Source organism: Orbicella franksi, chromosome 12, assembly GCF_964199315.1.
Source record: "Orbicella franksi chromosome 12, jaOrbFran1.1, whole genome shotgun sequence".
Lineage (NCBI taxonomy): Eukaryota > Metazoa > Cnidaria > Anthozoa > Scleractinia > Merulinidae > Orbicella > Orbicella franksi.
Window position 1 is genome coordinate 6,327,398 of NC_138156.1, and position 113,864 is coordinate 6,441,261.

The 113,864-nt window shown below is 40.0% G+C and overlaps 9 protein-coding genes, 1 long non-coding RNA gene and 2 pseudogenes across 14 annotated transcripts in view; 8 read left to right on the plus strand and 4 right to left on the minus strand.

The window, feature by feature from the left end:
* Window positions 1–2,893: 2,893 nt before the first annotated feature.
* Window positions 2,894–6,380, minus strand: LOC145464204 (uncharacterized). The gene is made up of 4 exons (XR_014041406.1): window positions 6,201–6,380; window positions 5,430–5,509; window positions 4,553–4,627; window positions 2,894–3,554 (listed from the first exon to the last, which is right to left on the minus strand). It is a non-coding gene; the product is annotated as an uncharacterized LOC145464204 (long non-coding RNA).
* A 4,956-nt stretch (window positions 6,381–11,336) lies between these two features.
* LOC145463161 (serine/arginine-rich splicing factor 3-like) lies at window positions 11,337–16,962 on the minus strand. 3 transcript variants are annotated; one of them, XR_014041296.1, is made up of 6 exons: window positions 16,843–16,962; window positions 15,748–16,136; window positions 13,797–14,835; window positions 13,085–13,129; window positions 12,587–12,650; window positions 11,337–11,705 (listed from the first exon to the last, which is right to left on the minus strand). XR_014041296.1 is itself a non-coding variant. In XM_081446884.1 (5 exons), exons 2-4 carry the CDS (start codon window positions 16,134–16,136, stop codon window positions 12,599–12,601), a joined length of 486 nt encoding a protein of 161 aa, XP_081303010.1. In that variant the 5' UTR covers window positions 16,843–16,962; the 3' UTR covers window positions 11,337–11,705; window positions 12,587–12,598. The 3 variants fall into 3 exon arrangements, 2 of the variants coding, with proteins under 2 accessions (XP_081303010.1, XP_081303011.1); XM_081446884.1 differs by lacking the exon at window positions 13,797–14,835; XM_081446885.1 differs by lacking the exon at window positions 13,797–14,835 and having other exon boundaries at window positions 12,577–12,650.
* A 3,220-nt stretch (window positions 16,963–20,182) lies between these two features.
* On the plus strand, window positions 20,183–33,098 carry LOC145463085 (solute carrier organic anion transporter family member 4A1-like; annotated as a pseudogene). The gene is made up of 10 exons (XR_014041281.1): window positions 20,183–20,569; window positions 22,079–22,269; window positions 22,506–22,769; window positions 23,413–23,657; window positions 26,784–27,024; window positions 28,312–28,465; window positions 28,970–29,111; window positions 29,490–29,671; window positions 30,582–30,713; window positions 31,565–33,098. The product of XR_014041281.1 is annotated as a solute carrier organic anion transporter family member 4A1-like (transcript).
* A 505-nt stretch (window positions 33,099–33,603) lies between these two features.
* Window positions 33,604–38,694, minus strand: LOC145463076 (endoplasmic reticulum resident protein 29-like). Its single transcript, XM_081446791.1, has 4 exons — window positions 38,426–38,694; window positions 35,827–35,965; window positions 34,693–34,866; window positions 33,604–34,214 (listed from the first exon to the last, which is right to left on the minus strand). The coding sequence occupies exons 1-4, from the start codon at window positions 38,612–38,614 to the stop codon at window positions 33,886–33,888; spliced, it is 831 nt and encodes a 276-aa protein (XP_081302917.1). The 5' UTR covers window positions 38,615–38,694; the 3' UTR covers window positions 33,604–33,885.
* A 372-nt stretch (window positions 38,695–39,066) lies between these two features.
* LOC145463083 (solute carrier organic anion transporter family member 4A1-like) lies at window positions 39,067–46,775 on the plus strand. Its single transcript, XM_081446799.1, has 10 exons — window positions 39,067–39,269; window positions 40,794–40,975; window positions 41,065–41,322; window positions 41,828–42,081; window positions 42,825–43,092; window positions 43,595–43,738; window positions 43,871–44,001; window positions 44,108–44,289; window positions 45,479–45,610; window positions 46,337–46,775. Exons 1-10 carry the CDS (start codon window positions 39,082–39,084, stop codon window positions 46,590–46,592), a joined length of 1,995 nt encoding a protein of 664 aa, XP_081302925.1. The 5' UTR covers window positions 39,067–39,081; the 3' UTR covers window positions 46,593–46,775.
* A 767-nt stretch (window positions 46,776–47,542) lies between these two features.
* LOC145463070 (solute carrier organic anion transporter family member 4A1-like) lies at window positions 47,543–55,329 on the plus strand. The gene is made up of 10 exons (XM_081446787.1): window positions 47,543–47,830; window positions 50,363–50,544; window positions 50,631–50,888; window positions 51,389–51,630; window positions 52,015–52,282; window positions 52,838–52,991; window positions 53,222–53,363; window positions 53,491–53,672; window positions 54,023–54,154; window positions 54,875–55,329. Exons 1-10 carry the CDS (start codon window positions 47,616–47,618, stop codon window positions 55,125–55,127), a joined length of 2,028 nt encoding a protein of 675 aa, XP_081302913.1. The 5' UTR covers window positions 47,543–47,615; the 3' UTR covers window positions 55,128–55,329.
* A 951-nt stretch (window positions 55,330–56,280) lies between these two features.
* LOC145463069 (solute carrier organic anion transporter family member 4A1-like) lies at window positions 56,281–66,963 on the plus strand. The gene is made up of 10 exons (XM_081446786.1): window positions 56,281–56,888; window positions 58,925–59,106; window positions 59,712–59,981; window positions 60,457–60,698; window positions 61,577–61,856; window positions 62,158–62,311; window positions 62,680–62,821; window positions 62,946–63,127; window positions 64,964–65,095; window positions 65,873–66,963. The coding sequence occupies exons 1-10, from the start codon at window positions 56,701–56,703 to the stop codon at window positions 66,135–66,137; spliced, it is 2,037 nt and encodes a 678-aa protein (XP_081302912.1). The 5' UTR covers window positions 56,281–56,700; the 3' UTR covers window positions 66,138–66,963.
* A 103-nt stretch (window positions 66,964–67,066) lies between these two features.
* LOC145463818 (solute carrier organic anion transporter family member 4A1-like) lies at window positions 67,067–76,857 on the plus strand (annotated as a pseudogene). The gene is made up of 8 exons (XR_014041362.1): window positions 67,067–68,289; window positions 70,248–70,463; window positions 71,386–71,622; window positions 72,407–72,648; window positions 74,445–74,688; window positions 75,598–75,751; window positions 76,397–76,538; window positions 76,657–76,857. The product of XR_014041362.1 is annotated as a solute carrier organic anion transporter family member 4A1-like (transcript).
* Window positions 76,858–77,147: 290 nt separating this feature from the next.
* Window positions 77,148–78,546, plus strand: LOC145463081 (uncharacterized). The gene has a single exon (XM_081446797.1). It carries the CDS (start codon window positions 77,712–77,714, stop codon window positions 78,072–78,074), a length of 363 nt encoding a protein of 120 aa, XP_081302923.1. The 5' UTR covers window positions 77,148–77,711; the 3' UTR covers window positions 78,075–78,546.
* A 14,445-nt stretch (window positions 78,547–92,991) lies between these two features.
* LOC145462953 (solute carrier organic anion transporter family member 4A1-like) lies at window positions 92,992–104,515 on the plus strand. Its single transcript, XM_081446634.1, has 10 exons — window positions 92,992–93,489; window positions 96,920–97,101; window positions 97,431–97,694; window positions 98,286–98,527; window positions 101,174–101,438; window positions 101,632–101,785; window positions 102,264–102,405; window positions 102,510–102,691; window positions 103,179–103,310; window positions 103,899–104,515. Exons 1-10 carry the CDS (start codon window positions 93,302–93,304, stop codon window positions 104,158–104,160), a joined length of 2,013 nt encoding a protein of 670 aa, XP_081302760.1. The 5' UTR covers window positions 92,992–93,301; the 3' UTR covers window positions 104,161–104,515.
* Window positions 104,516–105,857: 1,342 nt separating this feature from the next.
* On the minus strand, window positions 105,858–106,892 carry LOC145463819 (melanocyte-stimulating hormone receptor-like). Its single transcript, XM_081447614.1, has one exon. The coding sequence runs from the start codon at window positions 106,890–106,892 to the stop codon at window positions 105,858–105,860; it is 1,035 nt and encodes a 344-aa protein (XP_081303740.1).
* Window positions 106,893–111,471: 4,579 nt separating this feature from the next.
* The window catches only part of LOC145463170 (uncharacterized), a 14,169-nt gene continuing 11,776 nt past the window's right edge, over window positions 111,472–113,864 (plus strand). The window contains exon 1 of the mRNA XM_081446892.1: window positions 111,472–112,090. Coding sequence (XP_081303018.1) covers window positions 111,999–112,090 — 92 coding nt within the window. The 5' untranslated portion in view covers window positions 111,472–111,998. The remainder of the gene's footprint in view (window positions 112,091–113,864) is intronic.

The window sequence follows — 113,864 nt, forward strand, 5'->3', positions numbered from 1 at the left end:
AAAAGACTTTTACAGCTTTGAATAATTTTCAGACCTAAATACCTAGGATTTGCAAAATAGATGTTACTGAACGCAACGACTTTCATTGCCATTTCCTTTTAAAATTAGGTTCCAGTCTTTCCCCGTATGTTGCAGCATACGAAAAGTCAAGTCATTTAACAATCAAAGTTTTTCTTTTTCACACATGCGTTGTTTTGTTACGTTTATAACTGCAACGTGTATATTATTTCAGATTAAAAAACAAAAGACGATTTACGTCGTTAACAAGTCAGAATTTTGCCAACATTGACAACTTGTAATTACATTAGAAAGAAACGGACTTTCCAAAAATTGTCTCGATATTGTCAACGTTACACTGTTATTTATATTAGGGAGCTTGAGAAAACCACGATGGCAGCGGCAACGGCAACGTCGCTAAACAAAAGGTTTAATGAGGAGAACAATGGCTGTACACGTGCGTTATAATTCTTGTTACATTTCTTTGCCGTCCTCTGCAAAACAACAATGTCAAATGGCCAAATGGACCTTTTTCGACTGGGCGGTTTTTTAATTTGTTGCCCCATTTCAGACCATGTGATGATTCTCGTGAGAATTCCTCCTTTCAAATTTTCAAATAGTCGTGGGCATATGAATAAGTAATTTTTAGATGGATAAAAGAACTATTCTCTAGAGAACATCACGTGGTCTGTAATGGGACAACAAACCGCCCAAGCGAAAAAGGCCTATTCTGCGATGTCTGAAAAACATGAACCACGACGGCTAATTTTTAAAATTTTTATTTCGAATTAATCGATATGTCCTAGATTCAGTGTCGTGATAGCTTTGACAGTGATAAACAAATTTAATGACTCTAGGGTACTACGAGATTCGTAGGTAAATATAAACTCATTTTTTAATTGACGTTGTCCTCGACGTCGCCGTCGTGGTTTCTTAAGCTCCCTAATATTGGCATACCGCTTGCATTGTATCAACAGAATCAACATGGCGGCTTTGTTGTGGTGGATATTTGTGATATTTAAATAATGACTTCGCTAAAATGTTTAACATTTTACTCCACGAGGTGATAACGAAACATTTTAGACTTCGTTCTTGGTTGGAAAAGTATAATTTTTCTCGCGTCTTTTGCTAGAAGTTGAGCTGACACGCGCTTAGCTTTGATCCTCAAATAGGTCTAAGTCTTCTGGCGGGAAAATTGTATAAAAGAGTTCTCTGAGTATTTTGGCGGAAAAAAGTCCATGCGTTGCTTTTAAATAGAGCCTGATGATAAGTCAAAAGTAGGAAGAATCTCTACTTAACTTTAGAATATCGCTGATTAAGATGTGAATGAAATACAAACAAATGAATAAACCAAACTAAACGAAAAGCATCGGTAGATGTAGCAGGCGTGCCTCCCAATGCAATTTCACACATTTTGTAAAATTTGTTTCTGCAATTTTTCGAAGTAAAATGCTTTCTTTTAAAGGTTGTTATTCGTTGACATTGACCGGGTTTTCTTTATTTTTTCCTCAGACTTTCCTGCTATGGCGAGGACTCCCATGGACTCATATGGCCATGGAGATCAGATAGATTCTCATGGACAACAGATGCCAGCTTACATGAAGAAGAATCTGAAACACCGCGCTTGTATGGTTTCCTGGCTTTAATGATTGATAGGTAACGATAGCGATTTAGTTAACACAAATTTAGAGTTCAAATTTCTAAGTCTTTGAGTTCCATAGAATGATTGAAGTCCAAGTTTTCAAAACAAAAATTCGTTCTCAAGCAGGCGAAGGACGGTGAAATTTTCCATAGGGAAATTGTTTTGATATCCTGTAAAATTCAAAGAATTGACTCTAAAAGAACTATATGGCAATCTGTCTGTAGATTTTCAGTCCAATATTTAAGTCTTTGAGTTGCCAAGAATGATCGACGTCCAATTTCTCAAAACAAAAATCTCAAGCAGGTTGGTCGACGACAAAATTTTCAACATGAAGATTGTTTTGATGTTTTCTCAATTTCTCTGACAATAAAAGAAATATACGACAATCTGTTAGGAAAATTTACTTGTCGAATTTAGGACCAAAAGGAATGTTCTTGTTATCACTGCAATGTATAGGAATATTTTGAATTTCGCCATCTATTTACTGAAAACATTCTACGTCAAATTATACACAAATTAGGTATTCTACACAGTTTTAAAATTATCATATTGGTATAGGTACGTTTAAAACGCTCAAAAGTTAATTTCACATAATTTTTTTGACGTAATTTTGTTCGGACATTTGTATTGGTTTTGAACGCGGGTGTCCAGTTTAATTTGCATTTTATGTATTCAAAACTTTACACGATTGTCTTTTTGTTCTAATGTGATTTCGGTTTTATAGCCGTTCGTCGATCGCTAATTTCTTCGAGCAATTTATCATTACTCACCAAAACAATCAAATTACGTTGATTTTTCTTGGCAACTCGGTTCTGAATGTACGTTTAAGTTTGTTTCACAAGTCTTGTAATTATGTTAGGTTAGAAAAAAGATAGCAAAAAATTCCAAATCTTAGCTATTTTCCACTAGAATTTAATACCAAGAGCAAGCTTATAGTCCGATCGATAACCTACTTATTGCAAACTTGTAAAAACAAAAAAAATACTGATTTATTCCGCAAGAGTCTTCTATTGATGTATTTTGTTAATAACTGTTCTGCTTAATTTGTTTTCACTTTCATCGCTTTTTGTAAGTTTTATATTTAGTTAAAACTGAGTTATTTCTTGCAATGATGTGTTTGATATTTTTCAAGTATTCTTTGTAATTATAAAAACGTTTTGTACACTTAGTTGTAAATTAAGTCTTCAACTTGTAATATCACTTAGAGTTTAAATACTTTAATAATAAAGTTGAAATAAACAAAAGACAATGTAGTCAATAAATGAGTCTTGCTTTATTAAGAGAGTAACAAAAAAATATTGCGCTTTTAAAAGGGGCCTGGAAACTAGTCGGAATGTAGGCTATCTCTTTTACTATTTTTTGACTATGTAGGGTTGCCGACGCGGGAAATTTTCTGCACTTTTAAACAGGGTCTAGTAAGAGGCCAAAATAAATGCCGTATTTTAACGGGTAAAATCTCTGCGCAAATTGCACAAATTTTTCCCGCCAAAAGACTTAGTTTATTTTTGACTCATTACCTGACTCCACTCAAAAGCTCAGACCTTTTTCCCGCCAAAAGACTTAGAATATTTTCCCCTCAAAACCAAAATCAGCAAATAAACAGGATCCGATCTTTTTCCCGCCAAAAGACCTAGAATATTTTTTGCTCCAAACCAAAATCCGCGAGAGAACACATTTACTTTTCTGGCCAAAAAATCTTCGACGTTTTAACGCACAGTTTTGCCCCTTTTAAAAGCGCATGTAAATTTACAGCAATATAAAAAAATATCCAACGAGCTTTCACGCTTTTTATTCGACCAACAACAACAACGATTCTGCATAGAAAACATTCGACTCTTAGCAAGAGCTTGCGGCTTCTTATACTTTGTCTTCAACTGATCCAAGTCTTTAATAACGTGGACATCATCTTTCACTCCTGCAAAGAAAGAAAATCAAGATATTAGCGCAGTTGAAACGGTTCAGATCAAACAAACTCAGAGCTTTAACAAACTTAACTATATAACGACTCATGAAATATCAGCCGAATATATTCTGCTAATGAATGCCGGTGCGAGCGCACAGCTTATCTCAGACAACTTTCAAGATTTGTTTTTTCAGAAATATAAATCTTTAAAGCAAACGTCAGTACAAGTTTCAGATATAAAACGACAATTTTAAAGTTTACAAACGTGTTTCGGCAGAAACGTCTGCCTTCGTCAGTGCAAATTTTACAGAACATGCAAATTAAATCTAAATAAGTGATACATGCTAATGAATACGTATTCATAATAGAAAAAGCGTGCGGACTACAAAGACAGGATTAAATGGACGAGTCGAAGTTGCTGATTAAGCTAAAAAAGGGACGGGTTTTCCCACGGGATGTGCAAAGCTTTCTGCCGAAACATGTTTGTAAAATTTAAACTTGTCGTTTTATATCTTTAACTTGTTTGGACTTTTCTACTGTCCCGACCTTTTGGAAACGTCAGTACGTAGTAATGTAGAAGACTCGCAATGAACGAGTTTCTCCCCATACAATTGCCTCGAAGCTTGATATTTAAATCCAGACTGAAAATTCGCCTTTGTGACAACACTGACTGGCTAATATTCTGTTCACACTAAAACCTAAACTGTTGAAAGCTTATTTAGTTAAACAGATCGTAGAGAAAAATCATAGTCTGGTCATGCGATTCGTAATCAAAGATCAGCAGGAAGAATGTAATTCTTTCCACGTAAACGTGATACGACAAAAATCAGTTGTTCGATAGATCTTTGTCCAAATTCTTCTAACGGAGAAAACGGTTAACATCGTTTAAATTGAATTTTGCGAAAATCAGGCTTGTTTTCACGTCGACACGGTACTCGCGCAAAACACTTCGGTCCAGGAAAAAAATTGAAATCAATAACTAAACATGTTCAAAGTTTTATTAAACTTACCATAACAGACATCTTTTTTGTCACAGTCTAGCAAAGCGACAATGGATGCTGATCAGCGATCACTTCACCTTGGAACTGCAGAAATAACAAACCAAGGGTCAAGAACATTAAACTTGCAGACGCTTCTTTTTAATTATTGCTGTTCTTAATTCGTTAATGAAGTTGCAACTTCCCCTTTTGATGTTAACTAGATATAGTGAAAAAAGGCTGTCATCACAGACTGCATATCATGAAACTTTTGGGGGATTTTTTTATGCGATCTTTAAGTTTTTTTTTTCTTTTGGCGGTCTAAAAAATGGGGAAAAATCTGGGATTTTTGACGTAATTAGGGTAGGAAAATAGATCCGCAATACGTACATACGTGGTTTCTGCGAAATATTCCATACGTGAGTTACTTTATTGGTATATTTGTACAAACAGCAGATTTAATTAAAACAAAAAAACAACAGCAACACCACCACCACCAACAAAATCAAATGAGAAAGGCCAAGTTAAAGCCATTCAAGGTCAGACAACCCTTTCAATTAAGAATTGAGAATCGCTACTTTCTTCTTTTTCGGCTAAACGTATTTTGGATCCAAATTCCCAAAACGCAAAAAAATATGAGGAAGTGTCATATGCATTACTCTTATCCTTCAACGGAGTAGTTGTGTCGTGTTTTGGGACAAGAAGCTTTACTGTTACAGAGCTTCTTTCTTCTTTGGCCGGTATAAAAATTGCTGAGTAACTTGAGATGGCCATGGACAGGCATACCTCCCTGTTTGAGAGGCGATGCTTCCAGTCACTTTTACGCTGCAGAAGTTGTCGTTAAATGCTGATCTATAACTGTATCTCTCTCTAAATATGTATTACGATACGATCGCGAACTGATGCTCACTTTTTCCTTGCCACTTTCAGCCTCGCAGAAATGCAGTCCAATCCACTCGAATCTTCAGTTTGTCTCTCTGGGTAACAATCCTACAAAAAGAGAAAGAGTTTAAACTCGCACACCGCGAACTAACGAAGAAATCTGGAGTCCTGAGATGAAGGGAAAGTTTAAAACTGAGAACGAGTACAAAGGGAGTAGCTTTAAAGAATGTTTACAAACTGACAAAAGCGCTTACAATCATTACTTCAACGATCGAACCTTGAATTAGCTAATAAACGTATGTACATTTGCTGGGCAATAACAAACTGAGACGCCCGACAAAGTGCTAAACGAATCATTTATCACGTGCACACCATTCCTGTTCATGGATTAATTTATGGCTCGACAATCCGTCTTAAAGAAGCTGTCAATCGGCGCATTCAACTGAGAAAATTAAAAATTTCAGACTTTTCAGTTTACAGATTAAAAAGAAAATATTTATTTGTGTATTAAGACCGCAAAATTGATAAGACATACTCAGAATCGATGAACCAGTTGCCCTTATAATTACCGTTAATAAATTGGACTTCACAGTCAACTAAACGTCTTCCATTGTGCGTGATTGAGCGCAAAGTTCAGAAATGTTGCTTGCAATAGAGCAGACGAAAAACAGCGATCATTAACCCAAAATAATTACGTAATAAATGGTTTCTCCAATATTTAGTGTATCTACCTGACAACAGTTCACGAACAGTTCACGAAAAATCTGACAACCTTCAGAATTAACCACGTGCACCTTACCTTCGAATTCCATTTAGGGTTGAATATGTCCTGTTTTGGTCAAAACATTGAATCTCTGGCCACTGCAAATCTACATGTCCTCTTGTGTTGTTTCTGGTTTGGTTTTACCAGCTTAGTGCAGCAAATGTTTCCCGTTCTGTGTACAAAAATCAATCGTACAACAACCAACGGAGGTGTCGGCAAACCGAACCGCGAAGAATAATTACCAGTATCAGCACCTTGGGCTACTGGAAAAATTTGCAATTTAGATTTGCAGCTAACGCAACTTTCGCGCCATAAACAATCTGCGAAGTTTGAAGACTGCCCAATACAGACATATTTTGTAAATAACTATTTGTTTAAGTTCTTAGGTTTTAAACGAGAGAGAAATGTTTTAGTATCTTACTGAAAATATTATCAACATAATGCGCATTTTTTTTTAAATGCTTTGTAACTCTGCAACATCGCGCACAGCCATCGACGCAAAATATCAAAATTACGCACTGGAACATTGAACTGTTACCATTTCTTGCCTCCCGGCTTTTTAATAATTAAAAAAATGCGACAATTTGTTTCCTTTTTCCCGCTTTTCTTTCCCGAAAGCAATGGTACTAAACAGTTGATGTTACTTCTTGTTAGATTCTTAACCTGCCTACCGTCGCCGTTTTGGTTGCAAATTGTGAGCATCTGCTTGTAGCGTCAGCAATGTTAGTTGAAATTTACCTTATCCCGTGGACAGATAGCGTAACGTGTGGATAGATAGCGTAAAGTGTGGATAGATAGCGTGACGTGTGGACAGATAGTGTGCGGCATCGTGGCAAGGCTGCAAAAGCAGGAATCCCACAGCCATTCACACGCACCGCGCTTCAATCATAAAGGGATGCCTGTGGAAGACACAGGTACGAAGTGTTGGGGAGTGTGGCCATGTTGAATGACTGGTGCGCACATATATAAATTAGCCTTGCCGCGGATATAAATTTGCTGCGCGCGTATCAAATTTGCTCATGCTTATATATAAATTTTCTTCGCCCATATTTTCCTTGCTGCGCACAAATTTGCTGCACGCATACTAAATTTGCTGCGCGCAGATATAAATTTGCTTCGCTCATATTGTATTTGCTGCGTGCAAATTAAACTTACTTCGCCCATGTTGTATTTGCTGCGCGCACATTAAATTTGCTGCACGCATGTCTTGGTGAGGTCATGGATAGCAGATTACTCTCCATGGTAAGGTGTCCTTTTTAACCCTTTGAATACCAAACTTTTGCCAAAAAATACCGTTTTTAACCGTTTAGTCAGGTTTTTTAGCTGCCACGACGCTAAATAAGCCTAAGTTATGCTGAAAAAAGCTTTTTTTTGGCTAAAAGGAGAGCTTTTTCGAGGATTAGGTACAAAATTGAGCAAAACTTCAATTACGGGCATGCGCATAAGCCAAAATTTGGACTTGTATGTTCTTTCTGGCTGCAGTGAAAAGTTGGATGTTAATTACGGGCGAAGCCTAGAAATGGACCTTGATCAATCATAGGCGTTGTGGACCATTTTACTACCGTTTTTGCACCAAAACTGATAACCTTGTTTTTCGATTTGCGACGTCGGAATGTCGTCGATATCTAAACCTGACCATTGTGCGGAAAGGGCTAGCCTAGCACTACTATCTGCTTATCAAGAATATCTGATGACATTTAAATTGATGACGTCACAAGTGGTACCAAGAGCACGATCATTAATTACGCATATATGCGTAGTTGGTATTCAAAGGGTTAACAGGAAGAAAAATTTGCCGGGAAACAGGAGAAGGTGCTCTCCTTACATACTTCCGTCCTCGCAAATCAAGGAGTATACTGAGTGAGGAGAGCGATTCTAATTAACCTCTACCGTGGAAACCAAAAGGCATCAAATCTTAGTGTGAAGTTTCAGATAATGAATTTTCTGTTAATTCCAGGATGGCGGTCACGGCAAAGAACCAGACGAAGTTTAATGGGAAAATGAGGCCGAGTATTAATCTCCATTTACTTGTTTTTATGCTCAGACACTATGTACCATGGCAATTTTTTTTTTTGAAAAAAAAATAGACTGCCCCGAAGGGAGGATGTTCGCGTTAATTGTTACTGCCTATCCTTAAGCACGGTTGATACGTCGCATTTCTGTCGTGTCGAATTCAATTCAACGAATTATATTCGACAGAAATTCGACGTCTGAATCGGCTGCCGCACGTTCGACTGGGCTTGTCGCATTATCCGGCAGAGATGCGACACCGATTTAAACGTCGAATTTCTGCTGTGTTGAATCTAATTCATACATTATGTTAATGTTTGAGCATGCGTAAATTTGGTCCCGCCAAAGAGAAAGAAGAAACTTGGCCATTCTCGTCCCAACGCAACCTGAAAATATTGCAAAACGAAATGCTGCATTGTCAGCCTTCTCCTTCTCTTTCGATTGGTAGACAATTTTTCGCAAAATTTAAGTCCTTCGTCCCTCAGTATCTCCGTCCGCCATATTGAATACTTTACGTTTAACATTTTCCGCTGACCGACATACCCGACAGTATTAATTCTGAATTAAATTCGACACAAGTGCGACGTATTAATCTACAGTCGCATTTCTGCCGCACTTAATTGAATTGAATTCGACACGCAGAAATGCGACGTATGAACCGGGCCTTACTGCGCACACAAACTCACATGCCACGTCGTTCATGAGAGCGCGCGTTAAGTAATAAAATGAATAATGATAGGGCATATGGCCATTGCTATAGCTTTGTCTGGATTTAATGGTCTTGGACGTTCGGTGACCCCTACTTTTCTTTCCAGAAACAGATTTTATTTACAATCATTTCCACATTGTCCAAAAATGAACAACATGTGGGAAGTTAAAAAACATTTCAAGATTTCTGTCCACGGGACATCGAATCCTGCCATCTTGCGGCTGCAAGGCTCGTGAAACTATGGTCGCTAAATGCAAACTTGTTCTTTAATCCCCACCAGTTGGGTGTTCTTCCGGGCATGTTATCTCCAAAACCAAATCTGTGAGCCCCCCTTTTTTTACATTTCTGACATAACTAAGTCATCATCTTACAGTGGTAAGTCTCAGAAAAAATTCAATGTTGGAAAATCTTCGCGCGAACGTCCTGAAACCCAGAAAGGAGACTAATCTAGGAGTGACTTGAGCTTTATTTATCACCTAAAATGGCCCGGAAATGGCAGCATTTTTCATTTATTTATTCCGGTGCACCCTGAAAGATACTTTGATATTACGTTCTTAGATGCTCATTACTTCAGCCATATTAGGCAAAAAGACCCAACACGGCGATTTGGAGACAGTATCGACTTCAGTAAAACGTCAAAATAACGAATTGCCAAGGGACTGAGAACGTGTTAATTGTGCCGGTGTTTTGTTTCGTGCATTTTACCACAAAGTACATCCGTATTTGTCGGCCTTATGCGCCTACTGGCGCGCAGAGACTTAAGGACGGTGCCTACTGAATACAAAGGTTTTTGCGCCAGGTTAGGACCTTGAGGAAAAAGTAGATCTTTGCAAGGGTTATCAGAATCCACAAAGAAAAAAGAGGGTAGCCACGCATTTTTTCGAGATAATTAGCCTTGAGTCTCAACAAAAATGCTGACATCAGCATTTTTCTGAAAATAGAAGGAGAGGATATTTCTTCACAGCTTTCTTTAGAATTCGCCTTTACATACAGAAAAGCAAACACATTTATAAAGGTCTGAAAACTACATGGTAAATGGTAACATAAAAACCATTTTTGGTATGTTTTTAATAACAAAATTGTTGCAACAGCACTTTTAGCGTCTCTGACAGCCTTCCTCAGTTTCAGCTAAAATACAGTCTAACTATCTTTTGCTAACAACCAGAAACTAATCACCTACTGAATAGGCTTGCCACTTCCATTCCATAGCATAAAATATAGGGGTAACCACGCGTTTTTTTAAGTTATTGATCCTTTTTCTAAACTTTTTACGGTGCCTGTTACATTTTTTCCTGTCACCTCCCCAGTAAGTAAAACATTTGCGTATCTCGCACTTGTTTTGCGCGCGCACTACGCCATCTGCAGGTACATGTTTACAGTTGGATTTCAGTATAATTTTCGACAGATAACAGCTAGTTTTTCAGCTGGAAGACGTTAACAGTTAGTGGTTAGCGATATGCTGCTGTTCTGGTGTTCCTGGTTTAAGTACAGGTTCATTAAACTTGATTTGGTCACAGTAGGAAAATTTTGCTTTCAATTTAGTCGTGTACTTGGTAGCGTAGTTAATTGCGTCATGTCAACCAAGCGCACGCGTGGCGCTTAAACCATACCTTGCGTGACGCGCACAACATGTGCGCACTAACAAAAGTAGGCACCGTCAGTTAATGATGATGACATCCGTATTTGATCGCGCGGAAGAATACCGCTCTTTATAAAGCCTGGTTCTCATATCCCGCCGACCTACCTGCGACGTAGTCGCCGGTTGCAATTGACAACGTTCGGCGATCTGTCCCAGTGGGTCCCCGGGGCATCTGCGATGGATCGCCGACGTACTCAAATTTGCGCGAAATGCAAATCGAACCGCGCAAGTTTCAACCATATTACCCGTAAATATGGATCGAGTCGTCTATTGGAGTACGTTGCGTCCGCAGATGATGTTCACATAAAATATTTTCATCGCCGACAACCGCCGGCTTGCTAGCGAAGTTGAACTCAGCTCAACTTCGCAGGCAAGCCGGCGATCAATGCCTGGGATAGATTATGATTCGGCGATAAATGTTCACATATGCCGTAACGGTGTCCCAGGTATGTCGGCGGCATGTGAGAACCAGGCTTAAGGGGACTTATTTGTAGAGGTTCTCGGGGACGTTTTGTCGGACGCGTTTCGTCTTGGGGGCGTTTTGCCCAACATGTATAACCGATCTTTTCAGGGTGTAAGCTGTAAGAAATGAGATTTGCAAATCACGGTATTCCTGACCGTGTCTAGCCTCCTTGGCAGCCTTTTTTTGGGATGTCACGCAACTTTCATTGGGGAGCGTTGCGTGACATCCCCCCCCCAAAAAACGGCTGCGCAGGAGACCACACTGTGTCATGTACCAAATTCAAACTGCTGAAAGTTTTATTGTCACACAATCAAACAGAGTTAAAAAGGAAGAGAACAATGACTCGCTAGCTATTTTAAAATGACTTTATTAACAATCCAACAGCAATAAATAAATCCTGACTACAACAGTTACGAAAGAGGTCAATCAAGTCAATTAAAACAACAGTTTCATTAATGAGCACTTCTGGAACAACATTTACAACGTTTCATGAACTTGGTTATTTTTGTGACAGTTTGGCCTAAAAATAAGAAGCTAAGATGTCCAGGAGGAAAGCTACTTGATCCTACATGAAATTTCTAGATTCTTACAATTAACTCATCGTGTTCACTAAAAGAAGTTAAAGCTATCTAAAAACTAAAACAAAACAAAAAAAATCTGTCAAATTTGACCCACGAAGTTTATCTTCAACGCGATCCAGGGTGTATGCAATGACACCATCTGTAATAGACAAATATGACCACAATTATTACCAGTCAAGCAGGATTATGTATTAACACAATGAATGGGTATTTAGTTGAGAAACTGTCCCATGTTATTCTAGATTTTCTGATATTTACAATTTACATTGAAAAAACAATCACTACAGCATTAATCCATAGCTTTCTTAATTTTTATAATTGCATAAAGTGTTGTTTGTACTAATAAAAATTCCAAATCCACGTCACACTTCAGGGATAGCACCCTCCCACATGGGCCAGAAAGTCACACAGAATCAGACATAATCTCAGTTTCAGTAGCACATACCAACTTAGAGTATGGTGCTAGATGGGATCATTGCTACTCCCATCCCAGGCAAACCCCACCCACGCATTTTGTCAAGTTGCCATAACAGATTGCTAATGCCTATTTATACTCTTGCAGACCATCAATTCTTATAATCCATCAAATATTTGTGCTTGCATGCGATTGGTCTAATTGCGTCACAACTGAATATTCCCCAGCTGAAACTGGGGAATATCCGAGTGATATCCCCCAAAACTGCACGTGTTGCGAGAAATATGTGAAGGATAATAAGCACAATAGCCTCCATTTGGGGCAAAAATATGCTTGCATATTAATTTTGTCCTTGGACATTCTCTGTTCCTCGAAGCTCACAGTTTTTCTCAAGCTATGCCCTTGAAAAACTGTTCGCTTCTCAGAACAGATAATGTCTGCAGACAAATATCAGTGCATATTTTTGGGCCAAACGGAGGCTATCATTTATATGTCTTCCTATAGACTAAAGCCTCTAGGAATTGAGCAGAGACTTGATAATAATCAGAACGTGTCTTCCTACAAGACATTTTACCACAGTCATGCGACAACTTACTTCAAGTTACCTTTCAAGAAAGTTAGAATCGTCTTGGGCTGCGAGACCTGCTCCTTCCTCCCCTTCCTCCCCACCTGCCAAGAAATACACACATGGTGAACTGAGGTTTTTTTTAATCTTACAGTATAAAGCCAGTAAATACTTCGGGTAATAATAGCTTTAGCCTGACCACCAACCCTCTATTTTGATCTGAGTTTGTTGAGATAATAACAAGCAAAATATTAACTGAGGGGAGATATGATTGAGCCAAAATGCGAGGGGGTGGGGCCGGGAAAAGACAAAAATTGAGGGTCTGTGGAAACTGAATTCCCTGTTTCAACAGAAATGGAAAACTTTGACTGGCTGAAAGGCCATTATCATACCAACACCAGTCCCAACACACATACATCATGTGGTTTGGATCGGTTGTCATCACTTGCCATCAACAGATACATGTTTGGCAAAAATAGATCAAGAGAGATAAACGAAGGTATTTAGTTGATGAAAATTAAGAATGTAAAGAACATACCTGTCTACATCAGGAGACCTTCCTCTTCCTCTGCGTGGTGGTGACCTGTTTTACAAAATTCAAATGAAAAAGTTAAACTTAGCTGCAAACATTGAATTTCATTTACTATTTGTCTTTTCCCCACCTACAGGTATTTTAACCATCTTTGAAATTTAAGAGAACGCTAAAGGTCAGAAGGAATGTACATGTAAATTATAAACGATAATCACACAAAACACCAACCAACCAAACACACCATTAAAAATAAATATCATCTACCAACAGATAGGGAAATGGAGAAGGCATCTCTTGTTCTTCATCAACAGCTATATTCTATAAACTTATCACAGTTGGTTATTTATAACCTAAGTTCAATAAAACGGTTAGAGTTTTGTACATACTGGAGATGGTGTCTCTTGTTTTTTTATTGACAGCTATTATCTATAAACTTATCACACTCGGTTATTTATAACCTAAGTTCGATAAAACAGTTAGATTTTTGTACACGCTATAGTCCTGAGATACTGGGTATGTTTAACCCAGAGTAACGGTTAAAACAACTTTTTGTCAATGCACAAAATGAATGTGTAAAATTAATTAACACAAAATGTAGTTTCTACATGTATCTTATCCGTGCCTAAATTTTGAAGCAAAACCTTAGTTTGCGCCTGTTTCAATTCACTCTTTCTTTGCTTCCCGAGAAATCAAGATTTTTTTAAAATCAAAACATTACCCTTCAAACCCTCCACATTTCACATGCCTCTCCTCCTGACGTAGATGGTTGTTAACAATTCCATAGCAAAAATTGACAAAGCTGCACTTAATCTTTGACAATGAGGACACTAGATCTGCACTTAATTTTGCTATGGAGGTCGAAATTTGATGAGGCTGTGCGAGGGAGAGAAGGTCGTTGATGAAGTAACTGAACCCATGCTGATTGCCAGAAGACTAATAACCAAATGTCTACCATTCAATGTTTCTAGGAACGTGTAGTGTCGATATTTGGGCTGATTTTATTTGCCATAGTTGATTATGAAAGAAGAGTTGAAGCACCTGGTTTACACTGAAGGTTACCGTAGACTATTGGTCTTCATCAAAGTTTTCTCCAGTTACACTTTTTATAGTTTGAGCTGGAATGGATGAGACTGGCAGGAATTTGAAGGCAGAGAACACAGTAAATGTCCTTTCCAAACAACTTCCACTGTAGTGTTTCGTCGTACTTGTGCAAGATGTTGTGAAAGCTGGGCTCTGGCTGTTACGCAGATCATATATTTCTGAAGGTTGGAAGTTTGCCAGTGTACTGCACAGCAAAATCGTTTGATAAATTTGAGAGGTGCATGCTTTTTGTACTTGGATGTGAGGCTTTAACCACTCTATAAATCAAGCCATTGTATCCAAAATGAAGTGCATTAAAGAGTTGCAGAGGTTGGTCGCTGTATACCTTGAAATGTGGAGGTTGATGACATTGTCGCGCAAAAATTAGATATGAGACACTTTTGGAGATTTGAACCATGGATAGGAAGGATGTGCACAGGGAAGACATTGACGATTATACTGTGAGGAAAACGAAGGGAGGTTGAGGTGAAAAGGATGTAGGTGGAAAGTTGAAGGCACTTTTTGTGGTTGGTCGATGGCATGGGAGAAGGGTTCTGCTGGGGAGAAGCCTTTTTGAAGGAAGATGAAGGGGAAGGCACATCGCTGGGCTCAGAACCAAATGAAAGAGGTCAAGTTGGCCGAGCTGTTTAATCATTGGGGGTGAAGCTTAGATGTACCTACAGAATAACCCAGACATTACAGGAACATCAGCACAAAAAAGTAAACGAATATGGTATTACAAAATGAAATAAAAACACTTCAAAGACAAGTCAATATGATAAACAAGACTACAAATTTGATCACAAACATTCATTTAACAAATGGTGGCCCATTAACATTGCAACTTCTCTTACTCAAAATGGACCACAGAAAAATAGCTTGGTCATGTACCTCACTTCAAAGACCTTCATTAATTTATGGAAAACAATTCTATTTCTTGGGGTCTCAACAGACTAGAGAGTTAGATGTCATTAACTATTAGTGTTTTCTGCACGAAAAAGCCAAAGTAATCTACAATTTTCATGTTGCCTTTTGCCTCTACTTCAATTTGAGCCCTTATGTGAAACTTTCCTGACAAAAATGAGCGTGTTATTTGCTCGATCAAATGAATGTGCAGGTGAAATGCTTTTTGATATGCCCCGTCTATCACAAAGCCATGTTTTTAAAACCAAATTTATATTGAGTATATTATTAATATTAGCATTAATTATTTTGCTGTACCCTTCAGGATGAACATCTTGATGCCAAAACCTCTGGCAGAAACATTGATACTGTCTTAATTGTTGAGAACTGTCTCAAACACTTGGAACTCAACAAATGTTTGTTCTGAACAAGCAGACTAATTTTCCTATTGGAAAGAAAACTGATCGGATGTTGAGAAAGAATTTTTACAGTTGGTATTGATATTGAATGACTGACAACCTTTTGGTATTGACAACCAAGTCTCTAGTCTTTTGAAGCCCTTAAAAGCACAAGCCAACAGTTCTAAATATCGTCTACGCACACAAGGAAAAATGGAAAAGTCAGCACCAAACAAAATCATTTAATAAACGTGTATTTGATACAAATCTGAGCACTCCAGGACGCACCTGTAAGGTGACCTTGACCTGTCATCATAACGATCAGAGCCTCCCCTGTCATCATAGTGTCGGCCACCGCCACCATGACGGTCGTCACGGTAGTCAGAGCGACGAGATCCTCCACCTCCTCCTCCACCCCCTCGGTTGCGGTTTCGAGCCATTTCTACCCGAACTCTTTCTCCACAAATGCGAGCGCCATCTAATGATTTACAAGCGTCTTCTGCATCACGGTATTCTTCAAACTCCACAAAGGCAAAGCCGGGGGGATTACGGGCCACCCAAACATCATGGAGTCTTCCAAATCTCTCAAACTCTCTTTCTAACTCTTTCTTTGAGCCATTGTTACCAAGATTACCCACATAAACTTTGTATGTTCCTCTGTCTGTCTTCCCTGACATCTGTGACAACAAAAGACACAAGAAGACTAAGAAACCAAATTCTGTGTCGTGAATGAGTTTTAAGATTTAAGTCATACATGTACATCATTAAATGACTGCCTCAGAATGACTCATTAAATATCAGTTATGAAGAAAAGCCACCATTCAAGTCAAAATTCATGACGTTGAAGACTACACGTTGATTTGAATACTATAAGTAAGTAAAACAACCTCCCAATAATTAAGAACATTAGAAAATTACCCAAAGGTAACGTTATGTTGGTTATGAACTAATTAAACAAGAACCTTTTCTGCTTTCCACTCGTGATTGAACTTAAAAAAATGCCTAATAGTGCATATTTTCTGACTAGAAAAGCTCAAAAATTTGCACTTTAATCTGTTCGCCATCGGAAATTATAAGTAGAGCACTGCATATAGTTAGTGCATAATACGAATATAATTTTCTCAGTTTCAAACTTTCACTCGGTTTTCTAAACATCTAAATTCTGTCAAAGTAAATACTGTGTAAAACTAGAATGAATGTCGGTGTGGATCAGTATGAACTAAAGTATTATCTTTTAGCGATCAAAAATCTCCAGAAGCAAGTTAGCTTTAGAACGCGAACGTGCCATGAAAATCAGCGTCGTTGATTTCCGCTTGCAACATAAAATTGAACAAAATTGAGCACATGAATTTGTCCGCTGAGTGTTTCAAATTATAGATTTACCTTTCGATCGAGGAAGAAATCCCTCCAATGTTTGGCTTTAACTAGTTTTTCGTAAGGAAAATCGAACAAAATGGCGTGAAATGTAGTCAACGCAGCTGCAAAGCGAGCAATCGAAGCACGTTGGGGTTCATGGGATCGAAGTCAATAACAATCCCATACTGCAACGCTGGCAAGGGAACGGTCATGAATTGAACCGCTGACGACCGAGGCTGAAGACTCTTGATGGACAATGACGCGCTCGAGGGTCGCTATCGATGAAATGAAACGTCGATTTACAAATTATAGGATTTAGACAAATATTACGCTATATTATCAGTACCAAATGTGTCAGAACTTCGTCGAAGATTTGAATTACGCTACATTTCAGACGGTGAATTTAATTTTGCAATACCATCAAAGAAGACGTCAAATAAGATTTTACTGCTCCCTGTGTTGCAAATGACAGCAAATTTTTTGCTGCAAACATTTAATCCTGTCTACTGGCTCGAAAAACACACAGCAAACTAAAAGCTATATTGACATAACCTGGCCCAACGGATGAGGACTTTTGGGATTGAGCTCCTCGAATAAACCTTGTTTTTTCTTACAACTTAGTGCTTTAAAAATATATCATTTGATTATTGTTTTCTCATTATATCCGTCGTAATAGCCCATGTGAAACTAAAGAGATATGTTATCTCAGGAAACATTCTTGTGTAACATTCTGGTACTTATGCATTTGAGGCCTTACGTACCAGTCATAAGAGATAACTTAAAGCTGGTTGCATACCTAGCATTCGACTAGCCTACCGATAGGGCCTCTCGTGTAGTTAAGTACACAAGAGGTTTCGAAAACTGTCACACTTTAATTGTGTTCTCCTGATTGCTTCCGCATTTTAGATCATGCCAGTACTAATATTCAACTTAAGATGAAAGAAGCTATTCGCATTGTTCAGGAAAAACCTTCTTTAGTTGATTTAAAACCTCACGCAGTCACGCACTCTTTCGCTGTATTGCCACTGCAATTCTATGGTTATTTTGTGCTGCGCAATGCAAGGGGCTGTCTAAACTCTTCGTCGAAACATTGTGTCTTCTTTTGACATTCACAGGACTCACAGATATGTTTAGAAGAATCAGTTTCATTAATTACCCCTAAAGTGTAGGGTGCACTCAACTGCCAGGGGGCGGGGTGGGGGGGGGGGGGGAGGAGGGGGTATTCTTCCCTAGACAAAAAGACCCCATGTATTCTAGATCTGAAGAAGCTGCAAGCGCATTCATTAGTGTTGCACATGTAGGAGAGATAGATGAAATCCATTGTCACCAATTGCCCTCTGTAGAACTTTTAGAAACGCCGATGGATTATCTCTATCAATAACACTAATGGTAGGTTTCCCTACAGGAGCTACGTCACGGTTTGCGCATCTTAAAAATTTTAGCCTAAATTTCTCAAGTTCGTCGTTTGTAATCCGTGTTAATCTTCTCCATCCTTAACCACCCTTGTTCCCTTATGGTTTATTACTATCTCTTTGGTGTTTTTCTATCTCAGTAAACTGGCATTTTAAGGTTTCCTTCAATTGAAAGGTAATTTTGTATGTGGCCAAAAATAACTCAAGATACCGTGCGTGACAGAGATCTTTTAATATCATGATTTTTTCCTATTTATCTTTAATCTATCTATTATTTTTATTTATTTATTTTTCTTGCTTTCTTTCTTTTACTTTTTAGGGCCCCACTGAAAACCACTGTGGCGAGTTGGGTTCCCTCATTAAACATGATTACTATTAATAACCCCTTGAAGTTTATACAGGGGCTCAAAGATGTTATTTAACATTTGTTCGGATTCAATGCCTCTTTTGTGATGCGTATTGAGGGGCTGTCAACATGATAAATTTTATATGCTCCCGGAATCAGTGTCACTTTGGAAGAAAGTTCTCACTAATCTAGGCGTATTTCTTCAGAGTTCAAGTGATTCATAAGCTGTCGGCGGATTGACGATTTGTAGTACAGGATCGCAGTTTATTTCGACCCTATTTGCCATTAGTTGTTGAGGTGAGTAATGCAGGAGCTGTGACGCGGAAAAAAAACAACAGCAAGTAAGACGGCATCGGCATTTACGAAGACAAAAATAACAGGCTTGTTCGTTGTTTCCTTTAAATGCCGTTTTAATAGTCGACGACGAGCCAGCTGATTTTTCAGTTCTCCGGTTAATCAGGAGCTCACCTACCAGATCGCTCTAAAATTATTTTGAGTAGATGTGGAGGTCAGTGAATGGCGGCTACAAACTGACAAGTGGCCTTTAAGGTCGGCTCACACTAAGGGACATGTTGTGGAAACGTGAAGCAGGGACAAGCCCTTTTGTGTGTACGCATCATAAGATGCATGTTGCATGAACAGTGTGCAAGCTGGTGCATATGAAGAGGATATTTGTTCATTTGTATGTTGTAGTGGGAACAGTTTGAAAGAGCAGTGTGATGAAAACTTATTTCATTTTGTCCCTGCTTAATGACGCGCGAATTCAAACCAGTTGAATTTCACGCAGCATGTTGCGGGGACAAAATCAACTTGTCCCCGCACGCGTGTGTGCCGACCTTAACATTTCTGATCAGTTATGGTAAATGTCATCGACTGCCACACCAAGGAGTTATCGGTGAAATCGATCCAGCCCTTAAATTAAACGCGGCGGTTTAGGTGTGACTTCATATAGCTTGACCTCATTACGCTAACACTACTACACAAACAGTATTTGCGGAGTAGCTAGTGTTAACGTAATGAGGTCACGCTATATGCGATTGCGTACAATTCACAATAACTCAAATTGCTCTCGCATTTTAAGTGGTTCTTGTTTATGATCAGTTGATCAGTTGCTTTTGTTTCTTTACTCTATATTCGCTCGAGATTTCGCTTGCGTGATAGTTGAAGAGGGCGCAGCCAGCTGAGTCAAATACCACGCATAGAAATCGAGAACAAACAATCGAATTGTTTCAGTATAAACCACTAGTCGTTCAAAACTTCATCTTAATCCTCTTCACAGATACTTGGAAAACGCAAAGAAGCGGCCGCCAGTTTGTTAACAAGCGCACACTGCTGGGCTACTCACTATCTACAACGGAATAGGAAGTGAACAGCGTAGCCAATCAGGAAACAGCATTTGTAATAGAACACTAGTAGATTTAGACTGAAAACAGAAGATTTTGTGAGCTTTCTACTTCAGAAGAGCAAGAAATATTGGGCAATGCGTGTAGTTTGGTTAGAAACAGTTTAATTAAAGAGCCTTCTATTCGAATCTTGCCCTCTTATACTTCAGTGCACTTGACCTAGCCGAGCAGCACAGTTGAACTCTTGATGTTGTCAGCCACCGGCAGTCGTTTAATTTGGCTTGCACAATGTAAGGCGTATAGCAGCGTGTTGCTTCGAAACCTCCTAAAAAAAACCCTTCTCCTTCGTCACAATTTGACAGAATATATAGTTCGACAGCAATATGATTGTGTAACCATGTATACCAGTTTAAATTTAACGACAATTAAAACTTGTCTCATTAGCAAACCACTATGTCCGTTACAGCCTCAGCCGAGGAGAGAAGGTTGTCATACGGCTGGTTGAGGTTTCGTCCAACATGGCTGCAGTTCCTCAACAATCCAAAATGGTTCTTGTTCTTCTTGGGTCAGTATTTCTTCACGCAGAGTCTCATCACCAGTGGCTTGTACCCTGGTACCGTGAGCACGATACAAAAACGCTTTGCCTCTTCAAGGTAAGGTCCGTGAATTCCAAGCCTTTGGAAGTACAATGTAAGGCTTCTCCTCTCTTCCCTATAGTGACTTCTTTTTACGTTTTCCGTCTCTTTCTCTACAATTTGAGGTCATTGCGGTTCGGTAAAGAAGACGGAATATTTAAAAGTGAAAGTTTTGGAAAAAGAACGACTAGTAGGGCAGTCATAAAAATGCGCCATCTATCGTAAAAAAATCCTCCTAAAGTTAAGAAAAAAAATGCAAAAAAGTTACGTAAGTTCCCATGTTAACAAAGTTCCCCGATTTTAGGTAAAAAAAGGTTTTTCTTTTGGTTCCAGAAAGTTCCCTCTCCCCTTCTCGGTATTTCTTGGAATATCTGTTATTTCTGATACATAGTTCTGGCATGGTTCTCGAGGAAACCAAACTTGTCTGTCTGTCTGTTTGTTTGTCTGTCTATCTATCTGTCTATCTGCCTGACTGTCCGACTCAGAGTTTGTTTGTCTGAAGACTGTCTGTCCTTCTGTCTATCTGTCTATCTGTCTGTCTGTCTATCTGTCTATCTGGCTGACTGTCTGACTCAGTGTTTGTTTGTCTGATGACTGTCTGACTGTCTGTCTATCTGTCTATCTGCTTGACTGTCTGACTCAGTGTTTGTTTGTCTGATGACTGTCTGTCTATCTGTCTATCTGTCTGCCTGTCTGTCTATCATGTCTATCTATCTATCTATCTATCTGTCTATCTGCCTGACTGTCTGACTCAGTGTTTGTTTGTCTGATGACTGTCTGTCTATCTGTCTATCTGTCTGCCTGTCTGTCTATCTGTCTATCTGTCTATCTGTCTATCTGCCTGACTGTCTGACTCAGTGTTTGTTTGTCTGATGACTGTCTGTCTATCTGTCTATCTATCTGTCTATCTGCCTGACTGTCTGACTCAGTGTTTGTTTGTCTGATGACTGTCTGTCTATCTGTCTGTCTGTCTATCTGTCTATCTGTCTATCTGTCTGTCTGTCTGTCTATCTGTCTATCTATCTGTTGATCTGCCTGACTGTCTGACTCAATGTTTGTTTGTCTGATGACTGTCTGTCTATCTGTCTGCCTGTCTGTCTATCTGTCTATCTATCTGTCTATCTGCCGATCTGCCTGACTGTCTGACTCAGTGTTTTTTTGTCTGAAGACTGTCTATCTGTCTCTCTGTCTCTCTGTCTATCTATCTATCTATCTACCTGTCTATCTGCCTGACTGTCTGACTCAGTGTTTGCTTGTCTGATGACTGTCTGTCTATCTGTCTATCTGTCTGTCTCTCTGTCTATCTGTCTATCTGCCTGACTGTCTGACTCAGTGTTTGTTTGTCTGATGACTGTCTGTCTGTCTGTCTGCCTGCCTGCTTGTCTGAATTTCTCATATCAACATAAGGACGATTTTTAAAAATTTCAAGCTCACTTTGTCAGTTGTTGCTTAAAAATTTAGTCGGTTATCAGTTGTCACTCAACGCCATCTAGGTCTTGGTTAACACCGAGTTCTTTGTTTCAACAGTTTCATGATGGGAATGATACAGAGTAGTTATGACATTGCTGCCGTGGTCTTCACTCCGTTCGTCAGCTTCTTCGGAGGCCCTCGTAAAAAGCCGGTGTTCTGCAGCTTGGGCTTGCTCATCATGGCTGTCGGTGTCTTTATCTTCATCTTACCACACTTCATCTCTTCGCCGTACGAAGCTGGTTAGTACAGTAACAAGTGATCAAAGGCTTATGTCGGGCAACTCGTGATTGTTATGGATTGGCACTTCGTAGGGGCTGCATTAGGTATCTTCCGCTACAAATGCATCAAGCATTTCACAAACCAAGCCTCGCGTAAAATATTAAAATTAGTCTCATAGGACAACTGAAATGTAAATGTATTTTGTGGTCTGACGTTCTGATTAAAAATTCGTCACCAATGGTCTTTCCTATATAATTTCTAGGAGTTTCCACTGATACCAACGCAACCGTCAGCCGTGGCGAACTATGCGCGGGAAATCTGACGACGTTTGGCCGGAAAACAGACTGTGAAGAGGACACCTACACTGGTGGCAACGATCTTTACTACGCGATGTTCATTCTGGGAATGGTTGTTGCAGGCATAGGCAGTACTCCAAAGTACACTCTAGGAATTTCCTACATCGATGAAAACGTCAAGGCAAAAGCGGCACCTATGTACTTTGGGATTTTTGTTGCTTTTGGAATAGTGGGTATAAAGGGATAACTATTTTATTCACTTTTGGACTTTTGGTAATAAGTATCATATCTTCTCGAGAAATCACTGGGGTCTTTAGTCCTCATATTGTCTAAAAATAAACGGTGTTTTTGGCGAGTTTTTCGAATATTTTGTCAAAAAGAAACATTTTTTTCGACGGAAGGTTATCATCAAGAAATAATTTCTTAGGCTGAAATTTGAAGAATAATCATAGACAGCCCTTGTGTGAGGCGGGGTGACCTCATGGTTAGTGCGCTCGACTCCGGATTGAGCGGCCCGGGTTCGGGCCTTGGCCTGGGGCATTGTGTTGTGTTCTTGGGCAACAAACTTTACTCTCACGGTGCTTCTCTCCAGCCAGGTGCATATATGGATGCCGGGAGGTTAATGCTGAGGGTAACCCTGTGATGGACTAGTATCCCATCCAGGGGGGACTATAAATACTCCTAGTCGCTTCATTCTACGGCTACCAGAGATTAGCACCGGCCAGACTGGCCACTGGGGTTGTATTTTATCTCTTGCACACGTTTGTAAATTAACGAGTACAGATTTCTCTTTTCGCTTGACGTAGATCCGCGAAAGACAACAAAGTCACAATTCTTGATGTAATGATGAATGGATCTGTCAATCATTTCTTTCAGGTGCCGCTGCGGGATTTGTTTTAAGTCCAATCTTCCTTTCAAAGTTCGTCGAATTTGGAGTTCAGACCTCGCTGACTCCTGACGATAGGCGATGGGTGGGGAACTGGTGGCTAGGTTTTGCCATATTTGGAGGTTTATGTGCGTTCTGGAGTCTCTGGCTCTTTGCCTTTCCCAAAGAGTTTCCGAAAACCAAGAAGCGAAGAGTAGAAGAAGAAGCTAAACTCAAAGAGAGCACCAGTGACGATGTAAGTTATAACAGGAACTTGGTGTAACATCTCGAACAACACCAAAATTGATTTCCACTGGATTCGCTCAATAACCTCACTGTAATGTCACCCTCAACAACTTGAACTTCCGACCGAGCTCAACTCAAAACCGCGCGCGCTGACTAGATGTGATCATTCAAGTCATTTTCTTTACAATTTTAATGTCAGTAACTCGAACCACTTTGTCAGAGGGTAATGAGTCAAACCCTACTCCAGAACAATAAATTTGATTTCTAACAAGCCTAGCATTGTGGTACGATAGTCGGCGGATAGCCAACTCGGCTGCGCCTCATTGACTATTCGCTCAGAGAAAACTCCGGCTCGTAGTCTAACTGTTAAACAGAAATACGATATTTAACCAATAAGCGCTCGTATTTTATTGGGGCTATTTTCTAATTGTAATCATAACTGTAACAAACTTCTCGATCGTGATTGGTTCTCCGCGCGCCTATTTGTAACGTAATCGATGGCGATCAAATGCAAGCATCCAATGTCGACTTTCTGTGATTGGATACCTTCGCCATTGGCACGTCAGTTATGCGAGCTTCAATGGCTTCCTTCTCAATGGTCCCTACAGTTTTTACCACAACGACCACTACAACTTATGGAAAAAACTACCGACTTTTTCGCTCAAAAGAAATTCTCAAAACACTTTTTTAAATCTCGAACTTTGTTATTGAAACGATTGATTGGTAATTTCAAATCTACCCTACGCTTCGCGCTCGTTCAATTGTGAAATTAATCGCTCGACTACTCCCTGAATTATACTCCACTAGGTCCAATTACTATTACTAATTAGTGGAATTCTACTAGTATACTAATGCAAATGCTGCAATCTGATTGGCTGAGCTGCTCGTATACTATCAGCCATTAGAATGCAGTAGCTTTCGGTCGTGCACGAAATGCGACGTTTTTATCGTTTTTCCAAAGTTTTGGAAGAAAGGTTAGATGTAAATGGATAATTATATTCCTGAGAAGACAAAAAGAAGGATATAAACGGGTTCCTGACTTGAAAAACTTGAAATTATTGAAAAAACCGGTGCGCGCGCGCGTAAGCAATTGCAAATTTACCAAGGAAAATTCAATACGTGCGATTCTGTTAAAGCGTAAAGTTCAATAATGCGTCGAAAAATATTTGGAAACCATTATTTGCGTTAATTTAAGTTAGAATTCTACTAAAAACAATTAGATTATTCGCTCTCGATTTCTATGAGGTGAGAGCAGGAGCCATAATCGGGGACGGAGACCGTAAGTCTGGGGATTCGCGCGCACCTATGATATGGGACAATTTTTCTATTTTTAGAACAAATTGCGCCATCCTGACGTCATATATCCGCGCGGATTCACGCACATGTCGGGGACTCTCGCGTGGATGTTGTCACGTTGCTTGATCAAATGGTGAGATTTGAGAGATTCTCTTGCGTATTTTTCACGGCGATGGCAGGGAATAAGGCAGGGAATACGAACCAGGGCGCTTATATGTAGTTTTATGCTCTGAGCTAACGGAAAAGGTGGGTTTTTCAGGGTCGAAAGCAAGACTTCAATCTCGCGCTGAGAATGAATAATAAGATCTGCTCACGCTAGTTGTAAGCTTACGCGTATGTTTTTGCGTCTGTTCTGACTTAAGAATATAGCAAGAAAACTCTCTACTCTGGTATCGAGTTAATTTGTGAGTTTCTTAGGCAATGGTTAATCATAACCAAAACCTGTTTTGATGGTTTCTTATTGTTTCTGCTTGTTTGGTGAGTTTGCAAAAGATTTTGAAAGGAAAGTCTGACGCGTACAATTAGCTCATTTGCATTGTGCAGCTCGTGTACTTTCAAGTCCGAGTCGGTGTTTTCAATTGTCAACAAATCTTGACAAAGATTTCTTTCGTTGTCTTTTGTGCTGAGATGCTGCAACAAATTTTACGAACGCACAAAAGGCTACTAACATCATGTGTGTTTCTTCAACATAAGCATAGTGAAGTTTTACACTGTGAAAATGAAAATAGAAATAAATCAACAAAATCGAAATCGTTATTTGAAGTTGATTAACGAAAGCGTCATCGTAACTTTGCTGATTATTTCTGCTTTATTCACATATTTTCAGCTTAGCTTTTAATATGTTCTCAAACATTTATCAATCTTAAACATATTTAAAAACTATCGAGTTATTGTTTGAGTTCGATGTACGCTTTCACACGAAAGTGCGGTGGAAGTACAATTTGTCATGTTTATTGACTGTACAAAACACGCATCGGCGGGCGCTCTCATTCATCGAGAACAGAGAATTTACTGGATTTTTACACGAATAAAACTGAGCAGTATCTACGGACGTAAAGTTATTAGGCCTTGATGAAACATTAAGCGTTGCTTATAATTCAAGCGAAACTCAAACTAGCAATTATTTTGTTTAGTTTTCGGTCGCGATAGACTGGCAAATTCCTCGCAAGCGTGTGGCAAGAGGAGCTAGGAAACTATGAAGTCCTGAAGCTCTGCTATATCTTAATATATCCAGCTAGTTTTTTGCTCTGTAATGGAAAAGCTGTTAATCTTCAACATATGTGAAATTTAGAGTGGAGTAATGTACAGCTCATGTAAAAGAAGCATCCGTCGGGACACAACTTGGTCAGCGATATATATAAGCTTACAGCGGAACATACCTAAATTCGACACTGTCTTACTTCACTCAAACTGGAGCAGCTTACGACGAAAATACTTCCAACAAAATTCCAACAGACGTAAACGCGTTGAGTTGTGGGCCAAAAACATGAAAAATTTCGGGAATTTCGGACGCCATTTCCCCCGCGCGACATCCGCAAAAATCCTCGCAGCATGTACGCGCGTGTGCCTTAGGCGATGGCGCAATTTGTTCTAAAAATAGAATTATTGTCCCATATCATGGGGACAACCCCAATACTTGAAATGGCGCGCGCTTACGGTCTCCGTCCCCGATTATGGCTCCTGGTGAGAGTTGATTCGGCCTTCGGCCTCACCAGCTATCACCTCATAGAAATCTCGATCTCATAATTCAATTGTTAATTAGTGACTTGTTTATCTTCGTTCGCACCATTATAGTTAATTTTAAATGCTCTATAATTTTGTTTCTCCTCAGCCTACAAAGAATAACGTTGCCATTGCCTATTCAGGACTAAAAGACCTTCCCAAAGCCACTAAGATGGTCTTCACTTGTTTTCCATTCGTCTTCATCACCATAGGTGCATGCTTAGAGGAGTTCGTTGTCTCTTCTGTCACTACCTTTGGGCCAAAACTACTGGAGGCCCAATTCTACGTACCGGCGGGCCGCTCTGCACTATTGTACGGCGTAGTGGCCATCCCTGTGGCGTTATTTGGAAACATGCTTGGTACGTATTTACAGCTGGGAATTACGCAGGAGTCCATCACTCGGAACCTCCATACGTACCATTACGTAGAGTCAACCCTTTCCCGTATTGTTCTATTTTTAGAACTGTAATTAGCGCAGGGGTCTCTTGGTTTCCCACGATAATATCTTGTTTCTGCAGATAGAAAATGCAAAATAGAGGGCAAAAGGGTGATCTCTGATTTTGTTGTAACAAAGAATGGTCTTAGATCGGGTATCATTGGGTATTGAAAAAGCGTCGTGTGAAAACTTCCATAAGAGCTGTTTCTAAAAATAGAAAGATATGGGAAAAGGTTGACTAACAGGGTTAGTAAAGGAGATGAAGGCTCCGGGTAATGGGCTTCTGGAATTACGTCGACTTCCAAATGACATTAATGATGTTACAGGCGCTAACAATAATATATAAGGAGGAAAATGTCTGGTGTGGTCTTTTGTGAACACCTTTTCCCCTTAGCTTCTTAAGAGCGCTGAACGACTACTCACCATAATTGGGCTTTTTTATATTTTGAGTTAATTAGGGAACGAAAGGGTTAAAACCCTTTTATTCCCTAACTCAAAATATGAATCATCTTTACGAAGCGTCATAATTTTTGTCATGACAGGAGCCTGCTAGCAAGCGTTCCCGTAAGAAGAACCTTTCCGCATTCTGACCGCGCGTAAATTGGAGCGAGAGCAAAAATTCCATGAAGCACCACCACCCCCTGCTTCGTCGACTTTTTGTTCTCGCTCCAATTTACGCGCGGTCAGAATGCAGAAAAGCTCTTTGAACGGGAACATTTGCTACGCAGGCTATCATGACAGCTGAAGTAAGGGTTGTTGCTACATTAAGATAATTGCTCCTTTGTTAATTTTTTTTTTTTATCATGGATTCTCAATGACGGCTTTCCCTCAAAAGCTATCAAACGCTGTTTCAGTCTATCTAGAGTGCTTTTAAAGCTCTGTACGTTAATTTTAGGCTGCGCTAGAAACGTTTTATCTGTTCGGTCATTCTAGGTGGATCTTGAGTCTCCTCGGATTTATTAGGGTTTTTCTGTCCATTTCTCGAAAACCTTAGGCCTTACTGCCTCTCTGAAAATAGCTGATCTTTTTTTGGTACCCAAAATAAATGAAATTTTTCAATCCGAAAACAACATTTAATTTCCTGCATCATAAACGTTCAAGGTAACAGTTTTCTTGAGACAAATGGAGGGGATTTAAGGCCTCGCGGAAAGAAACTTTATCCGAAAACGATCCGATGGGAGACAATTAAAAGTAATCATTTGTCTTTTAGGAGCTTACATCAACAAAAGATTGAACTTAAACCTGGCGGGAGCTGCCAAGATGTGTTTCATTGCAGCATGTATCGGTCTCGGGTGTACTTGTCTACTCTACATCAAATGCGACACATTACAGATTGCAGGAGTAAATACGCGTTACTTGAATAGGTTAGTGTATCTTGTGCAGCTAAGAGCTTTGGAAGTGGCTGATGCCATCTAGTCAAAACAAAGGGATAGGTTGCACCTTTTAGAGCAGTTTTCAGTTAAGCTTGAACAATAACCCGCAATTGCTTTGGTGTCGAATTACTGGGCTCTGGGCTCTGTTGGCTGGTTGGCCCCAGCTACTGAACCAATCGGACGCAGAATCGACACAACCTCGATCCCAGACTCTCCCTTCTTCGCCTCCCAAAGGAGAGAGCTTGAGATTGAGGTTGGAACCAAAGCTGATCGAGATTTGGTCGCACGCAACTCTAACGCTTCGTGGCGGTTACGCGTATCTTCTTCGTGTTCTCATTGATTCATTGTTACGCTTTTGTGTTTAGCCATTGTAATTGCTTTGGTTAAGGCGTCTTCGTCTCAGGCTATTTGTGAAACTGCAGAGGTATGCATACAACCGATTGCGAATTATTAATCTAGCATCAGTAACGAGTCCTTTTTCTTTTTCACGTACAGCTCATCTGCTCTCCAGCTCGATTCAAAATGCAACCAAGCCTGCAATTGCAGCGGGGTGAGTTATGATCCCGTTTGCGGAGGGCCGCTGACCTACTTCTCCCCCTGTCACGCGGGTTGTGGTCAAAACGATAATCAGAATGAGGTATGACCATTTGTCATCTTAGAAAAGCGGTATCTGCTAGCGTTTACACTACTTAATAAAGGCTGCTCATTATAATTAAGGTTTCGGGAGAAACCACATTTACATTACATTCGTAAGGCATCCTCTTAAAGTCTATGTATAGTATTTCCATGGCATGTGCTCTCTTAAGCATTAGATGGGGCCAAATCAACTCTAACATTGTCGTTATTTTTACTGTTAGCTGCGAAGAAAAAGACTATTATCGTGCTGTTTCGGTAGGACAGCTCGGTTTTGATTACCACTCGTACGCTCGGCGCAGTCACTTTATACACGACTACGAAAAACAGATATACTAAGTTGTAATTAATCGATAAAACCCGCTTTAATCTTCACTTTCAGTCTTCTTCCTACTACCAAAGCTGTACCTGTATCATGTCCAAAGACGATCCCATTGGAAAGGTGGAGAGGGACGTGTGCCAAGTGGATTGCGAGCTCAACCTAGTGCTGTTTTTAATTGTACTTTCCGCCGTTGCCCTGATGACGTTCTTGAACGATACACCGGCTTTAGTAGTTACATTAAGGTACTGTTTCCTAACTTTTTGTCTGTTTGTTTGTTCTTGTTATTCATATAGCTGGTCTCCGCATCAAACATCCTCGAGCGTCCGTTCTGCATGCTAGTTGATTTGTTCCCAGCCCTTTTCATTTCCAGCGTCCTCTAAAAGTTTCATGGGACACTTGGTCTTGCGTACGTCAGGTGTTAAAAAGTCGATAAAACATTTATTTTAAGTCGACAAATGTAAGTCTAACCCGATGGAGAGTGACGGACGTTTTGGGCGAATTTATCAATTTTTAGACGGAACAACATTTTGACAGGTGAAGAGAAATAAGAGCCGACATCTTTTACCGGTACATACAGCTTTGAGATTTTTGTTCTGGATTGTGTGGCACTCTCAGTGACGCTACACTATAACTAGTGCAGTGTCACAAAGGTTTCGAATCGTGCGCAGTCAAGGGTCGATAATACGGAAAGAGCATTCTCGTTTCCAGAGGCCGCGCTCCTTTTGGTCAGCACCAAGAATCACGACCTCTGGGCTGGGTCAACACCGGAAGTCCGCGATTCACGGACTTTCCGTCAAATCTGACAAATCTGACAAATCTGATTGGCTGAGAGTACGAAACGAAAGCTCTGCGCATGCTCAGATAATCGGGTCCGGTCAGAGGTCGCGATCTCTGACCGGACCTCTGACCTCTGGTGCTGACAAAAAGGAGCGTGGCCTCTGGGGACGAGAATGATGGGCGAGTATCTCGCTAGTAACGCAAATGTTTAAGTTCAAACCTTTTAAAAGTTTTTGAATTTTTTTACGGGCTTCTTTTTTCCCGCTTTCTCTTCTTTGTCAAATTTAGCTGAGCAAGCAGTTGTTTAAATTTGTCGTTACTGGCTTAACAGCTAACGTTACTGACAAGGTTTTCACTCTTTTTTTTCGTTTTAAGGGGCCTTCCAGCTGGACAACAGGCGTACGCGTTGGGTCTCCAAAGTGATCTGACCAAGATCCTTGGCACTATTCCCGGTCCTATCATCTTCGGAGCACTTATAGACCAAACCTGCATCCTGTGGGACACAAAGTACTCCTTAAACAAATGTCCTGATCTCGTTGTTGCTTCTGCTGTCGCAATCTCGTTCCCCGGGGGGGGGGGGGGGGGTGGAAACCAATATAAAGAGGACGGGGACGCTCTTCGGAAATTTTGAAAAGAGCCACTAAGAGGTACCAAGATCCTGTTTAGTGGGCGTGGCTTGAGATTTTTTTCAATATCAATTCTAAAACAACACATTAACCGGCATTGAATGCTTTTTTCCGCTCAATGCCCTCAAAGGTACCGCTGAACCTTCCGCTGTGGACCATTTAAGGCTCAACACCCTGAGAGGTACCAAACCCCTAAAAGGTACGATGATTATATGGGAGTCACCCCCCCCCCCCCCCCTCTCCTCGGGCTTGTTCTCAAAGACAGCGATCTTTTAGTTGACCTCTGGGAGAAATCGCAAGGTTGGCCAGCACTCGTCTGGTCACAGCTAGTTTTACGCATGTTCAGAAACCGTTATTGAACTTGAAGACACAATCAAACCGGGACAAGGATTTTCTGGTTCCTGGTTTTGATTACGTCCAGGGTCGTTGAGCGTTCGGTCTCGGATGACCAAACACGCAAGGGTTCTGGGGACGAGATTGTTGCCGTTGCTTAAACTGCTATCACAACACATCTCAAAATACTTCTTCACATACAAGGACGTTGACGGAACGTTTTCCCTTGACAGGCAAAAGATATATAAGTTCTCGCTTACTCCCAGATTTTCTGACTGCGAGCTCTTGTAGCCCACTTCCTCTCATTCGCTTTTAGTGATAAATTACAGAAGTTGAAAATCACGAATGACATCACATGCTTGTTTAACACCATTTTTTGTTGCTTGATTGTCCTCCAAGGTGCGGTGAAAGGGGTTTTTGTCTTGCGTACGACCACGACGGACTCGCCAAAGTGGTGCTGGGAGTTTTGCTGGTGTGTAAAGGTCTGACCAACACGACTTTCTTTCTGTCGTGGCTCTTCAGTCGGCGACAGACAGAAAACAACAACACAAGAACAGCTGTCGATACGGCTCTTTAGGAATTCAAGAAACGTGGAAACATTAACTATTTACCTGCAGCAAGGGACATATTTTAAGACGGAATCCATCACAAGTTCGAGTAACCAGCGGACAAAAACTCCGCACCTAGGCTATTTATATTTACATTGTATTGCAAACTTCTTTGCGACTGTCTAAATATCTTCTCAAAAGAAATCATTTCTAACAACACCAAATGTCGAAAACAAATTTTGGGGTTCATATGAAACACTTGAAATGACTGGTGAAATGAAACTGATGATGGGATTTTACCCGTGTTTGCACAATTTCTCTGAACTTTGAAATTTATTTTCTCGAGTTCCCATGGAAAATTGTTGTCGGTGTTATTTCAGGCAACTATTTATATCTTTAGCTTTTAGAAAATGCAAAATGAACTGTTATGTACTCAAAGCTATTGTGGCGCACGGTTTTTGTCCATTAAAAACTGAAATTGCTCGATTTCCTATAGGATTTCGTTTTAACATCTTTGGCGCGCGTTACACTAAACGACTTCGACCATCGCTAGTATCGATGTCAAACAACATCAACAATTCTTCGTATTTTTCATCTAAAAACCCGCCTCCATAGATCAATTCACCAAGCCAAATTTAGAAAATATGCGAAGTTTCGTAAGAATCCGATGCAAACTCATGGAAATACGGGACCCCAATTACATTTACCATTTTTTTTACAAGAACTTGCGTACATTTCTTTGTAGCTGAGTTAAGCCGCGCGAGCGGAGCCCCATACCTTAGAAAACGTGACTATCCGTACGTCCGCCCGTACGTCCGCAAAGCCCAGTACCTTGAAAAATAAGCACATTACCATAGGTACATCTTTCATATTGGACATCCATGTTATCATGAATTAATTGACAGCTGTCAAAACAAGGTATCAGCTAACCAGCATCACGTGACCATATCGCAGGCTCAGGTCAAGAGCTCATCGAGGTCGCGTGTTTTTTTTAAGTTGATTACTGACGAGGCACTGGTTAATTCATTGTAATGGGAGCTCTGCTTTTAGGCTTGGTTAAATCCACGTATTAAAGTCATACCCGGCAGATCAGGCTCACCCGCTGAAAGATGCTCTTGGTATAGAAGGGTGGTGTTCCAACATACAGCTCATACTGGTTTTTCGATTGGATCGCGGGCTCAAGCCAGGTTATTACGCTGGAGGAGAGGGAGGGAGTACATGGAAAGGCAAAATTTCGGCGCAAATTAAACCCTGACGCGTTGTTCACTTTTCTTCCAACATATTCCTTGCGCAATCGTCTCTTGGAAAGTCCCTGATATATGCGTGCGTAATTTCTGCAATCTCTGGTACACTCATTACGTATGGTTTGTTAAAATCTAACTAGAAAAAATAGTGAAACCGCACACTGAACAATCATATGCTCACAATTGATCATTTTTGAGTTTCTGATCCAGCGAAAAATATTCTCCTGTCATTTATGGTTAATTATTTAATTAATTAATTATCCGCTTTTAGGCTTGGCTAAATCTATATATTAAACATTGCCAAGTTGCCATGGGTTATCTAAATTCGGCATGATTAATGGAGCGGTGAGGCTACTTTCCATGGCCTTAGGTGTCCCGCGGGGCACGATGAGGAATGAGAGAGACTGCTTTCCAAAATATTGCTGAACGCCCAAGATTACCGAGATCCGATTGTTTGCTGTTCAGCTCTCCGTTTCTCTGTAGCGCTTCGTTATCAACAAGGACGTTATCGGTTCAAAGTTAGGACGGTTCTCTTGGGCGGAAAAGAAATGGAAGCGCCGGGAAATAATGTCTTCAGGATAGATGAATGCTTTAACTGTCCCGCTTGACGTCTGTTCTCCAAAGCTATAGATTAACTTACACCGCATCACTGTCATTTGTTTATTAATCTCATCATACCTGCTTCTGGAACGTTTTCTAACACTGAAGAAAAGCTAGAATTTGACCATTGAAAAAAAAAGACAACAATCGTCCGATAATTATCGCGTGGACTTGATATTATTGAAAATTCTGTTGACCAACTACCGTGCAAACCTTTTGATGAAAAACGCCAGCTGCAAAGAGAAACCATGAAGCAAAGCGATGCAGTAGCCATTACAAAAATTAAAACGTACAATATAAGGAATGTTAATCACTCGAAGCAAGATGCTTACAATTCTTCTTTTGCACTCGGTTTACTATGCTGAAAAGAAGTTAAAATATCTAAGCGTTTCTTGAATTGATCTTTCTTCTTGTCGGTGATTTTATCCTTTAAGAGTTTTTGAACACGGGCAACTTCACTATCGACGTAATCGACCCCTTTCTCTTTAATCTTCTTCATGATTTTCACGTAGATGTCGCCAGTTGCCTTCTCCTTGTCGTCTGTGCTTTCTTCCAAGACCTTTTCAGCTTTCTGAATGATGTCAGCGTATCCTGAAGTGTCGCTTGCCAAAAGCTCCTCGGCCAGTTTGTCAAACTTCTCAATGCAATTTGGCAAACCTAGACAGAGACAAAGATATCAAATGTGAACTCTTGCTTTCAGATTCCGACTCCCAAAGTCACAGCTTAAAATAAACTTGAAGAAAACTGCACTGTAAATAGCAAGTTGTTTTTTTATATGTACACAGCGGAATATTTAACATTCAATATTGTATATTAAACAATTTGATTATGACCTCGAAATTTCTATCACACACAGATATCTAGAGCGAACAACCTAACTGATTTAGTGTAAATCTACTCTGGGTCGTTCAAACCAACATCTAAATCTTCTTTACAGACACTTTGAAAGCGCAAAATAAGCGACCGCTATTTTGTGTGCAAGAGCACACTACTGCGCTGCTCACTATCTACAACAGAATAGGTAGTGAGTAGCGTATAGCCAACAAGAGAACGGCATTGCATACTAAAGTAGAACATTTGGTTCCCTATTCAATTACTCGACTTTTACTTCTTGTTTTTCAAACAGTATCCATACCTATCCAAAGTCGCGAATTTGTTTTCACAAATTTAGAGAGTTCGTCGGCCTTGATGTCCCCCGTGAAATCAATCGGAGTGTCCTCGTTTTGTTTGAAGAGCTTGTAGACCGGGAAATCTTCCTTGTTGATATTATAACGCTCCCTCAAGTCGTCGTTTTCTTTTTCGCCATATTCTGCAGAATAATGAAAATACTCTTTAAAGTCAACTCCCTTTTCCCTCTCAAAAACCGAAATGTGGAATCGGTCTTTGTTCAGGTGGAGTTTGGAGGGGAGTGTGGGGGAGGGGGGGGGGGGGGAACTCCAAAATAAGTGTAAAGATTTCCTTGAGTCTAATCTCTAAGTACCAATGAAAATACTACTCAACAGAATTCATACTCCAGCATTCTGTCTGGTTGTCCTAACAAATCACCAGTACCCATTCTGCGTGGGTACAATCATAAGAAACCCAGACCACTGTGCTGCAAAGTATGGAATTTCCAACTGGCCTGGAAAAACTTACCAAATAACTTAGTAAGAAATGTTAAGCAACGTTTTACTTGGAACATCAGAACTATTTCGCCCAAATTACTTTTCTCCTAAAATAATTATAATTATAAAAAAGTAGTGGTGGCCTGTAACTTCTACTTGGGGAGGTAAATGATGAATTTACTTTGCACCTAAAGTTTGTTCCACCTGGAACACTGCTGCAGAGATTGTCAGTAACATTCTTACAGGTAAAAAGGTCAGAAGCTCTTTCCAATTGGGGTCCTCATTTTTCTGTCCATAACAAAAAAATATATTTGCTCCTTTAAATTCTAAAAGGAAAACAACATAACAGGCCACCCAACTCTTTAACCAATGTGCTGCCCTCAAAACAACATTCAGTTCATATCATAACACTAAAATCCAGTTGACTTCACAAAACTGGAACAACAGCATCCAGCCATTTATTTAAAATTATCTTACATTGGTAACTCACACTACATATGTGTCACAAATTAGGATATAATTCTGAGAACAGAAACTGTTAATGTATGATGAAAATGATGACCAGTAGAATGATCCTACAGGAGAAGAAACATTTATTTAAAAGAGAAAATACCATTGAAAATTAATGAAAAATGAATAGTTGAATTTGTGGTTGGTTTGAGTACCTGACACTCCAACCTCTGCCACCAGAAGATCAGGCTGTGATGAGGATTTCTCGGCAAACTTTTTGAATTCATCCTCTTTTTCTCCATATGCATACTGTTTGTCAAACTTAACAAGCACTGCTTTGTGTTTGCCAATGACCTGCCTCGAAGGAAAGTTAAATAAGAAATAAAATTTACTTTTTCATACTATGTTCATAAATTGATTTAACTGAGTGAGCTTGACTTCCTTCCAAACATTAAGTAGTTTATTGCATTACAGCGGAATGCTAACCCTGACATTTTGAACCGGGAAAGGAACCCTTTACAGCACTCCAAGCTCAAGGTTTCACCTGTTTCTAAAATTTATTCGCCAATTGTTTTATCGTTTGTCATGGGGACCAAAATGGTCACAGCTTTGAGGGCTGCTGTGTAATAGAACCCAACATAACAAAACCATTGTTTTAAAAGAGTGACTGTATCAAGGTGACATAATATTATGAGTGATTCCTATGTTGCCTTGTTAAAGTCAGTCTTTGCCTTGAACATGTTATTACAACATCAAAACAATAATTTTATATTTTTGCAGAAGTCTTTTAGCAAATCAATCAATCAATCAATCAATCAATCAATCAATCAATCAATCAATCAATCAATCAGTCAGTCAGTCAGTCAGTCAGTCAATCATCATCATCATTTTATTTCTAGATAAAATCTACATTTCACAGTTGGACTGGCCCACGAATAGCTATGCTAGTCTACGCAGGCTAGTCTATCAATAGTTACAAATGATTTATTATCATTATTACTTTTATTACTATTATAGAAAAATAGAGAGTTAGAAAAAAAAGTGAATAAAATAAAAAGAAAAAGTGGGAAAAGAATGTGATTTAATAGATAACATATTTTTTGTTTGTTTGTTTGATTGTTGGTTGGTTTTTTTTTACTACTGCTACTGACATTTTAATTTCAATCAATCAATCAATCAATCAATCAAGCGATCGATCGATCAATCAATCGATCAATCTTGAAATCAATCAATCAAATGTTTAACACTATTTATTACATGGAAAACTGGTCCAAGATGAAAAGGAGACTTCTGATTGGTTCCCTGAGTGATCTGGATTTTGCAACAAGGACCACTAAGAGCACCACTTATGAATAGTATTAGTTCCCGTAAAATGCCTTTTCAAATATCGCACAAAAGAAAACAATTTGTTGTTAAGTAGAACTCTTTTTGGCTTTGCATAATTTGGCAGAAAGCGACCAACAAAATGAAAATAAATGCTAAACTTTCGCACAAGTGTGTATTACATTTGTCAAGAATGGATCATTGGGGAGCATTAATTTATCATCAGAGTTTTAAAACAGCCATCATAACATACTTAATTGATCTAGCTTGTTCTGTAGAGAGGAATTAATATTGGTCAAGTTCTTTCCTAACAAGTTTTTTGGACTGAGCTGCCATTTGCAAAAAAAAAAAGAACATGAGCAATATCTTCCCAACATGGACCTCACACTATAGGTAGGTCAATAATCTATTGAAAAAGACAGTAAATTTTCTGACCACAGCTTATGACATAAATCTATGCTTCCCAAGGCTTGTGTATTGTGAAATCTATGTCACTTTATCCTATGAAATAATTATCAGCCAAAGCAAGATATAACTATGGCAAGATTTTGGTCATTTGGCCCAAATTTGTTATAAAAGGGTGTTATGAAGGGGTGTTATAATGACCCTCCATTATAAATGAACATACTTGAATATACCCTGTCCCTTGCTATAACCTGATGTTTCTAAACATTGTCAGACTTCGGAAAAAAATGCTCTTTGCACGCACAGTTCATTCTTTATCACAGAGATGTCTACTGAGATTGGTTTACATTAGTATGTAGCATTTTCTGTTACTTGCATGATAACAGAAATATTGTAGTGAACTGAGTTTGCAAGGATTATACTTCAGCACTGTTTGGTGTACATGGTGCATTACATTATTTTCGATCATAATAATCAGAAATAATCTCAGTAAGATTGAAACTGAAATTTTCAGTTTCAATCTTACTGAGATCTGAGATCCAAATTGCAGATAAAATTATTTTGTAACTACTAAGCCACTTAAATTTGCAAAATATGTAAATTAGTCAAGTTCAAGCTTATCTAACAGCTGATAATTTTCAGATCCACGGTCTTCAAAATGAAAGCTTTGAAACAGCAAATTTGTTTTCAAAATTTTCAAATTTCCATAAAATAAAGTACATGTAATTAAAGCACAATAGGCTACGTTCTGATTGCTTTTCAGCAACGTAAAAGGTTGATAGAAATAATTTCCTGCAGATGTCAAAGTTAACCAATCAGAGGGAAGCACGTTGTTATCATTTACAGTGTAACCGGCGCTCAGCACGTGGCCAAACTACAGTACACATGAACAATTGTAAAACTGTGATTCTTTTCTTCGTTTATATGGTGAAGTTTTATTTTGATATTGCAGATTTGAAGGCAAAGATTTGCAAACCTGATCAGTTGGGTCATTTGTGCATGCCTGATCTCATAAGATCTACGCTCCATTGAAGAACAAGTCTTAAATCGATATCAAGGAAGTGGAACAACCATTTTAAGAAATACCTTGTCGAAAGTTAGAGTATCCAGAGGCACCGCTCCCCTAGCTGTTCCTTCCACTTTGAGGATAGCGAAAATCGCTAATACGATCGCTGAAATCAACCCAGTAAAGGCCATTGTGGCGATTGCCTCCTCTGTTACTCCACTGGACAGTCTCCTGCACGAAGCACGAATGTATTGAGTATTCAGGCGCATTAGTCAGCGGACAAAATGATGCAGCGGCACGTACGTGGTGTAACTATCATACAGCTTGATTGCCGAATGTCATGTCACGCGTCACGAATGAAATGAACAAACTACTATAAAAGTGAAAAGTCAAGCAGATCCCTAGGAAGTTGTCCTCTTTAACAGTGAGAAAGGTGGAAAAAAATTCTTAACTTTTTCGGAATGTATTGCTATAAAAGCTAGCGCTGTCGAGACATTCTTATTTGTGGAATTATGGAGGCGAAGATGAGGTGTCACGCACAGATCGTTGCGTGACTACAGCATCGTGACCTAAACGACGATGAATGATACCTTTCTTCTTGACCGTTGACCTATTTTCTACGAAATGAAGTAGCCCGATGAAATGGTAATATTGGACAAAACGCTCGCTTGACTGAAATCGCCGAAACATTTGATTACTGAAGTGTTCTGGAATTACGCAATCCAGCAACATAAGAATGACTGAAGATATAAAACAATTGTCATTCGGCTGGCTGAGATTTCGTCCACCATGGCTACAGTTCCTCAACACTCCAAAATGGTTCTTGTTCTTCTTGAGTCAGTATTTCTTCACTCAGAGTATCGTTGTTAATGGAGTATATCCAGGTTCCATCAGCACTCTAGAGAAGCGGTTTGGTTTCTCCAGGTTAGTCCCAGAACGTGCTCTACGTTGTTCATGAGGTAGTTGTACGCCCTTGTACGTAACAAGGCAGTAAATCTTACGCTTGTTTAGTTTTGATTAGCGCTGGAAAAAGAGGGCAAAACGATCTGTAAGCTGTATGCAATAATAATATTACAATAATAAACGGTACCTGTAAAGTCTGAAATCTCTCTCATGACTGATTATGACTCATGAAAGTCACTTACTTTTGATTCTAATCACAACAGTGCGCGCCTACGTTACAGAGCGGAGGCAAAACATTTTCCGCATTTTCCGCATAGATGATTTGTTAATGAATAATTGCTATTAAACGAGAAACAAAATTAACACACAGGGTCAAAAATCTTTTTCAAGATAAATTCTCTAAGGATTTCTTCATGGTAAATTCTGACTTGCATGGTGTAAATTACAAAGGAAAACAGTACTTTAGGCGGTTGCTTTCTGTAATAACAGCTATGCACACTGTATTTTAAACAATTTAAATTTATGGACTTGACAACTATTCAGCCGCTAACTCTTTTATTGTTTTTTGCGTCTGATATTTCCGTATGAACATCAGTGTGGAACCTATTCATAATTTCTTTTAGCAAGAGTTTTTTCAATTCAACTTTACAAAAAGTGTTCATTCAGCTGTGTTGCTTTTCTGCTGTTTTGTAGTAAAACAGCCCGTTTAAGAAGATTGTAACCATGGAGCTTGCGACTGCAGAAACAGGATACTTACATGTATACCACTCTTTTTGTAACAAAATATTAATAACAACTTAAAAGCGCACACATCAAACGTAAAATTAACAACTTGTTCATTCATCGAGTACTGATGCACGCAAGAGGGCAGCAGAGAGCAACTCTAGCTTTTTCAGTGAGCGCTTTCCAGATTTCACAAGAGCATGATAACTCGATGATGCACAGCTAAAAGCATGAATCCGAGTTGTTTTCCGACATTGCTAATGGAAAAATGTCCCCCGCGTAGACTACGAGTAGTCCCTCTTTCGCTTAGTCCGTCGAGCGAGACCGTGGGTGCTTTCCATTATGCCAAAGATTCTGGAAATTTCGGTCGGAATTCAAATGGAAACGTCCGTTTCGGTTTCTTCTGACCGGAATATTCAGGATCACCTCTGGAGGTGGTCAGCTTATTTCGGTTGGAATATTCCGACCGAAATTGGCCGTTCCATTTTTTACAAACCGGTTCTTTGCCCTAATTAGGGAATTCGGAAAAGGAATAAAAAGTGGCAAGAGCCATTGCTTTTGGTTGGTCCGGTTTAATCGGAAAACGTCGTCCCATTTTCTTCGGGTATTCTCACTGATTCTCTTACCGGTCGGTTTGGGATAATGGAAAGCACCCCGCAAATAAACCGCGAGGGAAAAATGGCCGCGTGAAATCCTGGGGGCGACATGCGCGCGAAAGGAGGGGAAACAAGGAGAATATTTTCCATAGTACTCACTATAGACAAAATACAAAGCTTAGCAATGATTGCTGACCATTATGTTGAAAACTATACTTGACTACAGTTACATGATGGGAATGGTGACCAGCAGTTACGACGTAGCAGCCATGATCTTAACTCCGCTGATAAGCTACATCGGAGGCTCACGAAAGAAGCCAGTGTTCTGTTCTTGGGGTGTGTGCACAATGGGTGTTGGTTTCTTTATTTTCATCCTGCCTCACTTTGTCTCTCCACCTTACGAAGCAGGTATGTCCATTTGAAGTGGTCACCAAAAGAAAAAGAATTCTAGAAAATACTAAAGGCGTGTGTATGTCTTCTTCCTCTTCACCAATAAGGTGTCTTCACGAATGCCATTGTGAGTGACTCAGGACTTTGCGTCGCAAATCGCACTGATTTTGGCGGGAAAAGTGATTGCAAAGAAGAAACCACCGGCGGTAATACTCTTTACTACGCGCTGTTCATTCTGGGAATGGTTGTAGCAGGCGCCGGTTGCACTCCTATGATCGCTTTGGGCGTTCCATATATGGACGAAAACGTCAGCGCCAAAGTGTCGCCTATGTACGTGGGTATATTTTTGGCCTGTGGAATTGCTGGTTAGTTGTCATAGTGACTCAATTGAAGCCTTTGTTAATGCATAATGACTTTTCTGTCTTCAGCGCGTCTTCAACTGAACAAATCGTACGATTATATTAAAACGATACTTATAAAACAATTACATATATAGTCATTATTCTAAATATTATATGACTAATTCAACTGGGGTTTCCAAGAGTCTCTAAGAGTCACCAAGCTAAGGTGCTGAGGCTGGAAGAAGAATTTCTTCTCTATCAGCAAATAGTTGTCCACGACACGGAACCAATCAATATATGAGAGAATCAATCGATATGCAGTCGAACACGATGTGTGTTGTCTAAAAGTATACACAATAACTACATTTATGTGATCTGCGTACTGTTTTCAAACGTCCGTCGAACCCCTGGGATTTTATTCTTGCTGTCTTTGTCGCTGAAATAACTATTAATCATAGAAGAAACATTGATGTTTGTAACGGCGCGATTTGTTTCTTTTTGCGTGTATTTTCTTTTCATATCATTTCAGGTGCCGCTGTTGGATTCGTATTGCTCTCAAGCTTTCTGTCAATGTTTGTGGAACTTGGTGTCCAGACCTCGTTAACAATGCAAGATACACGGTGGGTGGGGAACTGGTGGCTAGGGTTTGCCATATTTGGTGCGATCTGCGTGTTTTGGAGCATTTGGCTGTTAGGATTCCCGAAGGAGTTTCCGCCGACCAAGAAACAGCGCGAAATCGAACTCGGCGAGACACTCGGCGAAGATAAACTTTCAGCCAGAGTGGTAGGTTACTTATTTAGAGTGTCAGATGCAGTGAAAGTTTTTTTCTTCCTTGAAAAATAACCCAAAAAAGTGCATGATAAGTGAAATGAACAAAACGTAATTGTTTTCCTTGACAACCAAGTTAGCGTTAGGAGTGTTCTGACGCCTCTCAATAAATCGCCCCCACCCCACCCCCGCACCCTGTCTCCGCTCCCCTCTCCCATATTCCGAGAGGTGAACTTTCAAATACAAACCATCTTCCAACATCAGTGCGTTTTTTTCGACTTTTGAGTTGAGAAGGAGTTGTGATGTTGGTTTAGAGTTAGGCACTTAGCAGATCACAACTGAAAAAAAATCAAAATACGCATCCCGTCCTGCATAAGCGCCCTGTATCAATTTAAAGTTTTGTGTCTACCACGCATGCGTTGATTAAACTGTTTTCGCACGGTAGGGATGAAAAAGCAGTAGAATGACCGGGCCACTCTCACCGTGACTTCATTGGGTATACATACATGTACTCATTACAGACTGTTCTGGCAAAAGGTAGCCCTTTACAAAACAGAGCTGGCATAAGGCAAATATAATCTATTTTATTTTTATTTTCTCGGCATACACACTCTCCTAAAAGCTCGTGTATCTACCGAGAAAGTACAAGTGACTCGTGAGTTGCTCCATAGTATACCCTCGAAAGCACTGCATAACCAGTAGATCTTCTTGCTGGAGATCAAAGGCTCAAATAAGAAATGTCTGGTATTCTCCTCTAGATCAAAAAAGACGAAGTAGCAGAGAAAAGAAGAGAAAAAGCAAGCTACACCAAGTTGAAAGATCTTCCCAAAGCAACAAAGCTGGTGTTTTCACGCCTTCCTTTCGTATTCATCACACTTGGTGTCTGCTTGGAGAATTTTTTTTTCACAGCTGCAACAGCGTTCTTGCCAAAAATCATGCAAACGCAGTTTTATCTGCCACCTGGCAAAGCAGCTCTTTTGTTTGGCGTGATAGCTGTACCTTGTGGATTCTTTGGCAACTTGATAGGTGAGAAATAAAAAGACAGTTTCCAAAATAGCTGGAACTTCTGCCCCAACAGCAAGTGCTCTTATTGGCTACCTTGAGGTCACATGATAATGAGACGGTTTGCCGCCTATATAGTCGCGAGAGTGGCAACATCACCAACTCTCTGACGTCAGAGCGTAACAGTCTGTTTTCAAATCATATATAGTGATGTCTATATGTTGGACTTAATTCTTGATAACTGGTATCTCGAGTATCCAATTAATTTCTTTGACTCGAAACTCAGGAAAATGAAATTCTCAGGAAACAAAGTTTACTGATTCTCTCGGGCCGAGTAGTCAAGTGCTTAAACCTTCAGACGATCTACCATCGAGGATTTAAATTCCGTAGAAAAAGATGCACTTTTTGTTTCTGCTACGGTTCACTGGCTCTTCTTCCAGAACCTCAAAACAACTAAATGGCTCTCTATTGAGCAAGCACAGGAGAATGGCTACTTACAACTAAGTACTGTGATTTCTGTTTCCAGGGGCATATATCAACAAACGCCTAAAACTAAACCTGACTAATTCCGCCAGGATGTGTTTTATTGTTGCTCTATTGGGACTTATGGACTTATCTTTCCTTGCTTCGTTGCCTCCTTCACTCTACCCTAATTCCTTCATTCCATCCTGTTTTCGTTCTTTCCCTCCTTCCTTCCATCCTTCACTTGGACAAATGCTGTCCATGTGCAAGAAGAACGATATGTGTTTAATTTAAGTCACGAATAAAGTATTACCTTAAATTTCATACAGCTCGGGTCCAGTCCTGCTCTCTTCACCATGTAACCAGGCCTGTAACTGTACTGGAGTAAGTTATGTTCCTGTGTGCGGTGGACCGCTGACCTATTTTTCGCCCTGTCATGCTGGCTGTAGTGAGGGGAACGAAACGAACAAGGTATTTCAAGTCATCGTTATGGCGTGCAATATCGCTGTATTTGTTCGTGGTATTTTGTTGACCTCGTTGTTATCTTGTAATCCTTTTCTGTGCTGTTTCCTTTCAGGGCTCCTTTTCTTACTCCAACTGCGCCTGCGTCACTGAAACGGGAAAAACATCAAGAGAAGCGAAGAAAGGCACATGCACTGTTGACTGCGGGCTCAACTTCGCACTCTTTTTGACCATTCTTGCTTTACTTCCGTTTTTGACGTTTCTAAATGACACTCCAGCGACCATAGTGACCCTACGGTTTGTATATCACAGTAGCATTGTTTAGCAAACGTTCAACTAACTTTCACGTGGATAATCTCTTGTTCAAACTCATTATTAATTCATCAATTTTACAGTTTAAACAAAAGAAGCCATAACCGTGAGGGTGTTTCACGATATCGATCTGATCTTAATAAGCATAGATCTTTACCGGATTTTATTGCACCATTTTCTCTTTAGTTTTAGGTTATGGCTAGCGGGTATGGCACAGTGATGAGAGCGCTCGCCTCCCACCAATGTGGCGCGAGTTCGATTCCGGCGCGGTGTCACACGTGGGTTAAATTTGTTGATGGTTCTCGCCTTGCTCCGAAGGCTTTTCTCCGCGTTCTTCGGTCTTCGTACTTCCACAAAAACCAACACTTTAAATTCCAATTCGAAGAATTAAAACAGATTGCATTCGGCAAATTCGAAAACTCTCTGGCTGGCATTTTTAAATTTCTATGAAAGTACTAGTGTCATTTATAATTTTTTTTTACTTCAATTGTGATTCACACTACTTGCAACACTGGAACGTCTACTTACCCAATTTACAACAGTAATACAGCTACTAATTACAGCAGTAATAACTATTTACAACAGTAATACAACTACTTACACTACTTACACTACTTAATACGATGCAATTACAGATGCTACTTACAATACTACAATTTGCATAACTTACTGTACAAAACAATACAATTACTTCTTTAACTTACGATACTAATACTTCAACTACTTACAATACAATACAATACAATACAATACAATACAATACAATACAATACAATACAATACAATACAATACAATACAATACAATACAATACAATACCATTTATAATGTAATTTATAATGCTTAGAAACTGATTCCTTGTTGGTTTGCCAATTCAAACGTACGAGCTCATATAAAGTAACGAAAATAAACACACCGTGCCATCGCCCCTTTAATAAAAATTGTAGGAAAAAACCCAGGGTTTGATGCCCAGTTAATTATTTAGAAATAAATAGGACGAGCAATCGCACAACTTGCGTTTTTTTTTTAACAATTTCAAATTGAGGCACAAAAAGGTTGAATAGCGAGATTAAGGCCCGGGTCAAACGCCGAGCTTCACTTGAGCCTAATTGGTTGAATTGGGTTCGGCTCATGTGAAGTACGGCATTTGAGCCGGACCTAACTATTTTCTTCAGGAGTGTCCCACCCAGTCAACGGTCCTATGCGTTAGGAATCCAGATGGATCTTGTCAGGATTCTGGGGGCCATTCCAGGGCCTATCGCGTTTGGCGCCTTACTGGACAAGACATGCATACTTTGGAACACAAAGTAATTACGCTTTATTTGTGAATTTGCTCTGGAGCAGTTTTCAATTGAGTATCGTAAAAATAAACTACAACCACAGTAATTACTCTGGCAAATCACTAAGGACACAGATAATTCATTAAACCAATGTTGACCAATCAAAACTCGAAGTAAATACGTGAAGCCGACGCGAAGCGCGGGAAAACTGTGTGAGCGAGTCACGATTGCCTTTGGCTAGATGAAAAAGTAGCGCGAGCTGTTTTCAGCCAATCGTGAAGCGTAGTGATTCAAAACCAATTACTTTTTCTAAAAAACTGCTCTAAATGTTCGTCAGAGTAACTATAGGTTGGTTGTCACTAAACATCGTCTTCTCATTAATGGATAATAAATATAAAAGTTAGCTTTACGACAATCTGCCAAGCATTCACATGTAGAGCTGGCGTAAAGAGCTTAAGGTGTCACAGTTCCTTTTAAGGATAGTACGCCCCCCCCCCCTTCCCTCTAGCCTAATACGCGGAAACGTTTTAGCCTTGTAAAGAGCATCTGCCATATCTGCGTGGCTGAAGTTCCTGGGCAGCTGGTTCATATTATTAGTACCTTACTATGAAAGTGTTCGTCTGGAGGTACCGTAATTTATATAAATGCTTTTCAACCAGGGTAGCAATTCTTAGAGCAGGATGCAACAGTGATGTGTCCCTGTTGCGTGACAACCCTTAAAATTGGTTGTTAAGGAATGGTTTTTAATTACAGGTGCGGTAGAAAAGGTCATTGTCTGGAGTACGACCATGATGGACTGGCGCAAGTGATGGTGGGAGTTTTTGCCTCATGTAAATTCATCACCATGGTATGTTTCTTTCTGTCGTGGTTCTTTTGCCTTCGACTTCAAGCCAAAGAAAAGATGAAAGATGTTAACAATAAAAAAGAAGGAGAAGAAGAGGAAGCTAGAGAAGCCCTCACTGAAGCTAGTGGAAAAATATTAATCTATAACCAGGAGACAGCGATGTGAATAAAAAAAAACCAAAAAACAAAACCCCGTGCCTTTAAGTTAGGAAATGAAATATGACCGCACCGCGTCACCCACCAAGTAATTTGAGCTCATGGTCTCAAATTAGTTTTTTGTCAATGATGTTTTCATTAAGTTTAAAACCCTCAAGCTTATATGCTTGTGGCGTCACTGTGTGGTTCAAATCTGGGCCGATTTTGACGAAAAATTTGCACCAAAATTTCCCGTAAATTTCTTGTAAAGATCTACTCATTGAAAGCATAAAATTGTGGATCCCCCCATACATGATATAGTTCACCATCTCTGGTGTGGTTGAAACTTTTTTCTGCAATATATATATGTGTCTCCAATGAGAGGTGTAAAATCAGGTATCGTCTAGGAGTTTGCCTAATATACCAAAGGATTTGGACTTTTTTGGACTTTTTCATTCTCTCTTTTCAAACCATTGTTTGTCAAAACTATCACTTTTTTGGTGGTTGTTGATCCGATTTTGGGGATACAAAGATCAATAGCTTTTAAATCGTATATCATATATGGAAACAGGGGGTCTATTTATTCAATTGGAAAAACGCCCGTGCAAAGTAGAACTGACAGAGTTAACAGGACCTTGCGTTTTTAATGGTTCAAACAGAGGTTGAAGTATAGAGAGTTGACATATAAAATTTTATAGTGTGGTATTCCATAGTTAAAACGTAATAAAATGATCTATTTCTCAGGAAAATGTAATACTTTGTTCAATGAAAACTTTTTTTTTTTTCTCTATTACATCTCCAAAGATGTCTAAGTTAATTACGCCATTTGAAAGCTATAAGTGAATGCAGTTTCCGCGGTACGTTAAGATTTAGAGACCACGATACAGACCTCACTGCTTTTGTTGTGTAAACCAAGTTGTTCTAATGTTAACTAGATGTATTTACATGACAAAAGCAGAGAGGTCTGTATCGAAGCAAGGTCACCTCCAGCCTCGCTGCCATTCAAAGGCTAGGTCACCGAGCAGACAACTGTAAAACGGTCTCTTTACTATCCATGCTATTACGTAATCCATCAGACATAAGAATGACTGAAGATAAACAGTTGTCATTCGGCTGGCTGAGATTTCGTCCGACATGGCTGCAGTTCCTCAACACTCCAAAATGGTTCTTATTCTTCTTGAGTCAGTATTTCTTCACTCAGAGTATCGTTGTTAATGGAGTATATCCAGGGTCCATCAGCACTATAGAGAAGCGGTTTGGTTACTCCAGGTGAGTGCGTGCTTTTAATTTTGAAGCCGATTACGTTTTGTTTACCTGCCTGCTATATACATGTTCATGAAGTGGTTGTACGTGACAAAGCAGTGAATCTTACGTTTGTTAAGTTTTGTTTAGCGCTAAAAAAAGAAGACAAAAAGATCTGCAAGTTTTATGTGCAGTAATAAAATTAATAACCATAATACAATATTAAAAAGTATCTGTAAAGTCTGTAAATCCCTCGTGACTGATGATCATGACTCTTGAAAATCATTTGAAGTGGTCGATCGGACTGACTTTTGATTCTAATATAATAATATAACCGTGCGTGCCTACGTTGTGATATAAAGCGGAGGTAAAACGTTTTCTGCATGGATGATTTGGCAACTACTAGTAAACGAGAAACAGAACCAACACATTCGACCGATAAGTGCTGCCAAAGATTTTATTGAAAAAATCGTTTTCAAGAGAAACTTTCTGAGGATTTTTTCATTGGAAATTCTCACTTGAAAATATGGAGGAAAAAGGTACTGTAGGCAAGTGCTTTCTGTAACAACATAATATACACTGTTTTAAAAAATTTAAATTTATGAACTTGACAACTACTCAATTGTTTGCTCTTCCATTGTTTTTGCGTCTAATATTTGCGTCATAAAACAACTGTGCATGTTGGAATCAACTTCTTTTAGCAAGAGTTCTTTCAGTTCAATCTTACAAAAATAATAAAAAACAAAATTTGAAAAAGAAAAATAGACATTGAATGTTGTCTTTTATTCATACTCAGCTGTGTAATTGATAATTCGATGATGCGCAGCTAAAAGCATGAATCAATTATTTTTTTAGTATTGCTAATGGCATGGATAAATGTCTCCCTCGAGACGAAGTGATGAGCGTGCGTCACTGTATTACGATGAACGCTTATCCGCACTACGCTGGAGGAATTTGAAAACAGACACTTCTCTCTGAAAACGCATCAAACCTTATTCGTCTACACTACGCCGGAGATACTCAAAGTCGCAGGGAAATCTCATCATTACCGTGACGCCATCGTTTTCGAAAAACTCTGTTTTCAAAATGTTTTCCGTCCACATGAAAACGAAAGGCCGGTACGTGTTTTCAAATTCCTCCGGTTTGAAGAGCGTTTTCGAAAAGTTCTGTTACCGTGACGGATTAGTGTGGACGTTAGACTTTATAACTGAAGAAAATAGCTGCGTTTTCAAATTCTCTGGCGTAGTGTGGACGGATTAAGCTCAATTACAAGCCGCTGTCAGGGTATTCGAGTAAACAAGTCGTTTGTTTTTTTTTTCCTCTGGTTGGAAAAAAGTCGGCGTTGAAAAACTATTGTGCCTTTTATGCTTTATCTTTCAAGAAAGACAAAAAATCTATTCACTTCCTTTTCGTGTCACAAACGAGGTAAAATAAATATAAAATAGCTCATAATATCCTGTAACAAATAAAATTTTGTACAAGATGAAGAAGAAGAAGCAACAACCTGATTGTCCTTATTGCCATGACATTGATCAGACCCCACTCCATTAATTTGTAGAATTTCCAACTGCTAAAACCTTTTGGAATAAATTTACAAAAAAGTGGTACAATGCTACATGTAGAGGGAACATTGCTATGGAGCAAACCGAAATTATCTATGGTGTTTTAAACGCACATCGCCCGGTTTAACCCTGAATGACCTGATCATAATTGGAAAATATCATTAATGTAAAGAAGTTCTTTACATTATCGCAATACAAGATGAAAAAAGACCTCAGTTCACAGATTTCGTAACGTTCGTTAATGAAAAAATTGAATTAGGGAAATACATCGCGATTACGACAAATAAACTATTTTCTTTTACTAAAAAATGGTCCAACTTCAAGTTTTAAACAATTAAAAATTGGAGGCTAGCTGTGCAAAAATACAAATATTGTTACTATCTATTTTGGTCACGCAAATTTATCAATTTGTAAGTAATTGTATTGTATCGTAGTATTAGTATTGTTCTCAGTATTATAAGTATCGTCATGTTAGTAATATCGTATTGTAAGTAGTTCCGTATTTCTTCAAGTCGTTTTATTACCGTATTGTTAATAGTATAAGTATTATAGTATTATTTTATACGTAGTATAGTTTAAGCAGTTTGTTGTAACTTGTTGCGCATGAAATAAATAAATAAATAAACAAATGTCGATAGAAACACAGGGAATGGTTTCCATAGTGTTCACTATAGACACAAATTACAATGTTTTACGATAACTGCAGAAATTCTCGCGCTCTCATTGGCTAATTTTCATTGTCAATAAGCGGACAGACGCATGCATTCATAATTTATGCGATGCGTCAACGATTGAGAGCGGACAATTTGACAATTTGATATCGTGAAAAAAAAAGACGTCATAACATTGTGAAGATAACCTGCGGATCCACTCGGCGATCCATAGCTACTTTGACAATGTTATGACGAAATTAATGATCAATAACAGGACGGACGCATGAAAATTTGTTAACTTAGTGATAACCGCTGACCATAATATTCAAAACTAAATTTTACAGTTACATGATGGGAATGGTGACCAGCAGTTATGACGTAGCAGCCATGATCTTAACTCCGCTGATAAGCTATATCGGAGGCTCACGAAAGAAGCCAGTGTTCTGTGCCTGGGGTCTGTTCACAATGGGCATCGGTTTCTTTATTTTCATCCTGCCACATTTTGTCTCGCCTCCTTACGAAGCAGGTATGTCCGTCCTAAGCGTTCATCAAAAGAAAAAGAATTAAAAAAAATACTAACGGCGTATTTATGTCTTGTTCTACACCAATAAGGTGCCCTCACGAATGCCATTGTGAGTGACTCGGGACTTTGCGCGGCAAATCGCACTGATTTTGGCGGGAAAAGTGATTGCAACGAAGAAGCCGCCAGTGGAAATACTCTTTACTACGCGCTGTTCATTCTGGGAATGGTTGTAGCAGGCGCCGGTTGCACTCCTATGATCGCTTTGGGAATTCCATATATGGATGAAAACGTCAGCGCTAAGGTGTCACCCATGTACGTGGGTATACTTATGGCCTGTGGAATTACTGGTTAGTTGTCATGGTGACTCGATTTAACCCTTTCTAGTTGTATAATGACTTTTCTGTCTTCAACTGAACAAGTCGTGCGATTAAAACTATATGCAGTCAACAGTACATATATAGTCATTATTCTAAATATTATATTACTAGTTCAACTGGGGTTTATAAGAGTTTCTAAGAGTCACCAAAGTGCCCAGGCTGGAAGAAGAATTTCTGCTCTATCAGCAAGTAGTTGTCCATGAGAGAATCAATCAATATATGAAAGAATCAATCGATATGTGATGAGTGCGATGAGTGTTTACTTAACGTATATACAATGGCTACGTATACATGTATGTGGTCTACGTTCTGTTACTCAGATTTTCAAATGCCCGCCGAATCCCTGGGACTATATTTTTGTTGTATTTGTCACTGAAATTGCTATTAATCACAGAATAAAAAAAACATTGATGTTTGTAACAGTTCGATTTTTTTCTTTATTCGTGTATTTTCTTTTCATTTCATTTCAGGTTCCGCTGTTGGATTTGTGTTGCTCACAAGCTTTCTTTCAATGTTTGTGGAACTTGGTGTCCAGACCTCGTTAACAATGCAGGATACACGGTGGGTGGGGAACTGGTGGCTAGGGTTTGCCATATTTGGTGCGATCTGCGTATTTTGGAGTGTTTGGCTGTTAGGATTCCCGAAAGAGTTTCCGCTGACCAAGAAACAATGGGAAATCGAACTCGGCGTAGGTGAAACTGCAGCCAAAGTGGTAGGTTGCTTCTTTAGAGTGTATGATGTAGTTTTATTTTCTTCCTTGAAAGATAAAAAATGCGTGACAAGTAAAGTGAACATAACCTAATCGTTTTCCTTGGCAACCAAGTTAACGTTAGGTAATGATTCCGTTTTGCGCTTTGGCGTCTCTCAGTAAACCATCCCCACCCAACCCCTACTCCTCGTCCCCGCTCCCAGCTCCCATTCCGTGAGTGAACTTTCCAATACCAACCATCTTTCAACAAGGGTTTGTCGAATTTTATTTGACTTTGTGAAGGGTTTGGTTTGCTGGTTTAAAGTTAAATTAGAGCAGGATTGAACATGTTTAGACATGGCACTTAGCAGATCTCTCAAATAAGAAATGTCTGGTACTCTCTCCTAGACAAAAAAAGACGAAGTAACAGAAGAAGGAAGAGAAAAAGCAAGCTACACCAAGTTGAAAGATCTTCCCAAAGCAACAAAACTCTTGTTTTCACGCCTTCCTTTCGTATTCATCACACTTGGTGTCTGCTTGGAGAATTTTACTTTTACAGCTGCAACTGCGTTTCTGCCAAAAATCATGCAAACGCAGTTTTATCTGCCACCTGGCAAAGCAGCTCTTTTGTTTGGCGTGATAGCTGTACCTTGTGGATTCTTAGGCAACTTGATAGGTGAGAAATAAACACAATATCCAAAGTAGCTGGAACTTCTGCCACAATAGCAGGTGCTCTCATCGGCTACTTTGAGGTCACGTAACAATCAGACGGTTGCCGCCTATGTATTCACCAGGGTGGCAATAGACATTGCCAACTCTATGACGTCAGAGCTCAACAGTGCACCGTTGCCCTTGAATGGTGGCCGGCCAACAACGGCTGTTTTGAAATGAGATCTATTGATTTTCACGTTGGACTTATCTCTTGGTAACTGGTACCTAACCTCGAATATCCAGTTAATTTCTTTCACTCGAATCTCTAGGGAGACATTGAGATTCTCAGGAAACATGATTTACTGTTTCCCTTGGGCCGAGTAGTTCATTTGATGGTTTATCGGCGTTCAAACCTTCAGACGATCTATCGTCGAGGACCCGAATTCCATGGAATAAATGCAGTTTACTTTCTGCCATGGTTCACTGGCTTTTCCCCAAGAAACTCAAAACAGCTAAAAGACCTACTATTGAGCAACCGCGCGAGAAAGATTACTTACAGCTAAATAATTTCTTTTTCCAGGGGCGTATATCACCAAACGTCTAAAACTAAACCTGACTAATTCTGCCAGGATGTGTTTTATTGTCGCTGTATTTGGATTTATGTGTGCGTGTGTCCTGTACATCAAATGCGACACTCCAAATATTGCTGGTGTGAATAGACTATATCTGAACAGGTAAGAGGCTTTTTTTCTTATCTCCTCCCTCCTCCCTCCTCCCTCCCTCCCTCCCTCCTTCCCTCCCTCCCCCTCTCCCTTCCTTCCTTCCTTCCTTCCTTCCTTCCCTCCTTCCTTCCTTCCATCCTTCCTTCCTTCCTTCCATCCTTCCATCCTTCAGTTAGGGCAACTACTGTTCATGTGTAACAAGAACGAGTCATGAATTATATATTACCTTAAATTTCGTATAGCTCGGGTCCAGTCCAGCTCTCTTCACCATGTAACGAGGCCTGTAACTGTACTGGTGTAAATTATGCTCCTGTGTGCGGTGGACCGCTGACCTATTTTTCGCCCTGTCATGCTGGTTGTAGTGAGGGGAACAAAACGAACAAGGTACGAAATGTCAAGTCATCGTTGTGGCGTGCAATGTCGCTGTATATGTTTACTGTATTTTTATTTTACTGTATTATGTTGAGCTCGTTGTTATCTTGTAATCCTTTTCTGTGTCATTTCCTTTCAGGGTTCCTTTTCCTACTCCAACTGCGCCTGCGTCACTAAAACTGGCAAAACAACAGGGGAAGCGAAGAAAGGCACATGCGATGTTGACTGCGGGCTCAACTTCGTACTCTTTTTAACCCTTCTTGCTTTATTTCCGTTTTTGATGTTTCTGAATGACACTCCAGCGACAATAGTGACCTTACGGTTTGTAAAGCACACTAGCATTGTTCAGCAAACTTTCACCTTGATAATCTCTTGTTTAAACGTATTATTAATTCATCAGTTTTACAGTTTATACAAAAGAAACCATAACCGTGAGGGTGTTTTGTTGATATCGATCTGATCTTAATTAGCATTGATCTTTACCAGATTTTATTACACCATTTTCTCGTCAAGAGGACTGCCTCCTGCCAGTTGGGATTTTTTAGTCTGTTATGTTTATTTACAATATTTGTTTATTTCCGTTTAAGTGGCATGCCTGAAAACTAGCAAGTTGTAGCTAAGCACATCGACCACTATAAATATTCAACATTTAACATTTCTTTAAATTTCAGGAGTGTCCCACCCAGTCAGCGGGCGTACGGGTTAGGAATCCAGATGGATCTTGTCAGGATTCTGGGGGCCATTCCAGGACCAATCGTGTTTGGCGTCTTACTGGACGAGACATGCATACTTTGGAACACAAAGTAACTGCGCTTTATTTGTGATTTTGCTTTAGAGCAGCTTTCAATTGAGTGTCGTAAAATTTAGCCACAACCAAAGTAACCACTCTGGCAAATCACAAAGGTCACAGACAATCCAACGAACCAATCAAAACTCGAAGTAAATATGTGTAGCAGACGCGAAGCGCCGGAAAACGAGTGCGAGCGAGTCACGCTTGGCTTTGGTTTTACTTCTGATTGCATGAAGAAGTGACCCGAGTTTTGTTAGCCAATCGTGAAGCGTATTTATTCAAGACCAATTACTTTTCGACACTCAAGTGAAAACCGCCGTAAATTAAATGTACTTCAGAGTAACTATAGGTTGGTTTTGGATAATAATGGATAATGAATGTTAAAGTTAGCTTTACGACAATCTTCCAAGGACTTTATATATATAGAACTGGCGTAAAGAGGTTAAGGTGGCACATTTTAAGGATAGTGATCTAACTCCCTCCCCCCACCCCCCTAGCCTCCTCGCGGAAACTTTTTGGTCAAAAGGGCATCTGCCACATCTGCGTGGCTGAAGTTCCTGGGAAGCTGGTTCATTTTATTAGTTCCTTACTATGACAGTGTTTGTCTAGATGTACCGTAATTTTATATAAATAAACTTCAAACGGGGTAGCAATTCTTAGAGCCGTGATGCAACGCGCCCCTGTTGTTTGACAATGCTAAGGATGTCTGTGAAAGAATGAGCTTTCATTACAGATGCGGTAGAAAAGGCTATTGTCTGGAGTACGACCATGATGGACTGGCGCAAGTGCTGGTGGGAGTTTTTGCCACATGTAAATTCATCACCATGGTATGTTTCTTTCTGTCGTGGTTCTTTTGCCGACGATTTCAAACCAAAGAGAAGATGAAAGATGTTAAAAACGAAAGAGAAAGAGAAGAAGAAGCTAGAGAAGCCCTCACTGAAGCTAGTGGAAAAACATTGCTCTATAACCAGGAGACAGCGATGTGAAGTAAAACGCCCCCCCCGTCCCCCCCCCCAAAAAAAACGTGCGTTCAAGTTAGGTAATGAAACATGACCGCACCTCGTCACCCACTAAGTAATTTTAAGCTCACAGTCAAATTTTTTTTTTTTTAAAGTTTTCATTAAATTTAAAAATCTCAAGCTTGTGACGTCACTGTGTGGTTCAAATCTCGGGCGATTTTGACGAACATTTTGCACCAAATTCCTTTAGTGATCCGTCCTTCTACTCCTATGTTTTTTTATGTTCACTCAAACGGGATGGAGGCTAACTCGATAACCTTGCGATTCTATTAGCCTCCGTGCACAAACTATATACCATTTATATATGTATCTTTTTTTCTTTTTTATGCTAATGTTGTAATTTCAAAATGTAAGAGCAAAATAAGATGGGAGTTGAAATTGAAGTTGAAAATTTCCTTGTAAAGATCTACTCATTGAAAACATAAAATTGTGGATCCCCCTGTACATGATATAGTTCACCATCTCTGGTATGGTTGAAACTTTTTTCTGCAATATATGTGTCACTTTACACTCAGTCACTTTACTCTAAAACACTTCCTTTTATGATGTATATGATAAGAGTAAAAAGTGATTAGTTATATCAAAATTAGTTAAAGGGCATTGTCTAGATACTTGTGCTATTCTAAATAAAACGCTTTACGAAGAAAGATGTATTTGTTGATTTCATAACTGGCAGCGAAAAGATTCAACGTTATTCTAAAACTGCAGGGATAGAGTGCTTATGATGATACGGTCACACCAATGAATATATTTGCGGTACATTTCCGCCGGTTTCGAGAATCTGAAATTGCGCTTTTCGTTGATCATTCAATCAATGGTCGGAAGCAATCAAGTGAAGACAAGATTGAAATGATATCAAAAAAGAAGATACTGCTACATCAGTACACTTTCTTGACTTATATCGCTAAGCCGTACCCCTCCACAGTGACTGCAAATCCTTAGAACTATCAACAAGGATATACAGTAGTCACTGAAAGCAACAGAAAAGGATTCCTGGCACAAAGGGCCAAGATGTTCAACATTTTATTTGTAACCAAAATTGGCTTCAGTGTAGTCGTTAACGAGCAGTCTCTTCCACTAAACGATATACCAAGCCATTCGTCAAAGACCGTGACAGAGCTGAAAGGAGGAAACCCGTGAGCCAAACGTATAAGGCTAGAGTTTTATACGCTAGAGTCTTAAATCAGGTATGCAAAACATTCTTTCATCAGTTATGTAACAACTGTCCACATATGACCGTCGTGTCAAGTGACACAAGTTAGGTAATAGCTATCAAGGCTGGGGGCAAAAAATGACGCCGGGATAAAGTTGCTGCCAAAAATTGTCGCTCGTGAATATTACCGGATGAGGTGAAATTTGATCCAGGCTACATTCCATATTAGTGCTTGCCTCCCTTTACTTGTTCCTTATGAAAATTGAAGCAAACTCTTCGTCTCCGCAAGGTTAAACTACATAGCTGACTGTAGTTTGACTGCAATCCCGAACATATTTGAACACACTGAATGCCGGTGTCCCGCTCTGTCTACACAATCCTCCCAACATGGCAGTGACTGGAGATAAGTTGTCATACGGCTGGCTAAGGTTTCGTCCGACATGGCTGCAGTTCCTCAATACTCCAAAATGGTTCTTGTTCTTCTTGAGTCAGTATTTCTTCACACAGAGTATCGTTGTTAATGGAGTATACCCAGGGTCCATCAGCACTATAGAGAAGCGGTTTGGTTTCTCCAGGTTGGTGTGTTCATCGCGGGCAAAATTGCGAATCGGTTTTCTTATTTTCCGGCTACATCAGTAGGATGGGTGTTTCTAAATAAGAATAGTGGTACGAAAAAAGGCATTGAATCTTCTCCTTATTTGGCTCTTAAAACACAGATTTATAAGCCAGGCAATGAATAATGTGCTGTATAATTAGTATTATTTGCAGATTACTTCCAGTGACCCACGAGAGACATGCCAGAGAAGTTTACTTTGTTTCAGTTTTGCCCGTTTTTCATGCTGCAGACTCAATTCACAGAGTGCCCACCTCTGTTCGTTTGCTCGGTTAGTCACTGATAATAAGTAGAAACTAGCAGCTGCGACAGATGTAAGCTGCAAACAATGAATGGAAAAACAAACAAACAAACGAAAAAAAAAAAAATTTCAAGGTGAATTGTGGACTGACTTTGATTTGTCGCGACATAACAAGGGTGATATCTTATAACAGTCAGTGCTGAAATGCAGACTACAGACCCGAATACAAAATGCAGACTGCAGACTGGGTACAAAACACAGACTGAGAATGAAGACTGTTTCTCATCTGATACGAGACAACAAGCCATCTAAAAGCTTACCGAGTGTCACGGAATATAATAATACTTTCTGTTATCGGATACGTGTTGCCAGTTTAAACTTGTGACCTTGATCGCTACTCTATTGTGCTGCGGCTTGACCTGTCTGATTCTCTTTCCTGTTTTGTAGTCAAAGCAAAACAAGAAAGCGCACGAGACCTCGAAGAATTATTAGCAGCAGGTCTCTGGCACGGTTCACGAACGAAAAAAAAAAAAAAAAAAATAGCGAATCACGGATCACAGATATCGGAATTTCATTTTCCCAAACCAAGAAAATAAGCAGTAAGGTACTCTTTTTTAAAACCAGCTCTTACATTAGAGTGTTTAAAGAAAATAAAATCGTGAAGGGCGAAGTAAAGGCTCCATACCGCAAATAGCATACCTAAATCACGCTCGATAGACGACTCTAACCACTAGGAGGACTCACGTCTCAAAATCACGTAGAATAGAGTTAGCCTGTGTACAGCCGCCTCCCCTCCAAAAAAAATCGGGAAGGAGCGTCTGTGATTTACTGCTCATAATCACTCCTCCCCTATTGTTTTTGGAGGGGAGGGGCGGCTGTACACAAGCTCAATAGAGTGTGAAATTACGAATATCGGTTAATAATTCAAGTTCTCCACGTATCACCCAAAACCTGCAGGTCACGGATCACGAAGAATAACGTTTCACGATAAATAAAATTAGCTAATCACGCATCACGAGAACATCCCTGTACGACCCTCATTATAGCACCGTAGCAATATGTATCCATGAAGTGAACCTGAAACTAACGAGAACAGCGACAGCAGACATTACTGCTCTTGTGGAGAAAAGAACAAAGCGCGCACAACAAACATAAACTGCGGAGAACTACTTTTTCAAGTTTACACATCAGGTGTTGCGCTGCATTCATGTGCTGAGACACTTTAATCTCGCCAAAATGAATCACTTGGATATGACAACCGATATTCTCTTACAATTCTTCATTGCCGGTTTGTCTATTCAGTTGGACCGCGACGATCAAATGATTTTCCTTTTTCCCCTAAGTAAACCTTTATTTACCCTTGGCAGTGTTTATAGCACAAATTAAAGGCTAGTGGGGCCTAGCAAACAACTCAAACAAATAATTCAAATTAAACAAACATTGTTAAGAATCCCAACTGGCCGGGGGCAAACCAATTGCCTATTTACAAGCATGGCCGAGAATTTGAACTCGGGGCTACTTGTGAAGCAAATCCAGGTAGTGGTCAGAGCGAGACTTGAACTTGAGACCGCTGCATTGCGAGTCTGACGAGCTGACCACTCGGCCACGCTGCCTCCGTAACCCTAGACACATGTGTGGCTGCAACACTCTTAAAAATAACACTCAACCGAAATTTCAATAATACTTAATGATGGTTTCTAGTGATCTTGTACTCTGTTTGGGTGACAGCATAATTCTCAAAACCGTTTTTGTTACAGTTACATGATGGGGATGGTGACCAGCAGTTATGACGTAGCAGCCATGATCTTAACTCCGCTGATCAGCTACATCGGAGGCTCACGAAAGAAGCCAGCGTTCTGTGCCTGGGGAGTGTTTGCAATGGGTGTTGGTTTCTTTATTTTCATGCTGCCACATTTTGTCTCGCCACCTTACGAAGCAGGTTTGTCCAAACGACTCCGCCACGGTTGTCAATAAAATGTATTGTATATTAATATCAAAACCAATACTATATCTGTAATACCAACCTAAAACCAGTACCAGCGGACTTGCCAATGCTAATGCAAATACAAATGCTATTCAGTTGCTAATATCAGTGACAGTGCCGATACCACTGCCATTGCCAATTATTGCCAATGCCAGTGCTAATGCCATTCCTAGTGCCTATGCCAATGGAAATGCTAATTAATGCACATTCCTGCGTGACTTATGCCAGTTCCAGTCCCAGCGGCAATGCCACTACCATTTCATTGCCATTGCCAGCGCCAATTATTGCCGGCGCCAAATATTGCCAGTACATGCCAGTGCCAATGCCAGTCCTAGTGCCGGTCAATGCCAGTATAAATGCTAATCCCAATTATATTCCAGTTCCAATGTCAATCGTAGTGTCACTTTTACGGCTTAATGCCGGTTCCTGTACCAATTCCAGCCCCACTACCAATACGAATGTCAACGCCAGTACTTATACCCATTCCTATACTTATGCTGATTCTTACGCCGTAGCGTTTACATAATAATGCTAAAAGTCTTGTTGTACGTCTATGATAGGTGTTGTACATGTCACAAATACCACTTTGAGTGGAAGTGACTCAGGGCTTTGCGCGGCAAATCGCACTGATTTTGGCGGGAAAGGTAATTGCAAAGATGAAACCACCGGTGGCAATACTCTATACTACGCGCTGTTCATTCTGGGAATGGTTGTAGCAGGCGCCGGTTGCACTCCCATGATCGCGTTAGGAATTCCATATATGGACGAAAACGTCAGCGCCAATGTGTCACCTATGTACGTGGGTATATTTTTCGCCTCTGGAATTTCTGGTGAGTTGTCATAGGTAGTTTTTGATATATATGACGTCAGAAATATGATTCATAATTATTACTTGTTTTACAATAACTACACTTTTCGCAGCTTGTAAGACTAATAAAGACTTTGCAGCCAGGGGGCGTGTGAGCCAAGCGCGCTTCTTTTGCGAGGATCAACGCTTTCGACGCGAGCGCTGAGCGACAAGTGAAAAACGACTGTTTTGCAGCCTACCACTTATTGGCCTGCAATGAAAATGTTGGCAGTGTTAATTAAATCCAACCGGATGACATTTCCTATGTTGATTATTGTTAGGCTCGTAACCAGTACCTCGCTTTAAATTTTTAAATTCTTAATTCTTTTGAATTTCATTGACTGTCACTTTGAAAGATGTATGCTGTAGGTTACGAAATTTAAAGTTAAATCAAAATTTCTTCAAACCATGCGTAGTCCATTTGTCATGCTTGTTACATCATTTTGTTTTTGTTTCAGCTGTCGCTGTTGGATTTGTGTGTATCTCAAAGTTTCTTTCAATGTTTGTGGAACCTGGTGTCCAGACCTCGTTGGCAATCCGCGATCCACGTTGGGTAGGGAACTGGTGGCTAGGGTTTCCCATATTTGGCGCGATCTGTGTGTTTTGGAGCATTTGGCTTTTGGGATTCCCGAAAAAGTTTCCGCTGACTAAGAAAGAGCTGGGAATAGGACTTGGTGAAGATAAAACTGCAGCTAAAGTGGTAGGTTAATTTGCTACGTTGAACCTCTCCACAACGGCCACCTTGGGGACAGAGGAAAGTGGCCGTTGCAGAGAGGTGTCCGTTATGGAGAGGTAGGAGTGTGATATGACACCCGTTTTTGTCGTTGGGTAAATGCATAGTGTAGCATGAAAATACGTAACAATCAAAATATATCGATAAAACAGAAACCAAACAGAAACAGAGACCAACGACTCGCGCCTGTGGATCAAATTTCGTGACCTTTTCTATTAAAAATGGGTTTTTGTATAAAGCGTTCGTCAGTTGTTGATTAACTGGCCGTTGTCGAGAGGTTATTTTGGGAAGCGCTCTAGTGGCCGTTGCCGTCGTGGAGAGGTGGCCGTTGTAGAGAGGTTAAAATAAGAGAGAATGTATGGACCGGCCGCCGGGGCCCACGGTAGAGGGGTGGCTGTTAGTAGAAGTTCTACTGTAGTGTTACAGAGTGTTAATTAATGTCAAAGTTTGTTTTCCACGAGAGATGAATACCGCATTAACAGATCTTGAACGGGTAGACTGAAAGTAGTGTAGTCTCTCAATTTTCTCAGGATTAATCGAGAGTAAAATCCTTTAACAAAAACTTACGCAATTTGAGGGTTTTTTGGTTCACTTTGAGGTAAAGTTGTGCTATTTAATTTTAATCGAGAAATTATTATTTTTTTTTTTGAGTGAAAATAGTTTTGTAACGATCTGAAACTGCATGTGCATAAAACACGGATGATCAATGTACCCTACGTAGGCTGCGCAGGTTGTATTACCGTAATAAAGCACTTAGTGTAAGTCAATTTGGAACTCTTGTTATAATGATAACAGGTTATCATCCTGCTGTAATCATATAAGAAATGTCTGATTTTCTCTCGAAGGGCAAAGAAGAAGAAGAAAAAGAAGAAGAAAAAGAAGAGGGAAAAGTAAAGGCCAGCTACACCAAGCTGAAAGATCTTCCCAAGGCAACAAAGCTGGTGTTTTCACGACTTCCCTTCGTATTCATAACACTGGGTGTCTGCTTGGAAAATTTTAACATGTCAGTTGGAGGGGCGTTCATGCCAAAAGTCATACAAACGCAGTTTTATCTGCCGCCTGGCAAGGCAGCTCTTCTGTTTGGCGTGATAGCTATACCTTGTGCGTTCTCTGGCAACTTGTTAGGTACGGTAATAATAAAAAATATTAATCAAAAATTAATTTAATCAATTAATTAATGAAAAAACAGGATTCCAAAATGTTACGCGCTAGCTGGATGTTTTTTGTCAACAGCATGTCGGCGCTCTCATTGGCTACTTTGAGGTCTCATGACATCTGAAAATGAAACGGTTTTGCGCAAATTGTCCCTCTGGACGAAAACGTTGGTCTTATCGCAGTTCAAACCCAACATGAGGTTCTTCAGACAATCTGCCGTTGAAGTTTATAAATGCCAAAAATCTTAGAACTAAGAAATTTCTTTTTATAGGGGCATATATCAATAAACGTCTGAAGTTGAAACTGACTGAATCCGCCAGGATGTGTTTTATTGCTGCAGTACTTGGAGTTATCCTTGCGTGTTTTTTACACGTTAAATGTGACACTCCAAATATTGCTGGTGTCAATAGACCATATCTGAACAGGTGAGTCCTTTAACTTGCTTGCTTGCTTCCTCCCTTTCTTTCTTTCTTTCTTTCTTTCTTTCTTTCTTTCTTTCTTTCTTTCTTTCTTCCTTTCTACCTTTCTTCCTTCCTTCCTGACTTCCCTGCCCCTCTTTCATTTTTCTTTCTTTCTTACTTTATTTTTGCTTTGTAACTGTCTCTCTGCCTGTCTCTGTCTGTTTGTCGTTGTGTGTGTGTGTACCTGCCTGCCTATATGTCGGTCCTTATGTCTGTCTGTCTGTGTTTCTTTTTATCTTCCTTCTTCCTTTCCTTCACTAAAACCAACCACTCTTCCTATGAACTGGAAGGACAAGTGTTAAGTTAAGAATTCTGCCTTAAATTACATATAGCTCGGGTTCAGTCCAACTCTCTTCACCATGTAACCAGGCCTGTAACTGTACTGGTGTAAGTTATGTTCCTGTGTGCGGTGGATCGCTGACCTATTTTTCTCCATGTCATGCTGGCTGTAACAAAGCAAACAAAACGAACAAGGTATGAAATGTTAAAAAGAATTATCACAGTAACCATTCTATTGCCGTACATTTTTACAGGAGCACTCTTTTCTGGCAAGCTCGCAGTTATCTTGTAACATCTTTTCTCTGTTGTTTCCTTTCAGGGTTCTTTGTCTTACTCCAACTGTGCCTGCGTCGCTAAAACTGGTCAAACGTCCGGCGAAGCGACGAAAGGCACCTGTGGTGTTGACTGCAGGTTGAACTTGCTTCTGTTTTTGATCATTCTTGCTCTAATGCCTTTTACAGCCTGTGTGAATGACATTCCCGCCACTATAGTTACCCTGAGGTTTGTCATGTATAGTGTAGCTTTAGATCACGTTTTGCGAAAAAATGTTACTACACTACATCACGTTTCATGTAATTTCGTGGGCAGACACCCTTTGAACTCGACACACCAACTTTGTTCTCAGGGTCCTTTCACCTCCTCACTCGAGAAACGAAGGAAGAGATAGGAACAAGGCTGTCGTCACGCGTGGGGAAGGGAAGTTTGCTACGAGCCCAAAGGCATTCTGTGTAGGAGCTTAGCATGTTTGTCTTTAGCTCTTATTAACCGAGCTTAGTTGGTCTGTATGGGAGAATCCTGACCACGATCGTGAGTACAGACCGAACGCAGTTTATTATATGGCAAACACGAACAATTTAATTCGTTTAATGTAACTGGTTTGTACTAACTGACAGTTTGCTCGCGAACGGCGGACGGCAACGAGTAGCCGGCTGCGAGCAGGCACACTTGTTGTTTGGGTAGGGTATCGCGGGCAGGGGCGACGGAGCCGCAACCGCGAGCCGGCGAAGCTGTCGAGAAGAATGGGGCTTTTCCTCGCCCCATTCTTCTCGCAAGCTGGCGGTTGCGGCTCCGCCGCCGTTGCCCACGATACGGTACCCAAACAACGAGTGAGCCTGCTCGCAGGCCAGGCGATGAGCTGAATTAAATTCTGCCAAAGTTTAGCCGTCCTCTTTACTTTTTTTTTGCTAATTAGGCTTTTTGGCACCTCCATAAATAAATATTGTTAGATGAAAATAGTCAATAATTTTGCGTTTTAGTTTGCAATGTCGATTTTGTCTCGATCATGTCTATGGGGGCAACACTGGGCGTGAAAGGGTTAAGTACAAATTGAAATCAGTAGATTTTTGTTACAGTAAAATGCGACTAGAAAGTAATGGTAGACTTCAGAAAATCATCATTGGGCACTAGGATTTGTTCTGTTAGGTAATAGTCTCTTGTCATGGTATATTAAGTCGTCTTGTATGACAAACAAAATGCACTTCGGTTGATTAATGGTAGGAGAGCAACAAAGGGTCGATTAATATTGGGAAGACTAGGAATCGGCAATACTTTGCGTTTCAAACATTTTCTAGGTGTGGTTTTTAATCGTAAAAGAAAGTTTACGTTCATCTAACGTTGATCTAACAAAGAAAGAGTTTTACGGCGTCATTCAACGTTTGTTTCCGTTCGCCTCTCAACAAGTGCACCATAGATTAATCTGGGCTCTAAACAATCAGTTCAATGGGTATTTTGAGCTTAAAAACGCCGTTAAAATAGCTCAAAACAGTTTCCAGAAGTTTACAAAACGTTGATAAGTCATTATAACCAATCTTTATCACTTGATGCCACAAACATGATATCACAAAAATACCCAGTCATTGTTGAACTCGCTGTTATCATTTTCGTGACACAATAGGTTATCATAGCAGCAGTACGACCTGCTAAAAACACTCTTAATTTTAGCTTTAACAGCTAATAATTCGAAGCAAGCTCGGTGACCCCCATTATATGACGAATTTTGATAAGCAGGATAAACGCAACTTTTGGCAAAGTTTCAAAACATTTTGTAAATGGGGTTCAGAGCCACCTTAAATTTTTGATAAATTATGGGTGATTTTAGCAGGTCATACAATTGCTATGGCAACCTATTTTGTCAGGAATGTATGATAACGACGTGTACATCAATGTTGGGCAGTTTTTTGATACCAGGATTGTAGCATCCATGGATAAGAACCTTAAGATGAGTGTCCAGTGGTGAATAATGACAAGCCTTCGATGCCCAGATATTTGTATACAAGCTAAATTTGATAATTTTCGTTCACGACATTAAATGAAAAAAAAGCACTTTTTCTATTTCAGGAGTGTCCCACCCGCTCAGCGGTCCTATGCGTTAGGAATCCAGATGGATCTTGTCCGGATTCTGGGGGCCATTCCAGGACCCATTGTTTTTGGCGCCTTACTGGACAAGACATGCATACTTTGGAACACAAAGTAATTATGCTTTACTTGTAATTTTACTGTACACGTATGTCAGAATAACCATAAGGCGGTTTTTGCTGACGTCATTGTTTACATTTTTTCCATTAGCATGCGTTTTTGTACAGAGAAGACATCATGATAGAGCATAGCAGATTTGCACTTGTCGTCATTTGACTACAACTACCAGAATTCCTTTCGTTTTTTTCTTTGAAGCCCCAGTAGGGTTTAAATAACAGTTGCCCTGATTAGCATAAGAAACAGAAAAACTGAAGGATTCTGGAAGTTGTAGTCAAATGACGCCATCATGTAAATCGCCTATTGCCTCCAAACAGTTCAATTCCTTGTGAAACTTTGTAATTGTTGAAAATGGCTCTTTGGATTTCATATTGTAGGGGATTTTGGCTTTCACAAATTGCAAAATTTGCCACAAGCACCCTCAGAAGAAATCGCTGAACGATCAATATTAATCTAACCACCCACTACAACTCGTCACTTGCTATCGCAGTGTTGAGTTAAAGGCGGCGTATAGAAGACAGCAGAGTTCATTTTAAGGATGGCCTCTTCTTACCCTCCTAGCTGCACGATTTTTCGCCCAAAGAGCATCGTGTGGTTCACGTTCTCGACAGCTGGTTAATATTTATTGATAGCTTGCTTGCTTTGAAAACGTTTGCTTAGGGGTACCGTTACATATTCTGCAGCAATTCTTAGAGTCATAATGCATGTAACGCTCCTGTTGCGTGACAACCCTTAAGAGTGGTACGGTTGTGAAGAAATGGTTTTTAATTACAGGTGCGGTAGAAAAGGCCATTGTCTGGAGTACGATCATGATGGACTGGCGCAAGTGGTGGTGGGAGTTTTCGTCGCGTGTAAATTCATTACCATGGTATGTTTCTTTCTCTCGTGGTTCTTTTGCCGGCGACTTCAAGCCACGGAAAAGATGAGAGATGTTAACAATGAAGATGGTAAAAAGGAAGGAGAAGGAGAACGTGAAAAAGAAAAAGGAGCTGGAGCCAGTGAGAAAGAATTACCCTGTAACATGGAGACAGTGATGTGAAAAGAATGTGCCTTTAATTTAGGAAAAAAAGCAATAGCGTATGTTATCATTTATCCAAGTACTTTCAAGCTGTCTTGAATTCTCTACGATGTTTTGTCTCAGATTCACTGCAATATGAACATCACTTTTTGCTTAACGCTACACCCCGAATGTTTTTTGGTCTCCTGGTGGTTTTCTAGATGCCTATCTTAATTGTTGTACTTGTGTATACTTCTTTTATTATTGCGGCAAATAAATGATAATGATTATGATGATTATGATGCTTATGAACTTGCAGAATTCGTTGCACGTCCAAAAATATTTCCTTTGAAGTCCATAACATGTATCGATGATGTCATATGGCGTAGAAACGACGTCATTATCTCCAAACAGCTTCCACCGTACCTTGAATTTCATGATTTTTATAAGACCTTTGAAAACCAAAGGAGTCCAAATTGATAAAGAAAGCTCAATTTATCCTAAAAAGTAAAAATTCAGAATGTAACAACGTTTAAATTACAGTTGCCATCTTTGACCAATAACATATCATATACAAAATTGCTCACAGATAAATTTTAACAGAAATCACCAAATTTGCCTTTAAAGACCTTTAAAGTTACAACCGTTCAAAGTTGATCATAAATCAGAGTTTTTTTATTCATAATATTGTAATTATTTTCGAAAATCTCAAGCAAAGGAACCGCAAATCACTATGACCTAATCAGAGAATTTTATACTCATGATGTTATTAAAAAGTCTGATGGAAAGAAAAGAGTGTAGTCAGAAGTTGTCTGCTTCAAATTGCTTCAAGATCCTAGAAAAATTGAAGCTAAAAAACATAATTAGAAAAAGTAATCGAAAAAAAAGAAAAAGAAAGCCACTCAAATGGTCCACAAAGCGTAAAACTGAATATAAACAAAACGAGATAAACTAGGATGAGGTCCCCCGGAACCGATTGAAATCACCAGCAATGAACAGTCTCCAGAGCCTAGTCCCAGCCCTTAGTTCCCCTGCTGGTTTCAGGGAAATTTTTCGTCAATCATTCTCACAGTTGTTACAAACAATCAAGTATAAACAATAAAGAAATGATTAGTCTGAAAGGAACCTGGTATATTCTGTCTTGATTTATATGATCATTTCCCGTACATTTGATTAAATCCGCATAATTTTCACCGTAGCCAGGGAAATTAACAAAAAGGGGATCCTATATATATATATGGGTAATTCACCCAGCATGAGGTCAAGATGGCTAGGATTAAGAACAATTTTTTAATTGCTGGATGCAGCATGTATAATCCCGAGCGGACAAGATAGCGCCATCTTCCCTGCTCGGGTAGCTAATATTCAACACAGTGTAGAATTTGGTTCATCTTGCCCGCTTGCCGAGCAAGACATGATAAGTTAAAATATCGCTGAGCGATTGAACATGACATTTACTGTTAAAATTTATTTACAAGCGCTAAATGCCAGTCCTCAACAAAAAGGCGAACATTTCTTCTTTAGAGTAGTTTCTTTCGTGAATTCGAAGAAACCAGCTCCTTTAATCAAACTATCAAAGAGACCGACCGAGTGACGAGGAGTAAGCCCGAAGGCCTCCTAGCTCCAGAAGCGCAGGCTTCTTTGTGTTGAAATCTTAAATCAGGAGTGCAAACAATTATTGCATCAGCGCTGTAGCAACTTTCCATATATAATCCTCCTTTCGACTTTGGGGGATTTGATCATGACGAGTAAAAGTGAGGCCTGGATAAAGGAGGGCTTAGATCGTTGCCGTGACAACCGCGCTTACCTATGTAACAAAATATTACATTTGATACTGGTTTTGTCTTTTACCGATTTCGTATCCTCCCCTCAGCTTCCTTGCGCGAAACCCGGCAAAGCAAATTTTTCGTCTCTGAAAAGGCACTGACTAGATAAAACTCTCACTTGACTGAACTTGCCAAAGACTTCCAAGACAAAACTGTCCCGCCTTGTCTTCACAATCCAACATGGCAGTGACTGGAGATAAGTTGTCATATGGCTGGCTGAGATTTCGTCCGACATGGCTGCAGTTCCTCAACACTCCAAAATGGTTCTTGTTCTTCTTGAGTCAGTATTTCTTCACTCAGAGTATCGTTGTTAATGGGGTCTATCCAGGGTCCATCAGCACTATAGAGAAGCGGTTTGGTTTCTCCAGGTTAGTGTGTGCTCTTACGTAATTTCCTTGCATAATTTCGAATCAGATTTCTTATTCGCCTGCTAAATGTTAGATGGGTGTCTCTACAACGATCACAGTGGTACGAGAAAAGGCAGTGAATCTTCCCCTTATTTGGCTTTCAAAGCACTCATTTAGAAGCCAAACAATGAATACATTTGGTGTTTAATTTAATAAGAAGTATTTAATTTGCAGATTACTCATGACCCATGAGAGACATCCCAGGGTTTTACTTAGCTATATTCATGCTATATAGACTTGGTTCATACAATGCGCACCTTTGTATCGTCTGCTCTGTTGGTAACTGATAATAAGCGAAAGGGAAAACTAGCAAATGCGACAGATTTAATCTGCAAACATCGAATAAAAAAAACATCATCGATCAATTTCAAGGGAAGTTTGGACAGACTTCGTCATAAAAACCTTGACCCGGCTGGCGTGAAATAACACTGAAACGAAAGCTGCAGGCGATTAAAATACATATATCTTATTAGATGTTTTGGTGTGTAGTATCGCTGTATATATTTACGAGTTGTGCCGTACAAACAACGAGTAAAAATGTACAGCGATACTACACACCAAAAACATCTAATAAGAGATTTATTATCCAAATGCTGTAGTCAATAAATTCATCAATGAAAGAGGGAGAGTGTCACAGTTTTGCGTGCGCGCGCCGACCTGTACGGCAAACAGGTTTTCTACTGTACAAATACGGCAAACAGGTTTTCTACTTATAATATCGCTGTATATTTGTACTGTTATTTGGACGGTATGCGCTGCAGTTGGATAATAATAGCTGCTACCAGATATATGCTGACTATACTGCTAATTTAAATCTGTGACCCTGATAACCATTCTATTGTGCTGTATCTTGACCTGTCTGATCTTTTGGTTTTCTTAGCCAAAGTAAAGCAAGAGTGCACGAAAACAAGAGTAACTGGAGTTCTGCACAGCAATGTAGCAGCGGCACAGCAATGTAGCAGCGGCACAGCGACAGGAAATCCTATGTTTTATTTGCACCACCGAGTCGCACTGCATTCATATGCTGGGAAACTTATACTATGTCAAAATGTTTAACCTTAATGCTACAGCCCCAATTCTTTAGAAATCTTTTTGTTTTCCTATTCAGCTACAGATTACGACTACCAGTTGATTTTTCTTTATCTATCAGATACATTTTGCGAATGCGACAGTCTTATACGCGCGGCACGAATAATTCCAAATGTTATGACCTTATATTAATTAACCCTTAAAAAGACATTTGAAAGTATCGTACAGCTAAACGAATCGCTTAAAAGAGTGGAGTTCGATGGCTCGTAGGGGAAAAATTAAGGTACATTTTTTAAAAAATTTTTCTGCAAAACGTAGACGGTAGAGAACGTGATATTCCAAAAAAAATGAGGGTCACCGAATGTCCAAGATCTTCAAATCCACGCAAAGTTATAGCAGTGGCCACTAACACTTTGTTGTTCATTTTAATACCTATTGCGTGGACGCTAGTTATGCCGTGACGTATGAATGACGTGCGCAGTAACCATGGGCAGAACAATTCGCCCGAACGTCCTTAAATAATGACGTGATGAATAATGAAAATAGTATGAAATACTGAAACACAGAATATAATACCGTTTAGTTATAATTGCTGGAAATCTTGTATTTAATGTTGGTGAAAATAAAATAAACCATTTTACAGTTGTCTGTTTAGTGACCTGGCCTTTGAATGGCAGCGAGGCTACAGGTGACCTTGTGTCGATAAAGTCCTCTCTGCTTTTGTTGTGTAAATCAAAATTTCTTATGCTAACTAGTTGGCAGTTAAATGAGAAAAGCATAGAGGTCTGTATCAAAGCAAGGTCACTTCCAGCCTCACTTGCATTCATAGGCCAGGTAACTAAGCACACAACAGTAAAATGACCTATTGTCAAAAATGCTTTTGGTTACAGTTACATGATGGGCATGGTGACCAGCAGTTATGACGTAGCAGCCATGATCGTAACTCCGCTGATTAGCTACCTCGGAGGCTCACGAAAGAAGCCAGTGTTCTGTGCCTGGGGCGTGTTTGCAATGGGCGTGGGTTTCTTTATTTTCATGCTGCCACATTTTGTCTCGCCTCCTTACGAAGCAAGTATGTCCATCACGATAGGGCGATCTTTCCATAGGTCATTTTTTAAATTTTGCTTCATTGGCACACGAGAGAAGGATTGATTACAATAAAAGGAGCTCAGTCACGGTATTTTGAGATATTTTGGCCACGTACCAGATTACCTTTAAATAGGAGGAAACCTGAAAATAATAGTTCATTAAGATAGAAAAACTCCAAAGAGAAAATAACAAACCATAAAGGACCAAGGATGGTTAAGGATTAGAGGTTAAGGAGAAGATTAACACGGATTACAGACGACGAACTTGAAAGATGTAGGCTAAATTTTTCAGGATGAGTAAATCGTGACGTAGCTCCTTTAAAGAGCTAGTGAAACTTAATACATGGTAAATATTTAGCTTTTTGGGTATAATACTGAAGAGGATAATGGCTTCCAGAACTGCAAAATCTCTGGCTGGCAAAAGCGCTTAGAAGCCCATAAATCTTTTGCAAAACTTTTGAGTTTAAAACCCGAGTTGCACAACTGATACCCATACTCATAACCGATACTTAAAACCAGTGCCAGTTGCAATGCTAAATCTAAAGGTTTTGATAATAATTTTTTTAACACTGTTGTTGTTCACTTATATATAGAGGATATTACACGGTGGCGAGAAGATATGAATTTTATGTTCGAGTGGCAAGAACAATATCTCACTCGTTCGCTTCGCTCACTCCTGAGATATTGTTCTTGCCACGAGGACATAAAATTCATATCTTCGAGCCAACGTGTAATGTTCTTTTTATTATATGAAGAAACCAATTCAACAAAAGCAAAAGGCGGGAATCGTGACTTCATTGAACGATACGACACTCACAAAGGTGACATACGGAAAATACGCCACTCAGGTCCCGGATGAAGTGGCGTATGGAATCTACGAGTGGTTTAGTTCCCAGTAAAACACTCTTCTCCATATAATAATAGGAGTTATCACGAATAGCACACTAAGTTTGACTGACTCGGGACTTTGCGTGGCAAATCGCAGTGATTTTGGCGGGAAAAGTGATTGCAAAGAAAACGTCGCCACTGGAAATATTCTTTACTACGCGCTGTTCCTTCTGGGAATGGTTATAACAGGCGCCGGTTGCACCCCGATGATCGCTGTGGGAGTCAGAAAACGTCAGCGCCAAGGTGTCACCTATGTACGTTGGTATATTTGTAGCCTGTGGAATTTTAGGTGAGTTAAGTTGTCGAGGTAATGGTTGACACATAATGATCCTCTCTTTGTAATCTAGGAGTCTTCATTACCAATTTTACAATGACTGTTATTTCGCCGTTTATTGACCAAGAGCCATAGCAATCGTTTAATATGACGTGTTCATTGCAGTAAGGTCAGAGACGATGCCCTTCGAACGTGCTGCACATTTTAGAGTTTTAGCTTTTGAATAAAAGCGAATTTAACCCACGTTTTTGTGTACCTCATGAAACTTTTGGGTCTATTTTAGTGGAGCTCCGGCGCTCCGAGGGGCCGCCAAGCGGAGCATAACTATAGGACCAAGACCATATACATGCATAGAAAAAGGAAACCTTACAACTCTTTTTTCAAGGTCGCCATGGCCAGCGGCATAAATCGCGGGTGCGTGCGACGGTGCGTGCGCTCTACAACGACGAAAAACGATGACGACACTCAACATGGTGGCCATACTCCAGCTGGTAGCGTTCATCTTTAATATTGGACATCCATGTTATGGTTAATTGACACCTGTCATAACAAGATATCCACTAACCAAATTACGTGACCATATCGCGGGCTCAGCCTTAGACCTCATGGAGGTCACGTGTTCTTTTTAAATCGACCGTTGACCAGGTGCTGGTTTTCGATTGGATCACAGGCTCAAGACAGGTTGATTTATTGTAATTAGGGGCTCCGCTTTTAGGCTTGACTAAATTAACCGCTATATGAACCGTCTTGTTAAGGTTCTACATAAGTCAGATGTTTTTTTTCCTTGTTATTGCTTCAGGTGCCGTTGTTGGATTCGTATGTGTCTCAAGCTTTCTTTCAATGTTTGTGGAACTTGGTGTCCAGACCTCGTTGACAATCCACGATACACGTTGGGTTGGAAACTGGTGGCTAGGGTTTGCTATATTTGGTGCGATCTGTGTGTTTTGGAGTATTTGGCTGTTAGGATTCCCAAAGCACATTCCTTTGGCCAAGAAACAGCGCGAAATAGAACTATGTGAATCTCTAACCACAGCCAAACTGGTAGGTTAATTTACTAGTAAGAATTACTAATTTAGTAGAATTTTCAATATTTATCTTACATGAAAGATGAATACAGCGGGGACAAGTAAACTAAAAGTAGTATGATTTTTCATTTTTCTCAGAGCTAGAGAGAGTTTTGTAGTCTAACAGACATGTGAAATGCATGACCAAATTAAACGCCATCTTCAGTTCCTCATAATCTTCTATTTTCAGTTTGTAATCAAAACTTAGAGCAGTAACCAGAGGAGTAGAGCGATACGATCTAGTTAAAATCAAACCGACGGATTCAGAAGCTGAACACCCATTCCGCTCGTGACTCCGTCGCTTACGATCTAGTGAAAACTAGATTGTCGGAGTCGGAAGCAGAAGCGGAAGAATAAACCAATGACAATGGTAGATTCCGGGCCTTGTGATTGGTTGGTTCTTCCGCTTCTGCTTCCGAGTGAGACAATCCAGTTTTCACTGGATCATAAGCGACGGAGTTGTAAACGGAATCGAAAGAAATGGAAACGTTCTGATTCTTCCTACTCCGATTCCGTCGAGCTTATGACTCCGCCTGCGACTCCGATTTTCGATTTTCACAAGGTCGTAAGCTCTGTTACGACTTCGACTCCGACTCCGACTCCGTCGCTAATGAAAAACAGCCTTAAAACGGATTGAGCTTTTTCAATGTAAAATGTAACATTTTCTATTTACTGGTTTACATATTTGCCGTGTGGGAGTAGAGAGCCATTTACTAATGCTTTGCTTGAAGACGTCTAGAGATTTTGTAGTGCAGAGCTCCTCGGGAAGATCGTTCCATAGAGAAGCTCCGCTGTAGCTGAAGCCATGCTTCAGGTAGTCAGTTCTTGATTCCAGGTATAATTTTTGTGTGGCGTCGCCAAGATCAAAGGACAAAGTTTTCGGAGTGAACATGTTGCAAAGATAAACGAGCTTATTAAAGCATTTGTACATTAAATTTGCCTTTTACTTCGCCCTTCTAACTGATAAGTTGTCCCAGCTGAGCGAGTTGAGAAGATAGCTAGAGTTCGTGTCATAACTTAATAGATTTAGTAATCACTCTGGCAGCATGATTTTGTAGTTTTTGAAGTTTCTCACTCAGCTGTCGAGACAAGCCATCCCAAACAACACTGCAGTAATCAAAGTGGGGTTCGATAAGACCTCTGTATATTTTAATAGCAGTGTGCATGGAAATAAAAGATCTGACTCGCTTAAGTGCACCGATACTGGAAGCGACTTTTTTCGAAATTGCGTGTATGTGTTCCTTGTAGGATAGGTTTTCATCTATGTTCAGCCCAAGAGCTCTGCTATGCTTTGTTTGGTTTATTTTGACGCCGTCTACATTAATATTAATTGTCTTGTCACTTAAAGACTGCAATTTTTGACGCGAGCACTCTACACACTCTAGCCAGTCACGCACAGACAATCCAATAAACCAATCAAAATCCCGCAGTAAATGAATGTTGCTGACGCGAAGCGCAGGAAAACGTGTGCGAACAAGCCGCGATTGGCTTCGGTGTTTCTTCCGATTGGACATGGATGAAGTGGCGCGAGTGTTTTTTTAGGCCAATGGTATAAATGCGTTATTGACCAGGCCTGAGGTCAAGGTAACTGGATATGTGCCAAGTTCTTTCTTTGGGTGTTTCTGGACCGAGATGGAGTCGACGCCAGTAAAAACGCAAAGTGACAACAGTAGTTTCAGTGATGGACTTTTTCTGTTTAGAAAACGCCACCACTGTCTCCTTTTAGGGATCGAAGGTTTAAATCTGAAATCCCTGTTTTTTTTTTTTTCGTAGCCCGATGAAGAAGAAGAAGAAGAAGGAAACGAAACCGCTGGCTACGCCAAGCTCAAAGATCTGTTTTCACACCTTCCATTTGTCTTCATTACATTGGGTGTCTGCTTGGAGCACTTTTACCTCTCAGCGCCAGGTGGATTCACACCAAAGGTTATTGAAAAGCAGTTTTACCTGCCAGCTGGGAAAGCAGCTTTTTTGTATGGCGTGATAGCGTTGACTTGTGCATTCTTTGGCAACCTGACTGGTGAGCAAAACGTACAGTATTTGAAAATAATTTTCGTTGAAAGAAGGGCACGAGTGAACCATTGGCATGACAGTGCTAGGCTTGCAAGATCCTACATGCCTCTATTTCATGTTACTGTACTCGCCCCATCATTACAAGTGGGTCGAGACGCACGTTACATTCCGGATCAACTCTGTCCAACGAGGTCATGCTGGTGAAGTGTCCTTAACTGGGCTAGACACGGTACAAGTTACTTGGGGCGGATACAGGATTTTGTAGAAGGGTGTACGTTCGAGATTCGGACCGCCGAAGGTGGTCCCCTGTAGGTGGGAATGGGGCATCCCACCCCAAATTTTTTAAAATTGAGGCCCTCGGAAATTGGGTTTCAGCATTCTGAGGTTAGGTTAGCGTGTCAGAAAATATTGTAGTTTCATTCCATTAAGGATTGAATGCATTTATCAATATCTTTACAAGTTTTGTGATGTTAGGTGTTTTAATTTAGAGAGTCTGACCGAATACCCCCGAGCCCCCCCCCCCCCCCCAGCTTACCGTATCCCACTCTACCCGGATAATAGTTTGGGCTATATGTGAGAGGGGAGGGGGAGGAGGCGAAAAAAGTGAAATAGCGTCCATCTAGTCATTTAGAGACCGTTATTTTGATGACAGGGCTTCTTAAATTCTATTTAATAATGATATCGTGGCCTAGCACCTATCATCGTCACATAGTTTAGATAGGACATTAATTAGGCTTTGAATCCGGAGAGGACTTGCGGATATGAGAAATTATATGTATTCAGACATTTGCCATACCAGTTTTACCTCTATCAAATAAACATGAAAGGTAAGCAAAGCTAGTATCAGGGAAAAATAGTCTTTCGTCTGGCAAGACAAGAGACAGATAACTAACGGCAATCGCATTTCTTGTTTAAGGGGCATATTTCTCCAAACGTCTAAAATTAAAGTTGAGTGGTGCCGCCATGATGTGTTTTATTGTCGCTGTATTTGGACTTATAAGTGCGTGTGTCCTGTACATCAAATGTGACACTCTAAATATTGCTGGTGTGAATAGAACATATCTTAACAGGCAAGACCTTCATCTGTCTTTTCCTATTTATCTATATATCTATTCTTCTATCACTCCAGTCCGTCCGTCCATCCAATCATTCCTCCCGTCCATCCCATGCATCCTTCCCTTCGTCCATTGAACTGTCCATCCGTGCGTCTGCCCCTTCGTCTATCCGTCCGTCCGTGCGTCCATGCGTGCTTCCGTCCTTAACCCTAACCCCTGACCCTAACCCGCCCCTTCGCCATCCATCCATACCATTTATATGTCCTTCTGCCCCATTGTCCCGTCGTCTGTTACTCCGTTATTCCATCAATTCCACCCGTCCGCCCCTGCATCCGTCCGTATGTGTGTCGGTCTCTTTGTCCATCCGTCCATCCGTCCGTCCGTGCGTCTGTTCGTCCCTTCGTCCATCCGTCCATTGCATATCATACATCCTTCTGTCCCACCTTCCGCAGGTCATTCCGCTTGTTCATCCTTCATCCGTCGACTACCAATTCTGATATCTTTTCAATTGTCCATTCTTCTATTCCCTTCCTCCTTACGGCTCTTCCAACCTTCCTATGTTCCTTCCATCGATCATTTCTTCTTTTCTCAGTTCATGAGTCTGCAGATTAGGAAAAATAATCATTTAGTGGATAATTTCTTTCCTTAAATTCCAAATAGCTCGGGTCCAGTCCAGCTCTCTTCACCATGTAACCACGCCTGTAACTGCTCTGGGGTAAATTATGTTCCTGTGTGCGGTGGACCGCTGACCTATTTTTCGCCCTGTCATGCTGGCTGTAATGAGAAGAACAAAACGAACAAGGTATAAAATGTCAAGTCATCGTCATAGGCTTGTCATTTCGCTGTATTTTTTCCTGCCTGCCGTATTTTGGGTCCCCGTGGTGCTATGCAATGACTCTTATTGTGCTGTATCTTTTCAGGGCTCCTTCTCTTACTCCAACTGCGCCTGCGTCACTAAAACAGGCAAAACATCAGGAGAAGCGAAGAAAGGCACATGCGATGTTGACTGCGGGCTCAACCGCATGATCTTTTTGGCGATTCTTGGTTTATTGCCTCTCATGACTTTTCTGAATGGCACTCCAGGGTATATTGTCACCTTGAGGTTTGTAATGTGTCATTAGAGAGCTTAGGCATTCCACTCTTTTTCTTTTCATTTCAATTATAAAACAAAACAAAAGTTGAAAGGAGAGATTTGATCAAACAACACAGGAGAGGAAGAGGTATGAATTAATTAATACTGAGCAAAATAATACTGGAAGAGTGCTTTTTTAAAACGTTTTCTAGTCGCGCACAGCGGTCCTACGGGTTAGGAATCCAGATGGATCTTGTCAGGATTCTGGGGGCCATTCCAGGACCTATTGTGTTTGGCGCTTTACTGGACAAGACTTGCATTCTTTGGAACTCAAAGTAATTATGCTCTCCTTGTCGCTTTACTGTGTGGAGGTGCGGTGGCCTCATGGTTAGTTTGCTCTACTTCGGATCCAGTTGTCCGGGCTCGAGCCCTGGTCAAGGACATTGTGTTGTGTTCCTGGGCGAGACACTTTACTTTCACAGTGCCTCTCTCCGCACGGGTATACCATGAATGGGTACCGGCGAATTTAATGCTGGGGGTAACCCTTTGATGGACTAGCATCCCATCCACTGGGGAGTAGAAATATTTCTAGTTGCTTCATGCTACAGAAATCGGGATAAGCTCCGGCCTGATGGGCCCCTTGGCTCAATTGCAGGCTCAATCTTTCCCTGTCGCTTTACTGTAAATGTTTTTGATGTTGTGTCAGAGTGCAGCAGTGTTTTTATTATTTTTTTTTTTGTGAACACTGAACTGAGTTTCATTTATCGATTTAAGACCTGAGACCACATGCAAAAGGGATTATCTTAACAGAGAATAGCTGAAAGCAACTATGAGAATTTAAAAAGGTTCTCGGCTGAGCACCCCTCCACAAACAGGAGTAGCTATTATCAGAGTTGCCACGCAATGCCTCGCCCCAATTCTTTACCCTATGGAATGTTGAGCTGCGTGACAGTCCTTAGAACGGTTGGAATGGTTTTTAATTACAGGTGCGGTAGAAGAGGCCATTGTCTGGAGTACGACCATGATGGACTGGCGCAAGTGATGGTGGGAGTTTTCGTCACGTGTAAATTCATCACCATGGTATGTTTCTTTCTGTCGTGGTTCTTTTCCCGACGACTTCAAACCACAGAAAAGATGAAAAATGTTAACAAGGAAGATGTTAACAGGGAAGATGTTGAAAAGGAAAGAGAAGGAGAACGTGAAGAAGGAGAAGGAGCTGGAGCCAGTGAGAAAGAATTACTTCAAAACAAAGAGACAACAATGTGAATAGCGGAAAAGTATGTTATCATTCAACAAAATACTTTGTAGCTGTCTTTGAATTCTGTCCAGCGTTTATCTCAAATTTACTGGTCCAAATAGGATTTAACGTAGGGACAGTTTATCGGTTTTTTTCTTAGAATTCACTTGATTATTGGAATTGTGGGTGACACCGTGCAGGGTAACACGGTACTATTTAACAATTAGACCCGTAGCCCGTAAGGGCTACGGGTCAATAGCCCGTGAGGCGAAGCCGAATGGGCTATTGCCCCGTGGCCCTTGAGGGCGAAGGGTCTAATTGTTTTAGTATCACCCAACTAGTCGGACAGAAAAGGTAATAATAAAGTTAGCAAATACAAGTTGAAGAAATATTTATTTAGGAATAAAACGAATGAAAGCGTCACGCTCGATGGCGCCAATTTCGCTACTCGATGACTATTACTAATAGTCCCCTAGTAGCGTAGCCAATCAAAATGCAGGATTTGCATTAGTCCACTAGGTGGGTGATACTAAAAGGTAAGATAAGTTAGTAGACTCAGAGTTTTTATGATCTTGTCATTATTTTCAAAAATCTCAAGCAAAGGAGCAACTCACCCGATCAGAACGTATGTTTTATACTTAAAACTGGTTATCAAAAAGTTTGATGAAAAGGAAGGCGTGCAATCAAAGGTTGTCTTCTTCAAATTGCTTCAAGTGTTTAGAAAAATTGAAGCTAAAAGATATATAATACAGTGGGATCCCGATTTCTCGAACCCTCATTTTTTCTAACCTCCCGATGTCTCGTTCCCTCTCCTCAGTCAAACGCTGCAATTTTACCCCCGATTCTCAAACTATCCGATTTTTCTAACCAATTTTCGTTTCCCTTGGAGGTTCGAAAAATCGGGATTCCACCGTAAGATAAAAGTAATCCAGACGAACCCTGGCCACCCTTAAGGAAATAGGAGGTGGCCGCTTAATGGGTCAGGAATTAACAAGAGGCTAAGTAGAAACGTCAATTTATTCAAGTACAAACATGCATGCTTTAAGGCAACATGGAATCACGTGAAGACAATAATAAACTTGTGTTTAAATGTGTTAATCAGTGGTTACTTTCTATTGCGAACCCTTATCTGTCATCGCCTTTCTTCAAAACAAAGCCAAACTGAACTAGGTACGTGTGTTCAATTTTGGGGGATCGGGATACGGAAAACTAGAAAGACCCATTCGTCGGGACGATCAAAAAGGAGAGGTGGCTAGTGAATGGGGGGTTTATTTCCAGTGTATTACTGACTACGACTTCGATATCTGGCCGCTTAACATGGGGTGGTTACTTTTAAGCTATTAAAATAGGTGGCCGCTTAATAGAGGTTCAACTGTACTTTTGAATGGTCCATCAAACTGAATATCAACAAAACGAAATAAATTAGGTCTGATGCCCTCCTCTCCCACGAACCGATTAAGATCCCCAGCAATCAACAATCTCACGCCCCCCCCCCCCTGTCCCAGCCCCTAGTCCCCCTGTCATTGACTAAAGGACCCTGGTACATTCTCTGTTGATTTAGATGGTCAAACCCGCACCTTCTGAAAATGCTCACAACTATCAAAAACGTACTCACAAACAAAAAGGTGTTCCTAATTAAAAATATAACCGAGCCAGGTTGACTGTCAAACTTGATTTACAAGCGCTAAATGCCAGTCCCCAACAAATAGGCAGAATTTTTTTTAGCAAGGCAGCGCAGTTTCGTTCGTGAAGAAACCAACCAAACAGCGTGAAAGAGACCGACCAGACGGTGAGAAGTGAACCCGCGGGCCACCAGAAGCATGGGCTTCTTTATACTGGAATCTTAAATCACGTATGCAAAACTTTTTTCATGATCAGCTCTGTAGCAATAGGTCATTTCCGAATTACGTTTATCCTCTTTCTCAAAGCGAGTCTTGGTGCCCATCTTTCTTATGAAAATGAGATTTCATTTACATGCAAACGCATGGAATAGCCCCAGGCCTCGCAACTCGGAAATGGGCTATCGCCCACATATAAAACACGTTCTAAAACCAAAGGCGATATTCTAAAACAGAGAAAATCTAAGGTTTTCGCCGTTTTTTTTTCTTTTTTTTCTTTTTTTTTTTACCAAACGAGCACCTTTAATGCATGTGTGCTGGCCGACCCACAATGTGGGCAAATCTTGCCATGATGAAACATATGTTTGCAATACCTGCTAAATTTGTTGGAATATTGCCACCATTTCACCTGCTTTTAAGAGATATCGACAAAAAACGATACAAAATTAAATACCTTTTCTTGCCAGAAATTAAAAGTTTTGGTAAGAAATGCACTCTAAAGATTTTTTCTAGCTTGTCGTCGTTTTGAGAAGCTTGGAAATTTTCACTGCATGTTTCTTTAGGTACAAAAACAAAATGTTGGTGGAAATTTCCAGCGACATTTTACTCACTCAAAATATCAGTGAAAATATCCATCCATATTTTTCCCGCACTGTTGTAAAATGTCGATGAAATTTCCTTCGACATTTAACTGACAGAGGCAAAATATCTATCCATATTTTCCCCGTATATGTAAAATGTCGCTGGACATTTCCTTCGACACTCCCACTGGCATCTTTCTTTGCACTATTATTTATCAGTGTAATAAAATGTGAAAAATGACTAGAACTATACTCATAGCTTTCACTTGGTGGAGCCTTTAATCGCTTCATCTTGCTGGATATGAGAGATAGAAGAGCAGTAACACTCGCGAGTAACTGTAAATGTGTGCGCTTCTGTCAATGCAGAGGCTAGACGGCCATAAAGGTTCGGCGTTTTCTCTTATGGCTGATCAATACATCAGTACTCAAACAGTTTGAACAGTCTTCAGACTGTTTGAGTACTGATGCAGGTAATGAAAAACTCAGTACATATGTAAATCGATAGAGAATGTCAGCATAGTATTCACTTAGTCGTTTTCAAGCAGGGGCACCCAACGAATCGTTTCGGTAAATTATGTGCTGAGAATGCTCTCCGATGTTCTTCATATCGAGCTTTCGTGGTACGTATGAGAAATTTAATGACTAGTACTCTTTACAGATTGATAAAAATGATGTTTGGGGTACCAAAAGACCGTCAACTATGATTTTTGTAAAGGATCTATGAATAAAGATAGGTTTTCGGTAAATGGACAAAAACAATAACAAATTTGATAAGACTCAAGTTCCCGTAGAAGACCGAGCAGATAAGAAATTTTACATGCATCGCAGCCTAAAATTAACTTAGAGATCTTTTAAAGCACTCCAAAGAAAAAGTGTTGTTTATTAGCGTTTTTAATATGTAATTTTATTTTTTTAGTTTTATAGTCTATAACCTGATCTCACGATAGCCCCCAAGATCGTCACGAAAATCCGAAAGGGGGCACAATCTTTGCGAACGAAATGATGCTAAGTCTTTCAAGAAACTAAAATGTCACCGGCATTTTCCTCAGACATTTATCTCTCAGAGCTAAACAACCAAGGGAAATTTCCAGCGACTTTTTCTTTCTGCCGAGTAAAGTAACAATGAAAATTCCATGGTCCTAACATCAAGCACTTATAGCAATCAGTTACCATCTGAATGTAAATAAATTCTTACCATTAAGTTTACATTTTAGAAAAAAATAAGACATTTTAAATGGTTTCTCTAGCCAAAGAAAACAATGTTTCTAAGTTGTTGCCAAAAAGATATATAATTATGAAAATTATGCAATAATGTTTGGCTTTTGGAAAAATATCTGCGAAAGTTCTCAAATTTTATCACTTCGTAATGGCAAAAGACTTAAAAGGGTTATTTCCAACGCTGTAACTCAAAACTAAAAATATAGCAATTTTAGCTCAGAAATTAATTTTTCGTCAGTGCTGAATTTTGGTAAAATTGGCTCAAAACGCGCTCGTTTTCCTTAGGACGTAAATTGATCGGTTGCCAAACAGTCCAAAAAGGTCGATTTTTGCCAAGATTGTGTGCTAATTTGGCAAAAAAGAGGCCAAAAAGGTTAATTTTGACAAATATTTTTTTTTTTGCATTTAGTTTTAGAAAGTGTTACTGAAACCTCGTTTCGACCTAGTGGAAAAGGCGAGGTCTGGATAAAGGAGGGCTTAGATCGTAGCCGTGACTACCGCCATTTCGCTTGTGAACATCGTTCACTGGTGTCGTTTCCTCCCCAAAGTTAAGCTTACGCGAAATCCGGCAAAGCAAATTTGTGACTAAACTTGGCAAAGCCTTCGAACACAAAGACGTCCCGCTTTGTCGACACAATCCTCCCAAACATGGCAGTGACTGGAGATAAGTTGTCGTGTGGCTGGCTGAGGTTTCGACCAACGTGGCTGCAGTTTCTTAACACTCCAAAATGGTTCTTGTTCTTCTTGAGTTAGTATTTCTTCACTCAGAGTATCGTTGTTAACGGGGTCTTCCCAGGTTCCATCAGCACCATAGAGAAGCGGTTTGGTTTCTCCAGGTTAGTGCGTGCGTTTAATACACATTGCAAAATAACGAGTCAGATTTCTTATTCATTTCATTTTCATTTTTTTCATTTTATTTATTTATTCCATTCTAAAATTACAAAGATAAATATAAAGTAGACAAGTAAGAGGAGAAATGGAAAAGGGCAAAAATATAGCAAGCTAATTAGATGCCTTTGTTTAATTGACAATAATAATTAGGGTAAAAAAGTTAAGTTAACATAGGAGAGGAAGAGGTATGAATTAATTAATACTGAGCAAAATAATACTGGAAGAGTGCTTTTTTAAAACGTTTTCTAGTCGCGCACAGCGGTCCTATGGGTTAGGAATCCAGATGGATCTTGTCAGGATTCTGGGAGCCATTCCAGGACCTATTGTGTTTGGCGCTTTACTGGACAAGACTTGTATTCTTTGGAACTCAAAGTAATTATGCCCCCCTTATCGCTTTACTGTGTGGAGGTGCGGTGGCCTCATGGTTAGTTTGCTCTACTTCGGATAGAGTGGTGCGGGTTCGAGCCCTGGTCGAGGACATTGTGTTGTGTTCTTGGGCGAGATACTTTACTCTCACAGTGCCTCTCTCCGCACAGGTATACCATGAATGGGTACCGGCGAATTTAATGCTGGGGGTAACCCTTTGATGGACTAGCATCCCATCCACTGGGGAGTAGAAATATTTCTAGTTGCTTCATGCTACAGAAATCGGGATAAGCTCCGGCCTGATGGGCCCCTTGCCTCGGTTGCAGACTTTATCTTTCCCTGTCGCTTTACTGTAAATGTTTTTGATGTTGTGTCAGAGTGCAGCAGTGTTTTTATTTTTTATTTTTTGTGAACACTGAACTGAGTTTCATTTATCGATTTAAGACCTGAGATCACATGCAAAAGGGATTATCTTAATAGAAAATAGCTGAAAGTAACTATGAGAATTTAAAAAGGTTCTCGGCTGAGCACCCCTCCACAAACAGGAGTAGCTATTATCAGAGTTGCTACGCAATGCCTCGCCCCAATTCTTCACCGCATGGAATTTTGAGTTGCGTGACAGTCCTTAGAACGGTCGGAATGGTTTTTAATTATAGGTGCGGTAGAAGAGGCCATTGTCTGGAGTACGACCATGATGGACTGGCGCAAGTGATGGTGGGAGTTTTCGTCACGTGTAAATTCATCACCATGGTATGTTTCTTTCTGTCGTGGTTCTTTTCCCGACGACTTCAAACCACAGAAAAGATGAAAGATGTTAACAAGGAAGATATTAACAAGGAAGGAGGAGGAGAACGTGAAGGAGGAGGAGGAGTTGGAGCCAGTGAGAAAGAATCATTTCAAAACAAAGAGACAACAATGTGAATAGAGGAAAAGTATGTTATCATTCAACAAAATACTTTGTAGCTGTCTTTAAATTCTGTCCAGCGTTTATCTCAAATTCACTGGTCTAAATAGGGTTTAACGTAGGGACAGTTTATCGGTTTTTTTCTTAGACTTCACTTGATTATTGGAATTGTGGGTGACACCGTGCACGTTAACACGGTACTATAAGGTAAGATAAGTTAGTAGACTCAGAGTGTTTATGATATTGTCATTATTTTCAAAAATCTCAAGCAAAGGAGCAAATCACCCGATCAGAACGTACGTTTTATACTCAAAATATTATTAAAAAGTTTGGTGGGAAGGAAAACGTGCAATCAGGATTTGTCTTCTTCAAATTGCTTCAAGAGTCTGGAAAAATTGGAGCTAAAAGACATAATACAATGGGATCCCGATTTCTCGAACCCTCATTTTTTTGAACCTCCCGATAACTCGAGCCAAAAGTCGTTCCCTCTCCTCAGTCAAACGCTGCAATTTTACCCCCGATTCTCAAACTATCCGATTTTTCTAACCAATTTTCGTTTCCCTTGGAGGTCCGAAAAATCGGGATTCCATTGTAAGATAAGAGTAATCCAGACAAACCCTGGCCACCCTTAAGGAAATAGGAGGTGGTCGCTTAATGGGTCAGGAATTAACAAGAGGCTAAGTAGAAACGTCAATTTATTCAAGTGCAAACATGCATGTTTTAAGGCAACATGGAATCACGTGAATACAATAATAAACTTGTGTTTAAATGTGTTAATCAGTGGTTACTTTCTATTACGAACCCTTATCTGTCATTTTTTCAAAACAAAGCCAAACTGAACTAGGTACGTGTGTTCAATTTTGGGGGATCGGGGTACGGAAAATAGACCCATTCGTCGGGACGATCAAAAAAGAGAGGTGGCTAGTTAATGGGGGTTTTTATTTCCAGTGTATTGCTGACTGCGACTTTGATATCTGGCCGCTTAACATGGGGTGGTTACTTTTAAGCTATTAAAATAGGTGGCCGCTTAATAGACGTTCAACTGTACTTTAAAAAAAAAAAAAAAAAAACATTGAATGGTCCATCAAACTGAATATCAACAAAACGAAATAAATTAGGTCTGATGCCTTCCTCTCCCATGAACCGATTAAGATTCCCGGCAATCAACAATCTCACGCCTCCTTGTCCCAGCCCCTAGTCCCCCTGTGATTTACTAAAGGACCCTGGTACATTCTCTATTGATTTAGATGGTCAAACCTGCACCTTCTGAAAATGCTCATAACTATCAAAAACGTATTCACAAACAAAAAGGTGTTCCTATAACAATATAACCGAGCCAGGTTGACTGTCAAACTTGATTTACAAGCGCTAAATGCCAGTCCCCAACAAAAAGGCAGAATTTTTTTTAGCAAGGCAGCGCAGTTTCGTTCGTGAAGAAACCAACCAAACAGCGTGAAAGAGACCGACCAGACGGTGAGAAGTGAACCCGCGGGCCACCAGAAGCATGGGCTTCTTTATACTGGAATCTTAAATCACGTATGCAAAACTTTTTTCATGATCAGCTCTGTAGCAATAGGCCATTTCCGAATTACATTTATCCTCTTTCTCAAAGCGAGTCATGGTACCCATCTTTCTTATGAAAATGAGATTTCATTTACATGCAACCGCATGGAATAGCCCCAGGCCTCGCAACTCGGAAATGGGCTATCGCCCACATATAAAACACGTTCTAAAACCAAAGGCGATATTCTAAAACAGAGAAAATCTAAGGTTTTCGCCGTTTTTTTTTTTCTTTTTTTTTTTACCAAACGAGCACCTTTAACGCATGTGTGCTGGCCGACTCATAATGTGGGCAAATCTTGCCACGATGAAACATATGTTTGCAATACCTGCTAAATTTGTTGGAATATTGCCACCATTTCACCTGCTTTTAAGAGATATCGACAAAAAACGATACAAAATTAAATACCTTTTCTTGCCAGAAATTAAAAGTTTTGGTAAGAAATGCACTCTAAAGATTTTTTCTAGCTTGTCGTCGTTTTGAGAAGCTTGGAAATTTTCACTGCATGTTTCTTTAGGTACAAAAACAAAATGTTGGTGGAAATTTCCAGCGACCTTTTACTCACGCAAAATATCAGTGAAAATATCCATCCATATTTTTCCCGTACTGTTGTAAAATGTCGATGAAATTTCCTTCGACATTTAACTGACAGAGGCAAAATATCTAACTATATTTTCCCCGTATATGTAAAATGTCGCTGGACATTTCCTTCGACACTCCCACTGGCATCTTTCTTTGCACTATTATTTATCAGTATAATAAACTGTGAAAAACGACTAGAACTATACTCATAGCTTTCACTTGGTGGAGCCTTTAATCGCTTCATCTTGCTGGATATGAGAGATAGAAGAGCAGTAACACTCGCGAGTAACAGTAAATGTGTCCGCCTCTGTCAATGCAGAGGCTAGACAGTGTTATGAAATACGGCCATAAAGGTTCGGCGTTTTCTCTCATGGCTGATCAATACATCAGTACTCAAACAGTTTGAACAGTCTTCAGACTGTTTGAGTACTGATGCAGGTACTGAAAAACTCAGTACATATGTAAATCAATAGAGAATGTCAGCATAGTATTCACTTAGTCGTTTTCAAGCAGGGGGACCCAATGAATCGTTTCGGTAAATTATGTGTTGAGAATGCTCTCCGATGTTCTTCATATCGAGCTTTCGTGGTACGTATAAGAAATTTAATGACTACTCTTTACAGATTGATAAAAATGATGTTTGGGGTACCAAAAGACCGTCAACTATGATTTTTGTAAAGGATCTATGAATAAAGAAAGGTTTTTGGTAAATGGACAAAAACAATAACAAATTTGATAAGACTCAAGTTCCCGTAGAAGACCGAGCAGATAAGAAATTTTACATGCATCGCAGCCTAAAATTAACTTAGAGATCTTTTAAAGCACTCCAAAGAAAAAGTGTTGTTTATTAGCGTTTTTAATATGTAATTTTATTTTTTTAGTTTTATAGTCTATAACCTGATCTCACGATAGCCCCCAAGATCGTCACGAAAATCCGAAAGGGGGCACAATCTTTGCGAACGAAATGATGCTAAGTCTTTCAAGAAACTAAAATGTCACCGGCATTTTCCTCAGACATTTATCTCTCAGAGCTAAACAACCAAGGGAAATTTCCAGCGACTTTTTCTTTCTGCCGAGTAAAGTAACAATGAAAATTTCCATGGTCCTAACATCAAGCACTTATAGCAATCAGTTACCATCTGAATGTAAATAAATTCTTACCATAAAGTTTACATTTGGAAAAAAATAAGACATTTTAAATGGTTTCTCTAGCCAAAGAAAACAATGTTTCTAAGTTGTTGCCAAAAAGATATATAATTATGAAAATTATGCAAAAATGTTTGGCTTTTGGAAAAATATCTGCGAAAGTTCTCAAATTTTATCACTCCGTAATGGCAAAAGACTTAAAAGGGTTATTTCCAACGCTGTAACTCAAAACTAAAAATATAGCAATTTTAGCTCAGAAATTAATTTTTCGTCAGTGCTGAATTTTGGTAAAATTGGCTCAAAACGCGCTCGTTTTCCTTAGGACGTAAATTGATCGGTTGCCAAACAGTCCAAAAAGGTCGATTTTTGCCAAGATTGTATGCTAATTTGCTAAAAAAGAGGCCAAAAAGGTTAATTTTGACAAATAATTGCATTTGGTTTTAGAAAGTGTTACTGAAACCTCGGTTCGACCTAGTGGAAAAGGCGAGGTCTGGATAAAGGAGGGCTTAGATCGTAGCCGTGACTACCGCCATTTCGCTTGTGAACATCGTTCACTGGTGTCGTTTTCTCCCCAAAGTTAAGCTTACGCGAAATCCGGCAAAGCAAATTTGTGACTAAACTTGGCAAAGCCTTCGAACACAAAGACGTCCCGCTTTGTCGACACAATCCTCCCAAACATGGCAGTGACTGGAGATAAGTTGTCGTATGGCTGACTGAGGTTTCGACCAACGTGGCTGCAGTTTCTTAACACTCCAAAATGGTTCTTGTTCTTCTTGAGTCAGTATTTCTTCACTCAGAGTATCGTTGTTAACGGGGTCTTCCCAGGTTCCATCAGCACCATAGAGAAGCGGTTTGGTTTCTCCAGGTTAGTGCGTGCGTTTAATACACATTGCAAAATAACGAGTCAGATTTCTTATTCATTTCATTTTCATTTTTTTCATTTTATTTATTTATTCCATTCTAAAATTACAAAGATAAATATAAAGTAGACAAGTAAGAGGAGAAATGGAAAAGGGCAAAAATATAGCAAGCTAATTAGATGCCTTTGTTTAATTGACAATAATAATTAGGGTAAAAAAGTTAAGTTAACATAGGAGAGGAAGAGGTATGAATTAATTAATACTGAGCAAAATAATACTGGAAGAGTGCTTTTTTAAAACGTTTTCTAGTCGCGCACAGCGGTCCTATGGGTTAGGAATCCAGATGGATCTTGTCAGGATTCTGGGAGCCATTCCAGGACCTATTGTGTTTGGCGCTTTACTGGACAAGACTTGTATTCTTTGGAACTCAAAGTAATTATGCTCCCCTTATCGCTTTACTGTGTGGAGGTGCGGTGGCCTCATGGTTAGTTTGCTCTACTTCGGATCGAGTGGTGCGGGTTCGAGCCCTGGTCAAGGACATTGTGTTGTGTTCTTGGGCGAGATACTTTACTCTCACAGTGCCTCTCTCCGCACAGGTATACCATGAATGGGTACCGGCGAATTTAATGCTGGGGGTAACCCTTTGATGGACTAGCATCCCATCCACTGGGGAGTAGAAATATTTCTAGTTGCTTCATGCTACAGAAATCGGGATAAGCTCCGGCCTGATGGGCCCCTTGGCTCGGTTGCAGACTTTATCTTTCCCTGTCGCTTTACTGTAAATGTTTTTGATGTTGTGTCAGAGTGCAGCAGTGTTTTTATTATTTTTTTTTGTGAACACTGAACTGAGTTTCATTTATCGATTTAAGACCTGAGATCACATGCAAAAGGGATTATCTTAATAGAAAATAGCTGAAAGTAACTATGAGAATTTAAAAAGGTTCTCGGCTGAGCACCCCTCCACAAACAGGAGTAGCTATTATCAGAGTTGCTACGCAGTGCCTCGCCCCAATTCTTCACCGCATGGAATTTTGAGTTGCGTGACAGTCCTGAGAACGGTCGGAATGATTTTTAATTACAGGTGCGGTAGAAGAGGCCATTGTCTGGAGTACGACCATGATGGACTGGCGCAAGTGATGGTGGGAGTTTTCGTCACGTGTAAATTCATCACCATGGTATGTTTCTTTCTGTCGTGGTTCTTTTCCCGACGACTTCAAACCACAGAAAAGATGAAAGATGTTAACAAGGAAGATATTAACAAGGAAGGAGGAGGAGAACGTGAAGGAGGAGAAGGAGTTGGAGCCAGTGAGAAAGAATTATTTCAAAACAAAGAGACAACAATGTGAATAGGGGAAAAGTATGTTATCATTCAACAAAATACTTTGTAGCTGTCTTTAAATTCTGTCCAGCGTTTATCTCAAATTCACTGGTCTAAATAGGGTTTAACGTAGGGACAGTTTATCGGTTTTTTTCTTAGACTTCACTAGATTATTGGAATTGTGGGTGACACCGTGCACGGTAACACGGTACTATAAGGTAAGATAAGTTAGTAGACTCAGAGTGTTTATGATATTGTCATTATTTTCAAAAATCTCAAGCAAAGGAGCAAATCACCCGATCAGAACGTACGTTTTATACTCAAAATATTATTAAAAAGTTTGGTGGGAAGGAAAACGTGCAATCAGGATTTGTCTTCTTCAAATTGCTTCAAGAGTCTGGAAAAATTTAAGCTAAAAGACATAATACAGTGGGATCTCGATTTCTCGAACCCTCATTTTTTTGAACCTCCCGATAACTCGAGCCAAAAGTCGTTCCCTCTCCTCAGTCAAACGCTGCAATTTTACCCCCGATTCTCAAATCACGATTTTTCTAACCAATTTTCGTTTCCCTTGGAGGTCCGAAAAATCGGGATTCCATTGTAAGATAAGAGTAATCCAGACGAACCCTGGCCACCCTTAAGGAAATAGGAGGTGGTCGCTTAATGGGTCAGGAATTAACAAGAGGCTAAGTAGAAACGTCAATTTATTCAAGTGCAAACATGCATGCTCTAAGGCAACATGGAATCACGTGAATACAATAATAAACTTGTGTTTAAATGTGTTAATCAGTGGTTACTTTCTATTACGAACCCTTATCTGTCATTTTTTCAAAACAAAGCCAAACTGAACTAGGTACGTGTGTTCAATTTTGGGGGATCGGGGTACGGAAAATAGACCCATTCGTCGGGACGATCAAAAAAAAGAGGTGGCTAGTTAATGGGGGTTTTTATTTCCAGTGTATTGCTGACTGCGACTTTGATATCTGGCCGCTTAACATGGGGTGGCTGTTTTTAAGCTATTAAAATAGGTGGCCGCTTAATAGACGTTCAACTGGACTTAAAAAAAAAAAAAAAAAAAAAAAAACATTGAATGGTCCATCAAACTGAATATCAACAAAACTAAACAAATTAGGTCTGATGTCTTCCTCTCCAATGAACCGATTAAGATTCCCGGCAATCAACAATCTCACGCCCCCTTGTCCCAGCCCCTAGTCCCCCTGTGATTTACTAGAGGACCCTGGTACATTCTCTATTGATTTAGATGGTCAAACCCGCACCTTCTGAAAATGCTCATAACTATCAAAAACGTAATCACAAACAAAAAGGTGTTCCTATAACAATATAACCGAGCCAGGTTGACTGTCAAACTTGATTTACAAGCGCTAAATGCCAGTCCCCAACAAATAGGCAGAATTTTTTTTAGCAAGGCAGCGCAGTTTCGTTCGTGAAGAAACCAACCAAACAGCGTGAAAGAGACCGACCAGACGGTGAGAAGTGAACCCGCGGGCCACCAGAAGCATGGGCTTCTTTATACTGGAATCTTAAATCACGTATGCAAAACTTTTTTCATGATCAGCTCTGTAGCAATAGGCCATTTCCGAATTACGTTTATCCTCTTTCTCAAAGCGAGTCATGCATATGGTACCCATCTTTCTTATGAAAATGAGATTTCATTTACATGCAACCGCATGGAATAGCCCCAGGCCTCGCAACTCGGAAATGGGCTATCGCCCACATATAAAACACGTTCTAAAACCAAAGGCGATATTCTAAAACAGAGAAAATCTAAGGTTTTCGCCGTTTTTTTTTTTCTTTTTTTTTTTTACCAAACGAGCACCTTTAATGCATGTGTGCTGGCCGACTCATAATGTGGGCAAATCTTGCCACGATGAAACATATGTTTGCAATACCTGCTAAATTTGTTGGAAAATTGCCACCATTTCACCTGCTTTTAAGAGATATCGACAAAAAACGATAAAAAATTAAATACCTTTTCTTGTAAGAAATTAAAAGTTTTGGTAAGAAATTAATGCACTCTAAAGATTTTTTCTAGCTTGTCGTCGTTTTGAGAAGCTTGGAAATTTTCACTGCATGTTTCTTTAGGTACAAAAACAAAATGTTGGTGGAAATTTCCAGCGACCTTTTACTCACGCAAAATATCAGTGAAAATATCCATCCATATTTTTCCCGTACTGTTGTAAAATGTCGATGAAATTTCCTTCGACATTTAACTGACAGAGGCAAAATATCTAACTATATTTTCCCCGTATATGTAAAATGTCGCTGGACATTTCCTTCGACACTCCCACTGGCATCTTTCTTTGCACTATTATTTATCAGTATAATAAACTGTGAAAAACGACTAGAACTATACTCATAGCTTTCACTTGGTGGAGCCTTTAATCGCTTCATCTTGCTGGATATGAGAGATAGAAGAGCAGTAACACTCGCGAGTAACAGTAAATGTGTCCGCCTCTGTCAATGCAGAGGCTAGACAGTGTTATGAAATACGGCCATAAAGGTTCGGCGTTTTCTCTCATGGCTGATCAATACATCAGTACTCAAACAGTTTGAACAGTCTTCAGACTGTTTGAGTACTGATGCAGGTACTGAAAAACTCAGTACATATGTAAATCAATAGAGAATGTCAGCATAGTATTCACTTAGTCGTTTTCAAGCAGGGGGACCCAATGAATCGTTTCGGTAAATTATGTGTTGAGAATGCTCTCCGATGTTCTTCATATCGAGCTTTCGTGGTACGTATGAGAAATTTAATGACTACTCTTTACAGATTGATAAAAATGATGTTTGGGGTACCAAAAGACCGTCAACTATGATTTTTGTAAAGGATCTATGAATAAAGAAAGGTTTTTGGTAAATGGACAAAAACAATAACAAATTTGATAAGACTCAAGTTCCCGTAGAAGACCGAGCAGATAAGAAATTTTACATGCATCGCAGCCTAAAATTAACTTAGAGATCTTTTAAAGCACTCCAAAGAAAAAGTGTTGTTTATTAGCGTTTTTAATATGTAATTTTATTTTTTTAGTTTTATAGTCTATAACCTGATCTCACGATAGCCCCCAAGATCGTCACGAAAATCCGAAAGGGGGCACAATCTTTGCGAACGAAATGATGCTAAGTCTTTCAAGAAACTAAAATGTCACCGGCATTTTCCTCAGACATTTATCTCTCAGAGCTAAACAACCAAGGGAAATTTCCAGCGACTTTTTCTTTCTGCCGAGTAAAGTAACAATGAAAATTTCCATGGTCCTAACATCAAGCACTTATAGCAATCAGTTACCATCTGAATGTAAATAAATTCTTACCATAAAGTTTACATTTGGAAAAAAATAAGACATTTTAAATGGTTTCTCTAGCCAAAGAAAACAATGTTTCTAAGTTGTTGCCAAAAAGATATATAATTATGAAAATTATGCAAAAATGTTTGGCTTTTGGAAAAATATCTGCGAAAGTTCTCAAATTTTATCACTCCGTAATGGCAAAAGACTTAAAAGGGTTATTTCCAACGCTGTAACTCAAAACTAAAAATATAGCAATTTTAGCTCAGAAATTAATTTTTCGTCAGTGCTGAATTTTGGTAAAATTGGCTCAAAACGCGCTCGTTTTCCTTAGGACGTAAATTGATCGGTTGCCAAACAGTCCAAAAAGGTCGATTTTTGCCAAGATTGTATGCTAATTTGGCAAAAAAGAGGACAAAAAGGTCAATTTTGACAAATAACTGCATTTGGTTTTAGAACGTGTTACTGAAACCTCGGTTCGACCTAGTGGAAAAGGTGAGGTCTGGATAAAGGAGGGCTTAGATCGTAGCCGTGACTACCGCCATTTCGCTTGTGAACATCGTTCACTGGTGTCGTTTCCTCCCCAAAGTTAAGCTTACGCGAAATCCGGCAAAGCAAATTTGTGACTAAACTTGGCAAAGCCTTCGAACACAAAGACGTCCCGCTTTGTCGACACAATCCTCCCAAACATGGCAGTGACTGGAGATAAGTTGTCGTATGGCTGGCTGAGGTTTCGACCAACGTGGCTGCAGTTTCTTAACACTCCAAAATGGTTCTTGTTCTTCTTGAGTCAGTATTTCTTCACTCAGAGTATCGTTGTTAACGGGGTCTTCCCAGGTTCCATCAGCACCATAGAGAAGCGGTTTGGTTTCTCCAGGTTAGTGCGTGCGTTTAATACACATTGCAAAATAACCAGTCAGATTTCTTATTCATTTCATTTTCATTTTTTTCATTTTATTTATTTATTCCATTCAAAAATTACAAAGATTAATATAAAGTAGACAAGTAAGGGGAGAAATGGAAAAGGGCAAAAATATAGCAAGCTAATTAGATGCCTTTGTTAAATTGACAATAATAATTAGGGTAAAAAAGTTAAGTTAACACAGGAGAGGAAGAGGTATGAATTAATTAATACTGAGCAAAATAATACTGGAAGAGTGCTTTTTTAAAACGTTTTCTAGTCGCTAAGTTACGTATAGATAAAGGAAGGTCATTCCAATAGTAACATCCAGTAACAGTGGGGCAAAATTTCCTTATATTTATTCTGGAGAAACCGAGATTTAAGTGTTGTAGGGATGCACTTATTCGGCCGGCTACATGTAGTATGCACTGGTGTTTCTAAAACGATGACAGTGGTTTATATAGAAGCCAAACAATGAACAAAACAAAGCGATAACAAGCTTGCAGAGATCTTCCTGCTACTTAATATCTGCTATATTGATCTCAAGTGAGGTAAATAAGATTTGAGTGGCACAAAAATATATCAATAAATTTCAAGGGAAGATTTGGACTCAGGGGCGGATCCAGGAATTTCTGAAAGGGGGGGGGGGGGGGTTGTTCACTATTGTAGTAACCTTTAACGCCAATGGTGTGGAAGGCAAGTTACGGCCCCGTACCCCTGGCACGAGCTCTTAAGGGGTCCGGAGCCATGCCCCTCCCACAAACAAATAATGTTTCCGATTTTTCCCTCTAAAACGCCTTTTGCAGCATTCCCGAGACTTCAAAAGAGTTGTGAAGGCATGATATGAAATCTGGAATTTATCTTATTTCTCAACCAGGAACCCAAAAATAATAATGCATGATTGAAAGGGACAGCAGTATCATCAATAGTTATTTGTCGTTTCTCTACATACCTCATTAATCAAACAACGTAGCCTGAAATAGTCTTCTAGGATGAGCTTTTACAAAGGCCTCGCATATCTCGTCTACCTCGAATCTCTCAGGGTAATGCATAGCAATAACAGTGAGATCTGAAAAGCGCTCTTCAGACATCATTGATCTGGTGCAGGTTTTGATCCGTTTCATGAGCGAAAAGGACCGCTCAGCTTCCGCACTACTGATTGGTAGGGTGCACGCAATGAGCAGAAGACGATGGATGTTTGGAAAAGCATCCTCGTCACACGCGCCAAGTGCTAATAGAAGATTGCTTGGAAGTTCCTTCTCTGCTGACTGCCACATCGTTTGCCATCTTCGCAGCTCATTCCCAAGGGATTTAGGAAATGGAAGGTCATTCTCCCAGAACAGCATGCCTTCTGTTGCTTCAGATAGCTCCAGGGTGTTTTTAACTATGATCGAGGGTACTAAATAAAGCAAGTGACGAGCGTGGCGATCCTCGTCAGAAAATCGGTCTTGCATTTGACTAATCAGAGAACCAAGAAGGGGAATAGCCACAGATTTTTTGTAATGATCAATTGGACTAGAACTGGGAATGTTTGAGCGATTCCTCTGTATGCTTGTCTTTCTGGAAATAGCTTCAACGATTCCCAGTTTCTCAGCAAGGTCTAATATTTCTTTGTTCTGAACCACGAACTTACCTGATTTCTTTGTATAAAAATCTGTTATTTTCTTCATTTTCTGTGTAACGTTGAACACACTCCAACAATACTCAAACATTCGCTTGGTCCCAATCCCACTCGTTTACGTTTGAATGAATTTCACCTGTTCATGTCGCCTGTTATATCTGATCCTGTCTGATGATGCGATCCTGATACGACCTTCTTGCAAGTAATATCGTCCACAGCAGTCGCGAAATGTACGTTATCTTTTCACAACTTGAAAAGCAGTCGAATGGTGGAAGTGAAACAACTTTGTAAAAAACAATTTTATTCTATTATTTGTAGGAAGAATCAAACTAAATAACCAAAAAAAAAAAAAAATGCTGCTCAAAGGGAGGGGTGCAACCCCCTCAACCCCTCCCCTGGAACTGCCTCTGGGACTGATCTCGTCACGAAAACTTTGACCTGGGGTGAACTAACAAACGAAAGCTGCAGACGACAAAATACTTTCTGTTGCTAAATACATACCGCTAATTCAAAAATGTGAGCTTGATAACTGTTCTGTTGTGCTGCATCTTGACCTATCTAATATTTTCTTTTTCTCAGTCAAATTTGAGTAAGAAAGCGCACGAGAGCTTCCGCGGCATAGTAATTTAACAGCGGCACAGCGACAAGAGATGTTAGTGATCTGTATCGTACCCAAATTCGCAATTAATTAGCCAATCAGAAACCATGTCTACTGTCCTGATATCTTGCGATATCAAGTCAATGACCTGGTACGGCTACGGTATCATGCTTTGGGAACGGTAAATACCCAATTGTTTGTTTCGTTGTGGGTATCTCAGCTCCACTGAATACGAACCAAGGCTCGCCCAAAACTCCTAGTATGGTCCTAGTGCGCCGCCGAAAATTCCGATTACGAATAAATACTGTACAAACGAGTGGCACGGCATTCATATGACGAAGCACTTTAACTATGCCAAAATGCATCTTCTGAATTCAACAACCAACTCTCTTCAGACTTCGTGATGACGACGACATTGTTTCTTTTTCTATATATTGTTACATGTGTTGTGGCGCCATTCTTAGGGGTGTTGACGTGGCGTTAATAACTCCAAATGTTGCAATCTTTTTCATATCAGTAACTAAATCCTGAAACCCTCATACAGCAAAGGGCTTAAAAAAGCGGAATTCGATCGTTCGTGAGGGAAAAAGAGTAAAGTTCTTATATAAAATAATTTTAAAGTTCTAATATAATATGATTTTAAAGTTCTAATTTTTTTCGCAAAGCGTAGAAAAACGGTAGAGGAAGCGATCTTTCAAATGAAGAATAGTGGTCAGCGAACATCCAAAATCGTTGCATCTACACAGTGTTATAGCAGTGGCCGCAAGCATTATTGTTGTTCATTTTACGACGTCTTAGCGCGTGGCCGCTTATTATGACGCTGGTGTGACTTGTGTGCGCAGTAACGATGCTCACAAACAATAGGCCATTTCCGAGTTACCTTGTGCCTCTGTTTCAAAACCAGTCCGCATGTAAAACCTTTCATGTGAAAACGAGTTTGATTTGCATAAAAATGAACCTGTAGGCGGAACTCATTTTCATATGAATGGTTTCTCACGACACGGAGGGAAAAGACAACTCGGAAATGGCCTATTGACCCGAACATCCTTGAAAACTGAAAGCGGTGTATAATGGAAATAGTAAGAAATATCAACACAAAATACAATCATGTTTAGCCGGTCGATTGCGGTAGATCTTGTAGTTTGCATAAGTGAATTTTTAATTCTCAAAACCGCACTTGTTTACAGTTACATGATGGGCATGGTGACCAGCAGTTATGACGTAGCAGCCATGATCGTAACTCCGCTGATAAGCTACCTCGGAGGCTCACGAAAGAAGCCAGCGTTCTGTGCCTGGGGTGTGTTCACAATGGGTGTGGGTTTCTTTATTTTCATGCTGCCTCATTTTGTCTCGTCTCCTTACGAAGCAGGTATGTCCATCATGACACAACAGGGCTACATGGTTGACATGAAGAGACCATGATCTAACTTAGATGATATTAATGATGTTGATAACGTTGATAATGATGATGATGTTGTTGATGTTGATGGACCTTGATATTGTTGATGATCATGTTGATGTTATTGTTATTGATGATGATGATGATGATGATGATGATGTTGATGTTGATGGTGATGATGATTAAAACCGATACTACGATACATAGCCAATGCCAGTACCAGTTCCAATATTAAAACAAGTACCAATAGTAAATGCAGTACTAATATTTCTAACAGTTTCATGGTTCGCTTATATTAGGTGTCGTCACAAATGCCACTTTGAGTGGAAGTGACTCAGGACTTTGCATGGCAAATCGCACTGATTTTGGTGGGAAAAGTGATTGCAAAGAAGAAACCACCGGCGGTAGTACTCTTTACTACGCGCTGTTCATTCTGGGAATGGTTGTAGCAGGAGGTGGCTGTACTCCGATGATCGCTTTGGGAATTCCATATTTGGATGAAAACGTCAGCGCCAATGTGTCACCAATGTACGTGGGTATATTTCTCGCTTGTGGAATTTTAGGTGAGTTTAGTTGTCATGGTAATTGTTGATACAAGGTAATTGCTGATCTTTGTGCAATTAGAAATGCATTCCATATTTCCATTAACTATAATTTCGCTGTTTATTGATCAATTAAGGCCATAGCAATTATATATAATTAAAAACTGGATCATTGGATGATGCAATTCAAGAATTTTCTTATATAATAGCCAACAAGGCTCTAAGCGCCTCGTCGGCTTTGTATCGTCTCATATCCATCAGGGCGCGCTCGTGGAATGATTGTTAAATGTAACTTCTTCAATTAAGTGAGGTAAAAGAATTCCGTTGTAGATAGTGAGTAGCGTAGTAGTGTGCGCTTGTTAACAAAATCAAGGCCGCTTCTTTCCTTTATCGAGCCGTGTCTGTGAGGAGAATTTAGATAAAGTTTTGAACGACTAGTAGATTTATACTAAAACAATTAGGTTATTCGCTCTCGATTTCTATGCGTGATAGTTGACGAGGGCGCAGCCCGAGTCAACTATCACGCGATAGAAATATCGAGCCATAATCTATAATTATAAAACCTTTGATAAGTCAGTTGGTTCAGATGTTGTTTCCTGGTAATTGTTTCAGGTGCCACTGTTGGATTCGTGTGTGTCTCAAAGTTTCTTTCAATGTTTGTGGAACTTGGTGTCCAGACCTCGTTGACAATCCACGATACACGTTGGGTTGGGAACTGGTGGCTAGGGTTTGCCATATTTGGTGCGATCTGTGTGTTTTGGAGCATTTGGCTGTTAGGATTCCCAAAGGAATTTCCTTCGACCAAGAAGCAGCGGGAAACAGAGCTCTGTGAATCTCTAGCCACAGCCAAACTGGTAAGTTAATTTACTAGAGTTGCTTATAGGTCCTTTTAGCGTGGTTTATCATTTTTCTCGCAGATTTTTTTAAATGTGAAGCCTTCTTAAAATTTTTTCCACTGAACAAGGGAGACGCCAGATGCGAATACAACTTTACCTGCGTAACCCCTCCCCCACCCACAATGTTGAAAACTAGTACCTGCAATTTCTCCTACATGATTTTCAACAACGTATTGGGTCGGGAGGGGGCAACAGCAACGCGTTTTTAAAGGGATAGCAGTGCTTTTTCAAGCTTCAGTTGTAAAACACAGATAATTCGTATCATTACATCAGCGTCCCAAGGACTTATGTCCGTGATTGTTGCTTGGCTAAAGTTTGCTTTGTCAGGAGCGTAATTTCAATTCACTTGCTTGTTGGTTGCAATTGATAATTAAATGCAGTTTTATTATGTAGCTTCATGCCAAGCTTAAATCAGTTTCCCCACTGCACATGACGGTCTATTTCTAGTTTGAGCGCATTTTGCTCTCAGTTTTATCGTGACTGGAATGTAATCAGAACGCTGTTTAGAGCTAAAACTAAGGTTATTACTAAAACCAATTACAAAGGACACAGACAATGCGAAGAACCAATCAAGTTTCGAAGTAAATGCATGTAGCTGACGCGAAGTGTGAGGAAACGTGTGTGAGCGAGTCACGATTGGTTTCGGTTTTATTTCTGATTGGGTGATCAAGTGGCGCGCGTGAGTTGTCTAAGGCAATCATGTAGCATAGTAATGCAACACCAAAGCAAATGCGACCTACTTTCGACACTCCAGTGAACACCACTTAATCGCAGTTGGAACATAAGCTGATGGCAGTTTAAACACGAACACATCTAGATCTTGAGCACATTTTGATCGCATTTTGATCGCAGTTTAACCATAGGTTGATCACAGCTTTATCGCATTTTAGATCTTAATCTGAAAATTGAGATCTAAAATTGATCGCATATGCTGACGATTCGATCAGTTTGGTTTTTAAGTTTCACTTAAACTTGATGTATGTTGTATGTTCTTCTTTTCTTGTAGGGTGCATTTAACGTTTCTTAGGAGTTTGCTAACTTGCTTGCCAACTTGATTCCTCTTAGTTCCCTCTGGAGCATAAGGCCTTGACTACGAGCCTCTATCTTTCTCGATCTTGAGCTGTCTTCTTCGCCTCCTCCCAGGTCATGCTGATGGTCCTTAGCTCTGCTTGCGGAGTTCTTTTCCATGTCAGGGTTGGTCTTACCCTTTTCCGTTTCCCCCGAGGGTTCCAATCCAAAGTTTGGCGGATGATGCTCGTCTGCTCTCTACGTAGGGTATGCCCGACCTATTTCCACTTTCTGTTCTGATGGTGACGATAATGGGGTCCTGCCCGGTTTTTCGCAAGAGTTCTTGGTTAGAGATGCGCAGCATCGGACGGAGACAGGTGTTGAGGAAGACCTGTAGTTTGTGGTCGAAGTTCTTAGTGCGCCTCCGGGTTTCTGCCTCGCACAGGAGGACTGGTTTGACATTGCTGTTGACTAGTGTCAAATTCGTACCGTAGCTGAGGTTCTTACTCCTCCATACTGCCTTAAGGGTGGCAAAGGCCTTACGTGTTTTGTTGATATTAGCCCTGATGTCTTCATCTGTCCCTCCTGTCTTGCTCACAATACTACCCAGGTAGGTGAGGCGATCAACTTCGTCGATGGCGTGACCGTCGATGGTGATGGGAGCTTCCTGGCTTGCGTTTATTCTTAGCCGGTTGTTGGTCTTTGTGACATTGATCTCGAGACCTGTCGTCCTGGCAACATCGCGTAGTCTCTCAGTCTTGGCCTGTATATGCTCCCGAGTATGTGACAGTAGGCCAACGTCGTCGGCGAAATCCAACTCCTCCAGCTTCTGCAGGAGGGTCCATTGAATGCCTCTTGGCTCTTCCATCGTTGTTTTCATCACCCCGTCGATTACGAGTGGGGACAGGATACAGCTCTGTCTCACTCCTGTGTAGACAGTGAAGGGTACAGAAAAATCAGCATTGTGGATGAATCTACAGCTGGTATCCTCATAGAAGCTCTTGATGATGTTTACCATCTTCTGAGGAATGCCGTAGTGTCTCACGATTCTCCAACTCACTCTTCTGTCCACCATTTCAAACGCCTTCTTGAAGTCAACAACACTGACATGCAACGGTGACTACCATCCTAGCGACTGTTCAATAATGATGAGGAGAGTCGCTGTCTGATCCGTGTAAAATCTGCCTGCCAGGAATCCAGCCTGTTACTCTCTCAGTTTGGTGTCCACAGCTTTCCTGATCCTCTCCAGAATCAACCTAGCGAAGACTTTGCTTGGAAGGGGTAGAAGCCGGATTCCTCTCCAATTCTGTCAGTCGCTGAGATTCCCTTTCTTGGGAAGCTTTGCCTTTGCCTTTTCCCGGTAAGCTCTTTCTCCCACGCATCCTGCAGCAGGTTGATCATGATGTTTGCAGTGACCTCAGTATCTGCTTTCGTGACTTCGGGCCCGATGTTGTCTGGACCTGGTTTGCCAACTAACTTACAATAAGACTCAAAGCGGCTGTAGCGTAACAACATCTCTGGTTAGAAATTGCCATTGTCTCCTTTTTAAAGATCAAAGGTTTAACTATGCAATCTCTGGTGTTTCTTTTTTCGTAGCCCAATGAAGAAGACGTAGAAGGGGGATACGTAACCGCTGGCTACACCAAGCTCAAAGATCTTCCCAAGGCAACAAAAGAATTGTTTTCACACCTTCCATTTGTCTTCATTACATTGGGTGTCTGCTTTGAACACTTTTACATCTCAGCTTCAGTGGCTTTCATGCCAAAGGTTATTGAAAAGCAGTTTTATCTACCGGCTGGGAAAGCAGCTTTTTTGTACGGCGTGATAGCACTAACGTGTGCATTCTTTGGCGACTTGACTGGTGAGCAAAACATACACGATATGCATATACTTATATGTATTTATTTTCTTGTGTTGAGACTCTAAAAGCAAGTTTTTTACTCAATCGCCGCGCTCGTTCGTGAAAAACTGTTGTTTTTACGACTCAAAAATTTAATAACATTCATATCTTTTCGCCGCCTTGAAATATCCTCTATTTATATTTCTTGTTTCAGGGGCATATATCGTCAAACGCCTAAAATTAAGCTTGACTGGTGCTGCCAGGATGTGTTTAGTTGTAACTGTAATTGGACTTGCAAGTGCCTGTGTTCTGTACATCAAATGCGACACTCCAAATATTGCTGGTGTTAATAAACAACATCTGAACAGGTAAGAGGTTTATCTATCCATCCATCTATCTGTCCATCCATCCGTCGATCCCTCCCCTTCGTCCATCCATTCGTCCGTTCGTCCGTTAAGCAATCAATCCGTCCGTCCGTCTGTCTGTCTGTCTGTCTGTCTGTCTGGCCGTCCGTCCCTTCGTCTATTCCAAGTCCATCCTACCATTCGCCTACCAATTCTTCTATCTATTTATTCGTGCATTCTTCCATCTATCCATTCGTCCGTCCGTCCCTTCGTCAATCTATCCATCCCTCCGTCAACTCGTCTGTCTGTCCGTCCGTCTGTCCGTCCATCCAAGTCCATCCCTCTATCTGTCTACCAATTCTGATATCTTTTAATTCGTTCATTCTTCCATTCCTTTCTTTCTTCCTTTCTTTCTTACTTTATTCATTCATTAAAGAAAACAGTTCACGAGCCTATATCATATATGATTTACGTGGTTAATTTCGTCTTAAATTTCTTATAGCTCGGGTCCAGTCCAACTCTCTTCACCATGTAACCACGCCTGTAACTGTTCTGGAGTAAATTATGCTCCTGTGTGCGGTGGGTCGCTGACCTATTTTTCGCCCTGTCATGCTGGCTGTAATGAGGGAGACAAATCAAACGAGGTACGAAGCTTTGTGAAAGCTATTCCTATGTACTTTATATCTTTACTGTATTATATTGAGCTCGTTGTTATCTTGTAATCCTTTTCTGTGTCATTTTCTATCAGGGTTCCTTTTCTTACTCCAACTGCGCCTGCGTCCCTAAAACTGGTAAAACATCAGGAGAAGCGAAGAAAGGCATCTGCGCTGTTGACTGCGGGCTCAACCGCCTGATCTTTTTGACGATTCTCGGTTTATTGCCTTTCATGACTTTTCTGAATGGCACTCCAGGGTATATAGTCACCTTGAGGTTTGTAATGAGCATCTTCAACAAACACAACAACTAAAATCTTTATTGTACACGTTCTCGCAAATTAAAGCACATTTTGAAAGAGAAGAAAATTGAAATCAAATGGAGTGCTGGCTGCCTGGAATAATCATAGGGGTTAGTGGAGCCAGGCAGCCAGTTAAGGTAGTACAAAGATAGATCAACTGAAATAAAGATCGGTTGACTAGAGAGTAATGGGCAGAGTAGAGAGGGGAGGGTACTAAAAGGGAAGTGCAGATCACGTTCGAAGAAAATTTTTCTTCAGTCAGGGCAAGATTGGGGAAAGCATTTTAAAAGAAAGATAAGCGATGACAGCATGACGTTCGATCAACCTATGTTGCCATTATCACCCGCTTTATGGAGCTAGCAACCATTCTTTTTTGTATTACTAACAAGCATATCATTACAAATTAAAAACGAAAAAACTTGAAAGGCGAAATTTGATCAAACACCTTTTTGCTTACTTTAGGAGTGTCCCACCCGCTCAGCGGTCCTACGGGTTAGGTATCCAGATGGATCTTATCAGAATTCTGGGAGCTATTCCAGGACCTATTGTGTTTGGCGCTTTACTGGATAAGACATGCATTCTTTGGAACACAAAGTAATTATATATGCTCCCCTTGTCGTTTTGCTGTAATTGTGTTTGTTGTTGTGTCAGCGTGCAGCAGTGTTTTTGTGTTTTAGTTGCGTGAACACTGAAGTGAGTTCGTTTTCTTGAATAAAGACCTTGGATATCACTAGATATGGCGCAAAAGCTTGATTAGAGGGCTAACCGGCAGGCCAAAGTGTCTGCAACTGGAAGAATGCCTGGCGTTGGAACAGGATCCTATTCTCAATTCATTGCTGCTAAGAAACAAATTAAAGGACCATTCTGCGTGGGTCAAAGAAGAACTTGGTGCAACACAAATCGAGCGCCTTCTTTGGAGAGTGTCGAGGCAAGAGTACCTCAGGTTCACTGTGAACGAGATGCCATACAAAAGGGATTATTTTAACATAGGAAAACTGTAATGAAAGCTAGTACCATCAAGAAGTACCACTGTAGTAAAAATTCACGGCTAACCACCCCTCCACAAACCAGAGTAGCTATTGTTAGAGTGGGCATGTAATAGCCTCACCTCAGTTCTTTACCTTATGGAATGTTGAATTGCGTGACAGCTCTAGGAACGGTTAGAATGGTTTTTAATTACAGGTGCGGTAGAAGAGGCCATTGTCTGGAGTACGACCATGATGGACTGGCGCAAGTGGTGGTGGGAGTTTTCGTCACGTGTAAGTTCATCACCTTGGTATGTTTCTTTCTGTCGTGGTTCTTTTGCAGACGACTTCAAGCCACAGAAAAGATGAAAGATGTTAACAGGGAAGATGTTAAAGAGGAAGGAGAAGGAGAACGTGAAGGAGAAGAAGGAGCTGGAGCCAGTGAGAGAGAATTACGCCAAGCGGAGACAGTGATGTGATAAGGGAGGTGCTTCAAGTTACAACTGAAAATGAACTATATGTGTACACGAGCAATTTTTTGGCTTCATTAGTAAATAGCAGAGTGAGATTAGCGGGACTAACATGAATCAGGGCGTCAGCGATGCCTCGAAAGTTCTGCCAACTTACTCCAGGGTTTTATCGTAAGTTATGTGAAAACGTAGCAGTAGTCTTATCAGTTCCTGGTATAAGATTGGTAAAATAATTTGAAATGTGACGTAGCATTTTATCAAGTTAAAACAAAGGAAATGATAACCGTGATGGTTTGGATTCCTGATCTTAAGTAGGATAGATGTAAAGTGTACTTTTTTCTATTTTATCCCGGGTTTTAGTCTCGATTAAGTATTTACATATACTTGAGACAACATGTCATCACATTTTCAACACCTCGAAGTTTTTCAAGCACACTCCGATACGCTTCGTATTTTCAACTGTCTTCTCGGTGTTGGAAATGTGCTAAAATGGTCTCACGTGTTTGATTTATTACCTCAATTTTGAAATACATATGTAGTCGCAGTCGCAGTCTCGAATGGAAACCAGAAAAAGGCCAATCTGTTCACAAGTACAATTAATCCGTAATTTTTTGGAGAAAAAAGACCGATTTACCATTAATGTAAATCACGGCAAGATTCTATCAGAGAAAGTGACGTTTCGGTTGATTTTTTTCGTGTTTCTTTTCGGGGTGATTTTTCTCTCGCACCATGGCGGTGTCCAATCAGAAAGTTCTAGCTACTTTGGCCACCGCTCACATACATAAAGTTTATTTCTTTACGGCTCGGCTTCATATTTCTTAATACCTCACTATGTTCATTACTTTACCATATAAAATGTGTGTAAATTCCCTTTATGGTGTAAATATAAAACTGACCTGAATTGAATTGAATTGAATTGTTTTGTTTACTGCTGCTTCTTCATAAATAGCTTTATGTTTGGCTGAAACGGCAATCCTGGACATGACATGGGACATGGGCCATGGGTCATGGGTCATGGGTCATGGGTCATGGGACATGGGTCATGGGACATGGGACATGGGATATGGGTACAGGGGACATGGGTACAGGGGACATGGGGACATGGGACATGGGGACACGGGGACATGGGGACAGGGGACAGGGGACATGGGACATGGGACATGTTCGCTTGTATACTTAAGAGCTAACTCCATTACTCTACAGAATGCGACCGATACAATCACAATTTAATTGTTCAGCTATCGACACAATATGGGTTAAATTAATCTGCTTCCAACCAATCAAAAGCGAGTACTTACAGTAGCAGTGTTATAAATGAAGAAATAGATTCGATGTTTAGCTTGAAAATTGTCTTCAGCGCTGATAAACGTGCAAGAAAATGTGACCACATTTGGTAAAACGCCCATTGGTTTTAAATGACTTTTTCGTCAGAACAAGCGGAGCAATAAGCAACCTCTAGATTTGATTTTCGAATTTTAAATAGTTATATAAGTCGCACATTGTTTGTGATCAATACCAGTTAATCCGTGAGTAGGTAACATTCGAGCACGATGCAAGGTGTAAATCACGGATTTTAAAATGGTCTCACTTAGGTTGTTTCGAAGGAATAGCCATTATATTCTTTTTAGCCGTCAAGGTATCTTTTAGGGCTGCATTTAGGGATATAATGTAAAAAACGCTGTCTGCCTGTTCTAAAGTGGTATCTTTTAGGGCTCAAATAATGCATGAACCACACCCAGAAAGGTATTTTTTAATAGTTTAATTGACATTTTCCCATAAGAGTCCTGCCTGGGAAGCAAACTGCGTTGATTTCTTAGAAGCTGCTTCAGTGCTTCGCGCATCTCCCTGCTTTTCCAACAATAAATAATGGGATTACACAGAGAGTTAACCACGTAGCTGGACATCGTTATATGTATGGATCTTGAGATAATTCTTCTTATTGTATAATCAGAAAATAGATAAAATGCCACGGCGCGCAGAAGTCCTGGCGAGTAGCAAATAAGAGCACAACCAATGATGAAACTGGTTGTTTTCCAAGCTTTCCTTTCGGCCAGAAACTTTGCTTTCGCTTCTTGAGAAACTTGCTCAGATTTGATCTTAACCTCGTGACGACGGCAAACAAAATAAACAGATACATGACAGTAGGAAATGGTTAACAAACATACAATTGCCAGTATTTGAGTTTGACCTGGAACTACTTTCACGCCCGGGACAATTTTAGCGAGCAGTACACTATAAACCATTATAATTAGCCAGCTACCTGCTACTGCTACAGTTAAACGGGATTTGGTCACGACGCTTTCATATCGAAAGGGATATTTCATTGCCACAAAGCGTTCGACGCTGATAAGCGCCAGATGTAAACACGATCCAAGGCAAAGGCAGATTGTTGTCACATATGCTATCCGGTTAGCGGTATTAATGCAAGTCATGTATGGTGGCCCACCAGTCAAGAAGTGAATTTCTTGTGCGATGAAGGCTGGCTGGGCGGCGATTCCCACTGTCAGATCTGTTCCTGCCAAGGAGGCCAGCAACATGTTATGGTTAGTTTGAAGTCTTCGTTTTGTCGTCACTGCTGCTATGACAAGCGCGTTCAGAAGGACAATAGGCGGACATGACAAGTTTATGAAGATGGCAAACACTGAAAAGACGTACTCTTCAATTGGATATCCACCATCAGGTAATTTAGGAGGAGAGCATTTGAGGCGTGAGGCACTTGACGAATAGTTGGTTGCATTCATGATGAATTAACGCTTTCGTTCGAGTGGAGGGACCTGCGTCAAATGCTGAGTGAGTAGCAATGAACAGTGTGCTGAATAAAAACAGATCAGGAGGATATAGAATGGCTGAATACTCCACAGACCTCCGTCGTGTTCAGTATAACAAACCCATCGGCTTGTCTCCCTTTATACTTGGACAGTGAGAACAGAGCAGCTGATTTTGCTGCAAATAAATGCTGCAATAATTACACTCTTTGTAAGAGACTCGGTGGTCCGAAATCCATAACCTCAAATTAAAAATGGTAAAAAAGAATAGCAGGACATGAATATTAAGTGGACAGTTTTGCATTTTGTGGCTGATCATTAAAGACATTAGCCGTCTTGCTTCACACTCACGCCTAGCGATATCTTGTTTCTTTTCCCCAATGTGGCTTACCTACGGGCAACCGAATCAAAGCTAAGTTAACTAAGCTGGATTCTAAAAGAATATATTTTTCTATCAGTTAAGGCAACATGTATTGAACTTCGTGCAATTGCAAAGTCGGACGTAAACGAGAAGAAATCTTATGTCAGTTGTAATTCTTCCCTATTGTTGGTGTTTGATAGATTTATGCCGCGTTTTCACGCAAGGAACACTGCATGTATTGAAGAAAATAAACAAGAAGGATTCTTTTAATAAAGTTTTTCTCTTATATGATGGCAAAAACGTTTGTAACGTCTTGTCTTTTCGTGAATATAATTGGCTGTTTAATTACATTCTGAGTTTAAGTTGTCGATTTCTGCTAGTATCTAATCCTTATTGTTGAATTGAAATTAAAATCGATACATTTAGTTTGACTTTTGAAAGAAATTAAAAAACTGTACACTTCTTCATTCATTTGTAAAAATATTTAGGGACAAAGAGTTCATTTGCAACATATTCAGTTATTATTGCAGTCGAGTTTCTGTTTCTTATGTGAATTAGTTACCGTGTGGACTTCCCATTCTTAAATAACAAAATAGATATATTTTTCGGCTTCCACTAGGAAACTGCCCTGATTAACCTGTTCCTTCAGCTTTTGCCGCTTTATAATGAAAAGGTGAGAACTATACACCTGACTTCACTCGAACTAAATGCCGCAATTGTTTCAATACTTTTTAAGGACTTGACAGTTTATAAGCGCAAAGCCTTCATTTTCATGGTCCGACAGATAAACATTGAGAGCGAGGTTTGTAATTCAGTTTTATCTTCAAAATACTAAACCATTTCACTGATGCATACTGTGTATTATAATCCATCAAATGTTTTCGCTCGCGAGCGATTGGTCTAAACACGTCACGTGACTGAATATGCCCCAGTTAAAACTGGGAAATATCCGAGTGATATGCCCCATTTTTCAAAGATGCGCGTGTTGCGAAAAATATTTGAAGGATAATAAACACAACAGCCTCTATTTGACGTCAAATGGCATCATATCATTTGACCCGCCATCTTGGATCCGCCATCTCGTATTTCACTATTTTCATAAAAAGTTCAAAGATAACGGAAATTAACGCAAAATCAAGTTAGAATGCTTATGAAATGCCCAAATTCGCAAATTCCTACAATTTGATGAAGAAAACTGGAAAATAATACAGAATTATGTCAAAAAAGTTGATTTTTGGCAAAATCTACATGAAATTTGCTGTTGCTATGGCAACAGCAAAAATGATAGACACACGAGTGACATATCAAAACTTCCGTAGAGCATGAATGAACAGCTACTGAAAGTTTCAGCCCCTTAGAGTAAATCGTCTTTTCAAAAATTTGAAAAAACTTTATGGGGGGAGTAGGTTTAATACGTCAAAATGGTGACGTTAACCAACTGTGATCGGCTCTGTTTGGAAAAGCAAAATGATGGCTCACGGAGATTACGTGTTCAGAGCCGCTTGTGCCAAAAGTTCTGAATATTTTCATTTCCTTTGAATCGAAGGTCGAGCAACGCAACCTACTAAAAGGAAACAATGTTCTTCCTGTCTTACCCACAGGACTTGGGAAAAATTTAATTTTCCAACTCTTTGCTATTGCCACTTAAATAGAACGTCGCGTTAGTTGTCTTGCCTTTGCAGAGGCCTTTATCGATGAGCAGATTTCAGAAGCTAGAAACAGTGGTCTTTCAGCTGCATCAAATGCTGGTTAAAACGTACACGGAGTTGATGTCGGCGTAATTAAAAAAAATAGGGGGTCACCGTGCTCGTTTCCGAGACAAGGCGCATTGAAGAACATGCGCCGATTAGAAGCTTTCGTTATTTTAGGTCGATCCTAAATTACAACTACAGTATCGGCGATAAAAGAAGCTTAGTGAAATTTAGATCAGGTAAACGTACTCAGTTTAACACAACAGCTGATGTCGTTCCTTTAGGTAGAATAGTCCTTCAAAAAGAATACATCCTAGCGTCCACATTCGTAGAAAACTTCGGTCGCACAGGAGCAGAAAAGGTGAAATATTTGTAAGTTCTCCCATACAGAATTTCCTCTGTTTTTCAAGTTATGAGAATGCAGAAATTCAGGAAAAGAAGTGATTTATGAAAAGAAATGAGAGAGACACAAATCATTTAAAAGACTACACCGCAGTGAAGCTGACGCACTCGCTACCAAGCCCTATATTTGTTTTTAGTATAATTTCAAAGTTGAACAAAGAGTTTCCAGCAATCTGATTGGTCGAGCGATTCCTTATATGACGCTATATTCACCGCTCCAGGCAGTGAATATGAATATGACATCTTTGAGGTCGGTTACTAAGCTCGCCAACTTTGCCATCTCGGCAAGTAAACATGGCGGACAGTTGCTGAATCAAAATTTTATTTATTCGAAAGACATCACCCCAAGTCCAGGATATTTGGAAGGATGGAGAATTTTCAAAATGGCTGCTGTCGCCCTTGGATCAGAAATCATTTCAAGAACTCGTATTCAAGGAATTTAAGAATCGCAAACGAAGTGGTTAGGTTGATCGCCAGGTCAGATCGATTGACCGAAATTTATTTTTCTTCAAACTAAAGCTACTCATTTTTACACGATGATGACAGTTGTGAATGAGGTCAACAACGAGAAAACAAAGGTACGGGATAAATTTATTTTTCGTAGTGTTTCGCTTGTTTATTTTACTGCCGAACTTGATGTGTAAATTGATTCAGAATCGGTGTAAGCTTACATGTAAGCTTGTTATTAAAACTACGGCTGTATGCGTGTATGCAAACGAACAGTCTGTTTTAGTCGTTATTCTGTGTTTCACCTCTGAAAATTATACTTAAACAATTATTCGCCTCGGACGCGGTGAATATTCACCAATGTTCACCTCGCCTTCGGCGGATAATTGTTAGCGCGCGCACTTGATGTATGGCGTAGCGTGACGTTGCGACATGAATTTCGTGCGCAATAAGGATGCGCAAAAACAAATTGTGAGCCGTCATTCTCTCCAACGATATAATAAATTTCAGTCTTCTGAGTCAAAGCTCATTTCAGAATCAGACGAACTAGAAGACATTGTTAGTAAAAACAGAAATCGGTCGACTGCGGAGTCCCAGCGAAAGAACTTGTGCTGTAAAAAGGCTTCTACACTCGGACAAAGTAAAAGACCTGAGTGGGACAGCCCAAGCATTCGTTCTGGATTTAACGTCACAGCTTTAACTCTCCCCAGACCAAAATCGTAAAATTTTTGCGGCAAATTACTCCACAAAATAAGCTGTATTATTTTAGCAAAAAAAAATTTTGGGGGTTAGGTGCACTTTAACCCCAGCCAAACGATCGCAACATTTCAACGCAACATATCGCAACATTGTTGACCATGGCCCCGGGACCTGTGTGATACCTGTGAAAGCCTGACATGAACCGTTAACTGGTTGGCCAAGAGGCAAGTCTAGAGGGCCAATAAACCTCTCAGACTCAAACCCCGACCGCAGAAACCGAAATAACTGCAACTTTACCCTAGGATGTAATGGCTGACTAGCCAGAGGACCATGATGATATCTCGTTCTAAGTCCAGATCTCCTGTTATAAGTGGAGATAAAAGCCGAAATCTGATCTCGTTTTGCCAGTTGAGAACTCGCGTTAGAATTTATAGACATCACTATTCTATCAATTAAATTGATAGAAAAAATTCCGGTCGAAAAGGGAAAAGAAAATAATAATACAGTTGACATAATACAGTTCTAAAACAGACGTTTATAAGACCTGTAGTGATGCTAATAGCGATAAAGACTTGTCATCAAACGCTATTATCTGTTAGGGAGGTTTTGTTAAGACTTAATGCAGATCATATATCTGAACCAACAACACAGTAAGATACCTTGATAAAAAATATTTGCGTCGCCCCTCTACCCCAGCACAGTCACATCTATCACAAGAACAGATCTATTTGAACTGCGGAGAAACATATGAAGACATGATTGATCATAGCAGTTATACACACACTGTGAAATTTTAAAGCTGAAAACATTCAGGCTTGAACTTAATTCAAAGCCATGACCTCTGCGATACCGGTGCAGTGCTCAACCAACCGAGCTATCAAACCAACAGTCTAGCGTGCTTTGATGTTTCTGTAAAACGTATGCTTGGGAAGCTTTGACAGCTGTTCTCCTGATACGATCTGATACTAACGATATAGTAATTTCGTTGATATAGTAATTTCGATCCAATTTTACTTACCTAAAGTCTTTTTTAACAACATATGTTGCTGCCTGGCATTTAGCATTGAGTTTGCCGTGTAAACGATGTACTACTACCGGCATTTTGCTTTCCCGTTGGAAGAGTTTTGTTTACTGTTTTGCGACTGACATGCTTTGTCCTGTTTGCCGGTGAAAAATATTCCCAGCCGACGCAAGACATTTTATCACAAATGCGATTGGCCGGGTTTATGTCAACAGGCCAAAGAAGGCGACATCACAGATGTCTCGTGTAGTGAGTGACTTTTCCGGAAGCTGTCAAAAAGACGTCGCACCTCGCTATTGTTCTCAGGTACAAGCTGTGTTATTTAATACCAATGCACTCAGTGCACATGTGATCTCGCTTCTGATCGAGCGCGCAGCTAGTGAGTGTTCAGTTGTCATTTCATCAGAGGTTTCGTCGGATTTGCGTTGTCCCGTTAGCCTAGCTTTAGCAGTCTTCTTCAAATGCGAACTATGAAGCTGCTTCTGCAAGACAAGGAGCTATGGCAGAAATTCAGAGAGCATCAGACAGAAATGATGATAACAAATTCTGGAAGGTATGTATGCTCTTTGTCTATATTGTGACTTATTAGTGCGGTTCATTTCCCGCCCTTGTGTTCTTGGCATATGAAACGACACCAGTCCGTAATTCTCGTTACGCTGAACTTTCGCTGGGGTTGTTGTACAAATTCGCTTGCTTACAGGCAACCAAATTGTGATTTCAGAAGGCTTAGTGTACTTTCTTGCATTCGGTGTTTTACTTTGGTGATCAGTCTGCGAAACGCATTAACGAATTATTAGCTTCGCTTTGCCGACAGGCTCTCGTCTCGGCGTGATAATAAATTAACTGCGTTTCGTCTGTAATGAGTAAAAGAAAAAAATCGTCAACTTCATCTTAGGCCATGTTATTTTATAGTCTCCCATCACAGTCTATTTGTATTTAACCCGCTTTAGTGAGATTCTGGAGCGCTTAACTCCAAAACCACGGATACAGTGTTGTGAAGTGAAAGACGTAACCAGTGTTTTCCTTCTCACTTCCTGCTTGTCAATCATTCTGACATCTGTGAAAGGCATTTATCACAACAGTCCCTTCAAGCCATGGAGAGGCCTTTACTCAGACTAGAATTCACTCACACCTACGCTTTCTGTCTGTTATACTACATTTCATTAATTCAATCTAAGTTTAAAAATAAAACGTGAAAATAGAATAGAACTTTTCAGAAGATTAACCACTCGTATAGCCTACGCTTACAGTCAAGGTAATTCAATTTATAGCAGTAGATGTTTCACACAGGTTCTCAGGGCTTTGATAACTTGATAACAGACGCGCGCCATCTGGGGAGTTGAGATCTAAAACAGGATGTTGATGACAATGATGACAAATGATTAACAGCCACCAGGCTATTTTTACATCAGGCTACATGCAAATTCAAGATTATCAGTGTTTTGGTTTGTTTTTCTTGTATGTTCTTGTTTTGTTTTGTTTCTCTTGCAATTTTGTTCTCAGTTTAGTCTAAGAATTTTTTGGTTTCCACATTCGCCTTCTTTTTCAATTGAAGATTAAAAGCCCAACGACAAGAGACATAAAAATGCCTTATAAATACACTCTCGTGGTTTTGATAAAAACCATTCCCAATTTTAGGACCAAAATATTTTTGCTTCTTGTTAACATCGTGAACTAAGATGGGAAGATGAATGTTTATTCGTTTGTTTCTCGATGGAGTCAGTCTATGATGCTGAGTGCGACGTTTTGACTATTAGAGACTATTAGAGACCACAAACGGCAAACGGCTAGGAGTCACGTGACCAGAGCCAGAAGTCACGTTTAAGGTTTTCGACTCGAGTTTTCTAGGTTTCCACGTAAGTCATTTACCTCAAGGTCTATTGCTTTGAATTTTATTTTATGCCACGTACAAATGCCGAAATCGAATAAAGTAACCCTTTTTCGACAAATTGGTTGTAATTTCTAAGGAAATAAGCAATTACCTAGCCTTTTGTTTTTGTTTGTAGAAAGGTACTACCGGGTACTACCGGGTACTACTGACCAAACGGGAAATCCAATATGGCGAAATGTGTGTATTATAACGCTTATTTTCTTGCTGGGCTCGATTTCCGCCAGTCTCCGCTCGCGTCCGGTCTTTGGTCCTCCGCGAGAGGGGGTAGGAGCGCGGGCTTGTTTCCCGAACAGGGACATTAACGCATCCTCTGGAAGATCTGCCTTCTCCTTCGCATAAATATAGCTAGAATCAATGCAAGAGAAGTCATTGAAAACGCTTCCTCTCTCAGCCATTTCTGAAAGTTGCGCGCTTTTGTAATTTGAATCTTCTGAGT

Coding starts and splice junctions, on each gene's coding strand:
- LOC145463070 (XM_081446787.1), top strand. CDS start 47,616: ATGCTATTACGTAATCCATCAGACATAAGAATGACTGAAGATAAACAG. Junction 52,283..52,837: donor ATTCTTAGGCAACTTGATAG/GTGAGAAATAAA, acceptor TTCTTTTTCCAG/GGGCGTATATCACCAAACGT. Junction 52,992..53,221: donor AATAGACTATATCTGAACAG/GTAAGAGGCTTT, acceptor AATTTCGTATAG/CTCGGGTCCAGTCCAGCTCT.
- LOC145463081 (XM_081446797.1), top strand. CDS start 77,712: ATGCCTCGCCCCAATTCTTTACCCTATGGAATGTTGAGCTGCGTGACA.
- LOC145463161 (XM_081446884.1), bottom strand. CDS start 16,136: ATGTCAGGGAAGACAGACAGAGGAACATACAAAGTTTATGTGGGTAAT. Junction 13,130..15,747: donor AGGTCAAGGTCACCTTACAG/GTGCGTCCTGGA, acceptor TTTGTAAAACAG/GTCACCACCACGCAGAGGAA. Junction 12,651..13,084: donor AGGTCTCCTGATGTAGACAG/GTATGTTCTTTA, acceptor ATTTCTTGGCAG/GTGGGGAGGAAGGGGAGGAA.
- LOC145462953 (XM_081446634.1), top strand. CDS start 93,302: ATGGCAGTGACTGGAGATAAGTTGTCGTATGGCTGGCTGAGGTTTCGA. Junction 97,695..98,285: donor TCTCGCTTGTGGAATTTTAG/GTGAGTTTAGTT, acceptor TAATTGTTTCAG/GTGCCACTGTTGGATTCGTG. Junction 102,692..103,178: donor GGGTATATAGTCACCTTGAG/GTTTGTAATGAG, acceptor TGCTTACTTTAG/GAGTGTCCCACCCGCTCAGC.
- LOC145463069 (XM_081446786.1), top strand. CDS start 56,701: ATGGCAGTGACTGGAGATAAGTTGTCATACGGCTGGCTAAGGTTTCGT. Junction 62,312..62,679: donor AATAGACCATATCTGAACAG/GTGAGTCCTTTA, acceptor AATTACATATAG/CTCGGGTTCAGTCCAACTCT. Junction 63,128..64,963: donor GCCACTATAGTTACCCTGAG/GTTTGTCATGTA, acceptor TTTCTATTTCAG/GAGTGTCCCACCCGCTCAGC.
- LOC145463083 (XM_081446799.1), top strand. CDS start 39,082: ATGACTGAAGATATAAAACAATTGTCATTCGGCTGGCTGAGATTTCGT. Junction 43,093..43,594: donor ATTCTTTGGCAACTTGATAG/GTGAGAAATAAA, acceptor TTCTGTTTCCAG/GGGCATATATCAACAAACGC. Junction 43,739..43,870: donor TAATTCCTTCATTCCATCCT/GTTTTCGTTCTT, acceptor GCTCGGGTCCAG/TCCTGCTCTCTTCACCATGT.
- LOC145463819 (XM_081447614.1), bottom strand. CDS start 106,892: ATGAATGCAACCAACTATTCGTCAAGTGCCTCACGCCTCAAATGCTCT.
- LOC145463076 (XM_081446791.1), bottom strand. CDS start 38,614: ATGCGCCTGAATACTCAATACATTCGTGCTTCGTGCAGGAGACTGTCC. Junction 35,966..38,425: donor ATACTCTAACTTTCGACAAG/GTATTTCTTAAA, acceptor CCTTCGAGGCAG/GTCATTGGCAAACACAAAGC. Junction 34,215..34,692: donor AAATTCGCGACTTTGGATAG/GTATGGATACTG, acceptor GTCTCTGTCTAG/GTTTGCCAAATTGCATTGAG.